Source organism: Mustelus asterias, chromosome 11 (genome assembly GCF_964213995.1).
Source record: "Mustelus asterias chromosome 11, sMusAst1.hap1.1, whole genome shotgun sequence".
Lineage (NCBI taxonomy): Eukaryota > Metazoa > Chordata > Chondrichthyes > Carcharhiniformes > Triakidae > Mustelus > Mustelus asterias.
In genome coordinates, this window is record NC_135811.1 from 105964823 (window position 1) to 106109001 (window position 144179).

The following is a 144179-nucleotide window of genomic DNA, read 5'->3' on the forward strand; positions in this document are numbered from 1 at the left end:
TTTACACTTCCAGGTGTTAACCAATATTAAAACCAGATATTTAGAAAACAGCTTTGATCTTTTGTTATAAAGTGAATTGTAGATTTTTTCAATGTGTGAACGCAACCTAATGTTGTAACCTGTTATGCAAGGAACAGACTAGTTTTAACCAATGAAACTGGACTACAACATATCAAAGGAATTGTGCCAGTATTATAACTCTGTAAACACAGGGGAAAAAAAGCAAAGCATAAACTTGCACTTAATTTTCATACCGTGTTAGCTGTTCCAGTCAAGTTTTGTCTTCCTGCTTGATTAAATTTTGATAGTTTTGTTTGGGTAGCCATCATTTTTCAATTAAATCAGCTCAGTAGTTCATATAATTCTTAGCACCTTCATCCTCAGATTGTATCTCAAGAATCCACACAAAATGGACCATCAACCAAAGCTCATCTTATGAAATTAAGCTTTAAAAGACATGTTTTTTGTTTAAAACAATAATTTCCTTGCGACAAAAGAGCAGCAGTTTATCACCGGTCATCAAGGTTCATCTGTAATTTTCACCAGTATGTGCTGAATGGCAATCAGCACCTTCTTCCAGGCTCCGTGACCACCAAATTCTAGAAGACAAGAGAAAAAATGTTTTAGTCATCCATCACCATTAAATTTAACATACCAAAGTTGAATATTATCAACATGCCAGTCAAGAGTTGAGCTACAGGGACAACAAAATTGCCAATGTTTAAGAATTTTCTTGGGTGACTTGAGCCTGAGGGGAGCTTTATATTAAAACAAAAAAATCCTTACAATCCATAAGAAATACCAATGAAAAGAAATGCCAAAGATCCAAAAGGCATTCAACAACTGGCGGAGCGTGTGCTGGGGTGGAAACGTGATGGTATTTTTGGGTTTATAGACACAGAGGGTGCAATGTGTAAGTCAGACTGATGGACAACCTGCCCTTTTCCCCTTGACAGCTCCAGCTTTTGTTTTGGCGCCAGGCAGCTGTCACTCACAGGGATCCCGACTTTAATACTTTCCTCACAAACCTCCTTATTAAAGATACATATTTCCAAAAGGCAATACATGCTCTAAAATAATAGTGGAAGTAATTAACCAGATTACCTTTTCCCCTCCCAGGAGTTTGTGGGAGCAGAGAGAGAGAGAGGGAGGAGTGCTCGAGCTGTCAGAGGGCAGCTCGACGGCTCGGGACAAACTTCCCCACCCACCCCAGCGACTTCTGAGACCGTGCCCGGCGCCTACTCGCTCGCTGTCAGGGGGGCATTTCCTGAATGAAATCGCCCCCCGAAGCTCGGCTCAAAGATCCCCGAACACCAGCGGACTCCCGTTGCCCGCCTCCACCACCCTCCCAACTGCCGCTGCACGAGCTCCGCCGCTTGAAATTGCGCCCTTGGCCGCGCGAGCTGCAGGGCTGGCCCCTGAGTGACAGGTGCGGTAGCCAATAGACGTCGGGAAGCGGGTGATTGACGGGACCATCAGCCAATGGGAACTCAGTCCGGGCAGCGACGAGGCGGAGGCCCCGCCACCATGATTGGACGATCGGACTCTCCTATCGCGCCGCAAGGTGGGAATGTAAGATAAGGGTGTGCAACGGTTTCTGACATTAAATGCAGTTATTAACCAAATGCATATGATAAATTGGAGAAAACTGTGAAAATGTGCGTTGTTAAATACAACTTTTCACAATTGTCCTTTGAGATTTTGTCCCGCAGAGATTGGGAGTGAAAACACGCTTATAGCTGATTGACGTTTGGATTGACGAATCACAATGGGAGGTTCCTATTAGGGGCGGGCTTTAAGGGCCGATGGTGCTTGATTGATGTCTGCTTTGACCAATGGGATTGGGCAGTTTGGGTTGGGCTGAGCTCCGAGCACAAAACAAAGCATGGAACAACAAAAGAGCATTTAATCCAAATCATAGCATGCGGCCAATGATGTGGAACAAGCTGCAGCCAACCCACTTAATTCACTGAGCAAAAGTTTAAACATTTTCTCCATGGTTCTCCCTCTCCACAGAAAACAAGTCTAGCAATTCCCCTGAAGACACTTCTTGTCCAAACTTGTGTCACCGATGATGTGGAATTCTGAAGCACCAGTGCCCAAATCAACAGAATTATTGCTGAAGCCTTTAAATTCTCACCCACAGGCAATTGATTTGGCTTTGGAATGCCCTGTGGTGGCGACAGGTTCGATTGTGGTTTTCAATTAGAAAATTGGATAGCTATCAGAAGAGAAAAAAGATCGCGTATATCGAGACTCACCTGATGAAGAAGCAGCGCTCTGAAAGCTCGTGATACCAAATAAACCTGTTGGACTTTAACCTGGTGTTGAGAAACATCTTACTCAAGAGAAAAAATACAGGGCGAGGAGGTGGGAGACTGGGACTATCTGAGTCCCAGTCTCCCACGCAATGGGTCAAATGCCTCCTTCTGTCCTGCATCTGATGTATGATAATCGTACTGGTTCCCCACCATCCTTTTGGACCAAAATGCTGGTTAACCTTCCCAATTAATATCTTCATTTTCTTGATAGCACCTCTGTGAGGCACTTTGGGATGTTTTTCTATGCTGGAAGTGCACATTGTTGTGTCAGCTTGGCACAATGATAGCATTTTCTGAGTCATGGGGTGTGGGATCAAGCCTCACTTGATCACCTGAGTATATAATCTAGGTTGACACTTCAGTTTATTATGAAGGGAATGGTTCACTGTAAAAGTGCCATCTTTGGATATTTAGTTAAAGCAAAGTTGTTCAAATGGATACAGAAGATTAATGGTATGTTCGAAGAAGAGAAGGGTCAATTTTCAAGCGTCCTAAACGGCATTGATTCTTCAGCTAGCCCCACCCAAAACAAATAACTGGACATTTATCTCTTTGCTGTTGGTCAGAATTTGCAGTGCACAAATTGTCTGCCATGTTTACTCAAACAACACTCACAACACTTCAGAAGTAATTAATTGGTTGTGAAGCAGTTGCAAACACCTTGAAGATAGGAAAGGTGAATACAATGGCAATTGCTTTCTCTAACAGAGATTTTGCAACGGTCAATTAAATGCAATATAAATGGGTATGATGTTAAATCATAGAACTTTACTACAGTGAAAAGGGCTATTCTCACCCAGTCTTTTCCCATATGTTATATTTTCTATCTTTATAAGCTAATTGGAATAAAGGAGGACTTGCATTTCTAGAGCACTCTTCATGACCCAAAGCACTTTACAGCCAATTACATAATTTTGAAGTGTAGTCACTCTTGTAATTTTAAAAATGTGGCAGCAATTTGAGCAGAGCAAGATCCCATAAACAACAATATAATGATGACGGGAAAATCTGCTTTTATGTGTAGATTGAGGAATAAATACTGGTCAGGAAATCTTTTCCTGGTGCTCTTATTCAAATTATTAAGTATAAAAGTTTGAAATAAATCAGACTGCAAGATTATTAATGAGAAGATTCAAAGTTTTCTAGAGGACAATTGCCCAGGATTGCCTAGAAACATGCCACTAACTTTATTCCTCCAACATTTGGATTTACTCTTTGGACTTTCATTCTAAAGTCTTGTCAAATTATATTGTTACGCTTTGTTAGTTACATTGTTAAGGTTAATAGAAAGAGGTGATGGCTATTAAATGAGCACATATAAATAGGACACTGGGTTGTGTGGGAGGAGAGCTGTGAAACTGAACTTTCTCATGGAAGAAAAGCTCTGAATCTTGATTTCTGCTTCATCAACTGGCTTGTTTCCTATTAACATAAAACCATAGAATCCCTACTGTGCAGAAAGAAGCCATCTGGCCCATCGAGTCTGCACCAACTCTCTGAAAAAGCATCCCACCCTGACCCTCCCCTCTGCCCTGTTCCCGTAACCCAGAGTATTTATCATGGCTAACCTACACTAAGGGGCAATTTAGCATGACCAATCCAACTAACCTGCACATCTTTGGACTGTGGGAGGAAACCGGAGCACCCGGAAGAAATCCACACAGACACAGGGAGAACATGCAAACTCCACACAGACAGTGACCCAAGCCGGGAATCGAACCCGGGTCCCTGGCACTGTGAGGCAGCAGTGCTAACCACTGTGCCACCATGCCACCATATCATAGTGGGACTAAAGTGTTCGAAAGCAATTGTGTAACTATAGCAAATAAAGTAGCAGTGATAAAGTTAGTGGAACCAGGCACCAGGCTCAAATGACGAGCATCCTATAATGTTGAGGTGCTGGAGAGAAAATAACAAAAACCATGTTCATGATCATTCAAATGTTATCGGATCTGAAAGTTGTGCCAGAGGTAGACTGTAGCAAATAAATCATGCAGGTGACCATTACAGCACAAGTGAAACAATAAACCGAATACTACAGATAAGAACTATAAGAACTAGGAGCAGGAGGAGGCCATTCAGCCCCTCGAGCTGCTCTGCCATTCAATACAATCATGGCTGATCTCATCTCAGCCTCAGCTCCATTTTCCTGCCCGTTCACCATAACCTTTCAACCCCATTGCCAATTAAAAATCTGTCCACCTCTTCTTTAAATTTACTCAAAGTCCCGGCATCTACCACACTCTGGGGCAGTGAATTCCACAGACTCACAATGTTTGGAGGGAAGTCATTTCTCCTCATCCCTGTTTTAAATCTGCCATCGTCTTATCCTCAAACTATGACCTTTTGTTCCAAATGGCCCTACAAGAGGAAACATCCTCACCACATCTACTTTGTCAATTCCCCTTATCACTTTGTGCACCTCAATTAGATTTCCTCTCATTCTTCTAAACTCCAGGGTGTATACACCTAAACTGCCCGATCTCTCTTTGTAAGACAAACCCCTCATCTCTGGAATCGATCTAGTGAACCTCCTCTGAACCGCTTCCAATGCAACTACATCCCTTCTCAAGTAAGGGGACCAAAACTGTACACAATATTCTAAGTGTGATCTCACTAATGCTTTGTACATTAGCAGCAACACTTCATTACTTTTATATTCTGTTCCTTCAGCAATAAATACCAAGATTCCATTTGCCTTCCTTATTACCTGCTGTACCTGCACACTAGTTTTCTGCGATTCATGCATAAGGACACCCAGATCCCTCTGCACAGAAGCACTCCGAAGTTTCTCTCCATTTAGATAATAATTTGCCTTTGGATTTTTCCTTCCAAAATGGATAACCTCACACTTATTCACATTAAACTCCATCTGCCAAATTTTGCTCCATTCACTGAACCTATCCATATCCATTTGTAAATTTCTTATTTCATTATTGCAACTTACTGTCCCACCTATTTTAGTAACATCTGCAAATTTGGGCTATGGAACCTACTATCCCTGCTTCCAAGTCATTAATATAGAAGTAAATAGTTGGGGCCCGAGGACTGAATCCTGTGGCACCCCACTAATTACATCTTGCCAGCCCAAAAAAGACCCATTTATCCCGACTCTCTGCCTTCTATTGGTTAGTCAATCCTCCATCCAAGCTAATAAATTACCCCTAATCCCATGTGAACTAACCTTGTGTATTAACCTTTCATTTAGCACCTTATAAAATACCTTCTGGAAGTCCAGATATACTACATCTACCATTATCTACCTTGTTTGTTACAGCTTTAAAGAACTCAAGCAAATTAGTCAAACATGATTTACCCTTCATGAAACCATGCCAACACTAATGGATTGCATTTTGACTTTCTAAATGCCCTGTTATTACTTTCTTTATAATAGATCCTAACAATTTCCCAATGACAGATATCAAACTAATTGGCCTATAATTTCCTACATTTGCCACCCTCCCTTTTTGAATAAGGGTGTTATATTATCCTTTTTCCAATCATGAATTTTGGAATATTGTAACCAATGGATCCATTATCTCCAACACCATTTTTTTTAAGACTCTAGGATGTAGGCCATCAGGGCCTGGGGACTTGCCTGCCTTCAATCCCAATAGTTTGCTCAGTATTTTTTCCCTGGGGAGATGATAGTTCTACGTTCCTCCCTTTCTATAACCTTTGCATTTTCTGTTACTATTGGGATGGTCCTTGTGTTCCCCACCATGAAAACTGAGGCAAAATATTGATTTAGTGTCTCAGCCATTTCTGTATTCCGCACTATTAACTCCCCAGCCTCATCTTCCAAAGACTAAATTCACTTTAGCTACTCTCTTCCTCTTTATGCTTATGCTGTTCATTTTTATATTTTGCACTAGTTTTCTTTCATAATTTACCTTTTCTCTTTTTATTACATTTTTGTGACCCGTTGTTGATCTTTGAAAGCTTCCCAATCTTCCAGATGCTGCATATCTTAACCCTGAGGAAGTGTCCTAAGGTCCTGATGGATGCAAACTGACTTTTGTTTTTCCATTGATGCTGCTTCCCCCACTGAGTATTTCAGCTTTTTCTCTTTTTATCTTCAAGTCAGTTGTTCTTGCTATAGATCTTAATTTTAATAAAGCCTTCTGCTTTACATTTATTAAATGCCAAAATTAGTTCATATAACCACTTTTAATCTTTATCAAAGTGTTATATTGTATTCTCAAAGAACTAAATTTGGCAGCCTGTTTTTTTTAAGTGAGGATTAATTTTATTCCATATAATGGACTCCAAACTGTACGTTCTGCAGAGGCTGTTCTATTGTTACCTTCTCTCTTTCTACCTTCAAAAGAAAGAGGCCAAATTGTCACTCCAATCCTCTGGCACAACTTCCATATCCAACAATTGCTGAATGAACATGAACATGGTTTTTTGTTATTTTCTCTCCACTACCTTAACATTATAGGGTGCTTGCCATTCGAGCCTGGTGTCTTTGAGTTCCACTAACTTCATCACTGCTACTTTTATTTGCTATAGTTACTCAATTGCTTTTGTACCCTTTAGTCCCACTGTCAATGCAAAGGAATGAGCATCTAATCAAAAGAGAGAAACAATAACATAAGGAGTGCTAACAGTCAATCATAACCGGAAGGCAATAGAGTAGAAAAGGATTGACAACATTTAAAAGGCATTTGGATAGATACGTGGATAGGAAAGGTTTAGAGGGATATGGGCCAAAATGCAGGCAAATGGGGCTAGCTTAGATGGTCTTTTGGTCAACATGGACCAGTTTGGGCCAAAGGGCTTGTCTATGTGCCGTAGATCCTATGGTTCTATGATTGGTTGTGGTAATAATAACCAGCAAATGCCTGCTTGCCATCACTTCACTGAAGTCTGTTGAGCTTTGAGACCAGCCCTAGTTATTCCGATTTACATTGGTTCAGCAGTTCAGACCCTTCACGTTGCACATTAGTATCTGTACTTAGATAAAAGCAAAGAGTCATCTAGACTTAAAATGTTGGCTCTATTCTCTCACCACAGATGCTGTCAGACCTGCTGAGATTTTCCAGCATTTTCTGTTTTAGTATCTATACTTATCCTGATAAGACATTCACCTTGCTCTACTTTTCCCGGACTTCTTAGCTGACCCACATGAACTGATTCAGCTGAGATCTTTTGCACACGTTTGCAACTCTCAGGGGGCAAAATTCTTTTTAATCTCAAATATTATTTGGAGCATATCAATTTTGTACACTGTCACCTAGTTCTGTCCTCACAGTCCAAATTAAGTAACATACTTGTACCTACATTGTGTTCTAGGTTGTGACATTTTCTTGTTTCTTTGCCAAGACAAAAAAAAGTTAAATTCATAGATTCACAGAATCTTACATCAGCAGCATAGGTGGAGATCATTCAGGTGGAGATAGGTGGAGATCAGGATAGGTGGAGATCATTCAGGTGGAGATCAGGATAGGTGGAGACCATTCAGCCCATCAATTTTTTTGCTGCAAGCAAAGTCATACTTAACAAATATTTATCCAAATCTCTTTTGAAATTAATACTAAATTTATTTCAACCACTTTTTCAGGTTGTATAAAGTACATTCCAAATTCTAAGAACTTGCTGCATAAGGGCGGCACGGTAGCACAGTGGTTAGCACTGCTGCTTCACAGCTCCAGGGTCCCGGGTTCAATTCCCGGCTCGGGTCACTGTCTGTGTGGAGTTTGCACATTCTCCTCATGTCTGCGTGGGTTTCCTCCGGGTGCTCCGGTTTCCTCCCACAGTCCAAAGATGTGCGGGTTAGGTTGATTGGCTAGGTTAAAAAAATTGCCCCTTAGAGCCCTGGGATGCGAAGGTTAGAGGGATTAGCGGGTAAAATATGTGGGGGTAGGGCCTGGGTGGGATTGTGGTCGGTGCAGACTCGATGGGCCGAATGGCCTCCTTCTGCACTGTAGGGTTTCTATGATTCTATGAAAAATGTTTCTTCATCTGCCCCTTGGATTTTTTCCTGAGGGAAAGGAAGAGGTTTGGGTCAATTTTTAAAAACTAAGCACTACAGACTATTTTCATAAAGGCAGATATTATTAACCATGTGTAAGGTAACTGCATGATTATTTTGTCACTGATAAATCTATCCTCCTATGCATCTTACCATCTTATCTCTTCAAGTAAGGAGGGTGAGATCAGTTAATTCAAAAGAAACAAGAACTCTTTAATTCGATTTGATTTGATTTATTATCATACATGTACTGTGATACAATGAAAAGCATTATTTCTTGCATGCCACGCAGGCAAAACATACCATTCATAGAGTACATGGGGAGATGGGAAGGAGAAAGATGCAGATTTTTTTTTTTCATTGGGACATTGGCGTCACAGGCTGGCCAGCATTTATTACCCATCCCTAGTTCCCTTGAAAAGGTGGTGGTGAGCTGCCTTCTTGAATCATTGCAGTCCATGTTCTGTAGGTTGACCCACAATGCCATCAGAATATAATGTTCCAGTTACAGGAAGGGTGAAGAAAAAGATCAGTTTCCTAGATGGTAGGACCATTCAAAAGTTTGATGGCAGCAGGGAAGAAGCTGTTCTTGAGTCGGTTGGTACATTTTCAGACTTTTGTATCTTTTTCCCAATGGGAGAAGGTGGAAGAGAGAATGTCCAGGGAGGCTGGGGTCCTTGATTTCCTAAATCCACCAGCCAGAATTTTGCCATCCCACCCGCCATGGAAATCATAGCAAGCGGAAAACAGACCATGAAAAGGTCTGATGAGCTTGGGCAGGATTCTCTGGAATTGGAGTGAGCACAGCCGGAAAATCCCGCCCATCCTCTCCCAGCACCATCGGAGGCCAGAAATCTGCTTTTGAAGCTTCTAAGTCCAAATAGGTTAGAGGAGTAAAGGATCTCAAGGTGCAAGGACACAGAGTAGCAGCATAAGTCAGTAAGGCCATAAAAAGCAAACCAAGTTTTATTTCTAGAGGGGGATAATTGAAAAGCTCCATCTCAATTATGTTTAGAAATCAGTCAGACCACATCTGGTGTGTTCTGTACAGTGCTTAAACTGTAAAAAGGAGGCACTGGAGAAGGTACAAATATGATTTAGAAGGATTGATAAGCTTTAAAATCAGAAAAGGCTGAACAGACCAGGCTCTTTTCTCTAGAAAAGAGAAGGCTGATGGAGATCTTTAAGATTATAAAACAATGAAGGAATTCAGGAGAAACATTAGGGGAAACTGCAGACAGTCATTACAATGGGGACCTCACTACCACCAGAAGCAGTTGAGAGAAATAGCATTTATGGGGAAGGAGAAAGGAATAGAAGGATCTGCTGAGAGGATTGTGTGAAAATAGATGGGAGGAATCTCACGTGGAGTATAAACATCAGCAAATGTCCTAGTTACTGCACTGTAGACTCTGTGTGCCTCATTGTAAGTAATGCTGCTCTGAAAACAGCAGCTAGTATTATACATTAGTATTACGCACAGGAAGGGGTTTAATTTAAACAGCCCTGATTTCTCCTCTCGCCACCGGTCCTTAGAACAGAAAGGTGTTTTGATTTTTGATTTTCCCCCTTTATAAGAGGTGGTGTATTTCCCAACTTCTCAGTTTTTTGTGATCCAATCTTCTAACAGCGACAACAGCAAACCTGAGAAGATGAACTTTAATTTATCTGCACACACTCTAATTTGATTTGATTTGATTTATTATTGTCACGTGTATTAACATACAGTGAAAAGTATTGTTTCTTGCGTGCTATACAGACAAAACATACCGTTCATAGAGAAGGAAACGAGAGATTGCAGAATGTAGTGTTACAGTCATAGCTAGAGTGTAGAGAAAAATCAATTTAATGGAAGGTAGGTCCATTCAAAAGTCTAGCAGCAGCAGGGAAGAAGCTGTTCTTGTGTCAGTTGGTACGTGACCTCAGTATCTTTTTCCCGACGGGAGAAGAATGTTTTATCACCGAATATCGCTTGAACGACGATAAATGAGATGTTATTAACGTTAACAACCTTCCCCCTCCCCCAGCACCATCCTCGACAGGCACCGCCCCCCTGAGAGAATGTCCGGGGTGTGTGGGCTCTTTGATTATTGCCAAGGCAGCGGGAAGTGTAGACAGAGTCAATGGGTGAGAGGCTGGTTTGAGTGATGGACTGGGCTTCATTCACGACCCTTTGTAGTTTCTTGCGGTCTTGGACAGAGCAGGAACCGTACCAAGCTGTGATACAACCAGAAAGAATGCTTTCTATGGTGCATCTGTATCTGGTGAGACTTGTAGTGGACCAAATTGCCAAATTTCCTTAGGCTTCTGAGAAAGTAAAGGTGTTGGTGGGCTTTTGTAATTGTAGCATCCGCATGAAGGAACCAGGACAGGTTGTTGGTGATCTGGACACCTAAAAACCTGAAGCTCTCGACCATTTCTAGTTCATCCCCATTGATGTAGACAGGGGCATGTTCTCCTCTACGCTTTCTGAAGTTGATGACTATCTCCTTCATTTTGTTAATATTGAGGGAGAGATTATTGTCATTGCACCAGTTCACCAGATTCTCTATCTCTTTCTGTCCTGTGTCATGTCATTGTTTGAGGTCCGACCCACAACGGTGGTGTCGTCAGCAAACTTGAAAACCGAGTTGGAGGGGAATTTGGCCACACAGTCATAGGTGTATAGGCAGTATAGTAAGGGTCTGAGAACACAGCTTTGTTGAGCACCGGTGTTGAGGATGATCATGGAGGAGGTGTTGTTGCCTACCCTTACTGACTGATTATTTGATTTTGAATTTGAGAGGAGGGTAACAATGTGACCTCCTTTTCAATCATACAACAAGATAGGATAGCGAAGAGGAAGAGGCCAGGACATAGACCACAGGCAAAATAAGAAATATAGTTTCATGTAAGTTCAGAATCACAGTCCAATAAAATATTCTTCCACTAAGTCAGCAGGTCGAAGACTGATGCTGAATATTCACTTTTCCAATAGAAATTACTTCCATAATGGGATAAGCACGTAGAGATGAATTTGAATTTGTCTTGTGGGCGTTGGTTCAAAAGTTCTAGTTATAGCAGTGTGGGTGCGGAGCCAGTCATAAATCCCGTTTAGATTGCGACTGTAGCAGTTTGCCTTGTCAGTGGGTCACGGGGGGTGGGGTGGGGGGTGGGGGGTGGGAGGCAGCCATTTTGTATAAGTGGATTGCTGGAAAAAAAGTTTGCAAAGCACCTGTTTTACAGCACGCACATCAGGAAAAACATATATCTGAAAAAATTACTCTGATTTTGCTCAGTAAGAACTCACAACATAATGTCCATGAAATTATTGTAATAAACATAAATTAATAAATTGTGCCAACGCGGGTACAGTAGTTTAATTAAAGCTATCCACCAAATGGAATAGCTGATGTATTCAATTAATATCCTAAAAAGTCTGCACAAAGTAATAATCAATTCACATACATTGTTTAAGAGAATGATAACATTTATTATTGTGTATTTTATGACTCCCTTGTGCTTTTCAAGGCAAACATCCTTTCACTAATGTACTGATCTTCTGACATTCAATGAAAAGTCTGCCACTCCCTCCTCCCCCTCTCCCAGTTTGAGGATTTTATCCAGCCCTTGCTTTTAGAGATAACTAGAATGTTCAATTTTCAGTCTATCCTCACATGCATGAAAGAAGAAAAATTGAAATGCAAAGGTTTTGAGTAACCACTTGTTTCATTGCATTATCTATGGTGTATAGATGCACATTCAATTTGTACTGATGCACACAATGACAAAATAAAGCATTCTTATTGGAAACAGTGATCCTTTGAGGTTATATTAATAACATCTCAACAGCTATAAATAAGGTCCCTAATTTTCTGCACAGTAGGCATACTTGGTGAAATTACCTCTCTATAATTACGTTTTGACCAGCAGTCTGCAATTCTATTGGAATAACACTTTGGTGCTGTTTTTCATATGATGCTGTCTAGATTCTATTCACAATGGTTCTGGTATAATAATAGATATCCAATTGCTGCAAGATCAACTGCAGTTAGTTAACTGTCAGGTCCACCAAGAGACACTGGAGAAGGAGATACAGCAGTGGTTCCCAAAGGGTGCAGCGCGCCACACTGGTGCGGCGAGAGAGGGATGGCAAGTGTGGCAGGAAGATTCAAGGACAATCAAAGAAACATTTAAACATGGTTTAAACAAGCATTGTTTTGTACTTTCTGGCTGTCCCATGATCATATTATAAAGTAGTTGTGTTCTATGTTATGAATCAAGCACTGCTAGGAGTTTTTTGTTTTGTTTTTGAATGTATTTCTTATCAATAAAAAATTTGGTGTGGCGCGAGCAAATTTTTATTCCGAAAGTGCGGCCCAGTGAAAAAAGTTTGGGAACCACTGAGATACAGTAACGACCTCTCCTCATTCCCTGCCATATATCATATCACAGTAAGAAGTCTCACATCACCAGGTTAAAGTCCAACAGGTTTATTTGGTAGCAAAAGCCATAAGCTTTTTTTGAAAAAGCTTACCCCAGTCCAACGCCGGCATCTCCACGTATATCATATCAGTCACTAATTACAACATATGATGAGGAAACTAATCTTGAAGTTCCCTTATTTACATCAAGTTATTATACCAACAGTTGAAAACTGTGATCTCCTTTAGCCTTAACGCAGGGGGTTGTGAATCTTTAGAATTCTCCATCTCAAAGAGCTGTGAATGTTCGGACATTACGGACATTAAGTATACTCAAGGTGGAGATTGATAGATTATTGGAATCTAAGGGAATCAAAGGATATGAAGATGAAGAGGGCAAGTGGAGTTGAGATTGAAGATCAACTGTGATCTTGTTGAATGGTGGAACAGGCTCAAGGGGCTGAATGGCCTACTCATGTTTCAGTTTGCTACATTTTTACCTTTGTATGTTCCACCTCCCTCTTCGGATCCACAGGCATCAAAATCCAATCTGGGTGTCCCCTGACTATTACCTGTTGATACACCACATCTTCTCTCCTACTTTTGCAATCTGTTGTTAGCCTCACAGTGCCAGGGACCTGAGTTCGATTCCAGCCTTTAGTGACTGTGTAGTGTTTGCAGCCGTGTCCTTCGGGTGCTCCGGTTTCCTCCCACAGTCTAAAGATGTGCAATGGATTGGACATGCTAAATTACTCCTTAGTGTCCAAAGATCAAAGAATCTTTGGACACTAAGGGGTACCAACCACAATCCCACCGAGGCCCTATTCCCATAACCCCACACATTTACCCTGCAAATCCTCCTGACACTAGGGACAATTTAGTATGGCCAATCAACCTAACCCGCACATCTTTGGAGTGTGGGAGGAAACCGGAGCACCCGGAGGAATCCCACGCAGACACAGGGAGAAAGTGCAAACTCCACACAGACAGTGACCCAAGGCCGGAATTGAACCCGGGTCCCTGGTGCTGTGAGGCAGCAGTGCTAACCACCGTGCCTCACAGTGCCAGGGATGTGTAGGTTAGGGGGATGTGGGGTTACAGGGAGTGAGCCTGGGTAAGATGCTCTTTTGGAGAGTTGGTGCAGACTCGTTGGGCCAAATGGCCTCCTTCTGCACTGTAGGGATTCTATAATTCCCTGACATATTAATCCTTGACCTTCATGTAGCTTTCTCAATTTTGAAAGCTAACTTCACTCCAAATGGATATAAAGCAGGTCAAATTAAATCACCAACTCGCAAAGAAAAGAATCAATCTGGACGAACAAGGAGGAATTCATAGCATTGATTTACTTCATTCCATCTCACCTACTCTTCTGATGATTCATAAGACCATAAGTAATAGGAACAGGAGGAGGCCGTTCGGCCCCTCGAGTCTGCTCGATAGGATCATGGCCAATCTGACAGTCCTCACGTCCACTTTCCTGCCCTTTCCCCGTAACCCTTGATTTCCTTTCTGATCAAAAATCTATCTGTTTCAGCCTTAAATATACACAAAGACTCTACCCCCACAGCTCCTTGTGGCAAGCAACCCTCTGAGAGAAGAAATTCCTCCTCATTGGCACCCCTTTATTCTGGGACTATGCCCTCTGGTCCTAGACTCTCCCATGAGAGGAAACATCCTCTCAGCATTTACCCTGTCAAGTCCCTTAAGAATGCTGTATGTTTCAGTGAGATCACCTCACATTCTTCTAAATTCCAATGAGTAAAGTCCCAACGAGTTTAATCTTTCCTCATAAAACAATCCCTCCATATCAGGATCATCCCAGTGAACCTTCTCTGAACTGCTGCCAATGAAATAATATCTTTCCTTAAATAAGAGGACCAAAATTGCTCTCAGTGCTCCAGATGTGGTCTCACCAGTACCTTGTACAGTTGCAGCAGGACCTCCCTACTCTTACGCTACAACTCTTTTGAAATAAGGACCAACATTCCATTACTCTTCCTGATTCCCTGCTGTACCTGTGTGCTTGCTTCCTGTGTTTTGTGCACAAGTCCCTTTGTGTTGAGGCTTTCTGCAGTTTTTCTCCATTTAAATAGTTCTCTGTTCTTTTGTTCCCTCTTCCAAAATGAACAACTTCACATTTTCTCACCTCATACTCCATTTTGCCCACTTACTTAACCTATCAATATCTTTTTGTAAACTGTTTGTATCCCTCTAGCAACTTGCCTTTCCATCTATTTTTGTGCCGTCTGTAATTTGGCTACAGTACACTAATTTCCTTCCTCCAACTCATAAACTTCTTTCGGATTGCATACACTCAACTTCCGTTTCCCACTTGGTGCAGCAACTGACCCACACATTGACCTGTTTCACGTCAACTAATGGGACAATGCAAACCTTCAATTCTTCAGTGGAGCAGTGTCTTCAACTTAGTCATTTGCAACTTTAACCAACAAGTATCACCTTTCAGCTTTGATTTCTCCGCCTTCAGTATTCATTTATCAACATTCAACATTCTTTGTCCGTCATCTCTGAACTCAAAATGGAACTTGGACATTACTAAAAAGTTCCAAGAAGTTCCATTTTATTTTTAATCCAAACATTTATCTTTCCTTCACCCTTCACACTGCTGGATGGGCTACAAGAAAATAATGTTTCCTGATAGGTCATTTTTTTTCCATTTATAGGTTCCAAACTTTCTTTCTTTCAATCACATTTCTCACCCCCCCCACACCCCCCCCCCCCCCACACACACACACACACACCACCCCCCCCCACACACACACACACACACACCCCCCCCCCCCCACACACACACACACACACACACCACACCCCCCCACACACACACACACCCCGCCCCACACACACACACACACACACCACACCCCCGCTCACTTCATTCTCAGGATGTGGATATTGTTGGCAAGGCGAGCATTTGTGGTCCATCCCCAAGCGGCTGATAAAGGTGGTGGTGGGTCTGCCCCTTGAACTGTTGCAATTTTCTTTGAGGCATTTTGATTCAATTAAATGCCTTCCTTGGCCACTGAGTGGTGAAGAGTCCTCCATTTTAGTGTGAGATTGGTGTCATAGGCTGGAGGGGGTGAAGCGTTTCCTTTAGAATATCATAGAATCATACAGTGCAGAAGGAGGCTATTCAGCCCATCGGGCCTGCACCAACCACAATCCCACCCAGACCCTATCCCCATAACCCCATACATTTACCCTAGCTAGTCCCCCTGACACTATAAGGCAATTTAGCATGGCCAATCCACCTAACCCACACATCTTTGGACTGTAGGAGGTAACCGGAGCACCCGGAGGAAACCCACGCAGACACGGGGAGAATGTGCAAACTCCACACTGACAGTGACCCAAGCCGGGAATCGAACCCGGGTTCCTGGCGCTGTGAGGCAGCAGTGCTAACCACCGTGCCACCGCTGCTAAAGGATATTAGTGGGATTTTCTTGACCAATCAACAGCCTCTTGGGAGTTTATATTCAAATCAGCTTTTTATTTGAAGATTTATTTTTAACTGAATTTTAATTTGCAAGCTATCTCGGTGGCATTTGAATTCTTATTCTTTCAATTATTGGTCCAGACCTCTGAATTACTACAGTAAATATTCCTACAATATTTTTCCTCTTGCTCCTTTAACACGGCAAATTAGCTGGTCCTGTGCACTCTTCATCTGCTTCAGGACCTTGATAGGTTAAATATAAGACTCATCTTACAAACCCTCAATTTGATGTCAAACCTCTGGAAGCTAGTATCTCAAATCTTCCTGCAAAACACAATATTTAAAACTCAAGCGATGTGATAGCTAATCATTATCTCTCTCTTCCCCCGTGTTTACTTCAATGTTGTTGGTGTGCTGCAGTGTGACTTGTACCCTTGATAAAATAAATGTACAGTGTTCCACAGGAATAAGATACAGCTCACGGTGAATTTGCAATTTTCAGGAATAAAAACGCAAACTCCACGAAGGTGATAAATGTAAAAGTTATCACACCACCAAAGCAAAGTAGTGCAGATGCTGAAAATCTGAAATAGACACAGAGAATGCTGGAAATACTCAGCAGATCAGGCAACATCTGTGGAGAGAAAAACATTTCCAATCTGTGATCTTTCATCAGAAAAGAAATCGGTCTGGTTAGCAGTGAAGTACGTCTGTATTCAGAGCTGGACATCCGATCTCTGATCCTCCCCAATGAAATCCTGATACACTACAACAGTGCTTTCACTTCAGAAAGGATTTAATTGGCCGGTAAAGTACTTTGGAATGCCCTGAGGTCACAAAAATAGAAGAAAAAGACTTGCATTTCTATAGCACCTTTCATGACCTCAGGACATCTCAAAGGACTTTACAGCCAGTGACCTGTGTTTGAAATGTATTCACTGTTGTAATTGTATTTTTAAATTGCCATGCTAAATTGCCCTTTAGTGTCAGGGGGACCAACTAGGGTAAATGTATGGGGTTATGGGGATAGGGCCTGGGTGGGATTGTGGTTGGTGCAGACCTGATGGACAGAATGGCCTGAAAATATAATTATTTACAATTTTAATTATTAACCTGAAAATTCTCTATTTATCCTGATTCTGTTCCCTGTTCATTCCTTAAGTGCTCCATTGTAATTGTAACGCAGCAACCAGTTTGCAAGCAGGAAGATTTCAAAATCAGCAATGTGATCATGTGTGGTCTCACCAATGCCCTATATAGTTATAGCTGGACTGCCCGACTGTTATAGTCCATTTCCCTTGTAATAAAGGCTAATGTTTCACTTGCCTTCTCAGTTACTTGCTGTACCCACCTGCAAACATTTTGTGATTCAGTTTTGTAAATCATCTCCGAGGACATTTGGATCTCACAGTGCAGCAGAATCCTGCTCCCCTCCACTCCTCTCCCCTCCCTACCTCTCCTCCCCCCTCCCTCCCTCTCCTCCCCCCTCCCCGCCGCCACCCTCCCTCCACCCCCCTCCCCTCCCTCCCCGCCCCCTCCCCTTCCTCCCCTGCCCCCTCCCCTCCCTCCCCTACCCCCACCCCTCCCTCCCCTGCCCCCTCCCCTCCCTCCCCGTCCCCTCCCCTCCCTCCCCTGCCCCCTCCCCTCCCTCCCCCGCCCCCTCCCCTCCCTCCCCCGCCCCTCCCCTCCCCTCCTGATTCACTTTTGTAAATCATCTACGAGGACATTCGGATCTCACAGTGCAGCAGAATCCTGCGGTCTGTCTCCATTTAAATACTCTGCTTTTCCATTTTCGCACCATTGTGGACTACCTCACATTTTCCGACATCTGCAAAATTGTTGTCCATTCATTTGACATATCTATATCCCTTTGTGTCTTCCTCACAACTTATTTTCTGACCTATTTTTATACTGTCAGCAGATTTGGCTACAATAATTGATTTGATTTGATTTATTATTGTCACATGTATTGGTATACAGTGAAAAGTATTGTTTCTTGCGTGCTATACGGACAAAGCATACCATTCATAGAGAAGGAAAGGAGAGAGTGCAGAATGTAGTGTTACAGTCATAGCTAGGGTGTAGAGAAAGATCAACTTAATGCAAGGTAGGTCCATTCAAAAGTCTCTTGGCAACAGGGAGGAAGTTGTTTTTGAGTTGGTTGGTACGTGATCTCAGACTTCTGTATCTTTTTCCCGATGGAAGAAGGTGGATGAGAGTATGTCCAGGGTGCGTGGTGTCCTTGATTGTGCCGGCTGCTTTTCCGAGGCAGTGGAAAGTGTAGACAGAGTCAATGGATGGGAGGTTGGTTTGCGTGGTGGATTGAGCTACGTTCACAACCGTTTGTACTTTCTTCTGGTCTTTGTCAGAGCAGGAGCCATACCAAGCTGCGATAAATCCAGAAAGGATGCTTTCTATGGTGCATCTGTAAAAGTTAGTGAGAGCCATAGTGGACATGCCAAATTTCCTTAGCCTCCTGAGGAAGTTGAAGTGTTGGTGGGCTTGGTCCCTTCATCCAAATCATCACTATAGATTGTAAATAGTTGAGGCTTTGTGCTGAGCGCTGTGGTATTTCACAGGTCTGCTAACCTGAAAATTATCAATTTATCCTGATTCTGTTCCCTGTTCATTCCTTAAGTACTCCATTGTTAAATTGGTTCCATGTTCCAATTCTCTTCCCGCGCCTAGTGATGCACTAACCCAGACTTTCATCTGTTTCCATAGCTAGTAATTCCTGGAACAGTTGCTAGTCTGTCGCTAGGGGCTTATAGCTTGAGGGACGCCACTCCAGTCTCAGCTGGAGTCTCAGCTGCTCTTAGCACCATCCATTGGTTTGTTTGGAAGGATTTACAAGTTGATACATTCAACCTGTGTGACATGTTCTGAATGTGCCTTCTTTGGCCCCTCAAATTCTGGGACTTGAATCCAGAGCTTCAGGTTCAGAGGCAGGGATACTATCCACTGCACCACAAGACCTCACTTATCTTGTAGTAACCTTTCATGTAGCACTCATTGCATGCCTAATGCAAATTGCTACAATTCCCATGGGAGAATTGTGAACAGAATGTACTGAATTTACCCCAAATGAAGAAATTATCAACAAGATCCCATTTCTTGTGGCTTTATGTTAACACAAACCAAAATCTACGCTGGGGGAGGGAGGATTTGTTGGCCTTCCCGCAGTGTGTTTCTCGTGGTGCACTGTTCTTTGGCAGCAGGATCCTGCCACTGTCAATGGGATTTCCCAGATTCATGACAGTCCTGAAAGCACAGATTCCCTGCAGACTCCTTTTTCTAACTCTTCTAATCAACTTTGCTAAATGGTCTGGTTGGCTTTGACGAAACCAAAGTGCAGCCGTAAATTTTCCAAATCGCAATCTCTGCTCTTCAACTGTCCTTTTAAACTCTCTTACACACGCCACTCCTTGTAAATGTGCTTTCTCTGTTCTTCCCCAGGTGCAGCTTCTTTGTCTCAGGCCACACGACGTCTGTATCTTAACTTCTTTCCTGTTATTACTGCTTACAGGAATAGGTACAGTATTTCTTATCATCCAAGAAATTTACAATTGACCCCTTTACAATTGTTGCAAGCTCTTAAACTCCCTTTCAAACTCCTTATAAACCATTACTGATTCCACAGATATTTTAAAGAAATTACAGTTTTCCCTTACTGTACTGCTTTCAAGTCAAAGCCCAGAAGGAAAAAACAGTAAAAATTGGGAAATAAGAATACCGGGTCCAAACTGTTTTTTTTCCTATTGGGAAGTCATTACAAAGTACATTACATCTACTGGTTCCTTTTTTATACACCAAGAACACTAATTAATTTGTAAAACACAATTTCCCTTTCATAAAATCATGTTGACTCTGTTTGATTGGATTATGATTTTCTAGATATCCTGCTACTTCATAAATAATGGATTTTAACATTTCCGAATGACAGATATTAGGCTAACTGTGCTATAGTCTCCTGCTTACTGTCTCCCTTTAGATTATTTCCATTTAAGGTTTGCATTATCAGGAAAACTATCTCAGCAGGTCATGCCTAGTTTAGCTCAGCGGACACATATAAATGTTAGAGGATTACTGGTTCGGTGCTGCTAACACAACCGAAGCAGAAGGGCATGGTGTAAAACAGGCTATAATTGCCATGACTGTAAATGGTGCAGACTTGTGTAAGCCACTTTCACCCTTCCCTTCCTCTGCTCTCAAGCTGCAATAATTTAATTGTTCCACCAGGTGGCAGGCTTTGTTCAGTTTTTCGGGCAGCGGCAGAAGGTGCATCTGTGGCCTTGCTGAAAATGGGTTCAATTATCAAAAACAGAAATGAGAGTTTTAAAACACCAATTCACAATTAATTGTGATGGCCAGATATTGCCAATTATTAAATGGAATGCACTTTAAAACAAATTTGCTTTTGAAGATCCCCCAGAAAGGGCAGGTTAGAAATCCCATCAAAAATGCCAATAAAGCTTCCTGTTGGAAAAGCTTCAATTTACCTGAAACACCTCATTCAGCCCTGGGTAAAACTAATGGGAAACGATGAGCAAGTTTTATCTCATTATTTTTCACACTTGCACATTGTATTTTTTTTCACCTGCCTTTACGTTAAGCTCCCAGGGTACTGCACACAATTTAACTTGTTTATGGGTGCTTTGGCTTGTATCCAATTTGCTTTCCAGTAGCTCAGTAAGAATACCCTTGCCTCTCAGTTTGGAAGTTCAGAGGTTCAAGCCCTGCTCTGGAGGCTTGAGCTGATAATCTGCGTTGACGTACCCACTGCAGATTCTTCCGAATGAGACAGTAAATTGGGGGCCCATCTGCTGTCTCTGGTGGATAGAGACGCACAGTAGGAGTTTTAACAACACCAGGTTAAAGTCCAACAGGTTTATTTGGTAGCAAATGCCAAATACCAAATAAACCTGTTGGACTTTAACCTGGTGTTGTTGAAACTCTTTCTGTGTTCACCCCAGTCCAACGCCGGCATCTCCACATCATGGATAGAGAAGCTCCAGGCAGTATTAGGAGTAAGAGCAGGAAGCTATCCTTGTTTCCTGGCCAATATTTATCGCTTAACCAACGTCACTAATAAAACAGATCATCTGGTCGTTAACTCGTTTATTGAGCCTTGCTATGCACATCATTAACCGCCCTGTTTCCTATATTACAATAAAAAATATTATAAAGCACCTTCCAATGCCCTGAGACCATCAATGGGCCCCTTCATAGACCCCCCTTTGTCATCACTTTTTTCATTTAAGCGAACTGTTTGTTTCTATCCTGTGTTGAGTCATGTTCCGTTCACCCAGGTTTTTTAACTGAAAAAAAGGATAGGTAATACTGGGAGTGAATGATGATCAAAGCAGGCTGGCAGTGAACGGGCAGCTTGCTTTGCATTGGACTTATTTTCCCATTGGTTTCATGACCTGAGTGGGCCTGGAGGTCTGGAGTGCATCTGCTTCAATGCGAGGAGCGTAACGGGTAAGACAGACGAACTTAGGGCCTTAATGCTTACGTGGAATTTGGATGTGGTTGCAGTGACGGAGACTTGGTTAAAAGAAGGACAGGACTGGCAGCTGAATATTCCGGGCTATAAGTGTTTTAGGCGAGACAGAGGAGGGGCTAAAAAAGGTGGGGGAGTAGCGGTATTAGTTAGGGAGCACATTACAGCGGTGCAGAGGGTGGACAATTTAGAGGGATCATGTAATGGGTCACTGTGGGTGGAGCTCAGAAACAGGAAGGGTGCAGTCACTATGCTGGGGGTATACTACAGGCCACCCAACAGCCCACGGGAAGTGGAGGAACGGATATGTCAGGAGATTCTGGATATGTGCAGAAAAAATAGGGTTGTTGTAGTGGGAGACTTCAATTTCCCTGGTATAGACCGGAAAGTGCTTAGGGCTGGGGTCTGGATAGGGAGGAATTTGTAAAATGTGCACTGGAAGGTTCTTTGGAACAGTATGTAGATAGCCCAACTAGAGAGGGGGCTATACTGGATCTAGTACTGGGAAATGAGCCCGGTCAGGTCGTCAAAGTTTCGGTAGGGGAACATGTGGCAAATAATGACCACAACTCTGTTAACTTTAGGATAGTAATGGACAAGGACGAGTGTTGTCCTAAGGGTAGGGTACTAAATTGGGGGAAGGCTAACTATAGCCGGATTAGGCAGGAATTGGTGGCCGTTGATTGGGAGAGGCTGTTCGGGGGTAAGTCCACGTCTGGCATGTGGGAGTCTTTTAAGGAACAGTTGATACGGCTGCAGGATAGGCATGTGCCTGTAAAAAGGAAGGATAGGAAAGGTAGGATTCAAGAGCCGTGGATAACCAGGGAAATTGAGGATCTGATCAAAAAGAAAAGAGAGGCGTACGTTAGGTCCAGGCAACTGAAAACAGATGCAGCTCTGGAGGAATACAGAGAGAGTAGGAAAGAACTCAAACGGGGAGTTAGAAGGGCAAAAAGAGGTCACGAAATGTTCTTGGCAGACAGGATTAAGGAGAACCCTAAGGCATTTTATTCATATGCCAGGAACAAAAGAGTTGTCAGGGAAAAAGTCGGACCTCTCAGGGACAAAGGAGGGGAATTATGCTTAGAACCCAAGGGAATAGGGGAGATCCTAAATGAATACTTTGCATTGGTATTCACAAAGGAGAGGGACTTGTTGACTGGGAGTGTCTCAGAGGGAGGCGTTGACCCGTTAGAGAGAATCTCCATTACAAAGGAGGAAGTGTTAGATTTTTTAGGTAACATTAAAACTGACAAATCCCCAGGGCCTGATGGCATCTATCCTAGACTGCTCAGGGAGACAAGAGATGTAATTGCTGAGCCTCTGACGGAAATCTTTGTCTCTTCGTTGGACACAGGTGAGGTCCCTGAGGATTGGAGGATAGCGAATGTGGTACCATTATTTAAGAAGGGTAGCAGGGATAACCTGGGTAATTATAGGCCAGTGAGCTTGACGTCCGTGGTAGGGAAGTTGTTGGAGAGGATTCGTAGAGACAGGATGTATGCGCATTTTAAACGGAACAATCTCATTAGTGACAGACAGCATGGTTTTGTAAGAGGGAGGTCGTGCCTTACAAATTTGGTGGAGTTTTTTGAAGAAGTGACAAAAACGGTTGACAAAGGAAGGGCCATGGATGTCGTCTATATGGATTTCAGTAAGGCATTTGACAAAGTCCCTCATGGCAGGTTGGTTAAGAAGGTTAAGGCTCATGGGATACAAGGAGAGGTGGCTAGATGGGTAGAAAACTGGCTTGGCCACAGGAGACAGAGGGTAGCAGTCCAAGGGTCTTTTCCCAGCTGGAGGTCTGTGACCAGTTCCGCAGGGCTCTGTACTGGGACCTCTGCTATTTGTGATATATATAAATGATTTGGAAGAAGGTGTAACTGGTGTTATTAGCAAGTTTGCGGATGACACGAAAATGGCTGGACTTGCGGATAGCGATGAACATTGTCGGACAATACAGCAGGATATAGACAGGCTGGAAAATTGGGTGGAGAAATGGCAGATGGAATTTAATCCGGATAAATGCGAAGTGATGCATTTTGGAAGAACTAATGTAGGGGGGAGTTATACAATAAATAGCAGAGCCATCAGGAGTATAGAAACACAGAGGGACCTAGGTGTGCAAGTCCACAAATCGTTGAAGGTGGCAGCACAGGTGGAGAAGGTGGTGAAGAAGGCATATGGTATGCTTGCCTTTCTAGGACAGGTTATAGAGTATAAAAGCTGGAGTCTGATGATGCAGCTGTATAGAACGCTGGTTAGGCCACATTTGGAGTACTGCATCCAGTTCTGGTCGCCGCACTACCAGAAGGATGTGGAGGCATTGGAGAGAGTGCAGAGAAGGTTTACCAGGATGTTGCCTGGTATGGAGGGTCTTAGCTATGAGGAGAGATTGGGTAGACTGGGCTTGTTCTCCCTGGAAAGACGGAGAATGAGGGGAGATCTAATAGAGGTGTACAAGATTATGAAGGGTATAGATAGGGTGAACAGTGGGAAGCTTTTTCCCAGGTCGGAGGTGACGATCACGAGGGGTCACGGGCTCAAGGTGAGAGGGGCGAGGTATAACTCAGATATTAGAGGGATTTTTTTACACAGAGGGTGGTGGGAGCCTGGAATGCGCTGCCAAGTAGGGCGGTGGAGGCAGACACGCTGACATCGTTTAAGACTTACCTGGATAGTCACATGAGCAGCCTGGGAATGGAGGGATACAAACGAATGGTCTAGTTGGACCAAAGAGCGGCACAGGCTTGGAGGGCCAAAGGGCCTGTTTCCTGTGCTGTACTGTTCTTTGTTCTTTGTCCTTTGATCCCATAGAAACTTATAAAATTTTAACAGGGTTAGACAGGTTAGATTCAGAAAGAATGTTCCTCTTGGTGGGGGAGCCCGGAACTAGGGGTCAGAGTTTGAGAATAAGAAGTAAACCTTTTAGAGCTGAGGTGAGGAGAAATTTCTTCACCCAGAGGGTGGTGAATGTGTGGAATTCACTCCCACAGAAAGTAGTTGAGGTCTGATTTAAAAAAGAAATTAGATATAGCTCTTGGGGCTAAAGGGATATGGGGTAAAGGGGGGATCAGGATATTGAATTTGATGATCAGCCATGATCAAAATGAATGGTGGAGCAGGCTCGAAGGGCCAAATGGCCTCCTCCTGCTTCTAGTTTCTGTGTTTCTATGTCACCAACTCTTCCATCAGAACTGGCCGTTGTGACTGCCACATCCACTGTTTTTCTTTCAAGGTATCAGCCATACCTCAGTTGGCAGCACTTTCGCGTCTGAGTCTGCTGGGTGAGCTCAAGATTCATTCCAGAGCCCTGAGCTTGTAATCGAAGCCAAAACTCCCAGTGCAGTACCAATGGAGTGCTGAACTGTCAGAGCTGCAGTCCTTGGAATGAGATGTTACACTGACGTCCTGCCTACCCTCCGAGGCAGGTGTAAAATATCCATTATCATGAAGTTGGAATTGGAAAATATTTATGTCTCAACCGACACGGCTGGATCCAGTTATTATTTTGTTGCTGTTTGTGAGATTCCTGTCTGAAAATTGGCTGATGTGTTTCCCATGTTGGAACAGTGACTACACTTCAGAAAGTACACTGACTGTGAAGAACTTGGGACGTGCTGAGGTTGTAAAAGGCTCAAAATAAATGCAAGCTTTTCCTTTCTATTATTGACACAACTTACTGTTACCATCTCACTGCGGGCTTGGTTGCTAATAGAAACGGTTTGAAATTCTCCAAGGAATGTGGCCATGTCTCATTGAACAACACTGAAGAAACCGACTCTGGCAAGTGACTGCAACTTAAACAAGTGAACCAATCGCAGAGCAAACAAATGGCAAGGATCAGTCTGAGAGGAGAGGAAGCAATCCAAACAGAGGAGCAACATACGGGAAGATAGAACTGCTAACAGCAGGGATACAATTCGAGTGCTGAGCAACATTAAGACTATGGCTGTCTTATTGCAGCACATAATGATGCTGCAAAGTGTGGCCAGGCTGGAAATGATCTGGTACCTCGCCCCGTCAATCAAGAGGATTCTGCTGGAGTTTCGCCCTGGAGATTACAGGATGGTCATTAATATTTTAAACTACAAGTCAGTTACAACTTGGGATGATCACATGAATACAAAAGGGGCTGGAAGCTGCGTTTGAACTTTTGGAGCCAAAAGAAACAACCCTGCTATTTCTCTGAAAAAAGAGACATGCTGTTGAAACTTTTCACCTTGCACTCATCAGAACACATGCAAGAATAACAAATTTCAAAGGAAACAACAATTTATACTGCTTGAGAAAAATGGCCTATTTGCAGCTGTACTCGAGATCCGTGTGATGAAATGACAAAGCTGCTTTACTTGGGAGATTTTGTTTCCCGGAGTTCTGGTCATGAATTGGGAAACTCGCAAGTCCAACCCTGTCTCCAACTCATTGGCCACCACAGTGGTGTCACCCTTATCGACACAACGCCCTGCACTCTGATCAATCCATCTCCAGCTGCTTTCAGTCCTGCACTCGCACTCAATCCCACAACCTCGACGCTCTGTCCCCTCCGCACTCCACATGCTCCAGAGATGTGAATTCAAAATGTGTGTCCTCGATTTCAAACTCCAAAAAATACATTTCGCTTTTCAAGCCCTCATGGTGTTCCATTTCTCTTCATAACCAATTAAGTACTTTTAAAATGTCATTACTATTGTAATTTCTAAAAATGTGGCAGCCAACATGTGCACAGCAAGATCCCATAAGCAGCAATATGACAATGACCAGAGAATCTGTTTTGATGCTGTCAGTTGAGGGATGAGCATTGGCCAGGATTGTGAGAACTCCCCTGTTACCCTTGAAGCAGCTTCTTGGGATGTTTTACCTTCAGAGCAAGAGCAGACAGGATGTCAGTTTCAACATCTCACCTGAAAGGTCACATTCCCAACAATGCAGCACCAACTCATTCCTGTGCTGGGAGCATCAACATAGAAATAGGGCTGGTGTCAGAACCTGAACTCATAACTTTCTGACTCAGAGCAGAGAGTGTCTCCAACTGAGGCACGAGGGTATCTGGCCAGGAATATTGGCCAGAGACCAGGAGAAGCATCTGCTCTTAGAATCATAGAATCCCTACAGCACAGAAAGAGGCCATTTGGCCCATCGAGTCCGCACCAATCACAATCCCACCCAGGCCCTATCCCCATAGCCCCACTTATTTACACTACTAACCCCTTGACACTAAGGGGCAATTTAATATGGCCAATCCACCTAACCCGCACATCTTTGGACTGTGGGAAGAAAGTGGAGCACCCGGAGGAAACCCACACAGACACGGGGGGGAAAGTGCAAACTCCAGTTCGTAAATGACACAAAAATTGGTGGAGTTGCGGATCGTGAAGAGGATTGTCAGAGGATACAGCAAGATATAGACCGGTTGGAGACTTGGGCGGAGAAATGGTAGATGGAGTTTAATCCGGACAAGTGTGAGATGGTGCATTTTGGAAGGTCCAATGCATGTAGGAACTATACTGTAAATGGTAGAACCCTTAGGAGTATTGACAGGCAGAGAGATCTGGGCGACATGTCCACCAATCACTGAAAGTGGCAACGCAAGCTGTTAAGGTAGTCTGCGAACTGGAGTTTGCACATTCTCCCCGTGTCGGCGTGGGTTTCCTCCGGGTGCTCCACTTTCTTCCCACAGTCCAAAGATGTGCGGGTTAGGTGGATTGGCCATGTTAAATTGCCCCTTAGTGTCAGGGGGTTAGTAGTGTAAATAAGTGGGGCTATGGGGATAGGGCCTGGGTGGGATTGTGATCCAAGCCGGGAATCGAACCCGGGCCCGTAGCACCATGAGGCAGCAGTGCTAATCACTGCACCAGAGATTGACATGGAATCTCTGACGTCCAACTGAGTGGCTGGAAGGAGCAGATTAGGACTTAGTTTTGTGTTCGTTTCTCAAGCGCAGCATCCTGGGAATTAAATATTTCCCGTACAGAAGTGTGGGCCTAAATGATAAACATGGGACTCAAGCTCACAGCCCTCCAGAGCCAGAACCAGATTCATCGTTAGTACGAAACTGGGTGGAATGTAACCTTTCAGTTTGCAAGACGGTGCCTTGAAAAAAAAGCATTTAAATCTCTCTCCAGGTTGAAAGCCTCTGCACTGGAAATCCAGATCTTGCTGTGGGAGCTCAGGAAAGTAACTATGCTAATAAATGATTAATTACCAATAATGTTTGAAAGGAAATTCAGGATAATGATGATTTGAAATGTTTGATTCTTCCTTCCTATCTCCTCCATGCTTTGAAACCACGTGCTGATGTGTGTGACCTTGATGAGTAGCTCAGTGTGAGTCTGATGTTTCACTCTGAAATGAAAGCAGGACATCATCTCTCGCTTATTAAAGATAAAATGAAAGTCCAGTCAGACATTACTAATCAGGTGGATAGAGGGGCCACCCGGGGGTGACATTTAGAAATGAGTCTTGTCATATTTAGATTGTGGCATTGCCACTATCAGAGCAGGTTAACGATTTAAAATAACAATCATTTCCTCTCACCTTTCCCTTTATTTACAACCAAAATATTCACTTGTCACCTTTAATTGTCCGCGCGCCATTATTGAACTTATTGGTGCTATTCTTCCCCTTATCTGTCAGACTAACAAGTGGACAAAACACTCCTAAATTCCAGGATAAAAGCGAAATTCTGCTGCTGGAATCTGAAACAAAAACAGAAAATGCTGGAAAATCTCAGTGGGTCTGACAGCATCTGTGGAGAGAGAATAGCAAGAAGTTTAACAACACCAGGTTAAAGTCCAACAGGTTTATTTGGTAGCAAAAGCCACACAAGCTTTTGGAGCCTTAAGCCCGAAGGGGCTTAAGCCCAAAGGGGCTTAAGGCTCCGAAAGCTTGTGTGGCTTTTGCTACCAAATACACCCGTTGGACTTTAACCTGGTGTTGTTAAACTTCTTACTGTGTTTACCCCAGTCCAACGCCGGCATCTCCACATCGCGAGAGAATAGCGCCAATAGAGTCTGGATGAGTCCTCCTGTGAGCTGGTTAAACTGCTGTGCTGGCTCATGCTTCCCTGTTCTGCGATGTCAGTTTAACATCACCAGTCCTCCTGTTCAAACTGAGGCTTTAATTTCACAACGGCTGAGAATTATCAGCAAAGCTTCAATCAGCAAAATAACATAACGGCCTGAACGTTAGCAGCCTTAATATTATTGCACTGCCTAAATTCCCATCACCAAACTAATTGCAGTGAAATCTCAGGAGGAACGCAGCTCAGAAAGTCAAATCTGACTGTGTGTTGCTGCCTTCTGCTGTTGTCCACTGACTGTAACACAGCAGCCGAGAGGAGCTTTGAGCTAATTTCCTGCAGCAATGACTGTAACACTTTGTGGAGATTGCAGTGATAATCCCTCTAATGTACAACGACATATACAGAGGGAAAATAAGCATAAAGCTCCAGGCATTATTCATCAATGCACTATAACAGAATACAAAAAAAACATTGCCCTAACCAGCATAAAACGGCATGATTAAACTCAAATCAATACCAAAGAATAGAATCCTGCCCATTAATTTAATTTATTCCTTTGTTAAATCTGGCATCACTGACAAGGGAGGCGTTTATTACTCATCCCGAATTATCTTTGAGGAGTTTTCATGTCTTGTTAGGCAGTTCAGAGACCCATTAGGAGTCAATCATATTGTTCTGGGACTGCACATGTAGGCCAGACTGGGTAAGGATGGCAGATTTCCTTCCCAACAGGACATTAATGAACCAGATGGGTTTTTACTCCGATCCAGTAGCTTCCTGGTCACTGTCACTGATAGTAGCTTTTTATTGCAGCTTTATTTAAAGTTTCAAGTTTACTTATTAGTGTCACAAGTAGGCATACATTAACACTGCAATGGAGTTACTGTGAAAATCCCCTAGTCGCCACACTCCGGCGCCTGTTCGGGTACACTGAGGGAGAATTTAGCACGGCCAATGCACCCAACCAGCACGTATTTCAGACTGTGGGAGGAAACCGGAGCACCCGGAGGAAACCCATGCCAACACGGGGAGAACATACAAACTCCACACAGACAGTGACCCGAGACTGGAATCGAACCCGGGACCCTGGTGCTGTGAGGCAGCCGTGCTAACCACTGTGCCACCGTGCCGCATCAATTCACACAAATAAGTTAAAAATAATATTTCCAGATCATTCATCCAGGCCTCTGGATTATAATCACAGTAATATAACCATTGTGCTATCATAATGTACCCATTACATCCTAGGACAACCCACTGCCCTGCATTGCGGCATAGTCCAAACCAACACAACCGAGTATAGTTTAATCTAATCTAACATAACACAATATTACATAGCCAAATGCAACACCCTGCATAACATCATATTCCAAACTTAACACAACATGAGCTAGGATCGCTCAGTCAATCCAGTCAAATACACGATAGTCCATTCCATCACAACAATCATATGTATATATTCCAGTCCACGTCAGCACAGAACATCCAGTCCAGTACAGCCCAGTCCAGCCCGGCCCGGCCCGGCCCGGCCCAGCCCAGTACAGACATTCAAACTCAACAAATCAATAATACTTTCTCGATGCTAAAATTCATAGAATTGCTCATCACCAAGTTGGTTCCTGATTTACTAAATTTCAAACACTGGACGCTGAGAGGTTTCAGGTTTTGTCTATTTATTTGAGGTAAATCATTCCTTTGCTGGTTATGCCCAACCAGTTATCCATGTGGGTTAGTGACCTGGCCAATAATTGCTGCCATTCTTAGATTGCAATTTTGTTTCTGCAACTTGAATCTGTCCATTTTGTCTTCAATCCTCGTACAGAGATTAGGCACAGATTGTGTGTGTGTTTGCTGGGGTCAGTGATCACTGTATAGATATTTCTCAAATTACATCACTAAAACAGATGATTGGGTCATTATTGCAGAGCTGTGTGTGGGATCTTGCTATATGCAAACTGATGGCCATGTTTCCCTCCATTATAAGAGACACTGCGCTTCAAAAATACTTCATTGACTGTCCAGCACTTTGGAATATCCCACCCAACACTCCCGCACCTGTCTCCCCTGCTGCCAGAACTACCTGAATATTACCAAGAAGGCAGACAAATATTGTCCTCATAGAGCCATCAAACTACGTCTGGTCACCTGAAGTGTTGTCCACAGCTTGCCAGCAATATGCTAATGAGAACTGAGGTCCAATTTTGGGTGAACCTCATGTCTACAGTGTGATGATACTGTGCCTTTGAGAAAAGAATTTGTGTCATGTTTCTTGTGCAGGATTTGTTTTAGCAGTTTGTTTTATAATGGGTGCAGCTTTGTCTGTACCTGGCAGCCTATGTTGGTACTGCAGCAGCATAATTGATTTTAATTGCTGGAATGTTTGTTGTAATCTGGATTAATGCATGGTTGTTATGTTAGTGTTTTCCCCAGGGGTTTTCAGAGTGGGGTTTGATTTGGTTTTAACAGGAAATGTCATGCGATTGGCTGTGCTAGGCTCACAGAGAGTAACCCAGCTCATTTGAAGTTTGGGAGTGTAGAGAGAAGAAATAGATATTTCTCAAATTAGCTCTCTGTCTGTCTCTTTCTCTCTCAGGATTTGGAGACTGGGACCTGTCAGAAAATAGGTCACTTTCTCTGACGTTCTGCTGTTTGAAGTTATAATTTTCCCTGGAGACTGCTGTATGGGAGTCAGAAGACTGGGGTCTTTGTGGTTCTCTGTCCAGAAGTGTTAAATGTCTGGAAATCTAGCATCCATGTGAGCATATGTGTCTTTGGTGTTAACTAGTTCTGAAGAAAGATATATGTCTATGGGGATATTGCTTAAATTGGAACTGTAGAGATAGCTAGCTGTTAAGAATTATAACTTGTCATGTTTAATTATTTAAATTAGTTGAAATATAACAAAAAAGCGTAACTTTTACCATGTTGTTAAATAAAGTTTGTTTCAATAAAAGCTTCCAAGTGGGTTAATAGCATCACACCTGGAGATAAACACCTTATCCTCGCACTAATGCCAACATCAAATAAAGTTGGGGTCTAGGCTAACTTCATAATATACCTTGGAGTTTCTGATCTGGTCCCAAACAGCTTCTGCCAGGCGAAATCCCAATGTCCAACGTGTGGCTAGACAGAATTTGAAACATTTGTTACAGATTCCAGTGGGATCTCTTGCATTTAGTCCCATTCTGGGCTATTTGTCAATCTGATTAAGATGACCCTCAATTACTATCGAAATAGTATCCTTTTAAGGCAAGGATAGATTAATTTTTGAACAGTAAAGGAATTAAGGGTATGGTGAGCAGGTGGGTAAGTGGAGCTGAGTCCACAAAAAGATCAGCCATGATCTTATTGAATGGCGGAGCAGGCTCGAGGGGCCAGATGGCCTACTCCTTCTCCTAGTTCTTATGTTCTTATGTTCTTAAAGGCATTGGCGAAGCCACCTTTCTCTGCAAACCAACTTGTAGAATCAAGATCTTTTATCGTTGCTGTAGTATCAGCTAACAGAAAGAGGAAGTGGTGATTTTAGCCCCAAACCACAGCACTGTCAGTACCAGAAACTTATTAAAGGAGGTAGCTTCCCTGCAGATGTGCTACTCTTCCACAACATTTTGGATCACACACTTACTGCAATCATTTGGTTTCTAAACTGGGAGTTTACTGGAGCCATGCAGATGTCGAAGTGTTACAGATGTTAATTTTCCATTGGAACTTTCACCTTCACCAGGACCTCTCACTCTCTGGATTTTCCTTTAACCAGGTTGGGGTGGCACGGTGGCACAGTGGTTAGCACTGCTGCCTCACAGCACCAGGGACCCGGGTTCGATTCCCAGCTTGGGCCGCTGTCTGTGTGGAGTTTGCACATTCCCCCCATGTCTGTGTGGGTTTCCTCTGGGTGCTCTGGTTTCCTCCCACAGTCCGAAGACGTGCTGGTCAGGTGCATTGGCTATGCTAAATTCTTCCTCGGTGTACCCGAACAGGTGTCAGAGTGTGGCGACTTGGGGATTTTCACAGTAACTTCATTGCAGTGTTAATGTAAGCTTACTTGTCACACTATTAAATAAACCTAACTTAGAAATAAATTTCACAAAATCTACTTCACCAATCAAACATGTGGAAACAAAACACTGCAGATGCTGGACCTTTCCTCTAATTCTTTCCTCCGCTTCCCCCTTGTCCTGCCTCTGCTCTTAATTCAAACCTGTGGTACAGAATCATAGAATCCTACAGGGCAGAAGGAGGCCATTCGGCCCATCGAGTCTGCGCAGACCATAATTCCACCCAGGCCCTATCCCTATAACCCCATGCATTTACCCTAGCTAGTCCCCCTGACACCAAGGGGCAATTTTGCACGGCCAATCCACCAATCTTTAACTTTTTCTGGTTCTGCCGAAAGGCCACAGAAGCGAAGGCGACACGAGGAAATGCTTTTTCATTCAGCGAGTGGGTAAGATCAGGAACACACGGCCCCAGTGTGGTGAAGCCAGGGTTAACTGAGACTCTCCAAAGGGAATTGGATCATTGAAAAGGAAGAATTTGCAGTGGTCCAGGGAAAAGGCAGTGGCATGACACTGGGTGAATTACTGCTTCAGAGAGTCCAGCACAAACACGATGGGCTGAAGAGCCTCCCTTTATGCTGCCACCATTCTATGATTCTATGATCTGAAATATTAATTCTGTTCCTCCCTCCACGATTGCTGCCTGATCTGCCGAGTCCCTCCAGGATTTGCTATTTTTATTTTAATAAATGAACCAATTCTCTCTCACCAACACATCGAAAGGTAAAGAGGCAGTCCCTGCTCAGAGGGATGGATGTTGTGCTGAGCTGTTGCACTGTGAACTGTGGTGAACCCCAAAAGTACAACTGATTTTTACTGTTTGCATCTAAAAGGTTAGTCACGTATCTTAAACTGAAATCTACCCAAGCGGGTTGATCATCGGGGTAGATTCTAGTCTTGTTTCATATCGTTAAAGAATGGCAGGAGCTACAAAACTGAGAACAGAACTGAAAGCAGAGCTTCAGGGCTTGAGTACACTCCAGCGCAGTGGATGTAAAAGATGCCGTGACATTGCTGTATTTAAAGAGCAGATGTTCTTCCATGTCCTTGTCCCTCAATCACAATATCATCTGGTTGGTGCATATTGCTGTTGGCAGGAGCTTGCTGTGCATAAATTAGCTGCCATGTGTCCAGCAACAATGACTACGGGCACAATTTTATCTGCTGTTTATGCCACACACCTGCTGCAACAAAGTCAGGGAAATTGGCAGCCGGCCAAACCTCCGTTCACTGCAGCGGGATGGGAAAATCCCACCGGCGTGAACGATGGTAAGATTCCGGCCTACATTTCACAACATCATTAGTCAATGAGGAGATGGTGGAGTAGTGGTAATGTTACTGGACTAGAAACCTAGGCTAATGTCCTGAGGATATGGGTTCCAATCCCACCATGGCAGCTGGTGGAATTTGAATACATTTGATTTGATTTGAGTTATTGTCACATGCATTACTATACAGTGAAAAGTATTGTTTCTTGCGCGCTATACAAAGCATACCGTACATAGAGAAGGAAAGGACTGCAGAATGTAGTGTTACAGTCATAGCTAGGGTGTAGAGAAAGATCAACTTCATATAAAGTAAGTCCTTTCAAAAGTCTGATTGCAGCAGGGAAGAAGCTGTTCTAGAGTCGGTTGGTACATGATCTCAAACTTTTGTATCTTTTTCCCGACGGAAGAGAGAATGTCCGGGGTGCGTGGGGCCAAATGGCCTCCTCCTATCTTCTATGTTTCTATGAATGCCTTGATTGAACCTGCCTCCACCACACTTCCAGGCAGTGCATGCCAGGTGAAGGATAGGGGGCACCTGGGTTTGGACCAGGGAAGAGTTGGAAACACCGGATTGTAATCTCCCCTCAGTGGAATATATTTTACAATTATAAATCAAACTTTATTACAATTTCTAGTCACTAGGGCTGGAGACAAGAAGGGTTTCTTTGGGAGCACCAGAGATGCAGAGGTCCCTGGACCCAGCCTCAAGAAACGGAAATCACACACTGCAGAGGCCACTAACAAGACACATTCCCAACAGGAATCTCCAAAAGGAATGGGACAACTACAGGATTCACAGAATGCTTTCGTATTATAGCATCTGAAGATTTAGACATAAATCAGTAAACCAAGCTTCATGGTACGAGGACATAGAAGATCCCGCATCCAATTTAAAGGAGAGCAAGAACGTTAACAGTCTAGACCAATGGTAGCCCTTAGCTGATATCACCAAAATACAGAGCATCAGATCATTCTCACATTACTGAGTGCAAATTGCTCACCGCATCTCCGACATCACAACATCGTGGCAATACTTTGGTAGTATCCCATTGGATGTAAAGTGCTTTGGGACATCAGAGACTGTATAAAAGTGCAAACCTTTTTTTGCTCATCACCCAGAGCTCAATTTTAAATATTTATGTAGAATTGTTGGTCAAACGATGTTTCCCTGGACGGCTAACCTCCCATCAGAGCATCTGAGGAAGCTGTAATCTGAGGCACAAGAAGTGGGTCACCTGCCCCTTCCTGGGCGGATTGATGAGCGGGTTACAGTATTCAAAAATAAATTAACACTTGAACTTTCAGGCCAAGGGTTGGGGGTGCGGGGAAGTCAGTTGTTACCAGGGTCCTTTGGGGTGGGGAGAGAGCAGACCATCTTAATCCAAGAAAACCCACAACTGAGGTGTTTTGCCTGTGGGGGCAGGGAGAGGTGTGGGGAATAATTTAATTCTGTACACCTCAGGTATTGTTTAAAGTGGAGGAGTGCAGGAAGGGAGCGAGATAGTGGCGGGGAATGGTTGGGGAAGTGAGATGGTGTGGGGGTGGGGGGGGGAAACGGCTGAGGGCTGGGGGCAGTGAGATGTTTGGTGGGTGGTATGGAATGACGGCCTGGGAAACTATAGTCTTGAAATGGATAAGGGGAACCAATAAGAAAAAGGTTTGACAGTGTCAATGTAGATCCCATTTGTGCGGAGTCCAAAACTAGGTATCGGATAGTCACTAATAAATCTACTGGGAATTCAGGATAAAATTCCTTATAGGGATAATGTTGAACTCTACCACAGGGAGCAGTCGAGGTGAATGGTATAGATGACTTTCCGAGGAAAGGAGATGTGCAGTGGAGACAGAAAGGAATAGAGGTCATGCTGGTAGAGTGAGACTAAAGTATTTTAAAAAGTGAAGGGGCTTGTGAATTCCTTTGCCGGTCTCTCGAACATAAAGCAGTTGTTTTAATACAACAGCCCAAAAGATTAATTCTGACCATCTTAAAAAAAAATCCAACACTCATACCCAGAAACAATTTTAAATCAATCGGTTTATAAGTTTCACTCAGATTCCGATATATACAAGTCTTTAACGGCAGTAGTTTCAAGAATAGAAATTCAATACAAATCCACAATACATAATCAACCGCCTTTTTTCAACATTTACAAAACAAGGGTTGAAACATTTACACGACTCCCTCTGACATCAGCACTGATTGTTCCAAGGTCCTCCATATACAGAGAGGACATACATGCTTATTAATAGAGTATGTACAAAATATCAGTAGACTGGATGGTTACAGTCAGTCTGCATTAATTTTGCATCAATCACAAAATATATCTAGATTTACCAGGCAAGGCCATTCTTTAAGGGATACAGTTTTCTATTTTATGATCTGTCCAGGACTATTTTCACACAGGGGGATAAACCTCAGCTGGTCACAAACACTAAACCAATTTAAATGTTGCCGAAGGATTTGTCCTTTCACATCTGAGACTCTCGGTTGTATTTTTGTTGCCCAGACTGCAGGGGACAGTGCTCTTCCCTGATCGTGTGGGCTGCTTTGAGAGGAGTCTGCACAACTTCAGACAGTTCCTATTGGGCCCTCGGCTCAAAAGAGCAAACCCAACCCACAGCTAAATCGAGCAGCATCAGGCTGGGGAAGTCACTGCGAGAACGGGCTGTTTGACCGTTTCCTATTCAGAGCTTGCTCGAGAAGTCAATGCAGAAAATGGAAAAGTGTCACATGCGGGTATGGGCAGCGTCACCATTGGATTTGGAGTGTTTTGGGGAGTTTTGCTCTGCATCTAATCAGAAAACACAAATTTAAGCTTATTAGCAAAAGAACGAGAGGAGCAAAACTTTTTTTTTTATTAGTAAGTCGTCTCACAAACCAGGTTAGAGTCCAACAGGTTTATTTGGAATCACGAGCTTTTGGAGCGCTGCTCCTTCATCAGGTGTGTTCTCTTTTTCTTTATTAAGCAGTGTTGTGATCTGAATACATTGTTTGAAAGGCCTTTGGAACAGATTCAATAACAACTTTTCAAAGGGGATTGGATAAATACTTAAATAGGGAATATTTGCAGGGCCATGGGGAAAGGAAACTGGCTGGACTGCTCTTCTAATGAGCAGGACAGGCACGGTGGGCTGAATAGCCTTCCTCTGTGCTGTATGGTCCTGTGATCAACCTTCTTACACTCGATTCTGAGTTCCAAATATCCTATGATTTGGAATCCACTGTGACAAACAAGTGTTCACCCAGGCCTCCCGATCTCTCAGTTCAGTGCTAATGTTACCAGTGGGAGTTTCACTTGTGTAAATGTGAGCCTGGAGAGACCAACTCCACGCTACATGGTCACCACACGGCAAGAGAGACTCTCACTGGGCAAACACCATCACGACAGAACTGAGAAACAAGTTGCACATGGGTACTATTATGGTTGCCAACTCTAGTCAGACATATTTTTGGAGGTTTTATTGAAGGTTCCTAGCCTGCCCTCCACTCCCCCCAACCCATGACTCCACAATTGGCCCAATCTTCTTATAACAAACAAACAAATTAGAAAAGACCTTGTTCTTGTCATTGACCTTCTGGTAGGGCAGCTCCCAGGAGCCGATGTTCCAGCAGACAGGTCATTCGGTGCAGCAGGTAATTTAACATTAACCAATGGCACAGGTGCAAAGCTTCAATGCAGAAAGAAAATTCAAGTTGCAAGGTTTAGTAAACTTTTATTTAAAGTCAGATGACTGTAAGGGTTAAACTTCTCATTTGCAATGTGGCTGTCCCTGTGGGTTGATAGAATTTCCCCTTTCCAAAAACCACAACCAGACAGGGAACACAATCATGGCTGGAGTTTTAGGATTCTTACAACAAGTGACACCTCTTCATTGCTGAATTCTCAAGTAGAAGATAGGGGTGGTTTGGGGGGGGGGGGAAGAGAGAGAGAGAGAGAGAGAGACGGGGACCAGTTGGACATACTCCTGGAGATTTCCATCACTGACCCTGCCCAGTACACAGCTGTTTTTCTCGTTTCTGATATTAACGGAGAAAAACCCAACTTTCTGATTTTCCCCCAGGTGTGATTTTTCTCCTGGTTGCCACATGCAGCAGTGTCCAGATATTAATCTTTAATTCCTGGCGGGTTGGCAGCCCAGGGGAAAAAAGAACAGATGGGTGGTGGCCTCCCCAGCTTTTATCAAATAGGAAATGGGATGACCCAGAATGAGGACAGTCGCCGTATTGCAATGTTATTGCGTCCACGGTTGGATTCTACCATAGGAAGCAACAACTCTTCACCAGAAAGGATGGTGTCCTTGTACCACAATGCAAATTGATTCAGAAATCAGCCATCCCAACAAACAGTGCAGACATGGCCGGAGATTCTCACGCTGGAAGAACATGAGCCACAATAATCTGAATCCAGAATCTCTCGTGTCCCTTCCAGGGGCTGAGGACTGAAGCTGGAAGAGGATTTGAATAAAATATATATTAAAAAAGGGTTTTTTTCTCTGGAAAAGTGAGCTGATTGAGGTCTTTAAGATTACAAAGAGATTTGATAAGGTTGACATAGGGACAATATTTCACTTGTAGGGTGTCCCAAATTAGGGGCATAAATATAAGATTAATAAATCCAAGAGGTTATCCAGGAGAAACTTCTTTCCATAAGAGAGGTAAGAATGTGGCACTCACTCCTGATTGGTTGAGGCCAACAGCATCAATCCATTTTAGGGGGTGGCCAGAGAGGGAGATGAGGAGAAGCTGATTGGGTGAGATGAGGTAGTGAGAGAGAAGGCCCATGTGGGGTATAAAGACCAGCATGGAGGAGTTGGACAGAATGGCCTGTTTCTGTGCTGTATACTCGATGTAAATTATCCATCATTTAGAAAACTTGACAAACAAAATTACTCGCGGAATACATTTCAAGTGAGTGACTGCAAACCAGTAACACAGAAAAACACTGAGCTCAGGGATTATAGACAGAGCTACAATATTAACCAACATGTGCAGTTTTGTGCTTTAGCTGAATCCTGTAAGTATGATGCTGTGTTATTTATGGGCAAAGAAAATGGGACCAAGAGCAAAACTTGGACTTGCTGAATTTTTCAAGAGGTTGCTAGAATTGTGGACCTAAAGTCAATATAGCAAATAGGAGCAGGAGTAGGCCATTCGGCCCTTCGAGCCTGTTCCACCATTCATTAGGATCATGGCTGATTGTCAAATTCAAAATCCTGATCCCCCCCCTTCCTCCATATCCCTTGATCCCCATTCGCCCCCTGTTGCTATATGTGTTTCTTGTAAACATACAAGTTTTGGCCTCAATTGCTTTCTGTGGTAGAGAATTCCACACATTCGCCACTCTCTGGATGAAGAAATTTCTCCTTATTTCAGTCCTTAAAGATTTATCCTGTATCCTCAAACTGTGACCTCTGGTTCTGGACACCCCCACCATTGGGAACATCCTTCCTGCATCTACTCTAAATAGTCCTGTTAGAATTTGAGATCCCCCCTCATTCTTCTAAACTCCTGTCAATGCAATACTAACTGACTCAATCTGTCCTCATGCCAGTCCCATCATTCCAGGAATCAATCTGGTAAAACCTTCCCTGCACTCCCTCGATGGCAAGGGCATCCTTCCTCAAATAAAAGGAGACCAAAACTGCACACAACATTCCAGATGTGGCCTCACCAAGGCCCTGTATAAGTGCAGCAAGATGTCTCTACTCCTGTACTCAAATCCTCTCACTATGAACGCCAACATACCATTTGCCTTCTTTATTGCCTGCTGTATCTGTATGCTATCTTCAGTGACTGGAATACAAGGGCACCCAAGTAGAGAGACTCTTGGTGTCACATTGCAAGGGGAAAGGGCACTGGGGCGGGGATGGAGGGGGGTGAAGGAAATGAATCCAATATTGCTTTTTGCTAATCCATTGTGTGCTCTCCTTCACCAACACTCGGGATTGCTTTGGGATCTGTGGGAATTGAAGATTAATGTCCTGGATACTGCTGGAATAACTCAGGCAACAACGTATCAGGATTAGCAAAAATGGTGGCTTTTAAGAAAAAATATTTGAACATTTTTGTGTTTTTGTTATGAAGGTACTGGAAATGAGGGAATTCTAACCCTTGGTAATTAAACTAAAATGCTTCCAGGTCAAAGAACATGGGTGACCCAAGAACACAGCAGGGATAAATCATCACAGCCAATCGGAAAGCAAACTGACTCTTTGTTATCCTATTAGATGTTATTTTATTGGTCAGACACGCGGCCATTTCCTGTATTTTCATATCTAATACACAAAAATGTTCAAATACATTTTCTTAGAAAAATGAAATCACGTGAGGAGTGTGATTAATTGATAAACTTTGAATATGACTTAAATCATGAACTATTAAGTGAAACTAGATCAATTAGTATAAAAATTAAAGCCAATTTGATAATTTATCATTTAATTACAATCAGTTTTTAATTAATTAATCAGGTCTGACGGGATAAAGTTTAAATTAAATAACAAGGTATCGTAACACTAAAGGGTTCTTGATTTTTTTTCAGTAAATTAAAATCAAATCTATAGATGAAAATAAAATCATTAAACATACTCATAATCCCTATAAAATAAAGTGACTTCAGTACAAGGGAAGCAGCTGCTTGGCGACTGGCCGATGAGTCTTTAGTTATTCGAGTTTATTTCTGTTTAATCAGTGGGTAGTATAACACAGAGAGGTAGTATCAGGGCATTTCAGTTCCATGGAGTGTAAATGCTCCCAAACTCAGCGAAAGTGGAGGCAGTCGAGACACTGGATGGGCTATAAAGTGATGTAGGGGAGGTATCAGAAAGGCTATCTGTACTTAAGGTGGACAGGATGTGTCCAATGAATACAAAAGAAAGTAAAGTAGAAATCACAGAGATACTAACAACAGTTTTCCCAATCTTCCTCAGAGACAGGGTTGGTGTCAAAGGGCTGGAGAACTGTAAATATCACACCTGTGTTCATTAAAAAGGGTGCAAGTTTAAAGCAACTACAGGCCAGTTGGTTTAACATTGATGGTGGGAAGGGTTATAGAAACCATAATCTTGGACAAAATTATCACTTGGATAAATATGGCTTAATTAAGGAAAAGCGCTCATGAATTTGTTAGAGGCAAATCATGTTTAAATAACGAGATTGAGTTGTTTGATGAAGCGTACACAGACTTCCGAAAGACATTGGTAAAGTGGACACAGCAGTTTATCAATAAAAGGGACAGTCGCAATAAGGACACAAAATTGACTGAGTGGCAGGAAAGAGAGAATAGCGGTGAACAGTTGGAGGGAGTGTATAGTTCCCCAGGGCTCGGTGAAAGGATGACTACCCAGCGTGTTCTTTGTTACCTAGACTTGCACTGGAAACAATTTCAATATTCGTGGATGACACATTACTTGGAAATGCTGTGAACTGAGAGGAGGAGAGCGATTGATGTCAAAAGGTCAGACTGCCGCAGTCCGGGTGGACGGAGTGGCAAATGAAATTTAATGGAGAGAAATGTGAAATGGTTCATTTTGGAGGGAAGAATGAAGAGAGGCAACACAAAGAGGACAAATCCAAAGGGGGTTGAGAATAGAGGGACCTGGAGGTAAATGTGCACAAATTGTTGAAGATGGCAGGACAGGATGAACACAGTAAGAAGTCTCACAGCACCAGGTTAAAGTCCAACAGGTTTATTTGGTAGCAAATACCATAAGCTTTCGGAGCGCTGCTCCTTCAGCTGTTGGACTTTAACCTGGTGTTGTGAGACTTCTTACTGTGTTCACCCCAGTCCAACGCCGGCATCTCCACATCAGGACAGGATGAGACAGAGGTCAATAAAGGTATATGGAATCCTGGGCTTCAAAAATAGATGCTTAGAGTACAGAACTAAAGAGATTAGAGCGAACCTTTAGAAAACACTGGGTGAGCCTCAACTGGAGTATTGTATCCAATCCTAGGCACCACACTGAAGGACAGGAAAGCTTTGGTAAGAATGCAGAAAGGATGGACAAGAATGGTTCTAACTTTAGTTACACAGATAGACTGGAGAAGCTAAGACTCTTCCCCTCAAAGAGGAGGAGATTGTGAGGAGATCTGATTGAGGTGTTCGAGGTCATAAGGAATCGGGCAGAGTAAATCGTGAGAAACTGTTCCCATTGGCAGAAATGTTGAGAACCAGAGGAAACACATTGAAGAACCAAAAGGCGACACAAAGAAATCTTTATTTTTATGCAGCGAGTGGTTAGGATTCAGAAAACACCACCCAAGCTCACACTGGAGACAGGTTCAGTCGTGGATTTCAAAAGGGAATTGGACAATTATCTTAAAAGAAACAATTTGCAGAACTATGGCGGAAAGGTGGGGGAGCGGGACTAGCCGGGTTGCTCTTGCAGGGAGCCAGCACTGACACGATGGGCTGAATAGTCTCCTCTGTACTGTAACCATTCTATGATTCTAAGAGAAACCTGCAAATGATTTCCATGAGTTACGCATTAAACAACCTGTGAATATAACCAGTAGTCTAATCCATAAATTAACAAAAAAAAACAACATTTGTGCAATATAACCCTTCCAGGCATTCATACAGCGTCAGGTATCTCAGCACAAAAACCTGGAATGTCTCTGGATTCGGGAGAACTATTGCCTCCCCAGCAAAAAGCTGCAAGTTAGGAACACCTGTCTTTCTCTGTAGAAAGTGCAAATCCATCATCCATCGTTTGATTGTCCTGTCCCATCTTCACCATCCAGGGAGATTCCGGGAGGAATTCTGCCGTGTTCCGGGTGCACCCTCCTCCCCTCTCTCCACCACACCAACTTCTGGAGTGAGCGACGCGTCTAAATAAGCATCGGGGATAAGGAGCAATTCAGGAAAATCGACGAGCCCCCTGGGTCATAAGCGGCTCCTGGCGTTGGGATCCGGTCAGAATGCGGCGTTCCCACTGCTCTCAGTAACTCTCCAACCTGCAACAAAGCAGAGAGGCAGCATGAAGGGTCAGGACAACATTCTCTCATCTAACTCAACCACAACACAAATGAGTGCCACAAACTGCCAAGCAATCGCGCGCACCTGATGTCCACCGAGGCTCGGTTTTGTAAATCTATAGAATAAAGCTCCCTCAGCAGAAATGAAGCTCATCTTCAATTAGAATGCAGTAAATTAGCAGAGTAAGCAGTTTCAAACTAAGATTAATGAACACACTGGCTTCCCCAATACCACTGACATTCAAACCATGCTGAAAATTATATTAAATACAAAGTATCTGAAAATCAGCACCACATGAATTTTGCCGGGGACAATCGACAGTGGCCCGATAGAAAGATCTTTTTCAGAGTTTACAAACGGAAACTGGCCATTTGACCCACACTGGTGTTTATATTCCGCATCATCCTGGGGGAGGCAGTGGTGTTGTGCTACAGTCACCGGACTAGTAATGCAGACCCAGGGTAATTCTCAAATCCCACCATGGCAGGTGATGAAATTTGAATTCAATAAAATATCTGGAATTAAAAGTCTAACGGCGACCTTGTAACCATTGTTGATTGTTGGAAAAACCCATCTGGTTTACCAATGTCCTTTAGGGAAGGAAATCTGCCGTCCTTACCCGGTCTGGGCAACACGGTGGCACAGTGGTTAGCACTGCTGCTTCACAGGTCCAGGGACCTGGGTTCCGATTCCCGGCTTGGGTCACTGTCTGTGTGGAGTTTGCACATTCTCCCCGTGTCTGCGTGGGTTTCCTCCGGGTGCTCCGGTTTCCTCCCACAGTCCAAAGATGTGCGGGTTAGGTTGATTGGCCATGCTAAAATTGCCCTTTAGAGTCCTAGGTAGGTTAGAGGGATTAGCGGGTAAATATGTAGGGATATGGGAGTAGGGCCTAGGTGGGATTGTGGTCGGTGCAGACTTGATGGGCCAAATGGCCTCTTTCTGCACTGTAAGGTTTCTATGATTTTACATGTGATTGCAAAGCCACAGCAACGTGGGAGAGGGTGGAGGGGAGTGAAGGGAGGCGGGGGGGGGGGGGGGGAGGAAGAGTAGAAGGCAGGGAGAAGGTGGAGGTGAGAAAACCACAGCAAAGTAAACCACACACCTTGACAGATTCAGAGTGAAGGCTCGGCTTTACTTACTTTAGACGGTTCGAGCGATGTTTCTGGGACAGCTACGTCTGGGTGTCCATGTCCTGTTCGTGGGCGATACACAGACGAGCTTCCCTCAGGGAAAGGTAGGCCTCTTCCTCAGGATCGTAATAGTAAAACTTTCGCAGATACGATATGAGGGGTCTGGGCAAGATCAGTAACGCAAAGTCAGTCAGCAGCAAACATAGGGAAAGGCAGTTCACAGAACCACTGTCTGGATTGAAGCCATTCGGCCCATTCTGCCTGTGCTAGCTCTCGGAAAGTGCTATCCAATTCATCCCAACCCCCTGCTCTGCCTCAGGTCTGTGTGAAATGTTCAGCCAAATATTTATCCAATTCCCTTTTGGAGGTTATTGCTCTTTCCACCTGAAGCAGTACAAGATCTTGTCGCAATGGGATATTTACAGCAGCTTGTGTTCAGCCACTATAGTGCGTCTCGATGCTACACCACCCAATACTCCCTCCACCCACCATCTCTCCCCACCCCCACCACGCAGAGTGCATCCTCAGGTAAACCCCAACCTGCAGACCACCCATCCTCCACTCACTCTGTACTCCGTCCCCACCCCCCACCACACAGTCCCCAGCAACCAAAGCAGAACCCATCCTGAGTAACAGTCTCCACCACCCCCGCCCCCCCCCCCCCCAAAATCTGCAGACTACTCACTTTGGGAGTGGAAGTTCCGGGATGTGGTCTATCCGGACAAGCTGTCGGATTCGGAAACGGCAAAGGTGTTGTAGGGATTTCACATTGCTGAAGCGGGAGACGGGGTAGAGGAGCTGCACAGGGGTCGGAGGCAAACCTGCAAAACGAGAATGGTCACAGAGCTCAGGCCAAAGCTGGGCCGCCAGGCGCCGCACTAATGCACTGGGGAACCCCCAGGGGATCTCACAGGTCAACAACAACAACAACTTGCATTTATAAACTCCTCTACCACAGGAAAGGCAAGCTCAGATCCAAGCACTATAGCTGGGCTCAGTTAAATAAGCGAATTGGAATTGAAAGCTCGCATTAGTAATGTTGGAAAAATCCACCTGGTTCACTAGTGTCCTGTGGGGAAGGAAATCTGCCGTCCTTACCCGGTCTGGCCGATACGTTCTCCAGAGCCACAGCAATGTGGCTGATTCTCTGAAATGGTTTAGCAAGGCCTCTCAATCACACCAACAACTTCTGAAGGGGTAATTAGGGACAAGCAATGAATGCTGACCTAGCCAGAATTAAAATAAAAATAAAAACTGCCCATAATGCTTCACAGGAACAACATTTCACACCAAACCACAGGGAGAGAGATCAGTACAGATGACCAGATAGCAGGAACTGGACAGGAGTCAGAGGCAAACCTGTAAACAAGAATCAAGTAGCTCAGGCCAAACGAGCCACACCAAAACACTGCTTGGTAAGAGCAGGTTTAAGGAGCGCTCTGAAGGAGCAGTAAGAGGGAAACAGACAGACAGGCTTGAAGGAACTTCAGGTCCAGGCAGCTGAAGAGCTGTGATTTATGCCAAAGTCTGCAGTTTAATCGTGATTCTTTCCAAAGTTTATGGAAACAGGATCTGAAAGTGTAAGAGGAACACAGTGGTCTAAATTCTCACAAAGGAGGAAGTGTGCTGTGAGGGACAGGAGTGAGACGCACTGGGGCGGGGGATCAGTTGATGCAAATCTGCACCTTCCAGGGATGAGGCCTGAACTCCAAGAGTGAGCGTCAGTGAGCCAATCGACTGAAGCAGAGAAAGATCCCACTCCCAGACCTCAAAACAGAATTAAACACGGGTGTGCGCTGCGGCTCAGTGAGGGCCATGCCAACCTGACTGCCAAGGCCATGGTTTCACATCCCACTCCAGAGCACAGGCCCCAAGCTCACACTCGCAGGGTCGGCGCCGAGGGAGTGCCGCACTGTCAGAGGGTCAGTGCTGAGGGAATGCTGCAGTGTCAGAGGGTCAGTGCTGAGGGAGCGCCGCACGGTCAGAGGGTCGGCGCCGAGGGAGCGCCGCACTGTCAGAGGGTCAGTGCTGAGGGAGCGCCGCACTGTCAGAGGGTCAGTACTGAGGGAATGCCGCACTGTCAGAGGGTCAGTGCTGAGGGAGTGCTGCACTGTCAGAGGGTCAGTGCTGAGGGAGTGCCGCACTGTCAGAGGGTCAGTACTGAGGGAGTGCCGCACTGTCAGAGGGTCAGTGCTGAGGGAGTGCTGCACTGTCAGAGGGTCAGTGCTGAGGGAGTGCCGCACTATCAGAGGGTCAGTACTGAGGGAGTGCCGCACTGTCAGAGGGTCAGTGCTGAGGGAGTGCTGCACTGTCAGAGGGTCAGTGCTGAGGGAGTGCCGCACTGTCAGAGGGTCAGTGCTGAGGGAGTGCCGCACTGTCAGAGGGTCAGTGCTGAGGGAGTGCCGCACTGTCAGAGGGTCAGTGCTGAGGGAGTGCCGCACTGTCAGAGGGTCAGTGCTGAGGGAGTGCCGCACTGTCAGAGGGTCAGTGCTGAGGGAGTGCCACACTGTCAGAGGGTCAGTGCTGAGGGAGTGCCGCACTGTCAGAGGGTCAGTGCTGAGGGAGTGCCGCACTGTCAGAGGGTCAGTGCTGAGGGAGTGCTGCACTGTCAGAGGGTCAGTGCTGAGGGAGTGCCGCACTGTCAGAGGGTCAGTGCTGAGGGAGTGCCGCACTGTCAGAGGGTCAGTACTGAGGGAGTGCCGCACTGTCAGAGGGTCAGTGCTGAGGGAGTGCTGCACTGTCAGAGGGTCAGTGCTGAGGGAGTGCTGCAGTGTCAGAGGGTCAGTGCTGAGGGAGTGCCGCACTGTCAGAGGGTCAGTGCTGAGGGAGTGCCGCACTGTCAGAGGGTCAGTGCTGAGGGAGTGCTGCAGTGTCAGAGGGTCAGTGCTGAGGGAGTGCCGCACTGTCAGAGGGTCAGTACTGAGGGAGTGCCGCACTGTCAGAGGGTCAGTGCTGAGGGAGTGTTGCACTGTCAGAGGGTCAGTGCTGAGGGAGTGTTGCACTGTTGGAAGCTCTGGATTTCAGATGGGACATTAAAGCATAGTCTTGTCTATTCTCTCATGTAGATGTAAAGATCCCACGGTCACCATGACAATGGGTATTTCTCCTTAGTGAGTCAGCAATGATTCACCCCTCACCAACATTACTGTTCATTTGTAAATGTCCTTTTTATTGGCTGTTGTGGAAAACTGGCTTCCACATTTCCGACATTACAACAAATGTCTGCACTTCAATAAGTATCTGGAAAGCGATTTGGAATATTCTGAAATCAAAACACAATCAAAATCCTGTCACAAGATCCCTCATGTCTAAACGAGCGATGGATGGAATAAAAGTTTGAATATTTCATTGTCCAAGATGCCGCTAATAGCAAAGTGGCTCCCGCTCAGCACTGACCCCCTGACAGTGCGGCACTCCCTCAGCACTGACCCCCTGACAGTGCGGCACTCCCTCAGCACTGACCCTCTGACAGTGCGGCACTCCCTCAGTACTGACCCTCTGACAGTGCGGCACTCCCTCAGCACTGACCCTCTGACAGTGCGGCACTCCCTCAGCACTGACCCCCTGACAGTGCCGCACTCCCTCACCACTGACCCCCTGACAGTGCGGCACTCCCTCAGCACTGACCCTCTGACAGTGCGGCACTCCCTCAGCACTGACCCTCTGTCAGTGCAGCACTCCCTCAGCACTGACCCTCTGACAGTGCGGCACTCCCTCAGCACTGACCCCCTGACAGTGCCGCACTCCCTCACCACTGACCCCCTGACAGTGCGGCACTCCCTCAGCACTGACCCTCTGACAGTGCCGCACTTCTTCAGCACTGACCCCCTGACAGTGCCGCACTCCTTCAGCACTGACCCTCTGACAGTGCCGCACTCCCTCAGCACTGACCCCCTGACAGTGCGGCACTCCCTCAGCACTGACCCCCTGACAGTGCGGCACTCCCTCAGCACTGACCCCCTGACAGTGCGGCACTCCCTCAGCATTGACCCCCTGACAGTGCGGCACTCCCTCAGCACTGACCCCCTGACAGTGCGGCACTCCCTCAGCACTGACCCCCTGACAGTGCGGCACTCCCTCAGCACTGACCCCCTGACAGTGCGGCACTCCCTCATCACTGACCCTCTGACAGTGCGGCGCTCCCTCAACACTGACCCCCTGACAGTGCGGCACTCCCTCAGCACTGACCCTCTGACAGTGCGGCACTCCCTCATGGGGATCATTTTCACTTCTTATGAGTGAATTTGATGCTCACTAATCACCTGCTCCAGTTCCCTTTCGTGCCCAAAGACCAGAGAGGATTATCGGCCAGCGGGGGTAACAGGAGGGCCGGCGGGCAGTCAGTCCACAACATGGCGAGTGACCATCTCCAGCTTGAAGCTGCTTTGAACAGTTGCTGCTAACGCTCCCTCGAGGAGCAGGGCAATTAAAGCTGGGGGGGGGGGTGGGCCTCTCACGCACATCGACCCCATCATAACTCCTGCAGGCAGCGAAAACGACAGAATCGCTGCTCAGCAAAATACATTTCCAGAAACACATTTGCAGCAGATGCAATCTGACAGAAATAGGTCTGTAGTTTGAACGCAGGAAAGGTCAATCAGTCCTTAAAGAGCTAATGGTTTCCAGTGAAGAGCAGAAACGCCGTCCTTTCAGTAAGTGGCTGGGAGGATGAGTATTTGCAGCAATGTGAGGCTCACGTCTGTGACTGAACCCCCCCTACCGCCCCCGCAGTGTCGAGGGCGAGATTAGTCGCGGTGAATCAACCAGTCAAGGCCGGCCAGGTGTACCAGCTGGGCCACGCAATTATGAATCCATTTTTAGTTCTGTCCCTTTCAATCTGGGATTCAGACAATTACAGCCCCGAGATTGAGATTTATCCTCATCCAGTTAAATACTTCAAGCAATGGTCTCATTACCTACACTCCCTTTTCATTTATTAAAGGCAGTAACTATGGAAACAGGACATGGGATAAGGAGCAGAGCTCAGGTGAAGGATTTAGAAACATCTGGGAATGTTGGGGCCACTCGGGCTGAATCCAGGGTGGAGTTTTGGTTTTCCATAGTGTCGAATTTGTGTAAAAACCGGAGAAAATCACGCTGGGTTTTTTGCAGCGGGAGTTTAAAATAGAATCTCCCGCACTCTGACTGCACTGGTGTCAATCACATTGAAAATCAGTTGGGTGGGGCCTATCCCCGCTGGAGAGGCCGGCAGTGTAGCGCTGAGTGGGCCACGGCACACATGCCAATCTGTCAGCGCCAAGATTGGCGCATGGACAGTGGCTCCTGTCTGTCAGCCAGCCCCGTGACCCCAGATCGCTGGCCCTCCCATCCCTCCAAGGCTCGATCGTTGGCCCCCCCAAACATACCCAGACCTGACCGCACCCCCCCTCCCAGGCTGACTCGATCTCCCCATTCCTCCCCCTCCCCACCCCCCCTCCCACCCCAACAATCCCGGCGGCCAGCCACGATCGCTGGCCTCCCCCATGAATCCCAACTGCGATGTGGCATTGGGAATCCCCCCACCCCCACAGATTGCCCATCCAGAGGCCCCGCCCCCTTGGCACTGCCCTATGCTGATGGGAATGCCAAGGTGCCACCTGGGCACTGCCACTTTGCCCCTTGGGCACTGCCAGGGGGCCCAGGTTAGGGCATTGTAGGGAAATGACCTTTTGAGTGTCGTTATGCAGCACTGATGGTGCTGGAAATCCGATGCTGGGAGATGCACTCAGGGCCAGGTGCCCAGAATGAACAGGCTGGCGTGCGAATCTCCCAGCCCGCTAAACAAATCAGCGCAGCGGGACGAGAGAATCGCCCCCTCACCGATCTTTGGCTGTGACAAGCAGAGCAGTACTGCTCCAAATTGGTACCTTTGCCCCAACAGCCCACAGCACAGAAACCTCAGCCACCTTCTTGGATCTTCAGGGCTTTAGATCCATCAGGAGTTGCAGTTCCCGAGCTCGTGGAGCAAGTTTGAGGTTCTGAATGGTCTCTTAGCAGCAACATAAGCATCAGAATGACAGACCATTCAGTCTCCGAATCACTCCATTATCCTGTGGAGCTGAAACTGAGAGATTGGGGGACTGGATCCTTGCTCCAGTAGAACTATGGAACACAACAACAACTTGCCTATTACTAGTGCCCTTTTTATGTATTCAAATCCATGGACAGAACCTGACCCTGATACATATCAGTGTTCCAACACCACCAAACACTTGGTCAAGGAGACATGTTTTGTGGAACTTTTGAAAAAGACGAGATAGCTGCGGCGGTTCAGCGAAGCAGTTACTGACTCAGAGTCACAGAGGTTTACAGCATGGGAACAGGCCCTTCGGCCCAACCTGTCCATGCCGCCCAGAGCAGCCACCAACGGTAGGGCAATTAAAAATGCCAGAAGTAAAAGAATGCAGCGATCTCGGAGGTCAGGAAGTGGCTGCTGAGATAGTGAGTGACGAGGCCAAAGAATGATTTGAAAACAAGGATGAGAATTTTAAACATAAAACTGAGTGACTGGAACAGGAGTTGAGAAAGACTTTACCTGATCCACTGAAACTCTCAAAAAGGGGAAGATTTTCAGAATAATTCAGTGCAATCAATCTCAAACAATAACGAGACAGAGTACAGGAATGAGATAGAGAATCTGATAAACTGGTGCGGCAACAAAACAAAAGAGATTGTCATCGACTTCCAAAAGTGTAAAGGAGAACATGCCCCTCTCTACATCAACAGGGACAAAGTAGAAAGGGTCGAGAGCTTCAAGTTTTTAGGTGTCCAGATCACCAACAACCTGTCCTGGTCCCCCCCATGCCGACACTATAGTTAAGAAAGCCCCACCAACGCCTCTACTTTCTCAGAAGACTAAGGAAATTTGGCATGTCCACTACAACTCTCACCAACTTTTACAGATGCACCATAGAAAGCATTCTTTCTGGTTGTATCACAGCTTGGTATGGCTCCTGCTCTGCCCAAGACCGCAAGAAACTACAAAAGGTCGTGAATGTAGCCCAGTCCATCACGCAAACCAGCCTCCCATCCATTGACTCTGTCTACACTTCCTGCTGCCTCGGCAAAGCAACCAGCATAACAAAGGACCCCACATACCCCGGACATTCTCTCTTCCACCTTCTTCTGTCGGGAAAAAGATACAAAAGTCTGAAGTCACGTACCAATTGACTCGAGAACAGCTTCTTCCCTGCTGCCGTCAGACTTTTGAATGGACTTACCTCGCATTAAGTTGATCTTTCTCTACCCTAGCTATGACTGTAACACTACATTCTGCACTCTTTTCCTTCTCTATGAACAGTATGCTTTGTCCATAGAGCATGCAAGAAATAACACTTTTCACTGTTTACTAATACATGTGACAATAATAAATCAAATCAAATAAACCAAACAAATCAATCAGCAGAATAGGACATGCCCTGTTCAAATACAAGACCAGAGAGGTGATGTGAGGCCCAGTGAGCAGTTTACCAGGGAGATTCGAGAAAGAAAATTCAAATCCATCTCAGGCTGGCTGCTTAACTTCAGTGAAGACTTTAAAATTTGAGTTTCGAGGTGCAGTTTTTTCTGACAGACTCAACTTGAGATAGTGGCAACTTCCTGCAACCCTGCGATTAACCACGATATAGTCTGTCAAAGATCTGGTTTTTAAAAATATAAACGAAAGGCCTTTTCCATCCTCCTCCTGCCCCAAAGGTTTAGAATCTTATTCAAAACCGTTTGAAAGCCACGTTGACGGCTGTGTGCCAGAGGCTGGACAGTGGTGCAGCAGCGAGCTCTCTGTACCTGGGGAACCTCCAAACAAACTGCAATAGAAACAAGGTGCTGGAGACACAGCAAGTCCTGTGGAACAAGATCAGATAAAACTTCTCCTGAAATAGAAATCATATTCAACTCTGAACATGTACTCTGTTTCTCTCTCCACAGACCTTGAGCTTTTCCAGCATTAGTTTTTATTTCCGATTTCCAGCATCCGCAGTATTTTGCTTCTGGAAGGTTGGGTGCTAACCCTCAAACTTTCCAGACAGTGTTTCCCAGATCCAGAGGCATTGTGACCCTCCGACTGTCCTGGGTTAATATCTATCTCTCAACCATTAGCACATTGCTGCTTGTGGGATCTTGCTGTACACAAATTGGTTGCTGCATTTCCTACATTACAACAGCGACTACGCTTCAAAATGTGTTTCCATTGGCTGTAAAGGGCTTTGGGATGCCCCGAGATTGTGAAAGATGCTACAGAAGTTTAATTCTTTCTTTCTTTTCCTGATCCTCGGCTAAGCTCAGTTGCGAAGGGAGCAGCACTTGCAGAGATGTAGAAATGGCCTCTGTCTGAGCTACACGACTGGCCTGGCCGGGAGAATCAGATAATAATACAACATAAACACAGGAGTTAATTGGACAATACCAGGTCCAGATCAGCTGCATTTTCTCACTTCATCCTCCGCAAAACATTTCAATCTTCACTAACGAGGCAGTGACCAGAGAAGGCAGCTACACTCAGCCTGGGATTCACACATAGGAGTGACTCCCGGGATAAAGGAGGTCACATTATTAGGACGGGTTATTGACCGGGCTTGCATCCCCTCGAGGCCAGAGACTCAATGATCTAATGTGTTTAAAGAGTTTGATAGAGAGAGATGACAAACTTCTGGAGTAGAGTGGGAATCCTGGAATGGCGGGGGGGGGGGACTATTCAGGAAACACTTCACTCAAAGGGCAGTGGAAATCTGGAACTCCACCTTCCTGAGTCTGGGGGTGACATTTGGAGAGTTAAAGACCAAGACCGGTAGGTTTCTTTTCTTAGGCAAGAAAATTAACATTTATGGAACCAAGGTAAAGCCATGATCTAATTGAATAATGGAGCAGGCTCAAGGGGCTGAATGGTCTCCTCATTGTCCTATGATAATGAAGTGCATTTATATAGCACCTTTCACAGAATAAAATGTTCCGAGATATTTAATCAATGAGATAATCTCTGGGAGCAGATAGGACAAGAACACCAAGACTTCCTTCATAAAGAGCGACATCTGGAATCCAGCACTGAGCCAGAAACATCCCCATAACAAGGCAGCAGCAAGGCAGTTTAAAGCTTATTGTTCACTATTTATACTCTGGCTATGAAGCTTGATAATTCCACTGGTTTCACAAACTGTTTCCCTTGTTCAAGTTTCTGCTCAAACTCATTTGCCCCTCACCTCAACCTCCCGCTTACCAGCCTTCCAGAATACATTTACAATATATTTTTATTTTGCACAAAGAATGTCTCACGATACATTCATGAGTAGTAACAGCTTCTCACAAAACCTCAGCATTTTAAACAGTGTCCAGTCCATCAGCTGAGAGTCAGCCCATTTTAAATCACCCAAAAATGATTCTGAAACACTAAAGGCCATTCATTGTTTATTTGCTGTAAATTGTGACCAATGTCCTTGAGAGAAAGACAAAGGAAAATGCCCAGGGAATGCAGCATCTTCCCAGCCTGTTCCTCGCAAGTACTCCATTCCTTCCTCATGACTGTAGCAGACCACAGGGTCAGCTATCTGCTCGATTAAACCACACAGATGAGGTACGAGCAACTTCCTGAAGGTGTGGCTTCCCTGCTGCACCCGGCTCGAAGGTAATCTATTCAGCTCCAGTTTGATACAATTCAGCTCCCGAGAAATGCCAGCAGATTCGGGGGGACACAGAGAAAGCAAGTCTCCCAGCCAATCAAAATCACACAACACTGGGGTCGACAGAGGTACAGCACTTAAAAGTTAAAGCAGGTTAGTTTGATGGAGCGTTTGCTCTGGTTTAAATAACAGGTCAAACAGGAACCCATTTCCACTCCTTCATTCACTTCCTCAGTCCAAAACGCAGTCTCTCCCCTTCCTTCCAGATTCATGCTCGTAATATCACAGATTAAAGGTTAAACTACAGAGTAAGCGATACGTGACACAGCCATTTTCCACACAGCAAGATCCACAAACAGAAGATGAAGAATCAACAGAATTTGGGAAAGACAGAGGGAGATGAGGAACGGTCGGATCCCAGGAATTCCGGCTTTAGTCTCAGACAGACCCGCGGGCCTCGCCTGGGAGTGTGGGACCAGACAAAGCAGGAGTTTAAATCAAATTCAAAGGGGAAAAGCAGGGAGACTCCGACTTACCAGGAACCCGTGAGCGTAGAAAGTACAGAAACTTCCCGTTTTTGGAATGCATGATGGCCCTTTCGATGAACTCGACGACAGACTGGCAGCGGTCTTCAAACTTCGGCTGACACCAGAGGCTGAAAGTACCTGTTAGAAAAAGAGAAAACGCAGTGGGTCAGGGGGAGAGTAACCAATGGATCAGCTGCTCTGGGCTGAACCAGCTCCACCCGCAGTTCAACAAGACAGTGAGGGAATGCAAAAGATAAATATTATCCTTCAGAGGATAGGGACCACGTACTGAAACTGTTCCCTTCGTCTTCATAAATCTCCCAACCGTAAACCGCATCCACACGACCACGTCATCGTCCAGACTCCGCCAATATCAGTGGCGACAAGGTCAGAGGATGGGAACGTTGTGGAGACCAACTCACCTCCTGACTCCCCAAATCCTGTCCATTATCGACAGGCCACAAGTCAGGAGTGTGAGGGAATACCCCCCCACTGGCCTGGATGGGTGCAGCTCCAACAACACTCAAGAAGCTCAACACCATCCTGGACAAATCTGTCCCATTGATTGGCACCCCATCCACCACTGTAAACATTCACTTTCCCCACAGTGGCACAGCACACACAATCGACATGAAACATTATCCTCCCGCAGTGAAGAAAATTCACAACCGAGTCAGAGATAGCCAAACCTTATTGTGAGTTTGTGATACTGAACTCCAGGCTCTGCAGTCAAGGAAACATCTGCAGCATCTGGCCTATCAAACTCCTAATTTTAATGTGTTCATTGAGATTCCCTCTCTCCTTAACTCTTTCAAAGGTCTTGACTACTCAATCTCTCTTCCCATAGGACAATGCCCTCACCCCATGGATCAGTTGAGGGAACCCCTAGAGAATAATATCCTCTCTTGGATAAGGAGACTTCAGTTTCACGGAGGTTGAAGAGGCTGCAGTTTCTCTCCTTAGAGCAGAGAAGCTTCAGAATTGACCACAAGACATAGGAGCAGAATTAGGCCACTCGGCCCATCGAGTCTGCTCCACCATTCAATCGTGGCTGATATTTTTCTCATCCCCATTCTGCTGCCTTTTCCCCATAACCCCTGACCCCCTTATTAATCAAGAACCTATCTATCTCTGTCTTCAAGACACTCAATGATCTGGCCTCCACAGCCTTCTGCGGCAAAGAGTTCCACAGATTGGGAATGATTTTGATGGAGTTTTATTATTTATTCATTCATGGGATATGGGGATCGCTGGCTCAGTGACGGTGAGCCACCTTCGTGAACCATTTAGTCCTTGTGAAGTAAAGAAGGATAAACGCTTTCCTGCAGCCCGGGGGGTGGGGGGGAAGACAAGGCCCAGCAGGGACACAGAAGGAGCCAGGCCAAGCTGGGGGGAGGCAGACTACATAGAACATAGAACATAGAAAGCCACAGCACAAACAGGCCCTTCGGCCCACAAGTTGCGCTGATCATATCCCTACCTCTAGGCCTATCTATAGCCCTCAATCATTATCTACTCAAGTCTCTGGCACAGAACCTTGTGACTCAAAGACAATGTGGTTGAGGTCAGGGTGAGTTTTGCAGAAGTGACTCTGGTGACACACTCAGAGCAACACCAACTGAACCAACTCAGCTCAGTTGCCACCTTTTGAAGCGCTGACCTCATTTTTTCAATTCTCGTCAGTGTTTTTCCTGAACTGCTCAATTAGAAACCCACAAAGCAGCCCGCTGGACCTCCCCTCGACCGCGACACACTGGAGGAAGGTTCAGAATCACAGAGGGAAGTGAACACTTCTTATACAGGCCAACCTGTAATAAAATATAGCCAGGCCACACCAGGCGAAGACGGAGAGAGCAGGAGAGTGAGAATCATCAAACCAAACCTCAGTGGCGATGCTCATATTTACAACTTACACAGAGTATTAGCTCTCAAAGATTCCATAGCATAAAGTTTATAATTGAGTGAGGTTTATACATTAGGTGGAGTCTATACAACTGACCTTCGCTGACTCCCTGGAGCACAGTATATTGGCACAAAACCTTTCTGGTGATGGATTTGTGGTTGAGGCTGAAGATGAAGATTCCTCCTCCTCTCCTTGTGGAGTTAAGACCACCTTGTACTTGGGGGAAGATATCTCCAGCCAGATTGTTCTTGTACAACAAACACTGAATAACTGCTTCAACTCAGCAGCCAAGCTCAACCTGCACAGGGGGCAGCTCCTGGGAAACACCAACAACTTGCACACATTTCTTTCTCTTTATCCATTCCAAGGATGAGGGTCGCTCACTGGGCCAGCATTTATTGCCCATCCCTAATTGTCGCTGGCGGAGGAGGAATCCCCTTCCTGAATCGCTGCAGTCCTTGTGGTGTAGGCACATCCACAGTGCTGTTAGGGAGGGGGTTTCAGGATTTTGACCCAGTGACAGTGGAGGAATGGAGATATGTTTCCAAGTCGGGATTGTGCGCGAATCAAAATAGAACTTGCAGGTGGTGCTGTCCCCATGCATCTGCTGCCCTTGTCTCTCTCGATGGTAGCAGTCTTGGGCGAGAATTTGGAAGGTGCTGTGAACGGAGCCTTGGTGAGTTGCTGGAGTGCATCGTGTAGATGGCAGACACTGCTGCCACTGGGTGCTGTGGCGGAGGGAGCAATATTGAAGGTGGTGGCTGAAGTGCCAATCAAGCGGTCTGCTTTATCCTGATGGTGTTGAGCTTCTGGAGTGTTGTTGGAGCTGCACCCATCCAGACAAGTGGAGTGTGTTCCATCACACTCCTGACCTGTGCCTCGCAGATGGTGGACAGGCTTTGGGGAGTCAGGAGGGGTTTACTCTCCACAGAATTCCCAGCCTCTGACCTGCTCTGGTAGCCTCAGTGTTTAAATGGCTATTCTAGTTGAGTTTCTGGTCCATTGTAACCCCCAGGATGTTATTCGTGGGGAATTCAGCAAAGTCATTGAACAGGAACAGTGCAATTCTCCCTTGTTGGAGATGGACATTGTTCAGCACAGAGGGCAATGCAAATGTCGCATAGCATTCAATAACAATCTGTACAGAGGAAAATGTCTGCAAACACAGGAGCCTAATCAAATATTAACACTGAGCTGTTCGCAGTCATCCACTTAGTCACAGAGTTAGGTTTTCAGGAAAGGTTTAAAGGAGGGGAGGGAGGTGGAAAGGTTCAGGAAGAGAATCCTCAGAGCTTAGAGCCTGGGAAATTAGCAGGACACATCCAACTGTGGTGAAAGAGGGGATGGAAAATAGAATCCAAAGTCTGGGAGGTGTGTACAATCGGAAAAGGTTATTCAGCTGGAGAAGGTAACAGAGACAGGGAGGGTAGTTGGGGCTAAAGAGGGTATCACAGAGACAGGGAAGGTTGGAAGAGGTTACAGAGATAGGGATAGTAGTTAGGGGCTGTAGGAGGTTACAAAGATAAGGAGGGTTGTAGGAATTGGAAGGATTTACAGGGATAAAGAGGGTTGTAGGGGCTGAGGGGGGGTTACAGAGATAGAGGGGATTGTAGGAGCTGGAGGAGGTTACTTGGGGGAAGATATCTCCAGCCAGATTGTTCTTGTACAACAAACTGTTGTAGGGGGTAAAGGGGGCGGGGGAGGGGGGTTATCGGGATAGGGGTGAGGCAAGGCCATTGAAGCATTTGAAAATGATGTTGCAACCTGTAAAATTCAGGTGTTGTTTAACTGGAAGCCAATGTAAGCCAGCAAGCGCAGGGAGTGACGGACAAACAGAATCTAATGCAAGTTAGCACAGAGCAGAAAAGCTTGGTAAACGTGTCTGCCAATCTCACAGCCAGGCTGCCACCAGGAGGAAGGAAATTTTTAAAAAGTGAGAGAAAAAGCAAACAGGGAAGTTGGATACTGGCACGAGATCCCCCAGTTTGTCAGTGACTGGAAATGAAAGTACAGCTTGGACGGGAGTGAAATCAAACTGTCTGCTTCAATCAACAGCCTCGACTCCTGCAAGAGCTGTGACCACTGTTCCCATTCTGTCACTCAGATCTGTTCCAAGGCCACGAGAACATTCGCTTCCAGCCTCCTGGCTTCCATCAGCAGCAGATATCTGTACCAACTATATACAACTTCCCTTCTTAATAGCAGCACCACCCACTCAGACCGCAGTCGTACTGATCTGCTCATCTAAATTTATTGGCCTCTTGGCTAAGAAATTGCGTTGCCGGCGGCAAGCCCGGAGTTCGGAATGGATTGGAGTCTGCTAAACCAGACCCTGGAAACCTGGGCCAATGGGAAAAATGGCGATGGGGGCATGACGTTTTGTGGAATGGGTGGCAATCAAGTGGGCCATTTTGCCCTGGATGGTGTTGAGCTTCTCCAGTCCTGTTGGAGCTGCACCCATTCAGGCAAGTATTCCATTACCCTCCTGACTTGTGCCTTGTAGAAGGTGGAGAGGCTCTGGGGAGTCAGGAGGTGAGTTACTCACTGCAGGATACCTAGCCTTTAACCTGTTCTGGTAGCCACAGTAAATATATGGCCAATCCAGTTCAGATTCTGGTCAATGGTAACCCCCCCCAAGATGTTGGTAGTGGGGGAAATTCAGCCATCGAATGTCAAGGGACTTGAACTTGCAACATTTTAATGTTTGATATTTATCTGAAATTATACTATTTACAGGTGACCAACTCGACACTGTTTAAAATGCCTGTTGTTTGTGATAAACCCATTTGCCGCTGTGTGAATAACAGTATCAGGTTACCACCTTCAATACAATGGAATTTGTTTTAACAAAACTTTTTAAATTACATTTGAAAACTATTCCATTGATCAATGTTTGAGTTTGGATGTAGTTTGAGCAGAAACTTGAGGAACAAAACTCAAAGCGAAGGCCGTTTCCCCTGATTGGAGAATCTGGAACCTCAGGTTCAATTCTATAAGTTTCCAGATACTTGTAGAAAAGGATAGAAGTAGCCCCAGAGTGAAAGTACTAAACTGGGGGAAGGCTAATTACGACAGTATTAGGCAGGAGCTCGGGCGGCTGTTTGAGGATAAATCCACATCCGATATATGGGAGTCTTTTAAAAATCAGTTGTTAATAACTCAGGACAACTGTGTCCCTGTAAAAATGAAGAATAAAGACGGCAAGACCCTGGATGACGAGAGAGGTTGTGAGCTTAGTGAAAAAGGAGCAGGCATACATAAATATCAGGAAATTGAAAACGGATAAGGCTCTTGAGGAATACAAAGGTAGCAGGAAAGAGCTTAAACAAGGACTTGGGAGGGCAAAAAGGGGCCATGAAATGTCCTAGGCAGGCAGGATTAAGGAGAATCTCAAAGCTTTTTATGCATCATTAAGGAGGCAGAGGGTAGCCAAGGAAAGGGTGGGTCCCTCAAGGATACTGGAGGGAATTTGTGTGTGGAGCCAGATGAGGTGGGTGAGGTCCTTAATGAGTACTTTGCATCAGTATTCACAAAAGAGAAGAATGCGGTGGATGGGGAGTATAGGAAGGAGGATGTTGACATTCTAGGACATGTTGAGATAGAAAGGGAGGTGGTATTGGAGGTTTTGAAAAACATTAAGGTGGACAAGTCCCCAGGACCAGATAGGGTCTATCCCAGAATACCGAGAGAGGCGAGGGAAGAAATTGCTGAGGCCTTGGCCAAAATCCTTGTATCCTCTTTAGCCACGGGTGAGGTACCAGAGAATTGGAGAGTAGCTAACATTGTACCTTTGTTTAAGAAGGGCAGGAGAGACAATCCCGGAAATTACAAGCCTGTGAGCCTTACATCAGTGGTGGGGAAATTATTGGAGAAGATTCTTCGGGACAGGATGTACTCACATCTGGAAGAGAATAGGCTTATTAGCGATAGGCAGCATGGTTTTGTGAAGGGGAGGTCGTGACTCACAAACTTGACTGAGTTCTTTGAGGAAGTGACAAGAAAAATTGACCAGGGCAGTGGATGTCGTATACATGGACTTAGTAAAGACTTTTACAAGATTCCTTGTGGCAGGCTAATACAGAAGGTGAAATCATATGGGATCCAAGGTGAGCTGGTAAGATGGATACAAAACAGACTTGGGCATAGAAAGCAGAGCGCAGCAGTGGAAGGGTACTTTTCTAACTGGAGGTCTGTGACAAGCGGTGTTCCATAAGGATCAGTGCTGGGACCACTGTTGTTTGTAATATATATACAAAACAAACAAGTGGTTACACACAAATGATTTGGAGGAAAATGTGGGTGGTCTGATTAGTAAATTAGCCGTGATACAAAAATTGGGGGAGTGGCGGATAGTGAGGAGGATTGTTAGAGGATACAGCAGGATATAAATCGACTGGAGACCTGGACCGGAGATGGCAGATGGAATTTAACCCGGACAAATGTGAGGTAATAAGATTTGGAAGGTCTATTGCAGAAGGAAAGTATACAGTAAATGGTAGAACTCTTAGAAATATTAGCATACGGGAGGGATTTAGGCATGTAGATCCACAGTTCCCTCAAGGTGGCAACTCAGGTGGACAAGGTGGTGAAGAAGGCATATAGCATGCTGGCCTTCGTCGATCGGGGTGTTGAGTATAGGAATTGGAAAATCTTGTTGCAGCTGTATAAGACTTTGGTTAGGCCGCATTTGGAGTATTGTGTACAATTGTGGTTGCCACACTACTGGAAGGATGTTGATGCATTGGAAAGGGTGCAGAAGAAATTTACCAGGATGTTGCCTGGTTTGGAGGATATGGACTATGGAGAAAGGTTGAACAAACTTGCATCGTTTTCGTTGAAGCGTCAGAGGATGAGGGAGGATCTGATAGAGGTTTACAAGATTATGACAGGCTTGGATAGAGTGGATAGTCAGAATCTTTTTCCCAGGGTCAAAGGGTCAATTACTCGGGGGCGTAGGTTGAAAGTGAGATGGGGAAGTTTAAAACAGAAGTAAGGGGCAAGTCTTTCACATAGAGGGTGGTGAATGCCTGGAACGCGCTGCCAGAGGAGGTGGTGGAAGCAGATTCTATAACAACTGTCAAGAGGCATCTGGATAGAAACATGAATAGGCAGGGAATGGAGGGATATGGACCACTTAGAGGCAAGAAAATATTAGATTAGAGAGGCATCTGTGTCGGCACAGACTTGGTGGGCCGAAGGGTCTGTTCCTGTGCTGGACTGTTCTTTGCCTCAGGATAAAGGGTCAGCCATTTAGGACCAAAATGAAGAACATTTCTTCACTCAGTCGGAGGAATTCTCTGTCCCAGAGACTTGGAGTATATTCAATAGAGATATTTAGATTTGAAGGAATCAAGCGATACGGGAGTGGCTGGGGAAATGGAGTCGATGTGGAATATTAGCCATCATTTTATTGGACACTGGAGTAGGTTTGAGGGACTGGAGGGTTTACTCCTGTCCTTATTTCTTGTAGTTTTATATCAGTAAGACCTGTAGCTTTCAGTAGTTATAAAAAGGTAAGCAATGGCTTTTTATGTTGAGAAAGTCATTTCAGCGTATTTGTCATATTAGAGCAATGAGCTAGATTCCAACAGAGCCAGAGAGTTGAGGAAATAAACCCTACACTATCCAGGAGCAATGCCACGGGGAGTCTGCTAAGCCAGCTCCAATGTTATGCAGAGGCAATCATTAAGTGGTTCATGTTTTACAGTTGTCTCTCTCTCCATTTATTGTCTGCCTCTCCTTTTGGACCAGTTATTTATGAAGATGGAACAGTTTTTACAACACACAGGCAGCCTTTTATTCTGTGCGTAATGCAGCTCTTCTCAATATCTGTTTTAAATTTACTATTCACTAATTTAAATTTATGTCCTGTGCTACTGTTCCAATCCTTAATTGTCAAAATAAACAAGGTTACATCCAACTGCACAAACACAAGCCTGATGACTGCTCGTTAAAAGTAATCCCCTCGTGGGCTCTCTCATCAACGCAATGTAACATCAGCCCAGCTTCTGGGAATAGGACGTAAAGTGTGCTCATGACAGCTTACATCTTATTAAAAGAGTTTCTGAAAAATTAAATGTAAACCACAAGTTTTGTAGCTTGCATTTTACAAACTAACATTTGCAGATCATCACAGAGCCTGGACTGGGTGGTGACACTCTGAGCCAGGGTTTTAAGTCACAACAAAGGTTATCTTAAAGGAAGCTGGATTTCTTGTTACATCGAAGCAAATGGTGAGAATGGAAAATCAGCCTGGAAATAAAACACTGCACCCCCTCCCGATATACAGGGTATAGATGTGCCGTAGCATGCACCGTAGATTGCGTAACACAAAACTGCTGCACTCTCTGTAATCTTCAGCACTGGGCCAAAGATGAACAATATTTGGCAGGATTTGCTTCCAGTCTGGAAGCTAATCTCAGATTATGAAATCTCTCAAACGATGCTCGTAGTTTCTGACAATCTGATTCCCTCAATTAGTTTAGTGCTCTGCAATCACTACTTGCACAGACAGCCAGGATTCTTGCCTCTGTGCAAGTGTGAGCCTGCCAGTCTGCAGGAGAATGTCTATTCTTTAATAATGAACTAGTGTACGAGTGTGAGACTTAATCAAACTACAGCAGCAGAGGGGACAAGCAAGTTTAGATGTTAGAAGCACCTTCGAACCATCAGCTGATGGTACTTAGTTGCCTTCTTGGTTACTTTGCGCCGATCCTTCATTCAGGTTCAGAATTCTGGTATCTAACTGACATCTTTTAAGATAATTAAAGTTTATAAAGTAGAGAGAGAAAAATAATTTCCTCTCATGGGCAAATCCAGAACAAGGGAGACATAATGTTAAAATTGGAACAAGACCATTCAGGGGAGTGTCAGAAAGCATTTCTCCAAACAACAGGAAGTCCCTCCCTCAAAAAGCATCACGGTCAAAGGTCAATTGAAAATTACAAAACCGACTGTGCAGATTTTTGTTAGGGAGGGATATTAAAGGATTACAGAACAGTGGCGGGTGGATGGAGCTTAGTTACAGGTCAGCTGTAACCTAACTGAATGGTGGAACAGGCTCAAGAGTTTGAGTCTTCTGCATAGATTGTAGGGATCAATTCCCATGAAGTTCCCCCAATCAATCTTTTATTTATGGTTTCTGGGAATTGTCAGCTGAAGTTGCCGCTGAGAATCGGGGAAGTTTCCTGAGGAAGTTAGCGCTTTAAAATAATGCAATGTAACATGTGCTGGGTACCATAATGTTGTGTTTGTGTAACTGGACTAATCTCCCAGACAACCAGAGCTCAAATCTCACTATCCTAATTTGTGAATTTAAATTCAGTTTGAAATCAGTAGAAGTGATTAAACTTCTGATATAACCCAAATGGTTCACTAAAGACTGTGAAGAGAAGGAAACCTGCCAGCTTTACCCGGTCTGAGTCGATACAGAATCATAGGAATTAGGAGCAGAACTAGGCAAATTCAGCCCTTCGAGCCTCCTCCGCCATTCAATCAGATCATTGGCTGATCTCTCCCTGGTCTCAAATCCACCTCTCCATCTATTCCCCAAATCCCCTTATCCTTCTTTTAAATCAGAAATATATCCATCTCCTTCCTGAAACCATTCAATGATTCAGACTCCACCGCGCTCTGGGGCAGCGAGTTCCACAAATTCACCCCCCTCTGCGAGAGGTAGTCCCTGATCATCTCAGTTTTAAATCTACTGCCTCTCAACCGGTGACTCCAGTCCCACTCTGATGTGCTTCACCATTAAACAGTCACTCAATTGTATCAAAACATTACAATCCCACTTGGACTGCAGCAGTTCAAAGTGGCGATAACTCATCATCACCTGCTCTGGGTGACTAGCGATCGGGTGCAACCACTACTGACCTCTGCAACGAGAAAACAAAGAAACACGGCTATACAAATCACTTCCTGTGGCTACAAACAAACCCGGTAACAGCGTCACACTGATTAAAAGACAAGGAAAACAAAGCGTCAGTGCTAACTGATCATCTACATATTGTAACCTCGCCCAGTACCCAGCACAGATACCGCACCAACATTCCGAATGAAAAACTGGTCACATCACATCAGTGAAACCCTCGGATCTCTGTCCACAAGATATAGGAGCAGAATTAGGCCATCGAGTCTGCTCTGCCATTCAATCATGGCTGATATGATTCTCATCCCCATTCTCCTGCCCTCTCCCCGTAACCCTTGATCCCTTTATTGATCAAGAACTTAAGTCAATGAGTTTATCTTCCACTTCATGTTTAAAAAAGATCCTATATTTACAAAGCACCTTCCACAATCTCAACACATCCCAACCAAATAAATATGTTTTTTTGGAAGTGTAGTTACTGTTGTAATGTAGCAAACATGACAGTTATTTTGCTACCATCTCTCATCATGCCTTGGTGTCGAGGGTGATAATTCTCCAGTGAAGCACCCCATAATGCTTTGCTATTTTAAAAGCATGACAGAAGCGCACAAGTTGTTGGCCTCACCTCGATAATGCTCCATCCTGGTGTGGTGCGTGATGCCTTGTGACCGGAAGCTAAGGCTGAGGATGTAACGCGGATCCGAACTGTCCCTCACCAAGAACGAACCATCCGGCTTCCCCTTCAATTTCATTTCAGCGTCATCCCAGTTCATTGGACCCCAGTACCAGCCGCACTGCGGGAAAGAGCAGAGTGGGCATCAGGCTGGGAAAGAACTTGCAACCTCCAGTTTGTCCTCCAAGATACACAAACTAGCAAAGAGATAGACTCGTGTTGACACAAAGCTTCTCAGCTCTTCACAAACAATGATCTACTTTTCAAATGGAATCACTTTTCTCATTCAGGAAACGCAGCAGCCAATTTGGGCGCATCAAGCTCCCACAAACTGCAACGTGATAATAAGCTCATGATGTTTTGTTTAGTGGTGTTAGTTGAAGGATAAATATTGCTCTGGATATTGGTGCAGTGGGGGCAAAGCGGGGCTTCCTGCTCTTTCAAATAGTGCCATATCCTCTCGTCAGGCCAGGACTTCAACATCCTGATCCGACAGTGCAGCATTCCCTCGGCACTGCACTGATCCTGCCGCTCCGGATTACCCTCAAGTCTCTGGACTGAGGCTGGAAGCCACAAGCGTCCGACTGGGAGATAACAGTTACCCACTGAGTCACCATCAATCCTCCAAGGCAGAGACACAATTTTTTCTTCCCCTCTGCTCCTCTTTTCAATATTGTCAGTGAAAGTTTTACGGATAGTTCAGAGTAAAATAGCGGCGACACAACGCCGGTACCTTTTCCAGCTCCCGTAAACTGGCTGCAAAGCTGTTGGAGTCCCTCCGGCTCAGCGGGCAATGCTGGGGCTGCACCGTCATCGGCCGGATTTGGGGCAAGTTTCTCTGCAACGTGTCTGCTGGAGAGAAGAAAGATCCAATCAGTGCCCAGAACAAACAACTCATTTTCAAACCTTCAATAAAGGAGAGAGAACAACCGAGAGGGATCACAAAGGCTGATCCCATTGGAACACCCCCACTTCCCCCCCATTATTCTGCCACAGAGAGACCTCAGGAAAGAAGTGATTCTGGAATGTTCTAGACTCAAGAACAGTTTCTTCCCTGCTGCTACCATCAGACTTTTAAATGGACCTACTTTGCACTAAGTTGATCTTTCTCTACACCCCGAGCTGTGACTGTAACACTACATTCTGCACCCTCTCCTTTCCTATGAATGGTATGCTTTGTCTGTATAGTGCGCAAGAAACAATGCTTTTCACTGTATACTAATATATGTGACTATAATAAATCAAATTATATCCTAACTGACACCAAGTCCCATTCACTCATCACCCTGTGTGTTCACTAACACGTGAGTGTTCAAGATCAGTAATGCCTCAATTTTAAAATTCTCATCTCCACCTGGATTGGTGCTCCCATCTCTGTAACCTCCTTCAGCCTCACAATCCTCGGAGATCTCTGCGCTCCTCCAATTTCGGCCTCTCGTGCATCCCAATTTTAAATCAGCGAAGCAGCTTCAGCTGCCTGGGCCCCCAAATCCAGAATTCCCTCCCTCGTCATCACAACCTCCCTATCCCCATCTCCTCCTTTAAGAAAATCCTTAAAACTTACCCGTTTGACCAAACTTTTGGTCACCTGCCTTAACAGATCTCAGGTGTTACATTTATGTCTGATAACACTTCTCTAAAACACCTTGGGATGTTTCATTACATTAGAGATACTATAAAAAGGAAGGAATTGACACAATGATGTTCCGACGTCCAGGTTTTAACTAAAGCTGAAAAGCATTCCTTCCAGAAGAGAGATGGCGGATTGTCAGATCATCAAAAACTCAAAATCAGAACAGGAACCAACCCCAAAATGGCCAATTCCCGGGAATCCGCTTTCTCACATCATTTAGAATCAGAGTCTTAGAGGAAAGGAGACCATTCAGCCCATCATGTTTGTAACAGCTCTTTGAAAGAGTTATCCAATCAGTTCCACTCCCAGTAAACCCTTCCTCTTCAATTATTCATCCAATTCCCTTTTGGAAATTACCTTTGAATGTGTTTTTGCCGTCCTATTAGGCAGCGTATTCCAAATCAGAATTCTCATCTTCCCTCATTCTTTTATCAAACAGTTTAAATCCCACGTTCTCTGCGTATCGACTCTTATGAAAACAGTTTCTCCCTTTTCCTTAGCAAAGCCCTCCATGATTCAGAACACCTCGAGTTAATTTCCCCGTCACCGCTTGAAGGACACTGGAGTAAAGTGGTTATTCTGCCCGTTTCTTCCTAAATTTGGTCATTCTTGGTCTTTGGGTCTCCAGCAACACTTCCATGGCTCCCTGCACGGTTACTTACTCTGCTGTCACATAGACGGACCAAGTGTCAACCAGGCAGAGCCAAAACTAAAGACAAAAAGAACCAAGTAGACTTGGCAGCTGTGTGGTTGCATTGGTGGAGTCTCCGACTGGTGGATGTTGGACCCAATGATGAGTGTCAAAAATAAGGAACAGATTAAAACGACTTTTATTCCCCAACTTCCAGTACTTTAATAAACCATTTGCTCGGATGAAGGAGCAATTTCTTCACATAAATGGTTTGTCAATCTTTGGAATTCTCTAGTCCAGAACTACGGATGCTCAGTCGGTGTTGGAGACCAAGGTCGATAGATTTTTAGATCCTGGTGGAATCGAGGGAAATGGGGGCTATGTGGGAGAATGTAGCGGAGGTAAAAGCTATGATCGCACTGAATGGCAGAACAGGTTCGATGGGCTGAATGGCCTCCTCCCTCACAAGGAGCAGAGGCGGGGTCTTACCGTTTAAGCTGAGGCTGTGCTGGATGGAAGTGTGAGGCGGAGGAGGAGGCGGAGGAGGAGGAGGCAGAGGTAACAACTGTAAGCTAGCAGCAGCCGGGCTCACTGGGCAAGATGGAGGTTGCGGCCCTGCGATGTCATCTGGAAAACAACACAAGCTTCCTCAGAAATAAAACCGAGAGGCACGGGTGGCAACAGGGCATCAAACCCGGGTCACCAGCCAATTCCCACCCCAACAATTGCGGTGAGATAATGAAGGGGAGCACACGCCCTCCCCGACCCCCACAAGACAGCAAGTGAAGATCCCAAACACCGATTCAGTTTATTTGTTAGTGTCACAAGTAGGCTTACATTAACACTGCAATGAGGTTACTGTGAAAATCCCGTAGTTGCCACACTCCGGCGCCTGTTCGGGGACACTGAGGGAGAATTTAGCACGGCCAGTGCACCCAACCAGCATGGCTTTCAGACTGTGGGAGGAAACTGGAGCACCCGGAGGAAACCCACGCAGACACGGGGAGAATGTGAAGACTCCGCACAGACAGTGACCCAAGCCGGGAACTGAACCCGGGTTCCCGGCGCTGAGAGGCAGCAGTGCTAACCACTGTGCCACCGTGCCGCCCCAACTCAGGGATGACACTGAATGGTGTTGACTGCTGACTACATAATCCAGATAATAGACTCCACTTTCAGAGATAAAACAGAGCATCTTGCTACATTAAAGGTGCTATATAAATGTTAATTGTTAGTGCTATTGTTATTTGCATGTTATTTTACCGGACTCTGGGATCTTAATAATTAAGCAACAATAACTGAAGTGAGGTTTTCCTCCCCTTGATTTAGATACAAAATTATTCCCACAGGATTCCTGATATCAGGAATGACCAATAGCAATTAATTCCTGATGGTGTAATAAGGCAAATCCCATTGGATTTGTTTAAGAAACATCTGCTTGCTGTGATGGGATAGGTTGGAGTTTCCTGTTTAGGTGGGCTGAATGGCCATCCTCTTCCACATCTACCTGACTGTCTGTGTAAGCAGATTAATATTTCCTATGAAAAGGCTGCAGCTGAACAATGGTTGGTTTCAAGACCACATTTACTGGGCCAGAAGATCCAATTCTTTCCCTGGAAAAAAGTAATGCCCAAAAACATTGGTCCAGAGGTTAAGTCCCAACACTTCCTGGTGCATCCTATTGTCTGGTGCATCTTATGGACCATCAAATATGGTAATTTATATTCCATTGGCCAGGCTGGGACAAGCAGCAGACTCACTGCCCACCAGTGAGAATGCCATTCTCGGCATCCAGGATCTACACTGGACACTGCCATTAGCAGGGGAACTTCCTCCTCAGTTACTCCGCTGCTGAACTTGCTGGGGCCGTTGTATAAGTTGGTAAAATGGTGACATCAAACAAGGCCATTGGAGGGATCAGGTTTCCACAAACAAACGGACTGGGGTTTTTTAATAACCGATTAAATCTCAGACCCATAGGTCACGACGCTAACCGGTGGAACAATTGGCCATTACTTTGTCATTGGCATGTTTACACGCAGTACACACAACAACAGGGACCTAATTCTTTTACTGTTCTCAGTTAAACAACCCTCTCCATTATAGAGCCAAGAGTGGGCGGGTGAAAGCCATGGGGAGTGCGGGGAAAACAAGCAGAGTGTCCATTATCTTCATAGGAAAGTCATTGACAAACGAAGGTGATGGAACACACCAGGCAATGGGCTGGAGTCACACCTTGGTGCAGTTTGCATACTCTACCTAGGAGGCTGAGGCTCCTGCGAGGAGGAGGTGGAGGCGTCGGGGGGTGAGGTGACGGGGGTCCACGGCGAGAGATGTCCAGGTCAACCAGTGACACAGTTTCTCCTGATAACAGACGGGAAGAGACTGTCAGTGAAAACAGAAAAGGTTTTGTCCGTTCCCCAGCACCCCGCCCCCTCCCCCCCCAACCCGCCCCCTCCCCCCCCAACCCGCCCCCTCCCCCCCCTCCCCCCCAACCCGCCCCCTCCCCCCCTCCCCCCCAACCCGCCCCCTCCCCCCCTCCCCCCCAACCCGCCCCCTCCCCCCCTCCCCCCCAACCCGCCCCCTCCCCCCCTCCCCCCCAACCCGCCCCCTCCCCCCCTCCCCCCCAACCCGCCCCCTCCCCCCCTCCCCCCCAACCCGCCCCCTCCCCCCCAACCCGCCCCCTCCCCCCCAACCCCCCAACCCGCCCCCTCCCCCCCAACCCGCCCCCTCCCCCCCTAACCCGCCCCCTCCCCCCCTCCCCCCCAACCCCCCAACCCGCCCCCTCCCCCCCTCCCCCCCAACCCGCCCCCTCCCCCCCTCCCCCCCAACCCGCCCCCTCCCCCCCAACCCGCCCCCCCCCCCCCTCCCCCAACCCGCCCCCTCCCCCCCAACCCGCCCCCCCCCCCCTCCCCCAACCCGCCCCCTCCCCCCCAACCCGCCCCCCCCCCCCCTCCCCCAACCCGCCCCCTCCCCCCCCCCCGCATTCAGGGCTGCACAGAATGCAGCAATGTTTTATTTTCTCTTGCTTGGGCAAGTCCTCAAAGTTACAGATTTAAGATTAATTGGCATAAATACTAGGGTGGTAGATAAATAAGACTGAACACAGCGAGTTCTAATCCGAATGCATTGCCAAGGTGGGCAGATGCAAATTCAATAGTAATTTTCAAAATGGAAGAAGCGTAAAGGATTAGGAGTAATTGGAAAGCGCTGGCTCAGGTACGAGGGTCCAAATGGCCACCTTCTGTGCTGTATGGCTTTATTATTCCACAACAGCCTCTCTCCCAGCCTCCCAGAAAAAATTCACGGGATGCCAGATCCGTGTTCAGACACCATTTCCTTTCTCAGCGAGTGGCAAAACAGCTAATCTCAGAATAGCGACGAGAATGGAGAGAAGGGGGAGGAGGAAGAGACAGAGAGGGAGAAGGTGGAAGAGCAAATAGAGAAGGATGAAGAGGAGGAGGAGGAGAAGATGGTGGAGCAGAGAGAGGAGGTGGACAAGGATGAGGCAAGAGGGAAGTGCGAGGGAGGAGACAGCGAAGGCAAATTAAAAACTCTGTACCTGTGAAAGGTGAAGCTAAAGACACTGGAGTGAAGGCACTTTGTGTCCGCGTCAGCCTGGGCTTGCTACAAAAGAAGAACAGTTAAAAAATCATCAGACAAGTGGGCGAAAAATCCTACAGAAACAGCGAGATTGGTTAATACAGGAACATTCGGTAACATTGTCAAACTCCCCCTGACTCAGAGAGCAGCATCTTATTGCTGAACAGGAGCCCACACTTTTAAATATTCACACTCTTGTCTCATTTTCTAGCTTGTGGGTGGATTCAATATTACACAGAATAAATCAAGGGTTTATAACAGGACCAAATTCACAGAGGCCTGAAAACCGGTCTCTGAATCTCCAGCTGACTTAGCAGTTGACCGAATGCTCACCCTCCTCCTCAATCCCGCCTCAGAGACAGGGTCTAATCTGGAGGCCTGGCTGCTTTCAGCAACACTCTCACTGGCAGAATCAAGGTTTGTCCTGGTACACAGCCAGAGCTGCCACCTCCAATCTGTGACAGAGCTGTCAGCACTCCTGCTACGACGACCAGATTCCAAAGGATTTTCCGTCGGATACGGGGAAAATGAGCATCTGATGCAGCAAAGTTAAAACAGCCAACAATGTAATTGTGAAATGAAGCAGAGACCACACCCCACCCCAACCTCACTGACAAGTGGCTCTCAGCCCTCGCTCTCTGAACAATCCCGTCACACAGTCATTACAGGCAGCGAGGATTTCAGCCTTTATTCAGAGACTGCAACCGTCATTTAAGAGCAATGAAGATGGAGCATAAACACGACTGGTGATTGCGCTAATAACACACACACCTATCCCACGCGTGCGCACACACCTACCCCACGCGTGCGCACACACCTACCCCACGCGTGCGCACACACCTACCCCACGCGTGCGCACACACCTACCCCACGCGTGCGCACACACCTACCCCACGCGTGCGCACACACCTACCCCACGCGTGCGCACACACCTACCCCACGCGTGCGCACACACCTACCCCACGCGTGCGCACACACCTATCCCACGCGTGCGCACACACCTATCCCACGCGTGCGCACACACCTATCCCACGCGTGCGCACACACCTATCCCACGCGTGCGCACACACCTATCCCACGCATGCGCACACACCTATCCCACGCGTGCGCTCACACACCTATCCAGCTTAGCAGACGTAAATACCAACAAGGGTAAAATTTCCCTGGAGGGATTAGTAGGGGTCACCACTTCTGAAATAAAGTGGCAGGCATTTGAAATGACTGGGAACATACAGCAGAATCTCTGCCCATTAAACAGCTGCTCATCCCGACCCCTTCCCCAAAATCCAGCCGCTCCTCCCGACCCCCCTGCCAAAACAAACCAGCCACTGCTGGTGATTGTAGGAGTTGGCCATTCAGCCCTTTGAGCCTGCTCCATCATTCATAACTTGTCATTCAACTCAGTAACATGTTCCTGCCTCTTGCCCTCCCCCCCCCAATTATTTGATCCCTTCACCCCCAAGCGCGACATCTAACTCCTTCTTGAAAAAACAATGTTTTGGCCTCAACTACTTTCTGTGGTGGCAAAATCCACAGATTCACCACTCTCTGGGTGAAGAAATTTCTTCTCATCTCTGTCCTAATAGGTTTACCCTGCATCCTCACATTGTGACCCCGAGTTCTGGACACCCCCAACATCGGGAACATCCTTCCTGTATCTACCATGCTCAGTCCTGTTACCGAATTTTATGGGTTATGAAATCCCCTCTCACTCTTCTAAACTCCAGTGACTATAATCCTCAACCTCCTCTCATTTGACAGACCTGCCAAGCCAGGAATCAGCCTGGTAAACATTCGCTACACTCCTTCTAACAGCAAGGACATTGTTCCTCAGATAAGGACACCAAAACTGCACACTATATTCCAGGTGTGGCCTCGCCAAGGCCCTGTAGAATAGCAGCAAGACATCCCTGTTCCTTAACTTGAACCCTCTCGATTATCCAATTCTTTATCTCATTGCGGTCTGTGGGATCTTGCTGTGCACAAATTAAACACTGCATATTCTCACCAATAACAGCATTGAAAAGTCAATCGCTCACTTTGATTTCTTTCAGGTTTCCCAAAGGTGGGAAATCCATTCTATAAATGGATGTTCTTCATTCCTACTTTTCCAACATCTTTCAGGAAGTTAAAGTTAGACCCCAGTTAAAACTGAAATTGAAAATCCATCCTCGTCACCTGACCTGTCCACCAGGTTTTTTCTTCCTCCCAATGACATCACCCACAGCTGAGAGATCGATTTTTTAAAAAAATCTCTTAAAGGTACATTAACCTCACACCATCAGAAATCTCGGGTTTTGACATTTTCAGTCAAGTGTTAATGCTTCATGACATCACCCCTGAACATCTGGCTCGCTTGTTTTATAACCCCCCCTGCCCCCCTGACCAAATCATTTACTCATCGTAACCTTCCCAAATACACCCTAGGTCTAGATAAAATAAATCATCTTTTCTGCCAGGTATTTGTCAAGAGTTCAAATCAACATAAAATGAAGATTTCATAATGCATCTAACAAAATAATAGATAATAGATTTATTTTGGCACCGATATTGTTACTGTCAGATGAGAGTTCCAATCTCAGGTAGACACGGTTTCAAAATAAAGCAGAAAGGTTCTTGGTGTCGGTGAATTATTTCACCCACCTGCATCCTACCCGACTGGCATCTTGCCCAGTGGGTTTTGGCTATTTGCCTCGGCTGAATATTAAAAACTAGAAGCTATTGATGTTCCGTGCGCTACCAGACCCGCCACACATGCAACACGTTAACTGCTGGAATTTAGACAATCTGTGGAGTCAGGAATGTACCTGAAGCCTTTGAAGTTCACAATCGGATTGATGCCAAAGCAAAACAAGAGTTTAATGTTCTTTGCATCGAATTAGCAGCTTAAAGACAAGCTGATTCAACCAACCAGTCCATGATATTGTTTATCCTCCTCAACAGCCTCCTCCCATCCCTCCCTCACACCGTATTAGCATATCCTTCCATTCATTTCTCCCTCATACTTGGCTTGTTTCCTTTCAAAGATGTCTCAGCAATGTCTTAACTACTTCCCGAGTTCCAATTCTCACTGCTCTTTGGGCAGGCTCCTCACAAATTGCTGACCGGATTTATTGATGACCCTCGCAAATAGAAGTGTCTTTTTTTAAAACCTAATCAAGATGGGTCTTGTGTCGGTGTCTGCTGTGGTTCAATGGAGGCCTCTGGACTCAATAACCTCATGACCTGGGAGGTAGGTCCAACCCCAGGGTCTTAAGCAGACAATCCAAGCGTGACAACACGCCAAGAACACAAGCAATAGGAGCAGGAGTCGACCACATGGCCATCGAGCCTGTTCCGCCATTCAATACCATCAGGGCTGATCTTGGGCATCAACCCCAATCTCTTCCCAGTTTCCTTTAAGCCTGGGGGATTTTCACAGTAACTTCATTGCAGTGTTAATGTAAGCCTACTTGTGACAATAATAAATAAATCATAGAAACCCTACAGTGCAGAGAGAGGCCATCTGGCCCATCGAGTCTGCACCGACCACAATCCCACCCAGGCCCTACCCTCATGCCCCTACACATTTACCCGCTAATCCCTCTGTCCTACACATGTCAGGACACTAAGGGGCAATTTTAGCATGGCCAATCAACCCAACCCGTACTTCTTTGGACCGTGGGAGGAAACCGGGGCACCCAGAGGAAACCCATGCAGACACGAGGAGGACGTGCAAACTCCACACAGACAGTGACCCAAGCTAGGAATCGAACCCAGGTCCCTGGAGCTGTGAAGCAGCAGTGCGAACCACCGTGCCGCCCCTAAAAATCAAAATGGAGAATGTGGGCAACAATCCCACTGCCTCTCACATGCAAAGCCAGTGCTCCACCACTTGAGCCAATTCCCCCAAGCTAAAACTTTTTAATTCCCTCAGAAATCAAAAATATGTCTGTCCTAGCCTTTAATATATTCAACAATGGAGCATCCACAGTCCTCTGGGGTAGAAAATTCCAAAGATTCACAACACTGAGTGAAGTAATTTCTCCCTATCTCAGTCCAAAATGTTCAGGCCCTTTATCCTGAGACTGTGTCCTCTTGTTTCCACTGGTTGGAAAATCTAGAACAATCTCAGCGTCAAATCCCTTCAGAATCTTGTTTCAATTCAATTGCCTCTCATTCTTCTAACTGCAGATAGTATTAGGCTAATTTACTCAGCCTATGATAGGATAACCCCTTCATCCCAGGGACCAAGCTAGTGAATCTTCACTATACCACCTTCAATGCAAATATTTCTTTATTAAACATGGAGACCCAAAATTGCACAAAGTACTCTAAATACGGTCTCACCAAAACCCTGTATAACTGTGGGAAGATTTTTTATTGCAAGGAGATTGGACAAGAATAAAGGCCAATGTGCCATTTGCCTTCTTAATTACTTGCTGCACCCGCTAACTTCCTTTTGCAAGTTTCAGACCTATTAAAAGATATTCAGCTTTTCTATTCTTAGAACCAAAGTGAATAACTTCACACTTCCCCACATTAAATTCCATCTGCCATTTTGTTGCCTACGCACTTAACCTGTCCATATCTCTTTGCAGCCTCTGTGTCCTCCCCACAGCTCACCTTTCCACCTAACTTGGTATCATCTGTAAAGTTAGATGGCAGGATAGAGTGTAATGCATCCAAGTCATTAATATAGATTGCAAATAGTGGAGGGGTCAGTATCAATCCTTGCAGCATACTGCTATTCACTGCCTGCCAACTTGAAAAAATCCCATTGATGCCACTTTATTTTCTATCCATTAACAATTCTATACTCATGCAAATAGAAACACAGAAAAAAAGTGCAGGAGTAGGCCATTCAGCCCTTCGAGTCTGCACTACCATTCAATATCATGGCTGATCATGTACTTTCAGTATCTCACTCCCACCTTCTCTCCATACCCCTTGATCTCTTTAGCCACAAGGGCCACGTCCAGCTCCCTCTTGAACATATCTAACGAACTGGCCCCAAAAGCTTTCCACAGGTTCACAATTCTGAATGAAGAAGTTCTTCCTTATCTCAGTTCTGAATGGCTTACCCCTTATTCTTAGACTGCGACCCCTAGTTCTGGACTTCCCCAACATCAGGAACACTCTTCCCGCATCTAGCCTGTCCAGTCCCATCAGGATTTCATACATTTCCATGAGATCCCCTCTCATGCTTCTAAATTCCAGTGAGAACAAGCTCCATCGATCCGTATTTCTTCGTATGTTAAATATATTACCCCCAATTCCAAGAACCCTTATTTCGTCTATTAACCTTTAGTGTGGAACCTTATCAAATTTCTTTTGGAAACCCAGACATACGACATCTACTGGTTCCCCTTTATTTACCCTGCTAGTTACGTCATCAAAAAACTCCAATAAATTCGGCATGGTTTCCCCTTAGAAAGCAAAGTCAACGTGGTTTTACTAAGTACATTGTTAAGACTTCCTTAATAATAGATTCCACATTTCCCCCAAGTACTGATATTAGGCTAACCGGCCTGTAGTTTACGGTTTGCTCTCTCCCTCCTTTCTCGAAAGCGGTGGAACATTTGTCAACTTGCAATCTGATAGGACTGCCCCCAAATCGAAGGAATTTTGGAGAATTATAACAAGTGCATCCACTATCTGTGCAGCTCTCTTGTTTGGAGCCCTGGGTTGGAGGCCATCAGATCTTGGGAATTTTATTCCCTTAAGTTTCTCCCACATTTGTACTCTACTCATATAAGTTTCCTTAATTTTCTCACTTATTATCCCCTAAGTCACTGTCTGTTTCAGATATGCAAATTGTGCTTCTATTGTGATAACAAAGTATTTTGTTTGATATTTGTCCAGTGCTGCACTGCTGGAGATATGGACTTGTGGATAAGTTAGACTATCTCCGCCCGCATGTGACTGTAAACAATCCTGTGACACTATTCCAAAAAGGAGCAAGGGGATCATCCTGGTGTCCTGGTCAATTTTTATTCCCCAACTAACTTCACGAAGAGAGATTATCTGATTATCCCGTTGCTGACTGTGGGAGTGTTATGGTGTGAAAAGGGCTTGTGTCTCCGACATTACAACGGTGACTATACTTCCATTACTTCACTGGCTCTAAAGCTAGAATGTCTCGAGATTGTAAAAGGCACTACATGATTTGAACACAAATCATTTCATCCACGTTCGTCAAGTATCTGAATTTCTCATTCTATTTCAGGTCATTAGTCAAGAAAAAAAAACAAAATCTGGAAATCTGCATAAAAGATGGAATGTTCTGGAAGCAACAGCAGGTCTGTTGGTTCAAGTACAGATTGTACATCACACGGTGAACTGTCACCAGCTGCAAACAATTCAGCAATTCTTCAGATCTGAGGATCTATGAAGAATTAGTGTGATGGAGCAACCCTGGATATTAAATTGGCAGAGAACATTCAATGGGGATTTTTTTGTTATCTGCTCATTAGCACATTGCTGTTTGTGGGATCTTGCTGTGTGCAATTTGGCTTCTGCATTCCCTACATTATAACAGTAGCTACTCTTCAATGGCCACTAAATGCTCTGGAATGTCCCGAGATGAGGGAAGCTGTTAATGAAGCTCAAGTCTTTCACCTGCATTACACAGCGAGCTGTTATTATCCAGCCAGAGTGATAAACAACAGGTTCAATTACAACATGGATAAGGAAACTGAATACTTCAAAGGAAGAGGAAAGATTTAGGGGTGGGAGGGTGGAACCAGAAGTATTTCTACCCAGGAGTCAGCAGAGTCCTGGCCAGCTGAATGATCTACGCTGTAACATTCTATGAAATTCACAGAAGCAGAGTACATTGCACAATGGGAATGCTGCAGTCTTCGGTTTACATCTCTCTTCCACCTCAACCCTGCCGACAACACCAACCTTCCCTTGCCCCTTCCAATTTCTCTGATGGTCATCTTCCTCAACAGAAAGACAGGCTGGAGTCCAGCTCTTCAGGACTCTGCTAATCTCAGCCTGTCGGGGCTCACTGGGCAAGTAGAGACTGCACAGTGTCACTCTGCGCAGGTAAATCAGTCTACCGTCTCCTCATATCTTCATTGAGCTGAAATGTTAGACCACTTATCCCATCTCCTCAAACCCAGAACCGCCAAATATCATCAGCGTTCACGTTCCTCTGTAAGTTGATGGGATCAAACCTCAGCAACATGAAGCTCAACCTCCTGATTTTACTCCTTGCCTCTCTTGCACCATTGGCTGTGATGCTTCCTCTAGTTTTGGAGCAATGAGCACTCCTTGGAACAGGGTCCAGACCCAATGGACCGAACACTCGCTGGAACAGGGTCCGGGCCCAATGGACCGAACACTCCCTGGGACAGGGTCCGGGCCCAATGGACCGAACACTCCCTGGGACAGGGTCCGGGCCCAATGGACCGAACACTCCCTGGGACAGGGTCCGGGTCCAATGGACCGAACACTCGCTGGGACAGGGTCCGGGTCCAATGGACCGAACACTCCCTGGGACAGGGTCCGGGCACAATGAACACTCCCTGGGACAGGGCCGGGCACAATAAACACTCCCTGGGACAGGGCCGGGCACAATAAACACTCCCTGGGACAGCACTGCACAAATGCCTCTGATGTGTTTCACAATTGCAAAGCAAGACAAGTTTGAGTAAAACAGACTATATGCTACACCAAATGGTTAGTTTGTGATCTCAGTTGAGAAGAGATCTCAGTTGCAATCATCAGTGACTGGGTAACACAGCCCTCCCGATCAAGGATCCTATGTTCAAAAGACTTACTACTCAAAGCTATAAAATTACATTTATAAATAGCTCACCTGGAATAGCTCTGTCCCATCTAGTGTATAAAGTGATGTACAATCGCTGACAGTGAGTCACGTGGCGCCTGAATGATTCATTGTACAGAGAGCAGGAAACATTAGCTCAGCACACTCGGGTCTATAAATAATTAAAAAGCAGCCAGAACAGCAAGTGTTAGTGAATGTGGAGATCTCGGAGGATCGAGATATTCAGGGGGTGTCTGTTCCATGACTGGGGGAGCGGTGAAGGAGTTATTCTGAAACCACAGTGCCCTGTAACCACACGTTCCGGATGCCCTTTCCTTCACCAGCATTCTACTGTTTCTCTCTCAATCAGGCCATTCAGCCCAACTTTAACAATGCCGGCATTTATGCATCCCTTTTCTTCATCATGTCACCCGACCAGCATAACACCTTGCTCCTTTCTCCAGCATCGATACAATTCACCTCCATCACTCCAATCGAGAATTCGGCATCTAAGGAGCAATCCACGCACACGGACTGTCCAACAGTGTCAACTCTGCTCGTCTTTGTACTGGCTGGATTAGGTCTCTGGTGAAACTGACTGCTCTTGCGCACTTCAAAAGATTTAAACCATGCAGAACCATGGAGAACGTCCTTTTGGAGGTCAGACACTCAGAACTGCACACAACATTCTACCCTCAACTCGACCAAACATTAAACAAGGTTAAAATAACCGTTTCTAACTCCAGTTAAAAGATCTCAGGACTTGAACCATTGAGTTTGATAAGGAGGCTCACATTGATCAGATATTACCAACGGAGGATTGTTAATTACTCAAATCCGACTCCTTTACCCAGCTGTCGATGGACATCAATCCAATCGTTACCCCTGTTCAGTGCCAAGGGTAATGAAGTGTATAATCAACAGGTTTGTGAATCTTCTCGAACTTGGTGCAGCCTTGAGCAGTCAGCAAGAAGGAGCTTGCATTCCTAAAGCAACTCTTCACCGGGTGACCAACTGCCTCACGCACAATGGGGTAACTTTAACCCAACTCTCCAAACAAGAGACGCAAGAGATTGGGCAGAACGAGGAAAAATCAAACCAAGTGGAAACTGGCGCGGCAGCTGAACCAATCGGCTTCACAATGACATCCAGTGTGTGACCTTGCAGCTCAAGTGCGATTGGTACATCGGCAAACACAGCAAGATCCCAAAACAGCCGGAGAGATAGATGTCGAGTCAATCTGTTTTTCATATCATCACTTGAGAGAGAGAAAGATTGACTGGAAAACCAGAAGTCCTTGCTGCTCCTACAATAGTGCCGTAGCATCCTGAACGGCCACGTGATCCATCGGCTTAACTCCTCCATTCAGAGCAGGACACTGGTCATAGAAAATTGGACATTTTAGTGAGTACAACCCACCATCCAATCTGGAAGCACCAACACTATCCAACTTTTAGTTGTGCTGCTGTGGGTAACATTTTCTTCTCTAAATCCTGGTTCAAGCTCCACTGTACACGTCCTAGGCTGATACCTCAGTGCAGTACCGAGGGACTGAGGAACTGCCACACAATCAGGGAAAAGCTGAAACCAAAGCATCACCCCCCCTCCCCCCCCACCCTCCAATGAAAACATTCCTGTGGCACTAAGAATGTCCTCTTGTCTGGACCGGCATCACCAGAAACAACTGTAATGGTCTGGCACATATAGGGTTAATGCGGGACTGAGTATAGTACCACCCACACAGTGATGAGAGAGAATACGTGACCCACACCTACAGAGCCGTGCGCGCAAGCATGCATGGAGACTGCTCCTAGCTTGGATCCTTTACTAGACATCTACATTGTTAACAAATGCCTACAATTAATCTACTTCAGACTAGGAAAACTTCATTAAGACCTACCAAATAGTATCCAACACCCTACAACAACTTCATTAGCCATTTATCCCTTAGCTGTTTGTGGGATCTTGCTGTGTATAAATAAGCTTCTGTCTTTCCCCCACATTACAACCTTCCTGCTGCAAGGTCATCAACATTAATGTTTCTCACTGCACAGACACCTGGCCCACTGAGTTATTCCAGTATCAAACATGAGACTCACTAGGCCCGGCGCTACACAAAGAAAATTCTCCCAACTTGGTTTTAAAATAAATAAAAACTTTATCTCCAATCGGTTTACCTGCCGCTCCACAGTAAAAGGTGAGAGAATAATAATTCACAGATCCAAGGTCAAACAGCTTTCCTCAAAAACAAGGCAACAGATAACAAGAATAGAAAAGGTCACGGCCACTGGGTCGAGACTATTCCTCGGAACACAATCCAGGAGCAGAATCCGTGCGTGGGGCTGAAGTGTTTAAGATGAAGATCAGCATCACCTTCCCAGGGCAGAGAGAGAGAGAGGCGCAATAAAAAGCAGCCTTGCCACATCTAGTGAATAAATTGGAATAAAATTACCTGATCGTTCATCGCTGCATACAATTACACATCTGAATTAACTATCCAACCACAAGCATCTCATTCATTTTAAATTGCATTTTTAAAAATCCTAGCACTCAGAGGTCAGAGAACTCCAATCAAAGCAAAATCCAGGCTGTAGGCAAGTTTATTAAAGAAAAATCCCAGTGTGCATCCAGTCAACAACAGAAACTCTTCAGATCAGCAGAGGGTCTGGGAACAAGTGCTGGCAATGCTGTTATTACTGCTGTGCTGAAGGGACTGGGTCGGCATAGGTAACAACGCCGAATATTGCTGCTGGTCGCTGGAATCCCCATGGATCTGACCCCCTTCGCCAACTGATGCCACCTCGCTGATAAATATAGACTAAACCAAGTAATAAAATGCGGTAAACAGCCGGAAAGAGTCGGCACAGTACACAGCCACCTCCACTCCCCCACTCAAACATCTGGTGGCACAGAGCCACCTCCCCACCCTCACTCCAAAACATCTGGTGGCACATTGTAGATGTAACCAATGCCAGAGAGATAGACTGCGGCACAGCGGTTAGCACTGCTTCTTCACTGCGCCAGGGACCCGAGTTTGATTCCTGGCTTGGGTCACTGTCTGTGTGGAGTTTGCACATTCTCCCCGTGTCTGCGTGGGTTTCTCCCGGGTGCTCCGGTTTCCTCCCACAGTCTGAAAGACGTGCTGGTTAGGTGCATTGACCCGAACAGGCGCCAGAGTGTGGTGACAAGGGGAATTTCACAGTAACTTCATTGCAGTGTTGTCAGCCTACTTGTGACTCATAAATAAACTTTAACTTTGCAGTGGTTCAAGGAAGCTCATCGCCACCTTCTCGAGATCAGAGATTTGAAAACAAGGATGAGAATTTTTTAAACGGAGGTGTTAGCGAGCACAGGGGTAATGGGTGAACAGGACTAGGTGCAGGGCACAGATAGCAGAGTCTTGGATGAGTTTCAAGTCAATGTAGGTTAGCCAGGAGAACATCTCCACTATTTTTTTGAATTTCCAGCTGTGTTTGCGCTATAGACTATTTGATTATCAATCTTTACCTCTCCCACCAAGCCATTCGCCAACTAATCTAACCAAACTTCCTTTTAACAAGAAATGGATCTCTTTGTCTCAACTGTACAGATATTTTATGAACATTTGTGACTTGAGAATTATTACTTCCTTTTAATTCTAATGCAACAATCAATGATTTTGGGAATGAAGGTTTGTATTTGCACTCTCTCCTGGTCAGTGACCACCTACTTATATTAATCCAAGCATTGTTTTTAAAGGCAGTATAGTCGGTGTGTTCTGGGACCAATATTTACTATAACTCATCATAAAAGATAACAAGACTTGTTATTAACACAGCACCTTTCATGACCTCAGGATTTCCCAAAATGAGCATGAGGTAACTTTGAAGTGCAGTCATTTTTGTAATACAGGAAACACGGCCGCCAAGGTGTGCACAGCAAGATCCCATAAATAGCAATGTAGCAATATGGTTTCCTGATAATTAACAGCATCAAAGAAATTGAATTGAGGGATAACTATCGATCCAGACATTGGGAAGACCTCTCCTGCCCTTATTCAAAATAGTGTCACGATATTTCCAACATCTTGCAATTTAATGTCTCAAACAAACATTGGCATCTGTTGACAGTGTAGCACTCCAGAGTATGGCACCAGGTGTCTCCACATAGATGGTGTGCTCAGGTCTCTGCAGTGGGGCTTAAGCCAACATCTAATGCAGAGGCGAGTGCTCCCTCCTCATTGTACGAGAGGCAAGTCCACAAGCATTCCATTCGCTTATGAACTTCCAACCTGCTACATAAATCCAGAACTGCCTCCAAGCCAATGACGTTATGAAAGATCCTTTGTTTTTGCTTGGATCATTAGGGTCAGTTCCCGTGGTACCAAACTAATAACAGATGTAATTATGATTCAGTCCAATAAACGGGAAAAAAAAACTCAACAATATTTGATTCCAACCGGTTCTGAAGCTCACAATTGCAGAGGCTTCGAGAGTAAAAATTTGCGGAAATAATTTGAGCGAGAATCCTATTTTATTGAGCAGTGGAGAAACATAATCCTTTAAACATCTTCAAACCTTTCAAATCAGTCCATGACGCCAACCACGGAACTATTCTAGATTCAGGTGAAAGAAAGTATTCATTTTGGAATCCGAAATCAAAATCACATCTTTTCTTCTCATTACTGTTAATTTTTCCCTCCCCCATATTTAATTCAGATATAAAAATACTTTAATGTGCAAGAACAAGGTAGTTATGAATTTGTTGGATATTCAGAGATTACCGTCTCAATCTCAACCCCTGGTGCAGGAGAGAAACCTTTCAGAGCTCACAGCTGAATTAAGTTAAATAAATAAGAAAGCAGAGCAGCATTTGAGGACGGGTATAATCGTGTTTAAAGCAGTTACATTTCTAACAGCTCCAAGGCCCAGTTCTACTGAGACACAGATCCCTGCAATGTAATCTTATTACAGAGCTACTTGCTGATTTGGTCTGACAGCAAAGTGCGACACTGGCAGCAAACTGGTAAATGGAAATAGAATCATTAACTTTTTCATTGCTGAGCTTCACTTTCACTCCAATGTTTCCAGCTCTCAATGACTTGAGCAAAAGCTGCTACCATATTCTGATGCACGTTACTGACATCAGGTAAAGACTGAAAGGTCTGATCATTAACACGCTTAACGTGAGACACTTGCAGTTTTATAGTTTCTTTTCACAATCTCAGCAATTTACAGCTGTAAAATACTCTATTCTTATGTATGTGGGATATGATTTAACCTCTTAATAAAAGTCTTTTTTCCCACTTTACAAGTAGCTTGTGGTTTGAACTGCAATGTGGAAGAACAAAAGGGTTGAAAGTTGTTCATTCCCAGATGCTTTAGGGTTTAATGCATCATGGTACAATTTCGCTGACAGTGCTGTTTAGATTCCGCGGAAGTGTAGAATGTGCGAATTGTGCCGATTGAGTTCTTTTTGTGGTCACATTGTGAAGAGAACCGAGGCAGTGGGACAATGAAACACTGGATTATTGCTAACCTCCCATGGGGAAAATCACAGAAGGAAAAGGTCTTATTCACAGCAACACCTGTGCTGCTATAATGAATTTGCAATGACAGCGTTTGCGAAAGATCTCAGGCATTCCTCAACAAGTTGGAGAGTGCAGCAGGATTAACAGGATTGATGAACATTACATCTCTACCCAGTGAAACGAACATGGTAACAGACAAAGAACAAACAGACAATTAAAGACACTGCATTTGCCTGGACTTGATCGAAGACAATGAAGAGAGTACATTGCAACCAGATTCAAACTGACAGTTGTGACGGTACTGTGCCTTTAAGAAATTTAAGTTTAGTTATGTTTCTCTGCAGGATGTTTCTGGCAGGCCCTGAAATTTGTCGGCACCATGTTGTCTGTAGCCTTTATTGCTGCTGAGGCAGAATAATTGAAGCAGTGTTTATTTTTAATCTGGTCTAATGCAGTGTCCTGTGGTTTTAACATGTCCCCATGGGATTGCTGAGTGGAGCTTTATTGAGGTTGACTGACAATTTATATCATGTGGCTAAGGGCAGCTACGCTTCACAGAAAAGCCCAGCTTTTAGATTAGTTTCTCAGTTGCTGCTAGAAGCTGGTGGAGGCAGGCAGTGTCCCTCTCCAGAGACTGAAAATTCCAAGACGAGGAAGCTTCAGAGATTTGATCCAATATTCAAAGGACTAATTCACAGCAGGTGTTAAAAAGCTGAAGATCCAGCATCACGTGAGCATACTTTTTGTGCTAAGTCTGGAGAAGGGTGTGTATGTCTGTGGGATGATGTTTGACTTGGAACAACAGAGATAGCTAGCTGTTAAGGATTTTACTGTATCATGTGTAAATCAGAGGGTGGTGAGTGTCTGGGACAAGCTGCCCGAGGTAGTAGTAGAAGCGGGTACAATTTTGTCTTTTAAAAAGCATTTAGATAGTTACATGGGTACAATGGGTATAGAGGGATATGGGCCAAATGCAGGCAATTGGGAATAGCTTAGGGGTTTAAAAAAAAAGGGCAGCATGGACAAGTTGGGCTGAAGGCCCTGTTTCCACGCTGTAAACCTCTACGACTCTAATTGGTAAAAGTTATGCCAATTATTATATTATAATTGTGTTCTTAAATAAATTTTGTTTGATGAAAGCTTCCTAATGGGTCACTTGAATCATACCTGGAGTGAAACACTATGCTCATCAATGCCAAAATCAGATGTAAAACTTAGGATCTAGGCTAACTTCACAAAACACCTGGGCCTGGGTCTTAACACAACAAAATACTTTTTGAACTGTTTTCACTATAGTAGGAAACAGCCAATTCATACACAGCAAGGCCCTACAAATAGCAATGCCTTAATGACCAGATAAATCGAGGGATGAATATTAACCGGGACACTGAGGAGATCACCCTTGCTCTTCTTTCCAGAAGTACCATGGGATCTTTTAGGTCCAGATGGTTTAGCTATTCGTCTGAAAGACAGCACCTCCAGCTATGTAGCACTCTCCAGGACTGCGGCAGGAATGTCAGCTGAGATTTTGTACACGAGTCTCTGGAGTAGGACTTGACCCTTTAATCTTCTGAATCAGAGACAAAAGTGTTACTCATTCTATGCTGCTCCTGGGCTAGGTAGTGATGCTCACTACCAAAGACACATATTCACAAATACCCAGCAGACATGCATGGGAATATATTGTGAAAAGGACACACACAACTATACAACAGTTCTGGAAATTTCACGCCAAGCTGTGATGATGGAGGAATGGTGGGAGATTTTGTGCCCTCAAAGTCACTCTCTTCTGCTCCAGCATCCCCCCACCCCCGAAGTGAATACCAAATTCCTTCACAGAAACCTTCAGCCCCTTGAGCCAAATGCGGAACCACGTTGGAACAAATTCTCCAGAGAGCAAGACAAACATCAAACTTTCCTTCCAGAGTTACAGGGGGCATAATGAAAACCACGTACTTAGAATTCCCAACACAACAAGGAACAGCACCATCAGCATTTGAGAAAACACAGATTAATATTGACTGCTACACCTGGGATAAAGGAGGGATTGTCAGAGAGTAAATAGGAGAGACTGGCAGCAAGGTCAGTAACAAGAGGACACAGCTTTAAGAAGATTGCCAGAAATCTTCCAGAGGAAGTTTGTTTTAAAGCGGCGAGTTATAAATGTTCTGGAATTCACTGTAAAAGGGAGGGGTGGGGGAGGGGGGCACGAGGAAGAGGGACTCAAGGATGAAGGTTAACTTTTCTCTACAAAATGGTCCCATTCTTAGTGCCCATCACTCTGCAATAACTGGATGAAGAATGAATGTGGATATTTTAATAAACGTTTGGCTTCCTCAGTGTCTCCAATAAGAATGAGTCTCTGAAGCCACACAGGCCAAAATTCCGAGTCGTGTCAAGTTGATGAATCTCAGTTGGAGTGCCAGTGAACATGTGCAATAAGCCTCAGTGCTCTATGCCGAGACACTTAGCCCGATAAATTAACTCTGGTTGTTTCTACTCCACATCAGCCTCCTCCTACCCAATCAACTGCTATCATTTCACCCTCATGTTCATCTAGCTTCACCCAAGTGCAACTATACTGTTCACCTCATCCACACTCAGTGGTAGGGCATTCCACATTCTGGGTGAAGACATTTCTCCCAAATTCCCTACTGGATTTAGCTGTGACTGTCTCATATCTATTTTTGGACTAGGTTCCATTGAGCAGTTTTGGACTTCCCCAAAAGTGGAAATATCTTTTACACGTATCCCATCGAAATCCTTTTGAATTTTACAGATTGGAAAGCCCAAATAGGCATTGGGAGAGATCAGGACTGGGGTGGTGTGGAATTCCCCATGGATGAATAGCCTGACACCTGGTGGAAGAACTGGAGTGTACACATCCCTAAAATTACAGCAACAGTCGATACACAGCAAACTGGGAAAGGGACAAATAAGAGATTAACATTGGAAAATAAAATTACTATGCGACAGGGGTTCGGATAGCTCTTTGCTCAACTCCAAGATATTGTGTCAATAAAGTTCCCCAGAGACAGGCACTGCAAGGCATACACTTGTCCCAATTAAATTTTACTTATCCCAATAGCAACTCAAATGTCAAATGCATAAAGATGTTCTGCAGATATTTACAATTAGCTCAACGGCTGCCTTGCAAAATCTCCAAACAAGCCCTTGCCGCAGCAGGTAGCTGACATTAATGCCATGTGTCATTCGCAGTCCATCACTTTTCTCATGGGTACGCGGCCCACATATTTTCGACCACAGAGTCACACCAGTATCTCTGGCCAGGAGAGAGATAATTGGGTCATTTCCTCTGCCAATTGCTCCAGGAGACTGCATTGCAGCAAGTGGCTGGCACTGATCTGATATCATTTGTATGCAACAATCTTCCACTTGCTACATCTTGCAGGAACAAATCGCCCTGCTATTATCGGGACACACTGCTGTCGTTTTGGCCATGGAATTTAGTTTGCTGTAGTTCGCAGAAACCCCTTTTTAAATAGACTCTGTAGACTGTTGTTGTAGTGCACGGTTTAGATTCCACTCAGAGTAAACGTATATCGTTTGCTGCGAGTCTTGCTCAAGTCCCTCCCTGGCTCCAATCATTGCCAAAATTGTTTTAAGAGGAACATTGCATATATTTGAAGTGAGGAGGTCCTGGGAAACCGTCGGTTAGGTCACAGATAGAATATCGTGTTCAATTTCCAAGCACCATGCCTCAAGGAGGATGCCAAGTCTTGCAGCGCATGCAAAAGACATTTATCAGCGTGGTGCCAGGGTCAAGGGGCTTCACATATGTCGAGAGACTGGAGAGATTGAGGCTGTTCCCTAGAGTGGAGAAGGTTGAAGGGGAGATGGACAAAAGTTCTTCAAAATTGAGGGGGTCTTCTTAGATCAGATCAGAAGAAACAATTTCCACTCACATGAGGGTCAACAGCTGGAGGTCACAAGGAGTTGAGGGAGATAAGGAGAACTGTTTTCACACGGCAAAGTCTTATGATCAGGAATGCAACGCTTGAAAATTAATGGAAGTAGTTTCAATAGTAACTTGGATATAGATCTGAAAAGCAACATTGTGAAAGGCCATGGGGAAGGAGCAGGGGTTGGGACCAATTGGATAGCTCTACCAAAGCGCTAGCACAGGCATGATGGGCCAAATGACTTCTTTCTGCACTGTAAGATTCCATAATATTCCCAGGTTCCTGGTGCCGGATTTCTCTTCACATTGTCAAATGCCAGCTTTCCAGAATAAAGCTGGGAAGTTGCTGAAGTGCACAGCAGGTCAGTCTATGTGCCGAGGCTACACAGCGTCAATGTTTCAGGGACATTTCCCATCTTTACAGGTACCAACTGGGCTGCTGTGTATTTCCAGCTTTGCTGCTTTTCTTTTCCCCTTATCATTTTCAAAACTCAGTGAATGTAAAGGAGGTAAACAGACAACTCACTGCGACATAATATTCCAGTTCACCAGAGTCACTCCCTCCACATGCAGATCCAAGTATCAATCTAATTAAAGTCTTTATTCTTATTTAATTTTAAATGCTCGGTCAACTACATACATTATCAGTGCAATAAACTCACAGGATATTACATCTCTGGGAACCGGGATTGCATTTTTTAAAATGAGAAACTTGGATCAATGAGGGAGTCTGCAGGGCAATATCAAGTTTATTGTATTCATTCAAGGGGTGTGGGTGTGCATTTATTACCCATCCCCAATTGCCTCGAGAAGGTGGCAGTGAGCTGCCTTCCTGAACAGCTGTAGTCCATGTGGTGTAGGTACACCCAGTGCTGAGCCCCAGGATTTTGATTCTTTGACATTGAAGGAACAGCTGATGTATTTCCAATTCAGGGTAGTGTGTGTCTTGGACAGAAATGTGCAGGTGATGGTGTTCCCATAGGTCTGTTGCTCCTATTTATCTAGGCAGTAGAATTTGGAAGGTTCTATCCAAGATGCCTGAACAATTGCTGCAGTGCATCTTGTAGGTGGTACGCACCTCTGCCACTGTGCAGCGGTGGAGGGATTGAATGTTTGTGGATGGGGTTCCAGGGCTGCTTTGTCCTGGATGGTGTTGAGCTGCTCGAGTGTTGTTGGAACTGCACTCATCCAGGCAAATGGAGAGTATTCCCTCACACTCCTGACTTGTGCCTTGTAGACGGTGGACAGGCTTTGGGGAGTTTGGTAGTGAGTTACTTGCTGCAGGATTCCCAGCCTCTGACCTGTAACGCCAGCATTTATATGACTAGTCCAGTTCAATTTCAGGTCACTGGTAATCACCAGGATGTTGATCGTAGGGAATTCAGTGATGGTAATGCCATTGTCAAGATGGGATGGATAGATTTTCACTTGAAGATAGTCATTTCCTGTCACTTATGTGGAATGAATGTTACTTAAAACAGTAACTACATTTCAAAAGCGGCTCCATTCGCTGTAAAGCATGTTGGGAAGTCTCAATGTTGTGAAAAACACGACTTGGTTACTGATAAATCCAATAATTCAAGAGAAACTATTTCATCGAGAAAGGAGTTGGGGCAAACAGCATAAATGTCTTTAAGGAGAAGCTGGATAAACAATGAGATAGGAACAAGTTATTTTAAGTCATTTTAGATGAAGCGGGTGAGGCAGCTCACATGAATCATTGAGACCAGCAGGGACTATTTGGGCAGAATGGCCTGAGCTCTGTGTGATTTGATGCAAAGTACTGGGAATTCTTTTATCCGGAATCTTTCACTCGGCCTCAAGCCTTCACTTTGGTTTAATTGCCGCAATGGTGAAACGTAACCCGCTTACCCCAGTTACATGACGATGAACATGAAAAAACTTGCAAAGGAGTTACTAACAGGCTTGTAACAGGAATTCTACACTTAGTGAGATGTGAACAGGTAGAAGTTATTGTCAACGCCAACACACAGAATTCCTTCAGGTGAGAGCAGCATGTGGCAGAGATCACCTTCTGAAAAGGGCGATACCGGGGCAGTGATCTCACCGCGGGATGTCAGAGGAAAATCCCAGATGTTTCTCCCCACAAATTGGCTGAGAATTTTGGAATTTAGCATGGCCAATGCACTAGGGCTTTTCATCTGGTTACATCTCACCCAGGAGGCCGCACGTCTCAGTGGGGTTTGGGGGGGGGGGGGGGGAGGGGGGGGGGGTGATGTATTACTGTGATGCACAAGGTAATAAACTGTGTGGAATTGGAAGGATCAGAGAGCTTTTTTCAGGTCTGTCACTCTTTATATGAAATCCGTAATGACTACAAATAAAGCACTCAGAGGCAGATTGGCTGCTGTGTGATTATATTCAGAGAGGTTTGTATCATTTCACTCAACTTTATCCTGAATTTGAAAAGCAATAAGCTCCAACAAATCAACAGCTGAAGTGATTGCCTCCTTCCCCATTAATTTCCTCCGACAGGCTCAGAAGGATCAGGGACCCAAGTTTATTATTTTGCAAAGGAACAAATCACTTCCCTTTTAGAAATCCTCACGGCAAAATTCTATCTTTAGAAAGTGCTTCGAGTCAGAGAATGATACAGCACATGAGGAGGCTATTCAGCCCATTGTTCCTGTGCCAGCTTTTTGAAAGAGCTAGCCAGTTGGGCCCACTCTCCATGCACATTCTTTCCCTTCAGTATTTATCCCAATTCCCCTTTTCCCACTGAATTTGCTGCCACTGCTCTTTCGTGCAATGAAATCCCAGATCCCAATAACTCGCTGTGTAAAGAATCTCTCTCGCACCTGCCTGGTTCTTTTGCCAAATAATTTGTGGAAACTGCCCATCTGCTCTCCCTCCTCTCTGTCAATTTACAGTTCCACAGAGCAGCAACCTGCAGAGGCACATCTGTAATAACAGCAATTATTTGGTTTCGATCATGCTGGGAACTCAGTTGGCGATGGCAACCAACTTTTGGCTTGAAAAGCTAAAATCAGAAAAGGTTGGAAATGTGTCAGTCAGTCTCCAAAAGAGAAAAGATGATGAACAATTTGAGAGGTTGTGACGTAGGGCATTGTGACTCAACTAGTCATCCAGAAACCCAGGGCAATGCCCTGGAGAGCCAGGTTCAAATCCCACCGTGGCAGACAATGGAACTGAATAAAACAAATCCACAAATAAAAGTCTAATCATGACCATGTAACTATTGTCATAAACACCCATCTGGTTCACCAATTTCCTTTAGGGAAGGAAATGGAAACATAGAAACTAGAGGCAGGAGTAGGCCATTCGGCCTTCGAGCCTGCTCCACCATTCATTATCATAGATGATCATTCAACTCAATATCCAGATTCCCCCCCCCATAATATCCTTTGATCACTTTGGCCCCCAAGAGCTATATCTAACTCCTTCTTTAAAACAACTGTTTGCTGTGGTAGTGAATTCCACAGGCCTACCACTCTCTGGGTGAAGAAATTTCACCATATTTCAGTCCTAAAAGGTTTACCCGTATCCTTACACTATCTGCCATCCTTAGCTGGTCTGGCCTTCCTGTGACTCCAGACCCATAGCAGTGTTAAATGCCCCCTAGAAGCAAGACACTTAGTTCAAGGGACAACTGGGGATGGGCAACAAATGCTGGCCTTGCTAGTAATGCCCACATCCCATTCCCGGGAGATTTCCTCTGGACTCCCTCCAGTTGTTGCCCAAGAAGCACCCAGAACACCGGGTTCCAGACACAGCCTTACTAAACTGATTTAAATTCACAATCACCTCCTTCAACCTATAATTCCCACTCCTGGTGAGAACATCTTTGCTCAGTCAGGTTAACAGAGGTTTGCTAACCTAACAAATGAAATGCCTGCTTCCCTTTTGCTATTCCACTGGCTGAAGTTCAGCCCAATTAAAATCTAATCCATTCTGTCACCTCTCTCTCTCTCTCTCCTAATCTCATGACTTTATATTGAGCCCAACTCCCTGTTCACCCATTGAGCCACCTTGCCTAGGGTCCTTTCAATCATTGCACTCATTAAATTGGCCGCTGTGGCCAAACTGGCAATGTATAGACACACCGGTTCCACAGACACCTTACACGTTTCTTTAATGTTAACTTTCACACCATGTCAGCACAGTATGAACCATTCCTCCCCTCTCTGACTCTTGTTCATAGAATCCCTACAGTGCAGAAAGAGGCCATTCAAGTCTGCACCAACAATTCCACCCAGGCCCTATCCCATAACCCCACATATTCACCTTACTAATCCCTGGGGAATTTAACCATGGCCAATCCACCTAACCCGCACATCTGGACTGTGGGAGGAAACCGGAGCACCCGGAGGAAACCCACACAGGCAGGGGGACAATGTGCAAACGCCACACAGAGAGTCACCTGAGGCCGGAATTGAACCCGGGTCCCTGGCGCTGTGAGGCAGCAGTGCTAACCACTGTGCCACCGTGCCACCCCGGTATATTTTATATATGTTCACAATTGCTGGCTCTCAGCTCACCCCACAGCTGTGCTTCAATTGCGCGACTGTTAAGTGAGGGTTGGCAGTCAAACCTGGAGCTGTTCTATCTGAAATTGCTCAGCACGGTACCTACAATACACCTGCCCACTCACCTATTGAGCAAAAGCAAATGTGGATTCAGGAAAGCTTACCAATGGACCCTCAAACTTGAAGCATCATGGGGGTAATACACCCCACTTGCTACACGATTTCACCTCTCCAATAATCATTACCCTGACACGAAGCATTCTGAACTACTCCACATCTCAACTTCAGATCATTATCAACATCTTCTAAATCAGACTCACACGACGTTGTTTAATGCATTGTTTCTGTGCCCAGGACAAACATGTTTGCTATCCAGCGCCTTGAGCTGGCTCCATCATTCAATGAGATCATCGCTGATCTGCAACCCAACTCCACAAACACAAAGACTTCCAGAACTCAGAATCCCATCTGTCGATGAAGTGAACATAGATCCGAATTCTGTTGAGCCTTCGCATACCAGCTCAGCTGTCACTTTGCAAACTGCCTCTGACAGTTAATTTGGATCAGAATTGTGTCAAACAGAATGGTTGGGGAGGAATAGAGCAAAGTAGACGCGGTGTGCAGGTTTCAGAAGGGATAGTAAAGTTAAAGTTTATTTATTAGTCACAAGTCGGCTTACATTCACACTGCGATGAAGTCACTCTGAAAATCCCCTAGTGTGGACAGTTTTCAGGATGATTCTGTGAAGGATTAGGGACGACCCTTACTGATCCTGAAACTACTGTTTCTCACGCAGGAGGAGCCACACGGAATAATGTGCCACCTCTCTCAACTTTATATCCATATCGATATCACTACAGTCAAACATCCCATTCTTATTCCTCCCAAATTCCACATCCTATAAATTCTTCCCATTACTCCATGAATCTATGTTTCTTTTGGGGGGGGGGTGATCAAAATGAATGGCGGAGCAGGGTCAAAGGGCCAAATCCTGCTTCTAGAAATCCTCACCAAAAAGCATTTAATCACCACCTGCTTCTCCATTATAATCCTCCCGAACCCCAGAATATCAATCACAGGTTAGACACTGGACAGACGGACACTTTAAAAAATAAGCAACCCTTTGTAACAGATTAAGAATCCTGCATGTACTTCCTGCTATTGCCACACACACTTCCTGTAACACTTCTCCCGTTACACTGTGACACCTCTATTATTGTAAAACAATCTCCGAGTGAGAGCAATCATACCTGTGATACATTCTCAATATAGATTAATCCAGGTGTCATATACGCTCCAATGCAAACCTCTGCATCATGGTTAATAACGAGGCCAGAATATCTACAGCTTCTTCCAGTAATTTTCCCTCAAAGCCAGTTTGATCTTTAACTGACCCAGTTTTCCACTCAGACTGCAGAACAATTGGGCCTTGTTGCCTTAAAGGGGTAACACCTACAATTTAGCATCATATGTGAATATAACATCCCTGACCCCAAAATAGTCACTCTAATTTACCGCACGGATGACCATTCACGAAATGAATTTAAACATTTCATAGAATTCAACTGCAGATATTTCTCAACTCTTTCACTGTGTTTAAACAGATGTCCCATGACTAACAACACCTTGTATTTATATAGCATCTTTAACATTAAGGAAACATCCCAAGGTGCTTCATAGGAGTATTATAAGGCAAATTTTGACACCAAGACATACAAGGAGAAATTAGGTCAGATGACCATAAACTTGGTCAAAGAGGTAACATAGGAACATAGACATTAGGAACAGGAGTTAGTAATTCAGCCTACCCAGCCCGCTCCACCATTTAACATGCTGCTGGCTGATCTTATCCTGGTCTAGACTCCACTTTCCTGCCCTGCACTCCCCACCACCCCCCCCTGCCCCCACCACCACTACCACCCCCAGCCCTTTGTCCCGCTTTTAGATTTTTAAGGAGTGTCTTAAAAAGATGAAAGTGAGGTTGAGAGGTGATGGGGAGGAAATGTCAGAGCTCGGGGCTGAAAGCACAGCCACCAATGGTGGAAGAATTACACCAGAGTAATACAAATCACGTCTGATGCAGTATCACATTTCTTTACATGACTGTTGTATTAATATTGCACACTATACAGCATCCTTCAAGAAAAGAAACGTGACAATAGTTTTCTTACAGATCAGGAGAGCTGTGGTTTTGATACCCACACACTCACAGGAAATGATGAGAGTGTTGGCTGCTACAATTGGTCTAAGTATCCTTAGAGGAATGAATAGTCAGTGACCCCTGCTGTGAAGTGGCAAGTGTGTAGACTGCAAGTGAGGAAGCTCTCAGCCTCCACTGCAATTCATCTACTTGCTCAACCATTAAATTGCAGCACAGCACTCACCATGCAGGTAAAGTGTGGCCAGTTCAGTGAGGGGTTGTTGTCATCCATGGCCACAGTAGCCTCATAGTTATGACACGAGGAGAGTAACTCAGCAACTGTGTTCAAATCCCCGTCACAGCAACTTAATTCTCTGGTAAGGCTGGAGGCCTATCCCGAGATGCCCTTGAGAAGGTGGAAGCCTACCAAACTGCTGCAATGGCTGAGTGGCTTGCCAAAGGCCAACACATTGGCTTAAACCCTTCAGTCCTTAGTGGCAAGTGGATGGGACCTCGACTGGGGAGACACAAGAAAGGGAAACAAAGATAGAAATGAAAGATAGAAAAGTAGAAAGCAAACGTGAAAGGCAGAGGAAACAAGCGCGAGCAGCAAATCGGGCCAAAAGGCAGAGTATCTGAGCACATGGAGCATTCACAATAAGGTAGACAAATTAACAGCGCAAATGGGTGCGATATAACTGCAATTACAGAGGCAGGGTGACCAAGGCTAGGAGCGGAATATCCAAGGGTGTTCAATATTTAGGAAGGACAGGCAAAAAGGGAAAGGAGGTGGGGTGGTATTGTTGGTTAAAAATGAAATCCGTGCAATAGTGAGAGGGGATATTGACTCTGAAAATGTAAATCAGTCTGGGTGGAGCTAAGAAGCAACAAGGGGTGGAAGCATCAGTGGGCCTCCAAACAGTAACTGTAAGGTAGGGGACGGCAATAAACAGGAAACTCAAGATGCATGTAACAAGAGTGCTACACTAATCATGGGTGATTAATCTACACATAGACTGGACAAACAAAATTAGTACTAATAATATTGTGGTGGATAAACTCCTGGAGATGTTTTTTTAAGACAGTATGTTGAGGAATTAGGGAACATGCTATCCTAGATTTGATATAATGCAATCACAAAGGGGTTAATTGATAATCTTGTGCTGGGTCCTTTAGGGAACAGTGACCATAACATGATAGAATTCTTCATTGGGATGGAAAGTGAGGAAGTCTGATCAAACAAACAAAGAACAATACAGCACAGGAACAGGCCCTTCGGCCCTCCAAGCCTGCGCCGCTCATGTGCCCAACTAGACCATTCTGAAACTAGGGTCCCAAATCAAAACTAAGGAAACTACGATGAGGCAGAAGTTGGCTAAGATAGATTGGGGAACTTGATTAAAAGACATAATGGTGGATAGGCAATGCCTAATATTTAAGGAACAAATGTGTGCATTGCAACAGTTACACACTCCTTTCTGGTGCTAAAACACAAGAAAAGCAGCCCAACCGTAGCGAACAAAATAAATTAAGGATTAGGTTAGAAATTAGTATTAGTATATGGGGTGTGGGGAAAGAGAGAAAGCATGCTGGAGTATGGTATTGAGATAGAGGATCAGCCCTGAGAATACTGACTGGTGGAGCAGGCTCAAAGGGTAGAATGCCTACTGCTGCTCCTATTTTCTATGTTTCTAAGACAAGGTAAAGGTTTTCTTCCTTAAAGTGAACCAGTTAGATTTCCACAACGTTATAATTGTCTGATTTTTAAAATTAAATGTAAAAAGCCCCACTCTGGCAAGTTACAGAATTGAATTCAATAACCGGCTTCTTTGTGAACTGGCACTGCAGGAAATGAATACAAAAGCTGCACTCAAAATTCCATCAGCAAAACCAATGTCCTTCAGGAACCAGGCCGTGCCTTATTCTGGTATGTATCACACCAGATCTACACCGTGTCTTTAGAGCAAGAACTACTTCTCGGTACGACTTATTGCTTTCAGGAGAACGCTATTGGGGGGGGGGTTTATAATTATATTTTTTCTGCATTACTAAGTTGGGCAAAAGGATTCCTTTCAATATACAAGAACCTTTGTCGATTACTGCCCTCAACTAGGTTAACGTTGCTGTTCTATTAGATAACTGGGATGCTACAGTTCCATTCAGCCCGACAGCTTGACAAGATTGTGGGGCATTCCTACACGTGAATTAGAAGACAGAACACACCAGCCACTGCAACACTGGTGTGCCATTGTCTGTATCACATCAAAGAACCATACAGGAGTAGGTCACCTGACCTATTGTACCTGTGCTAAGGTACACCCCTTTTATTAATCAAACTCCCCTGATATTTCTTTCCTCCTTCAAGAATTATTTCTCATTTTTCTTTCGAATGTAACTACTGAATAATTTTCTTCCGCCACCCTTTTAAACAGTGAATTCCAGAGCACAACAACTCGCCACGTAAAAACATTCTACTTCTTTTACAAACTCTCTTAAATTTGTGTCCATTGGTTACCAAACCTCCAGATTCTGGGAATAGTTCCTCCCGATTATCAAAACTCTTCACAATTTGGAACAGATCGAGGATATTGTTACAGTTACATTACAGGAACAATCCAGTACTGAGACAATACAAACTGATGTGTCACATTTATATTCATGATCTCAAATTGATCTGAGCAATGATGGCCATTGAAACAGTTGATAACATTGTAACTTCAACCTGGAGTTGTAACCGGAACTCAAAGAGCTCTCTCCAAAAACAACCTCAAAGTTTGGGAAGACTAAATCCATCATTGTGTGTTGGACACTGTCAGAGTGTGTGTGTGCTGGCTATTTCCCCCTGGACACAGTGTCAGTGTGTGTGTGCTGGCTATTTCTCCCTGGACACAGTGTCAGAGTGTGTGTGCTGGCTATTTCCCCCTGGACACAGTGTCAGTGTGTGTGTGCTGGCTATGTCTCCCTGGACACAGTGTCAGAGTATGTGTGCTGGCTATTTCCCCCTGGACACAGTGTCAGTGTGTGTGTGCTGGCTATTTCCCCCTGGACACAGTGTCAGAGTGTGTGTGCTGGCTATTTCCCCCTGGACACAGTGTCAGAGTGTGTGTGCTGGCTATTTCCCCTTGGACACAGTGTCAGTGTGTGTGTGCTGGCTATTTCCCCCTGGACACAGTGTCAGAGTGTGCGTGCTGGCTATTTCCCCCTGGACACAGTGTCAGAGTGTGTGTGCTGGCTATTTCCCCCTGGACACAGTGTCAGTGTGTGTGTGCTGGCTATTTCCCCCTGGACACAGTGTGTGCGCTGGCTATGTCTCCCTGGACACAGTGTCAGTGTGTGTGTGCTGGCTATTTCCCCCTGGACACAGTGTCAGTGTGTGTGTGCTGGTATTTCCCCCTGGACATAGTGTCAGTGTGTGTGTGCTGGTATTTCCCCCTGGACACAGTGTGTGTGTGCTGGTATTTCTCCCTGGACACAGTGTCAGTGTGTGTGCGCTGGCTATTTCCCCCTGGACACAGTGTCAGTGTGTGTGTGCTGGCTATTTCTCCCTGGACACAGTGTCAGTGTGTGTGTGCTGGTATTTCCCCCTGGACACAGTGTGTGTGTGCTGGCTATTTCTCCCTGGACACAGTGTCAGAGTGTGTGTGTGCTGGCTATTTCCCCCTGGACACAGTGTCAGTGTGTGTGTGCTGGTATTTCCCCCTGGACACAGTGTCAGTGTGTGTGTGCTGGCTATTTCCCCCTGGACACAGTGTCAGTGTGTGTGTGCTGGTATTTCCCCCTGGACACAGTGTCAGTGTGTGTGTGCTGGTATTTCTCCCTGGACACAGTGTCAGTGTGTGTGTGCTGGCTATTTCCCCCTGGACACAGTGTCAGTGTGTGTGTGCTGGTATTTCTCCCTGGACACAGTGTCAGTGTGTGTGCTGGCTATTTCCCCCTGGACACAGTGTCAGTGTGTGTGTGCTGGTATTTCTCCCTGGACACAGTGTCAGTGTGTGTGTGCTGGCTATTTCCCCCTGGACACAGTGTCAGTGTGTGTGTGCTGGCTATTTCCCCCTGGACACAGTGTCAGTGTGTGTGTGCTGGTACTTCCCCCTGGACACAGTGTCAGTGTGTGTGCTGGCTATTTCCCCCTGGACACAGTGTCAGTGTGTGTGTGCTGGTACTTCCCCCTGGACACAGTGTCAGAGTGTGTGTGTGCTGGCTATTTCCCCCTGGACACAGTGTCAGAGTGTGTGTGCTGGCTATTTCCCCTTGGACACAGTGTCAGTGTGTGTGTGCTGGCTATTTCCCCCTGGACACAGTGTCAGTGTGTGTGTGCTGGTACTTCCCCCTGGACACAGTGTCAGAGTGTGTGTGTGCTGGCTATTTCCCCCTGGACACAGTGTCAGAGTGTGTGTGCTGGCTATTTCCCCCTGGACACAGTGTCAGTGTGTGTGTGCTGGCTATTTCCCCCTGGACACAGTGTCAGAGTGTGTGTGCTGGCTATTTCCCCCTGGACACAGTGTCAGTGTGTGTGCTGGCTATTTCCCCCTGGACACAGTGTCAGAGTGTGTGTGCTGGCTATTTCCCCCTGGACACAGTGTCAGTGTGTGTGTGCTGGCTATTTCCCCCTGGACACAGTGTCAGTGTGTGTGTGCTGGCTATGTCTCCCTGGACACAGTGTCAGAGTGTGTGTGCTGGCTATTTTCCCCTGGACACAGTGTCAGAGTGTGTGTGCTGGCTATTTTCCCCTGGACACAGTGTCAGAGTGTGTGTGTGCTGGCTATTTCCCCCTGGACACAGTGTCAGTGTGTGTGTGCTGGCTATTTCCCCCTGGACACAGTGTCAGTGTGTGTGTGTTGGCTATGTCTCCCTGGACACAGTGTCAGTGTGTGTGTGCTGGCTATTTCCCCCTGGACACAGTGTCAGAGTGTGTGTGCTGGCTATTTCCCCTTGGACACAGTGTCAGTGTGTGTGTGCTGGCTATTTCCCCTTGGACACAGTGTCAGTGTGTGTGTGCTGGCTATTTCCCCTTGGACACAGTGTCAGTGTGTGTGTGCTGGCTATTTCCCCTTGGACACAGTGTCAGTGTGTGTGTGCTGGCTATTTCCCCTTGGACACAGTGTCAGTGTGTGTGTGCTGGCTATTTCCCCTTGGACACAGTGTCAGAGTGTGTGTGCTGGCTATTTCCCCCTGGACACAGTGTCAGAGTGTGTGTGCTGGCTATTTCCCCTTGGACACAGTGTCAGTGTGTGTGTGCTGGCTATTTCCCCCTGGACACAGTGTCAGAGTGTGTGTGCTGGCTATTTCCCCCTGGACACAGTGTCAGTGTGTGTGTGCTGGCTATGTCTCCCTGGACACAGTGTCAGTGTGTGTGTGCTGGCTATGTCTCCCTGGACAGTGTCAGAGTTTCACAGCCACTGGTTGAGATTCCCCTCCCCAGACACAGGCAGGAATGAAGTCTGATACCTCCTGATGTTAAAGTCCTGGAGCTGGGAGATCTCCGCCAGGCAGCCGGCTGATGTCTCCAGGTCCATCGAGTGCCTCTTGGCTCCGGGCTCCGCGCTGCAGCTTTTGGTGCGGAAGATTTTGCCGAGGCGGATTTTGAGCGAGTTTTTGCGGGATTTTCCGGGCAGGCGGCTCAGCAGCTTCTCATCGGCGAGCGAGGGGCTGGGCGAGCTGGAGCAGCGGCTCAGGCGGACCCGGGCGGCGGGGCAGGGGGAGCCGGGGCCGGGGCTGCAGCCGGAGCCCGGGCTCTCGGGCTGGGCCTCGCTGTCTCTCCGCCTCCCCGGGGAGCCGCGGTCCGGCTCCGGGGGCAGCTGGAAGGCCCCGGCCTCAGCCTCGGCCTCGGGCTGGCAGCTGCCCGGCTCCAGGCCGCCCAGGCCGGCCTCCAGCACCAGCACCGCGTCGCTGCTGTCGGCCGGCTCCTCGCTGGGGGAAGCGGCCGGGCCCGGGCACTCCCAGCCGGGGGAAGCCGCCCACTCGGCCCCGCCGCCGGCCACCGAGAAGCCGCCGAAATGTCGCGCCAGCTCCCAGCAGACCCGCTCCTGCTGGCGGGGGCAGCAGGCCGGGGAGCGGGGCGGACTCGGAGCCTGTGTCCGGGGGAAGGGCAGCCGGAGGCGGCCTGGATCCCCGCTCCCTGCCCGCAGCGGCTTGCGGAACACCATGAGGTGCGGGCGGGCCGCGGGCAGCCGGAGGTGCTGCAACTTGCAGCCGGCATTCTGATACAGAGAGTCGGCCCGGCCCGCTCCCAGTCCCCGGGGCCGCTCCGGGGCTGAGCCCCCGCTCCCATCCCCCAGAGCCGGCCCCAAAACCTGCAGCAAAACCAGCTCGGCAGCCGCCTCACCGCTCATCATCCCGCCCGGGACAGAGGCGCGGAGACCCGGGGAGAGGCGCTGGGACAGGGGGAGGGAGACACGGGGAGGGGGCTGCAGCGCAGCTCTAGCACATTAACTCTTTATCCGCCTGCCCAGGGATGCTCTCCCCTCACTCACTCCTCCCCCTCTCTCTCTCTACCTGTCTGTCTATTCCAGACTAACCCTCTTCTTTGCTACTCACACTCTCTCCTTCCCTCTCTCCTTGTGTCTGTTCCAGGCTAATCCTCTGCTCTCTCTCTCCTCTCCCCCACTCTCTCCTTCCCTCTCTTTCTCTCCTCCTTACACACTCTCTTCTCCCCTCTTTCTCCTCCTCACTCACTCTCTCCTTCCCTCTCTCCTCACTCACTCGCTCCTTCCCTCTCTCCTCACTCACTCTCACTCTCTCCTTCCCTCTCCTCACTCACTCTCACTCTCTCCTTCCCTCTCCTCACTCACTCTCTCCTTCCCTCTTTCTCTCCTCACTCACTCTCTCCTCACTCACTCTCTCCTTCCCTCTCTTTCTCTCCTCGCTCACTCTCTCCTTCCCTCTTTCTCTCCTCACTCACTCTCTCCTTCCCTCTCTTTCTCTCCTCACTCTCTCCTTCCCTCTCTTTCTCTCCTCACTCACTCTCTCCTTCCCTCTCTTTCTCTCCTCACTCACTCTCTCCTTCCCTCTCTTTCTCTCCTCACTCACTCTCTCCTTCCCTCTCTTTCTCTCCTCACTCACTCTCTCCTTCCCTCTCTTTCTCTCCTCACTCTCTCTCTTTCTCTCCTCACTCTCTCTCTTTCTCTCCTCACTCACTCTCTCCTTCCCTCTCTTTCTCTCCTCACTCACTCTCTCCTTCCCTCTCTTTCTCTCCTCACTCACTCTCTCCTTCCCTCTCTTTCTCTCCTCACTCACTCTCTCCTTCCCTCTCTTTCTCTCCTCACTCACTCTCTCCTTCCCTCTCTTTCTCTCCTCACTCACTCTCTCCTTCCCTCTCTTTCTCTCCTCACTCACTCTCTCCTTCCCTCTCTTTCTCTCCTCACTCACTCTCTCCTTCCCTCCTCACTCTCTCTCTTCTCTCTCTCTTTCTCTCCTCACTCACTCACTCTCTTCTCTCTTTCTCTCCTCACTCACTCACTCTCCCCCTTCCCTGTCTGTCTGTTCCAGGCTAACCCTCTTCTCTCTGCGCTGCGCTGGCCCCGCAATCCAGCATCTTTGCAGTGATACGGAGCAGCGAGGAAAGCTTCATGAGCCACAGCTCAGTGTTTAAAGCCACACCCGCTGACACTTCCGCAAATTCAATGCAATCCCCTCCCCATCCGACTGCTGGGCACTTGCAAAAAGGTCAGAGCGCCGGGCTCAGGCCAAAATCTCCCGGACTCTCCCACAAGCACGAAGCTTCTGCAAAGGTTTTCTTTACAATGTCTGAAGGATATTGCACCAAAATACCATAAAAGCCCGGACCTGGGGTATCAGGTGCTATCAGCTAACATGAAGCGGATTTCCGGCTGAGATGAAAGGTCATCTTTGAAGCTGCTTTAGCTGAATTTGGTTTACACTGAAGGATTTTAACCCTTTTTTTCCGATGTAGTTTTGTTATTCGGCACGGACTTAAAACAGACAGTTAAGCAAAATGTCCCAGAGATGCAGTAGATGTGTCATGAGAATCCTGGGCGCTGTGTGGTTGTAAACCTATTTAAATATCCTCCCTATGTTGCAGTGAATTTTATCGGTACATCCTAAAGGATAGAAACTATGCTGTTTTAATTTTTATACATTCATTAATAAACATTCGACACGTGTGATTCCAGTTGGGAAGCCATCACCTCTGGAATCTGGATTGTAATCCGGTTTAGTGATAGAAGCGAGGGGAATCTCACCGCCTATCAAGGGATCACTTAAAATGGCTTTAGCCATGTCAAATCCAGTGCTGGCCCAGTGGGCAGGAGGCCGAGGCCATAAAGCTGCCACTCAATTATTTGAGATGCTGAGGATGGTTTTTGTAGAGAATGGTGCAATAGAGGGTGCTATACCGACACTGAAACTAAGACATGCTGACAGTTGCCTTTAATGCCTTTAGTAAATATTCCAAGACCCTCCACACTAGTGTTAGCATACAAACAAGGAGCAGGAGTAGGCCATTCAGCCCCTCAAGCCTGCCTTGCCATTTAGTAAGATCATGGCTGATTTGATTTCATTTATTATTGTCACCTGTATTAACATACAGTGAAGTATTACAGACAAAACATACTGTAGATAGAGAAGGAGAGGAGAGAGTGCAGAATGCAGTGTTACAGTCACAGCTAGGGTGTAGAGAAAAATCAACTTAATGCGAGGTAAGTCCATTCAAAAGTCTGACAGCAGCAGGGAAGAAGCTGTTCTTGAGTCAATTAGTATGTGACCTCAGACTTTTGTATCTTTTTCCCGATGGAAGAAGGTGGAAGAGAGTATGTTCGGGGTGCGTGGGGTCCTTGATTATGCTGGCTGCTTTTCTGAGGCAGCGGGAAGTGTAAACAGAGTCAATGGATGGGAGGCTGGTTTGCGTGATGGACTGGGCTACATTCACCAGCCTTTGTAGTTTCTTGCGGTCTTGGGCAGAGCAGGAGCCATACCAAGCTGTGATACAACCAGAAAGAATACTTTCTATGGTGCATCTATAAAAGTTGGAGAGAGTCGTAGCTGACATAGCAAATTTCCTTAGTCTTCTGAGAAAGTAGAGGCGTTGATGGGCTTTCCTAACTATAGTGTCGACATGGGGAGACAAGGACAGGTTGTTGGTAATCTGGACACCTAAAAACCTGAAGCTCTCGACCATTTCTACTTCGTCCCCGATGATATGACAGGGGCATGTTCTCCACTTGGCTTCCTGAAGTCGATAACTACCTCCTTCGTTTTGTGACATTGAGCGAGAGATTATTGTCATAGCACCCGTTCAGCAGATCTGATAGTCCCTCAAATCTGCATCTTGCCCACTCCCGATAACCTATCACAATCTTTTGCCCAAGCTTCTATCCACCTCTGCTTAAAAATATTCAAAGATTCTGCTTCCACCATCTTTTCAGGAAGAGAGTTCCAAAGACTCACGACCCTCAGAGAAAGAATTTCACCGCAATCTTTATCTTAAATGGGCAGCCTTTTCATTTTAGACACTGACCCCTAGTTCTAGATTCTCCCAAAGAGGAAATATCCTTTCCACATCCACCCTGTCAAGACCCCTCAGGATCTTAAAGCCTTCAATCAAGTTGCCTCTTACTCTTCTGAACAGCAGCGGATACAAGCCGAGTCTGTCCAACTTTTCCTCATAAGACAACGCACCCATTCCAGGTATCAGTCACATAAAGCCACCAAAAGTGGTCTCACGAGTACTCTACAAATGAAGCATAACCGTCCTACTTTTGTATTCAATTCTCCTCGCAATAAATGATAATATTCTATTATCTTTCCTAATTAATTGCTGTACCTACATACTAGCCTTTTGTGATTCATGCACAAAGACAACCAGATCCCACTGTACCTCAGAACTCTGTAATTGTGGTCAGTGCTGTCTCAATGGGCCGAATGGCTTCCTTCTGCACTGTGGGGATTCTATGATCTCTCATCATTTAGATAATATGCTTTTTTATTCTTCTAGCCAAGATGGAATATTTCACATTTAGCCACATTTTCCAGGTCTTTGTCCACTCACTGAACCAATATTCATCATTTTGTAGCCTCCTTGTGTCCTCTTCACAATCTACTTTCCGACCTAACTTTGTGTCGTCATCAAATTTGATCATCTCCCTTCATCCAAGTCATTTATATAAACCATAAAGAGTTGAGATCCCAGCACTGTTCCCTGTGGCACACCACTCGCTGCAGCTTGCCAACCTGAAAAAGATTCATTTATGCCAACTTTTTGCTTCCTATTAGCTAGCCAATCTTCTATCCATGCCAGTATGTTGCCCCCTCTAACATGAGCTTTATTTATGCAAACAACATTTGTCACTGAGCCACATAAGGATAAACTGGGACAGGCGGCAGAAACTTTGGTCAAAGAGGTTGGTTTCGTGGGGGCGCCTTAAAAACAAATAGAGCTGGGGAGGTGCAGAGAGGGAATTCTAGAGCTTAGGGCAGCTGAAGGTACAGCCACCAATAACAGATTAAAGAAAATGGGGAATGCCCCTGTACCCAGAATTGGAGGAGCAGAGTTCAAGTTGTCGGGCCAGAGAAGATTATGGAGATATGGAGGGGTAATGTAGCTCAGCAAGGTAGCAGCAAGCCCTGGGATGGCTGCACATTGATACTGAGTGCTCAAAGTGGATAAAAAGGTTCCCATATCCCAGCAACATAATCCTGTCTCCTCAATGACACCAAGAACTTCGGGGACATTAAGACAGAAAAGTCAAATGTAATATAGGTGATTTATAATTGGAAGCTCCATTGAGATGAGGATAAAATGACTGGACAGAAATGTGTGAGCAACCTGTCCCCAATGCAGTCAGGGTTTCTGTCCCACTGGGCTCTACAGTCCCAGGAATGTCTAACCCTCACTGGCTCAATTCACACATGAAGAGTGGACACTTGGGATGAAGGTGGCATTTGCCAACAGAACCGTACCCAGTGTGAGTTGGAAGAGAGGAGCGGAGAGAGTAGAGGAAGGGGAGAGGAACATAAGAGGCCATTCAGTCCGTCGAGACACTTCCATCTGTTATGGACAGGAGAGGATTAATCTAAATAGCCCTAATTTCTCCTCTCACCACTTGACCATAAATGGAAAGGGATTTTGATTTGCTTCCTCCTTTATAAACAATGCCGTATTTCCCAACCCCTCAGTTTTGGTGTGATCCAAATTTTAGTAATAATCCCACAGCAAACTCACAATAGGATGAATTAAAGGGTTAATTTCCACTCAAATGCGGGAAGAGAGTAACAGCATTGCCTCAGACAGTAAAGAGGGATAGAGAAAGAAAGACTTACAGGGCAAAGACCCCAGAGAAAATAATTATTGTTTCATTTGTGTTTAGAGTCCAAAATCAAAGTACAATGAAGTATGCCTTCACCGAGGTCAGCAAGTTGAAAACCAATGCTGTAGAGTGGTTAGTGGAGGTGACTTACATGAGGAGATAGGCACGCAGAGGTGAATCAGTCTTGTAGTGGGATGGTACAGAAGTTCCAGTATAAGATGGGACCCGGTTCTCAATCTGGGCTGCAGCTTGTAGATGGTAGACTGAGTTTTGTAGTTCCACAAGGCAATATAATTGGTTCCATCAACTCAAGGTTCATGTGACATGACTCCTACCTCTCCACATTGCCTTTGACAAATGGTCTGTATTCCCTACCTGGGTTCCCAAGATGGTTAAATGCCCCAACCATTAAGACTTGAAAGGAAACGGGGCGGCACGGTAGCACAGTGGTTAGCACTGCTGCTTCACAGCTCCAGGGACCTGGGTTCGATTCCCGGCTTGGGTCACTGTCTGTGTGGAGTTTGCACGTTCTCTTTGTGTCTGCGTGGGTTTCCTCCGGGTGCTCCGGTTTCCTCCCACAGCCCAAAGATGTGAGGGTTAGGTTGATTGGCCATGCTAAAAATTGCCCTTAGTGTCCTGAGATGCGTAGGTTAGAGGGATTAGTGGGTGGATATGGGGGTAGGGCCTGGGTGGGATTGTGGTCAGTGCAGACTCGATGGGCTGAATGGCTTCCTTCTGTACTGTAGGGTTTCTACGATTTCTATGAAAGTTGCAGGGTCCTTTGTCCCAGCAGACAAATAACTGCCAGTTGATCAACCAGGGTTGGAAAATGCAGGTGGCCATTTTATAATTCTCTTTGAATTTAGTCTGCGCAACCCACAGGGGGTCATTACTCTCTCTTCAGAGATAATGAGGTGCAAGTTTCTGCATTATAGCCAGAAAGCTCCTTTTGTTCAAGGGTCACAAACAGCCACATCTTCAGCTTTGAAAGATCTTTGCCCAGTTTTTTAAAATTTTAGAAATTAGCCAGGAGCATTTCTGTATATATTTTATAAAATGTATAGAATGTGAGGTCTTGGTCCTCTGACACAGCATTCAATAAGATCATATCTGATCTGTGACCTAATCTTATAGGAGGAGAAATGAGAGAAAAGGGGGAAAGGGGAGAGAAGGAGAGAGAATAGGTGAGAGGAGACCAGAGAGGAGCGTAGAAGAGCATAGGGGTTGGGTTGGAAGAGAGGATAAAGGAGAGAATAAGTGAGGGGAGAGGTAGATGGGTGAGGAAATGTGAAGGAGAGGAAAGAATATATCGGACTTTAACAAAATCAAGTTCGGTAGTAGGAGGAGATTTAAGAGATTAACAGAGATTGTAGATAGCACCAAGCTCATGTTTAGGGTAATGTATAATTAATAAACAGTCATCAATGTTTCCCAAAATAGAAAGTGCCATTTTCACTAAATTCAGACCTATGGGGTTTCACATTTCTAATATACTTTGTTTATTACAAAGTAATAAACTGAAATGAGAAATTTTATCCTTTCAGTAACTTACAGTGAAAATGCGAACTATAAATTACAATGTGAAAAGCTGGAAAAAGCTCAGAAACAAACCCTGGTGAAAGAGATAACACAATAAAAGCCACTGTGCACAGGAAATTATGTCACAATCAATACTCAGTTCAAGAGGCTAAAACTCAACAGCTCCATCCAGGCAGTTTATATCACAGGAAAACAGAAACAAACTAGAAAAATAAACGTCAAAAGCAGCATTATTTGGTTTCACTGAAAACAATGCTCCTTATTTTCTTCCCTTCCCTGAGGGTGAGAGGTCACGTTGGGATGTATTTCCCTCGGAGGCATTGCTCCCTCTAGTCCCCAATCACTGGGAACAGGAAGAGGCCATTCAAACCCTCAACCATGTTCAACTATTCAATAAGATCATAGCTGACCTTGCCACCCAGCTCTGCCTTCTCATACTCTCCCTTCTTCATACTCTCCCCTCTCATACTCTCCCTTATCATACTCTCCATGTATCTTTCGATTCCACTGGTGTCCAAAAGAATAGTTGATCTCTAACTGAAAGCGATTGATTCACCACAGCTCCTTTGGTAGCTTCCTTTTGAGTGAAGAAATTCCTCCTCATCTGAGTCCTAAGTGGTTGACCCCTTATCCTAACACCCTGACCCCAGGTTCGAGATTCCGAGCAAAGGGGAAGCATCAACACAACATCTATTTTGGTATGTCAGCTATGACTCTCAACAACTTTTACAGATACACCATAGAAAACATTCTTTCTGGTTGTATCACAGCTTGGTATGGCTCTTGCTCTGCCCAAGACCGCAAGAAACTACAAGGGCTGGTGAATGTAGCCCAATCCATCACGCAAACCAGCCTCCCATCCATTGACTCTGTCTACACTTCCTGCTGTCTCAGAAAAGCAGCCAGCATAATTAAGAACCCCATGCACCCCGGATATTCTCTCTTCCATCAAGAAAAAGATACAAAAGTCTGAGGTCACGTACCAACCGACTCAAGAACAGCTTCTTTCCTGCTGCTGTCAGACTTTTGAATGAACTTACCTCGCATTAAGTTGATGTTTCTCTACACCCTAGCTATGACTATAACACTACCAATATTTTGTTTAAGAAGGGTAGCAGGGATAACCCAGGAAATTATAGGCCGGTGAGCTTGACGTCCGTGGTAGGGAAGTTGTTGGAGAGGATTCTTAGAGACAGGATGTATGTGCATTTAGAATGGAACAATCTCATTAGTGACAGACAGCATGGTTTTGTAAGAGGGAGGTCGTGCCTTACAAATTTGGTGGAGTTTTTTGAGGAAGTGACAAAAACGGTTGATGAAGGAAGGGCCGTGGATGTCGTCTATATGGATTTCAGTAAGGCATTTGACAAAGTCCCACATGGCAGGTTGGTTAAGAAGGTTAAGGCTCATGGGATACAAGGAGAAGTGGCTCGATGGGTGGAGAACTGGCTTGGCCATAGGAGACAGAGGGTAGTGGTCGAAGGGTCTTTTTCCGGCTGGAGGTCTGTGACCAGTGGTGTTCCGCAGGGCTCTGTACTGGGACCTCTGCTATTTGTGATATATATAAATGATTTGGAAGAAGGTGTAACTGGTGTAATCAGCAAGTTTGCGGATGACACAAAGATGGCTGGAATTGCGGATAGCGAAGAGCATTGTCGGGCAATACAGCAGGATATAGATAGGCTGGAAAATTGGGCGGAGAGGTGGCAGATGGAATTTAATCCGGATAAATGCGAAGTGATGCATTTTGAAAGAAATAATGTAGGGAGGAGTTATGCAATAAATGGCAGAGTCATCAGGAGTATAGAAACACAGAGGGACCTAGGTGTGCAAGTCCACAAATCCTTGAAGGTGGCAATCCTTGAAGGTGGCAACACAGGTGGAGAAGGTGGTGAAGAAGGCATATGGTATGCTTGCCTTTATAGGACGGGGTATAGAGTATAAAAGCTGGAGTCTGATGATGCAGCTGTATAGAACGCTGGTTAGGCCGCATTTGGAGTACTGCGTCCAGTTCTGGTCGCCGCACTACCAGAAGGACGTGGAGGCATTGGAGAGAGTGCAGAGAAGGTTTACCAGGATGTTGCCTGGTATGGAGGGTCTTAGCTATGAGGAGAGATTGGGTAGACTGGGGTTGTTCTCCTTGGAAAGACGGAGAATGAGGGGAGATCTAATAGAGGTATACAAGATTATGAAGGGTATAGATAGGGTGAACAGTGGGAAGCTTTTTCCCAGGTCGAGGTGACGATCACGAGGGGTCACGGACTCAAGCTGAGAGGGGCGAAGTATAACTCAGACATCAGAGGGACGTTTTTTACACAGAGGGTGGTGGGGGCCTGGAATGCGCTGCCAAGTAGGGTGGTGGAGGCAGGCACGCTGACATCGTTTAAGACTTACCTGGATAGTCACATGAGCAGCCTGGGAATGGAGGGATACAAACGATTGGTCTAGTTGGACCAAGGAGCGGCACAGGCTTGGAGGGCCGAAGGCCTGTTTCCTGTGCTGTACTGTTCTTTGTTCTTTGTTCTTTGAAGGGGGGGAGGTTTAACACAGATATCAGAAGAACATATTTCACACAGAGGGTCGTGGGGGCTTGGAATGTGTTGCCGGGCAAGGTGGTGGAGGCGGACACACTGGGAACGTTTAAGACTTATCTAGACAGCTATATGACCGGAGTGGGAATGGAGGGATACAAAAGAGTGGTCTAGTTTGGACCAGGGAGCGGCGCGGGCTAATTGTTCCTTGTTTCTCGTTTCAAGGCTTCATTCTATGATCATCTTGCTGGTGCCAGTACAGAGCGAGACTGCGGATAGTTGGGAACCTGTCTCGGGGGCAGGGAATTCATATGGTGTTCATGGAAGTGGAAATGACTAGGGTTGGGAAGCATTTTCTGATCAGGGCCATTGTGATCTCCTGGACTCGTTTCGATCGCCTCAGGGGGTCGGAGAGGAATTTCCCAGATTTTTTTTTTCCCCATATTGGCCCTGGGGTTTTTCACTCTGGGTTTTCGCCTCTCCCTGGGGATCACATGGTCTGGAATAGGGGGGTGGGGGTGAGTTAATAGGTTGTAATGAACAAACCATCGTAGCTGTGAGGGACAGCTCAGTGGATAGGATATTGGTCTGTAGATAGGCTGGAAAATTGGGCGGGGATCCTGGATTCAGGATTCAATCCTGGACCGGGGAGCGGCGCGGGCTTGGAGGGCCGAAGGGCCTGTTCCTGTGCTGTATTGTTCTTTGTTCTTTGTTCTACTACATTTTGCACTCTCTCCTTCTCTATGAACGGTATGCTTTGTCTGTATAGCGCACAAGAAACAATACTTTTCACTGTATGTTAATACAGGTTTTGATTTGATTTGATTTTGATTTGATTTATTATTGTCACATGTATTAACATACAGTGAAAAGTATTGTTTCTTGCGCACTATACAGACAGAGCATACCATTCACAGAAAAGGAAACAAGAGAGTGCAGAATGTAGTGTTAGTCATAGCTAGGGTGTAGAGAAAGATCAACTTAGTGCAAAGTAAGTCCATTCAAAAGTCTGACAGCAGCAGGGAAGAAGCTGTTCTTGAGTCGGTTGGTACGTGACCTCAGACTTTTGTATCTTTTTCCCGACGGAAGAAGGTGGAAGAGAGAATGTCCGGGGTGCGTGGGGTCTTTAATTATGCTGGCTGCTTTGCCGAGGCAGTGGGAAGTGTAGACAGAGTCAATGGATGGGAGGTTGGTTTGCGTGATTGACTGGGCTACATTCACGACCTTTTGTAGTTCCTTGCGGTCTTGGGCAGAGCAGGAGCCATACCAAGCTGTGATATATTCAGAAAAAATGCTTTCTATGGTGCATCTGTAAAAGTTGGTGAGAGTCGTAGCTGACATGCCAAATTTCCTTAGTCTTCTGAGAAAGTAGAGGCGTTGGTGGGGCTTTCTTAACGATAGTGTCGGCATGGGGGGGACCAGGACAGGTTGTTGGTGATCTGGACACCTAAAAACATGAAGCTCTCGACCCTTTCTACTTTGTCCCCATTGATGTAGACAGGGGCATGTTCTCCTTTACGCTTCCTGAAGTCGATGACAATCTCCTTCATTTTGTTGGCATTGAGGGAGAGATTATTGTTGCCGCACCAGTTCACCAGATTCTCTATCTCATTCCTGTACTCTGTCTCGTCATTGTTTGAGATCCGACCCACTACGATGTCGTCAGCAAACTTGATAATCGAGTTGGTGGGGAATTTGGCCACACAGTCATAGGTGTATAAGGAGTATAGTAGGGGGCTGGGAACACAGCCTTGTGTAACACCGATGTTGAGGATGATCGTGGGGGAGGTGTTGTTGCCTATCCTTACTGATTGTAGTCTGTGAGTTAGGAAGTTCAGGATCCAGTCGCAGAGGGAGGTGCCGAGGCCCAGGCCACGGAGTTTGGAGATGAGTTTCATGGGAATAATGGTGTTGAAGGCTGTAATCAATAAATGGGAATCTGACATAGGTGTCGTTGTTATCTAGGGTTGAGTGCAGGGCCAGGGAGATGGTGTCTGCTGTGGACCTGTTGCAGTGGTCGGCAAACTGTAGTGGATCCAGGTAGTCCGGGAGGCTGGAATTGATTCATGCCATGACTAACCTTTCGAAGCACTTCAGAGTGATGGATGTCAGAGCCACCGGCCGATAGTCATTAAGGCACGCTGCTTGGTTTTTCTTAGGTACCGGAATGATGGTCGTCATCTTGAAGCAGGTAGGGACCTCAGATTGTTGTAAAGAGAGGTTGAAGATGTCTGTGAATACCTCCGCCAGCTGATTCGCGCAGGATCTGCGTGCTCGTCCGGGTACCCCATCCGGGCCAGTTGCTTTCCGTGGGTTGACCTTCGAGAAAGCTGCTCTGAAATCTGCAATGTTGACCCCCAGATACAGGTTCATCCAGGGCTTCCAGGGTGGAGGGCATGTTCTCACTGACCTCTTGCTCAAAACGGGCATAGAATGCATTGAGCTCATCAGGAAGAGGTGTGTTGGAGCCGGCGATTTGACATGCCTTTATCTTGTAGCCTGCTATGTCTTGTAGACCTTGCCATAGTCGGCAGGGGTCGGTATGGCTAGCCTGGGACTCTAACTTGGTCCAGTACTATCTTTTGGCATCTCTGGTGGATCTCCTTAGATCGTATCTGGCTTTCTTGTATAGGTCAGGGTCACCTGACTTGAACGCCTCAGACCTGGACTTCAGCAAGCAGTGGATATCCCTGTTCATCCATGGTTTCCAGTTGGAGAACACGCAGATTTGCTTCTTTGGCACACAATAATGGTGACAATAAGGTGACAATAATAAATCAAATCAAATCAAATGTGAAGCCCTTTAAGAGTTTTGTATGTTTTAATTAGACCACCTCTTGTCCTTCTAAACCCCTGAGCATATTAGCCTGGCCTAATCAATCTAGCCTCCTATAACAATACCCTCATCCCAGGAATCCATAGAATGAAGCTTCATTGCATTCCCTCCAAAAATATCCTCCCTGAGGTAAGGAGACCATAACCGAGCTCAATACCTCGGATGAGTTCTCACCAAAGTCCTGTAGAATTGTCAACGTGTGATTGAGTGTGATTCAGAATCAGAGGCAATTACAGCTGGATCCAATATTCCTCTCACCTGACCACTGTACACTTTTAAAACAAGGATTAACGGAGAGTAACTCCCTCCAAAAACTCGGTGTTTCTCCAATTCAGGCTTCTTGCACATCTCCCAATTCCTTCATCCAATCATTGGTGGCTGTGCCTTTAGCCACTTAGACCCCAAGTTCTAGAATTCTTTCTATAAATCTCTGGGCTGCTCTATCTTTGCAATGCACCTTACAACTTACCCCTTTCATCAAGCCTTTAGTCATCTGCCTTAATATCTCCTCCTTTGTCTTGGCATTACATTTTATCAGGTTATGCTGCTGTAAAGAGCATTCAAAAGTCTTAAACATTACACCCTCCTCCTGGTACCCTCCTTACACACAGTTTGATGGCTAACATTACTCTCTTTAGGAAGAAACGGGCAGAATGGCGGCACGGTAGCACAGTGGTTAGCACTGCTGCTTCACAGCTCCAGGGTCCCGGGTTCGATTCCCAGCTTGGGTCACTGTCTGTGTGGAGTTTGCACATTCACCTCATGTCTGCATGGGTTTCCTCCGGGTGCTCCGGTTTCCTCCCACAGTCCAAAGATGTGCGGGTTAGGTTGATTGGCCAGGTTAAAAAAAAGAATTGCCCCTTAGAGTCCTGAGATGTGTAGGTTAGAGGGATTAGTGGGTAAATATGTGGGGGTAGGGCCTGGGTGGGATTGTGGTCGGTGCAGACTCGATGGGCCGAATGGCCTCCTTCTGCACTGTAGGGTTTCTATGATTTCTTCTATGATTTATTTAGGTGGGGTCAGGTGAAGGCCATCAGGTCCAGCAGTCCAATCTGTACTGAGAGATGTGATTCAATGTAGGACAAGATCCACATTCATGTTGACACCTTGAATTTTACAGCCAACTGTACAATGCAACTTTGAAACATATTCTACCCTGCTGAAAAGTAACAGTTTCAAACATTTGTCCTCTCCCAGAACTCTGCCTGAAGAATCCTTCAACTAGTTCTTAATCGTCCTCTAGCATTACTTTAAAAAAACAGATATTACTACCACAATTATGCACTAATTGGGCAGCACGGTGGCACAATCTTTAGCACTGCTGTCTCACAGCGCCAGGGACCCAGGTTCGACTCCAGGCTTGGAGTCTGCACATTCTCCCCATGTCTGCGTGGGTTTCCTCTGGGTGCTCCAGTTTCCTCCTACAGTCCAAAATATGTGCTGGTTAGGTGAATTGGCCATGCTAAATTCTCCCTCAGTGTACCCGAACAGGCGCCAGAGTGTGGCGACTAAGGGATTTTCACAGTAACTTCACTGCAGTGTTAATATAAGCCTAATGACACTAATAAATAAATACTTTATTTTCCAATAACTTTATCACTACTTTTGAAGCACTCGCTGAGTTTGGTACATTTCCCCATTCTCCTAAAAATGACTTTCTTTCATGTGTAAGAGTATTTTTGCTGCAATCTGATTTGGCCTTACACAGAGTCCATTATAGTCACATTGACCTTTATCTAATTCTTGAGATGTGAACAGCCTCCTTATGCAATGATGTTTATAAGGATTGCACAGAGTTATGTCACAGCACAGTTGGTATATACCAGCAATTTTGTTTTTTCATGAGCCTCCTTCCACTAGTTTTATATCTAATCCTGTAAATCTATTCTCAAATTCTTCATTTGTTTATCTAGTTTCCCCTTAAATAAATCTATGCTATCTGTCTCAACTGCTCCTTGCAATATTGAGTTCAGCATTCTCACCACTCTCTGTGTGAAGAAGTTTCTCCTGAATTCCCTATTGGATTTATGTATGATCATCAGTTTTGGGCTTCACCAGTGAAACACCTTGCCTACGTCTACCTGATTAAATCTTTTGAAGGTCTCTCAATCAGGGCACCTTTCAACCTTTTCTCTTATAGGCCTGTTCAGCCTTTCCTCTTTTTAAAATTCATTCATGGGTGTCGCTGGCTGGCCCAGCATTTGTTGTCCATCCCTAATTGCCCTTGAACTGAGCAGCTTGTGAGGCCATTTCCTTCCCTAAAGAAGATTAGTGAACCAGATGGGTTTTTACGACAATCAACAATGGTCATCACCGGACTTTTAATTCCAGATTTTTTATTGAATTTAAATTTCACCATTGGCCGTGGTGGGATTTGAACCCATGTCCCCTGAGGGGTTTCTGGATTACTAATCCAGTGACAATACCACTGCCTCCCCATGCTTTCCTGATAAATATGTCATCTCAGTCCCAGTTTCAAACATTTGAACCTCTTTTATCTCTTTTTGAACCTTCTCCTGTGCCTCAGTATTTGGAGACCAGAATGCTGGACAGTATACCAGTTGTGATCTAAAAAAACTTCTTATACAAGTTTAACATCACTTCTCTGCTTTTCTATCCTATATTCCACCTTCCTTCTGTGTTGGTAATGTTCTTGCTGCTCAATTGATCTGATTCAAGTCTCTGCCAGCTGAACAAATCTGCTCCACTTGTAGACGGGTTTTCAACAACTTGGCTCTGACTGATTAAGTAAAACCCAGGAATGTTATGGTCACTGTTGCCCGGGCATTGCTGCATATGGAGGTCCAATACTGCATCAGGGTCACTACAGGACACTGGATCACTGGTCAGGAGCTAGCATTTGGGATATTACTCTTCCCGAGGCTACTCCAAATACAGGGATCCTATTATTGTCCCAGTTGAAATCAGCTGGCTGATCACAGAACAGTAACTGAGTGCAGTTGCTTCCTGATTGTAGGTAAAAGTAAAGTTGCCATAGTCCCCAATGACCATAGGCTGTTCTCCCCTTTGACTGGTGGTGATTTAACCTGAGCATTACCACACCACAGTTGAGGAGCAAGATTGAGAAGGTGGGGCCTTCATGAATTACCTCAGCTGGTATGGGAATTGAACCCACGCTGGCAATGCGCTGCATCACTAATCAGCCATCCAGCCAATGAGCTAAACCAATTCCTGGTTGTATTGGCTCAGCTACCCCTCTTTGAGTTTGCCTTTGAGGGAATTTAGCAGTTTAGGATCAAAAACAACCATAACTTATATTTAACATAAAAAAGCACTGCAAGGCATTTCACAAGAACATTATTAAACAAAATATGATACCAAGCCCACATCAGGACATGTTAGGGAGGATGACCAAAAACTTGATTACAGAGAAAGGAAGTAAAGAGCATCTTATAGGAGGAGGGAGAGGTGGCAAGGCTGAGAGATTTGGGGATGGAATTCCCTGCAGCCCAGGCAGCTGAAGGCACAGTTGTCAGAGTAGAGTGGGGACATGCAAGAGGCCAGAATTGGAGGAATGTAAAGATCTCAGAAGGTTATGGGCTGGAGGATTTTACAGAAATAGGGCCATGGAGGGATTTGAAAACAAGGATGATAATTTTAAAATCAAACTGTTATCAGATCAGCAACTGTACTCCAGTTATTACAGAATAACGCTGGACTTTGTCAGGCAAATGTTATCATCATATTATTGATTTCACTGTTGTGTCATGTCAGCCGAATACAAACAAATCCAATCAGCCCAGGGATACTGGAGCTTTCCTATCTTCAGTCCAAGAGTTCAAATAGAAACATAGAAATAAATTATAAAAATAAAAGGGAAAGACATGATGTTAATTTGGCCTGTCACGGGCTTCTCTGGAGGCTAGGTATCGCCAAAACTTCAGCCAATACAAAGACTCACGAAAGCCAGTGTCTCGGTTTAATGACGTATCTTTATCAACCAACGATCGAAGGGAGAGATAACATTGGTCAGTCCAATCCTCTCTACAGAGAAGACTCTGAGCTTTCCAATATAACTCTGAGGTTCCAATGCACAGATTGATCAATTATACATTTTTCATTTCAAATTCTCCCACCTTTCATTAGTTATGATCAAATCATTTTCCATATAAATTATTAATGACACTTGTCACTTACTTTAGCCAATTGCATCCTACCCTCTGACAGCATGAGATTTCATTGGTCCATAGAATCCGGATGCTTCCTCCCTCTATTGCCGATGTTGCTTCCTCTGTTGCTTAGTAACCCCTGACTCTTAGCTACAAAGCTCAAAGTTAAGGTTCCTACCAACTTCTGCTACATCATTAGCCAAATGAGACAGATGTGCATTCTCATGTCTGAGAAGGGATCTGTCTTATCCGGATAGTGTAAAAAAAATCTATTCATAAGTAGCCCTGAGAACCTTACTGCGAGCAACTTTCGCTGATAAGAACTTACACATTCTGAGGTTTCATTGTTTCAGAATAATGTGGTTCTGTCTGCTAAGGTTTTATCCCAGCACCCCTCACAGCAGTCTGCTCTTGGCTAAAGTGCACAATTCAATTACTTTTATAAAATACAGTTAATACGTTTGACTTACCAAAATACATGTTTGAATCAGAAATACTTGTTCAAAACTCATTCTTCTGTGCCTTTATGCAGGCTGTTCCCCTGTTAAACGGTTAATCTGATCTGAGGTCATTTCACTTATTGCTAGTGTTTTATTAGTGACTTAAATCCCTGATTTTTAAAAAAAATTCTCTTAGCTACTAGGATTTCTCCCCAACAGGCTTCAAATTAAAAATAGCTGCAGTCCCTACTTATAACATGCTTTCATCAAAATTCAGTACTGAGATGTGATTTATTGTGAGGTTTGGAACCTGTCACATAATCAAGGGCTTCAGATAATACCCTGCACTGGGGCAGCGAAACTCATGAAGGTTATAGTTGTCAGCAGTTTTGCTGGAGGCCGGGACAGTTTGTCTACAAAACAACAGTGACTATACTTCAAAAATAATGAATTGCCTGTGAAGCACGGGATGTCCTGAGGATGTGAAGGACACTATATCAATGCAAATGTGTTTGCTCTTTCTCTCTCCTCCCTGTCTGTCTTTTGCCTCCTCAAACCATGCCCACCTTTCACTTCTTCTAATGTTTAAAAGCTGATTTTATTTCTTTCCATCAGCTCGGAGGTTACAATTTTTCTTTGTTATGAGGGGCAGGAGGTAAAAGTGGAAGCCAGCCAGAGGTCAGCCAGAGGTCAGCTAGATGTAATGGACTCAGTTCTTGGGGAGGAGGTCCAGGGGTATCTAAATGCTTGAAGAGATATGGGATTTGGTCCAACGGTGATTTGGTGGGCTTGAAATCTGTGAAAAAAGGGGAAGTTTAGTAAGTTTAGCAATCTCTTCTCTTTTTTGTAAAAATTCTCACCGTACAGATCGCGCGAGGCAACGTACCTCTGACGGGAGGGGCTGGCTATTTCCTGTCCCAAAACTTAGCCCATCCCAAAAGAATGGCATGTTTGAACAGAAGTGGCGTTAATACCGATTTTCTGACCCTTTCTCATTAGTAGCTTTGCCAGATCGCTGTCCACATCTTTATAGAGGATGGATTCACTGATGAGGAGTTTACAAATGCTTAACCCTGTGGGGAGTCTCATTCACTGGGAGTCGATAACAGAGAAATCACAGGCACCGCTCACCATTATTTCACATTAAATAGAATTAAGGACAGAAAATCTTATGAACATCCTTATTTCAATGCAGAACTTTTAATTACACTTAGTAAAATATTGTGTAAACAAGAGAGATCCCAGAATTACTTCTTATAGTAGCCTCTGGCCAGACCCTGACCAATTAGAATCTCTGTCATTTTGACCTCTGTTTCCTGTTATTTATATAATGGAGTCACAAATTTACATCTTCCTCACATCTTAGTCACAAATCTCTTGTGACAGATGTTATAAAATACATTCTGAGAATCAGAAATCTAATATCCATAACATATTAGGCATCCAATTCTATTACAACCTCAAAAGAATTCCATTAAATTTGTTCGACAGCGACCTGCCTTCATAAGTTGATGTCAGTTTGGAATTATTACCTTGACTGTTGTTATATTTTCATATTTCCTTTATATAAATCTCCAATTTATGTTCTGTTATAGATGTCAATCACATGAGTTGCTAATTCCCTGGACTGTATTACTGACCTCTTCAAAAACTGGAATATTTTCCGATTGTTTAGAACTACCTGGTGTATTTAATCAAAGGAATGACACCTCCCAGGCTCTGCCCTTATTTCATTATGTCACCAGCAACTCATCACAACTAATTCTACAGCACCTTCCAAACCTGCAAACTCTACCACCAAGAAGGACAAAGACAGCAGACACATGGGAACACCACCACCCGCAAGTTCCCCTCCAAGCCACTCACTATCCCGAGTTGGAACTACCTCCTTGTTCCTTCACTGTCGCTGGATCAAAATCCTGGAACTCCTTCCCTAACAGCCCTGTGGCTGTACCTACACCACGTGGACTGCAGTGGCTCAAGAAGGCAGCTCATCACCACCTTCTCAAGGGTAATTAGGAATGTGCAAGAAATACTTAGATGGATGAGTGCATTTTAAGAAAATATTCCTGGATGCAATCCATCTCATTCCATTGCTTAATGAATATTCAATAATTACTTTTTAATGACCAATTCATTACTAATCTCAAATTTCTTTCACAAACTCAGATATAATTTCTTCATCTCCAATTCTATAAATGATAGGCACATTTATCTTTCTCCCTCATTTGCTGCGGCCGTTCACGCCCCACTGCAAACAAGGACGGAGAATCTGGCACTCAGCCAAATCCCCGTTCACTGCAGTGGCACCAGAGAATCCCATTGGGGTGAACAGCCGGAGAATCCCACCCCCCAGAACCTTGACCTCTTGCAAACAAACTCACTTCTTTAAAATTTAGCTACGTCTGCAGCATGTAAACATGGTGGTGGGGGTGGCGGGATTGAGAGGGGGGGGTGGGGTGGGGAGGAGTGGGGGTGGGGGTAATATATCCCCAGTGCATGCCCCAAACAAATGTTTTTGGCATAAGTAATTTCTCCACCATATCAGCCATGGCTCATTGACCAACATTCTGGCTTCTGAGTTGGAAGGTCATGGGTCCAAAGTCTTAATCCAGAAATTGTGAATACATGTGTAGCACAGTGGGTTAGCACTGCTGCTTCACAGCTCCAGGGACCTGGGTTCGATTCCTGGCTTGGGTCACTGTCTGTGTGGAGTTTGCACATTCTCCTTGTGTCTGCGTGGGTTTCCTCCGGTTTCCTCCCACAGTCCAAAGACGTGCGGGTCAGGTTGATTGGCCATGCTAAAATTGCTCTTAGTGTCCTGAGATGTGTAGGTTAGAGGGATTAGTGGGTGGATATGGGGGTAGGGCCTGGGTGGGATTGTGGTCGGTGCAGACTCGATGGGCCGAAGGGCCTCTTTCTGTACTGTAGGGTTTCTACGATTCTATAATCCAGGCTGTCACATCAGGGGAGTACTGCACTATTGGAGATATGCCTTTTGGATGGGAGGGCGAGCTGTGAGGAGGATGCAGAGATGCTTCAGCGTAGTTTGGACAGGCTGAGTGTGTGGGCATATGCATGATAGATGTAGTATAATGTGGATAAATGTGAGGTTTCCACTTTGGTAGCAATAATAGGAAGACAGATTATTACTTAAATGGGTGTAAATTGAGAGAGATGGATACTCAGTGAGACCTTGGTGTCCTCGTGCATCAGTCGCTGAAAATAAGCGCGCAGGTACAGCAGGCAGTAAAGAAGGCAAATTGTATGATGGCCTTCAAAGCAAGGGGATTTGAGTACAGGGATAGGGATGTTTTGCTGCAATTGTATAGGGTGTTGGTGAGGCCACACCTGGAGTATTGTGTGCAGTTTTGGTGTCCTTATCTGAGGAATGATGTCCTTGCTTTCGAGAGAGTACAGCAAAGGTTTACCCGGTTGAGTCTTGGGTTGGCAGGTCTGTCATATGAGGAGAGACTAAATCAGTCAGGATTAAATTCACTGGACTTTAGAAGAGTGAGAGGGAATCTCATAGAAACTTAAAAAACTGGACAAGGTAGATTCAGAAAGAATGTTCCCAATGGTGGGGGATTCCAGAACTAGGGGTCATAGTTTGAGGATAAGGGGTAAACCTTTTAGAACTGAGGTGAGGAGAAACTTCTTCACCCAGAGAGTGGTGAATGTGTGGAATTCACTACCACAGAATGTAGTTGAGACCAAAGCGTTGTCTGATTTCAAGAAGAAATTAGATATAGCTCTTGGGGCTAAAGAGATCAAGGGATAAGGGGGGGGAGGGGGGATCAGGATATTTACATATTTAGATACCAGCCATTATCAAAATGAATGGCGGAGCAGGTTCAAAGGGCTGAATGGCCTCCTCCTGCTTCTAGTTTCTATGTTTTCATTGAGATGTCAAACATTGAGATGTCAAACCCTCTCTAGTGGATGTTTAAGATTAATATTTATCTCTCGATTAACATCACAAAAAGGAGCTTGACATCTCGGAGCTCTTTACATCTAATGAAGTGATTCTGAAGTGTAGTCGCCGCTGGAGTGAAAATGTGTCAAACTGATTCACTCAAAACTAACTTCCAGAAACAGGGAAGCTGCAGTCACTATAATCTGTCTGAGGTGTTGCTGAGGGATAAATATTGACCAGGACACTAGGGTAAACTCCCTTTCTCTTCTCTCAATTGTGCCGTATGAATTTTTACAGCCACAAGAAGAACAACTTGTATTTATAGCATCTTTAATGTAATAAAATGTCACAAGGGCCTTCACAGGAGTGTTATCTGATCAAATCTTCATATGCATTGTAATATTATTACTTGTGTAGTATCTTAGATTGAAACAGCTCAAAATGCATCATATAATGAATTATTTTGTAAAACACAGTGACTGTTTTATGTTATCAGCCATACCACCTCTCGAACAGCAACCAGACGTCAATTCGTTGGGATTTTTCTTTGGTGGAGGGAGGAATGTTGGCCAGGTGATTGGACAACCTCTTGTTCCTCATTGAATACTTTGAACAGGGAACTTTGACATTCATCTGGCCCAGCGGACAGAGGCGATGCTTCACTACACTCTGGCCGTACTCTACTGGCGAATCAGCCAAACACACACTGCGAACAGGCTTGAGCATTCAGTAATGTCCTGACCCAACAGTAAGATTGCTGAGCTTACAGAGTTACTTTGTAAAACGCTACAAGACAGCTACAAAACAGTGAGAAAATACACTGACATACTTATTAGTCATCACTAGCTGTGCTAAAAATGAAAGTCAGGACATCTGACGGTTTGCTGAATGACAGAGGGTTAAACTATCTGTCTCTCAGACAGATAGTTGCAAATTCACGTGGCAGATCCACACTGTCACTGAAGATCAGCTGCCAGTGCTGTTTGTGCATTTTGTGATGACACTGTTGGATAAAATACCCAAAATGTCCTTTCTAAACTCCAAATATTCCATCTTACACATTGCTTCCACTTTCCACATCGTCACTGTCTCGGTATGACCTCTGCCTCCATCCTTCTCCCTGAGCTTCACACTGTGGAACATCTCATTTTTCTCAGTCATGCTTCCTCCTCCAATCTGCAATCCGCCTAAACCCTAACAACATTCGCCCTGATTTCTCAAAGCTCTGCTTTCAACTCCTTTCATAGAACAGCTGGAGGAGGGCACATGGCCCCTCGAGGCAGTTCCACACTCCACAAGATCACGGCTGAATTTCAGCTTCACTTTCAAACTAGGTTGTGTCCTGCACAATGGCCTTTGCCGCTTTGTCTAGTTTTCTCACACTTAAAGATATTAGAACAAAGAACAAAGAACAATACAGCACAGGAACAGGCCCTTCGGCCCTCCAAGCCCATGCCGCTCCCTGGTCCAAACTAGACCATTCTTTTGTATCCCTCCATTCCCACTCCGTTCATATGGCTGTCTAGATAAGTCTTAAACGTTCCCAGTGTGTCCGCCTCCACCACCTTGCCTGGCAGCGCATTCCAGGCCCCCACCACTGTCTGTGTAAAATATGTCCTCCTGATATCTGTGTTAAACCTCCCCCCCTTCACCTTGAACCTATGACCCCTCGTGAACGTCACCACCGACCTGGGGAAAAGCTTCCCACCGTTCACCCTATCTATGCCTTTCATAATTTTATACACCTCTATTAAGTCTCCCCTCATCCTCCGTCTTTCCAGGGAGAACAACCCCAGTTTACCCAATCTCTCCTCATAACTAAGCCCCTCCATACCAGGCAGCATCCTGGTAAACCTCCTCTGTACTCTCTCCAAAGCCTCCACGTCCTTCTGGTAGTGTGGCGACCAGAACTGGACGCAGTATTCCAAATGCGGCCGAACCAACGTTCTATACATCTGCAACATCAGACCCCAACTTCTATACTCTATGCCCCGTCCTATAAAGGCAAGCATGCCATATGCCTTCTTCACCACCTTCTCCACTTGTGACGTCACCTTCAAGGATCTGTGGACTTGCACACCCAGGTCCCTCTGCGTATCTACACCCTTTATGGTTCTGCCATTTATCGTATAGCTCCTCCCTACATTATTTCTACCAAAATGCATCACTTCGCATTTATCAGGATTGAACTCCATCTGCCATTTCTTTGCCCAAATTAAAATTCATAAAGGCCCTACAGTGCAGAAGGAAGCCATTCGGCCTATCGAGTCTGCACCGACTCTCTGACAGAGTATATTACCTCGGCCCCATCCCCGTAACCCCCCTCATTTACCATGGCTAATCCATCTAATTTACACATCTTGGGACACTAAGGGCGGAATTTTCCTGTCCAACTCGGCATAGGAATCATAGTGGGTGGGAGGTTCATAGAATCCTTACAGTGCAGAAGGAGGCCATTCAGCCCATCGAATCTGCACCAACCACAACCCCACCCAGGCCCTATTCTTGTAACCCCACATATTTACTCTGCTAATCCCCCTGACACTAGGGTCAATTTACCATGGCCAATCCAACTAGCCCGCACATCTTTGGACAGTGGGAGGAAACTGGAGCACCCGGAGGAAACTCACACAGACACGGGGAGAACGTGCAAACTCCACACAGACAAGTGACCCGAGGCCGGAATTGAACCTCGGTCCCTGGCGCTGTGAGGCAGCAGTGCTAACCACTGTGCCACCGTGCCGCCCTCACTAGCCTTGGAGCGAGCGCAGCCAGAAAAACCCGTCCTAAGGGTCAATTTAGCATGGCCAATCCACCTAACCTGCTTATCTTTGGACTTAGGGAGGAAACCAGAGCACCCGGAGGAAACACACGCAGACACGGGGAGAATCTAACCCGGGTCCCTGGCGCTGTGAGGCAGCAGTGCTAACCACTGTGCCACCATGCCGCCCCTCAATTCCTCAATTAATTCCTCAGTGTGAGGGATGTGGTGGTACAGTCACTGGACGAGTAACCCAGAGGCCCAGGGTAATGATCTGGGGACACAGGTTCAAATCCCACCAAGACAGCTGGAGGAATTTAAATACAATGAACTAACCAGGAATCTATGGTCTCAGTAACGGTGACCATGAAATGATCATCAATTGTTGTAAAAACACATCTGCTTCACCAATGCCCTTTCAGGAGGGAGTTTGATGTCCTCACCCTGGTCTGGCCCACATGTGACTCTGGACCCACAGCAATGTGGCTGACTCTTAACTGCCCTCGGCAATGGCTGAAGAAGCCACTCAGTTCAACGCAATTAGGGATGGGTAATAAATGCTGGCCTTTACCAGCAATGCTCACATCCCATGAAAAAGCCTCCTGCCTCGGCCGATCTTCAGGTAGGGTTGATGGGGCTGGCGGCTGGGGTGCAGCAACCACTGCACCGTCTTGTTCAGGGTATGCAGCTCCGCATGTAATCCATGGGTGTCAGCACTTATACTCTGAGTGGATTGAGCCAAGCGACTGAAACGGCCTGGCACTCTTTCCATGCTCCTACATCCACTCCAAGTGTTGCTGTGTGTGTCTATCTGAGTGGCCCATCTCTCATGGTCAGAACTCATGTGGTTGAGTCCCCAGGACAATGTGGAGATCATCAATGTGATGGACCTCCCCCAACACTCATGGAGCATCAACTCTCATTGCCTCCAGAACCCTCGCCACATCTTCATCCATCTTCATCTGATTCATAGAATCATAGAATGCTACAGTGCAGAAGGAAGCCATTCGGCCCATTGAGTCTGCAGCGACCACAATCCCACCCAGGCCCTATCCCCATAATCTCATGCACTTACCCTAGCTAGTCCCCCTGACACTAAGGGGCAATTTAGCATAGCCAATCAACCCACTCGTACATCTTTGGACTGTGGGAGGAAACGGGAGCACCTGGAGGAAACCCACGCAGACACGGGGAAAATGTGCAGACTCCACACAGAGAGTGACCCTAGGGAATGGAACCTGGGTCCCTGGACCTGTGAGGCAGCAGTGCTAACCACTGCACCACCATGCCACCCAATACTGTGCTCCAAAATGTGACTCCTGCCCAATGGAACATCATTATGGCTTCCTCCCCTCCTCCAAGGGAAATCTCCAGGCGCACTACATCCCTCTGAGATGCTGGTATCTGAACTGGCAGAGTGTCAGTTAGTCAAATACTACACTTCCTCCTCAGACATCTCGTCCTGCTCCTGATAGCGGTGTGTGCGAGCAGAGCTGGGATCTGTGTGAGGCACATTGTGAAAACACGCTCTGATGCCTGCCATTGTCTTAACCACAATCGTACTGTTCTTATGGTGTGAACCCATCCTTATAATTCTCCTTATGCCAACTTCCTAACTATTTAAAATGTATGTAACTTACTTGGATAAAGATTTTCTGATGACACAAAGATAGATAGAAAAGCAGATTATAAAGAGGACATAAGGAGTTTACAAAGGGATGCAGATGGGTTTTGTGAGTAGACAAAGATCTGGCAAATGGAGTAGAATGTGGCAAAATGTGAAATTGTCCATTTTGGCAGGAAGAATAAAGAAGTGTATTATTTAAATGAGAGCGAGATTGCAGAACTCTGAGATAGAGAGGGATTTAGAGGTCTTAGTGTCTGAATTGCAAAAGGTTAGTGTGAAGGTATCACTAGTACAGAATGTAATAATTTATTGCAAGGGGAATTGAATACAAAGTAGGAAGGTTATGCTTCAGTTATACAGGATATTGGTGAATACTGTGCATAATATTAGTCTCCTTATTTAAGGAAGGGTTAGGGTTATTGCATTGGAAGCAGTTCAGAGAAGGTTTACTGAACTAATACCTACAATGGGCAGCAGTGTTATGAGGAAAGGCTTGGACAGGCCAGGCTTGTATCCGCTGGAGTTTAGAGGAGTAGGAGGCGACTTGATTGAAACACATAAAATCCTGAGGGGTATTGACAGGGTGGATGTGGAGAGGATGTTTCCCATTGTGGAAGAATCTAGAACTAGGCACTGTTTAAAAATAAAGCGTCACCCATTTAAAAAGGAGATTGGAGGTTTCTTCTCTCCGAGGGTTATGAGTCTCTGGAATTCTCTTCCTCAAAGGGTGGTGAAAGCAGAGTCTTTGAATAGTTTTAAGGCGGAGTTAGATAGATTCTTGATTAACAAGAGGGTGAAAGGTTATTGCGGGTAGTCAGGAATGTGGAGTTTGAGGTTGCAATTGGATCAGCCACGATCTTATTGAATGGCAGAACAGGCTCAAGGGGCCGAGTGGCCTCCTGCTGTTCCTAATCCGTATGTTTGTAAGCAAGACCTGTGCCGTTACCACCATGTTCCAGGTGCATTCACCAGCACTTTAATCACCTTCTATAGGTGACTCGCCATTACTGACAACCAATAGGACTGCACCCTGGCTACTTCCACAGCTGAGTGAACAACTCAGCAAGTTGTGTGTAGCCTCACTGAGCCACCCTGAGTCTGGGTCCCCCTCACATTGCAAAGGCAACAGGATGTGATGTTAGCTTGATCTGTTGTGCGTGCTGGGAGAATTCTTGTCAATGTGTCTCTGCATCAGAGTGCACGTGCATATCTGTACCGCGTGCATCGAGGTGAGCAGCTTAGACACACAAACAGAGGAAGGTGACAGGTGTCACACCTTAGCTGCAGCATACAGATAGGATCCTTCACACAGACACTGGTGTACTTGTGCCATTCCGGGGGGGGGGGGGGTTTGGTTGCACCAGTCTCTAGGTAAAGAATTTGTCTTCTCTTCTGTACCTCCTCCACTAGAATCTGCAGGTCCTGGTGACTGAACCTTGGAGCTGTAGCACCAGCTCCTTCACCAGTGTCGCCCCGGGTAACATTCCGGCAATATGAAAGGGGCTCTGAGGTCTGCATCTTCCAATGCGCTCAATCACATCTCTGGGCTTACATGCATTAACCATTTGCTCCATATTTTCAATCAGTGCGGCTGAGAGGTCAGAGAGGAAATGGTTCCACTCAAATACACAATTCTATGGATGTTGTGGCTGACGAACTGCTGTACTCCTGACCAATAACCACCCGATTGCCTCCTGTGTTACACCGTTGTGCCATGTCAGTGTGCTGCTGTGAGGGAGTAGATTCTTTGTCAACCGTGTGGGCACTTCCTAATAGATAGTTGGCAAAAGGGCAGGTGGATGGGCTAAGGACTCTGGCACCATTCATCATATATTCACTGAGGCATGGTATTGAACTGTTATGAGGGGTCTGTCTTACTAAGAGAGATTGGGCAGTTTGGGGTTTAGAATAATGAGAGGGGATCTAATTCAGGTGTACCAGATGATAAGGGGGATTGACAAAGTAGACCTGGAGAGAATGTTTCCCCTTGTGGGGCAATCTACAACAAGAGGTCATAGTTTTAGGATAAGGGGATAGCAAATTTAAAACAGAGATGAGGAGAAATTAATTTTCTCAAAAGGTCATGAGTCTGTGGAATTCACTATCCCAGAGGGTGGTGGATGCCGGGACTGTGAGTAAATTTGAGGAAGAGGTGAACAGGTTTTTAATTAGCAATGTGTTTGAAGGTGAATGAGCAGGAAAGTGGAGATAGGGCCAAGATGAGATTAGCCATGATCGTATTGAATGGCGGAGCAGCTTGAGGGGCTGAATGGCCTCCTCCTGCTCCTAGTTCTTGTGGTTTTTATGGCTCTTATTGCTGCTGAATAGCTTTAGGAGTTAGTGGCGTCAGGATGCTGCCCTCTCCATGATTGTGTCTTGAGAGCCACTTGATGCTTTAAGTGCTTCCATTGTGGTCACCCCCAGGACTTGCATGGGGAATCACTGATTGGCCTCCCTCTCGGACTCATTGAATACAAACTCCCTGGGGATTGGTAATTAACTCACCAGGTGGAGCTTGTATACCGAGCCTTGGATAAAGCAGGCCCCTGAGTGGGTCCATTATTGCATTGTCCCGATTATGCTCACCACAGGCTTATAGGATCCCTAGAGTGCAGAAGGAGGCCATTTGGCCTATCGAGTCTGTCCTGACCACAATGTCACCCAGGCCCCATCCCCATAACCCCACATATTTACCCTGCCAGTCCCCCTGACACTAAGGGGCAATTTGCCATGGCCAATCCTGCATGTCTTTGGACTGTGGGAGGAAATGGGAGCACCCGGAGGAAACCCATGCAGACATGGGGAGAAGATGCAAACTCCACACAGACAGTGACCCAAGGCCGGAATTGAACCCGGGTCCCTGGCACTGTGAGGCAGCAGTGCTAACCACTGTGCCATCGTGCCACCCATTGTGATTTTATTTTGCTTTATTTTGTTCAGTAAACCACTGTTCCTTTACAGCTGACTCCTGGAGTTATTATACCTGTATACTCCTTCAGTACAGTGTGAATAGTCACTAGCAATGACTATTCTTACCGATGGAAAATCCATCCTGGGCCATCTGTTCCAGAGTCAGAACCAGCTGGGACAACATTTGGAGAGTTTTCACTCACCCGACTGCTCGGTGATATCTCCTCTGCTGCCGGCACCAACACACCCCTCACCGATGAACTTAACGCTTTCTATACCCGTTTTGAGCAAGAGGTCAGCGAGAGCATGCCCTCCATCCCAGAAGCCTCGGATGAACCTGTATCCGAGGTAACCATTGCCGACGCCAGAGCAGCTTTCTCAAAGGTCAGCCCACGGAAAGCGACTGGCTCGGATGGGGTACCCGGACGAGCACTCGGATCCTGCGCGGATCAGCTGGCGGAGGCATTCGCAGATATCTTCAACCTCTCTTTACAACAATCAGAGGTTCAAGAAGATGACCATCAACCCGCTACCAAAGAAAAGCCAGGCAGCGTGCCTTAATGACTATCGTCCAGTGACTCTGACATCCATCGTTATGAAGTGCTTCAAAAACTTAGCCATGGCACAAATTAATCCCAGCCTCCCAGATTACCAGAATCCACTACAGTTCACTTATCACCGCAACAGGTCCACAGCGGATACCATCTCTCTGGCCCTGCACTTAACCCTGACACCTGGATAACAAAGACACCTATTCCAGACTGCTATTTATTGACTATAGCTCAGCCTTCAACACCGTTATTCCTACAAAATTCATCTCCAAACTTCGTGGCCTGGGGCTCGGCTCCTCCCTCTGCAACTGGATCCTAGACTTCTTAACCCACAGACCGCAATCAGTAAGGATAGGCAACAACACCTCCTCGATTATCCTCAACACCGGTGCCCCACAAGGCCGTATTCTCAGCCCCCTACTATATTCCTTACACACCGCTGACTGTGTGGCCAAATTCCCCTCCAATTTGATTTTCAATTTTGCTGATGACACCATCATATTGGGTCGGATCACAAACAATGACGAGACAGAGTACAGGAAAGAGATAGAGAATCTGATGAACTGGTGTGACAACAATAATCTCTCCTTCAATGTCAACAAGATGAAGGAGATAGTCATCGACTTCAGGAAACATAGTGGAGGGCATGCCCCTCTCTACATCAACAGGGGCAAAGTGGAAATGGTTGAGAGTTTCAAGTTTTTAGGTGTCCAGATCATCAACAACCTGTCCTGGTTCCTCCATGCCGACACTATTGTTCAGAAAGCCCACCAATGCCTCTACTTTCTCAGGAGGCTAAGGAAATTTGGCATGTCAGCTATGACACTCAACAACTTTTATAGATGCACCATGGAAAGTATTCTTTCTGGTTGTATCACAGCTTGGTATGGCTCCTGCTCTGCCCAAGACCGCAAAAAACTACAAAGGGTGTGAATGAAGCCCAGTCCATCACGCAAACCAGCCTCCCACCCATTGACTCTGTCTATGCTTCCCGCTGCCTCGGGAAAGCAGCCAGCATAATTAAGGACCCCACGCACCTCGGACATTTTCTGTTCCACCTTCTTCTGTCGGGAAAAAAATATAAAAGTTTGAGGTCACATAACAACCGACTCAAAACCAACTTCTTCCCTGCTGCCGTCAGACTTTTGAATGGACTTACCTTGCATTAAGTTGATCTTTCTCTACACCCGAGCTATGACTGTAACACTACGTTCTGCACTCTCTCCTTTCCTTCTCTATGAACGGTATGCTTTGTCTGTATAGCGTGCAAGAAATAACACTTTTCACTGTATACTAATACATGTGACAATAATAAATCAAATCACTGAACCATTGGCCTCCTTGCTCACAGAAGGGCCTTCCTAATGCCTGACTACTTTGACAGACCAAGTTGCCAAACCACACTGAGCACACCTCCCCACTAGCTCTGCCATTCCTCCCCTCCCCACCCTGCTGGACCGAAAATCAAACATTTCCGGTACACTTTTACAGGGTGCCAGGAATTCTTGTGACTCTGCACATTTGACATGGCAGCAAATATTCAGGCCATCAGGTGAACAGAAATGATCCTGAGATAAGATATTAGGTCAAAGAAGGTCAGTGGAGTTGTTCCCAGGGTCGTGGCCAATATTTATCCCTCAATCAACATCACCAGAAAACGTATTATCTGGTTATTATATTGCTTTTTGTGGGATCTTTCTGTGCTCCACCTGGCTGATTGTACTTGATTAAAGTGCTTTGGGGAGCTGAAATGTGCTCCATAAATGCAAATCTTTCTTTCTACTTTCCAGTCTCGGATATTATGTTTATCAAGCTTTGAGATTATTGGATTTTCTCCGCTATCTGTTTGAAATATATTTTACTCTGCTTATATTTCAGAGTCTTGAGTTCTAATTTCAGAGTCTTGAGTTCTAATCTCAGTGCTACAATTGACTGCCAGCGTCTGGGCTGCCTGAATCCAGCAGGGAGCGAGTCTGACAGCAGCACCTTAATCTCGCTGCTGACTCTGCACCATTCCGTGCTGAAATGAGGCACGTGTCCACACTTCTCCCCTGAGACTGACTTCATTCCTAACTTTAGCAAAGAGCCGATTGCTCCGTCAGCTTTTTCTCAACACAAACAATCACCATTTGCTGGTTGAAGAGGTTCCACTCTGTTCCGCTTTGTGTAAAAGCTGTTCTCATCAATTCTTTTCATTCATTTGTATTTGTTCAGTTTCCTCCGAGTTTTCTTCCACTGGTTATGCTCCACAGCATTCCTTACGCTCCCAATTTGATCTGAGGAATATATTGATATTTAATATCAAATGTAGCCACATAGGAAGAGGATGAGTCCATTCGGCCCCTCCGAGCTGTTCCGCATTCAATTAGATCATGGGCTGGTCTCTATTTTAACTCCATTTACTCACCTTGTTCCTGTAATCCTTAATTCCTTTGCCTAACAAAAATCTACCGAATTCGGGTCTTAAAATTTCAATGACCTCAGCGCTGTTGTGGAGAGTTCCAGGTTTCTACTAGTCTTTGTTTGAAGAGGTGCTTCCTGACATCAGCCCTGAACTAAAGGTGTGCTCGGGGCTCCCCCATCAGAGGAAATGGTTTCTCTTCATGCTGGTCAACTGCTTCAATCATCATAAACCCCAAAAACCTATTCCTCAATTTCTGTGTCCAAGGGAATGCAGGCTTTGTCTATACTCATCCTCATAATGTAAACCTTTTGCCCAGAATTATCCCCAGACTTCTTGCTATTAATTAAAGCAAATGGGATATATTTCTAAGTTCAAAGTGCTTTTATAAATATATGTTGTTACAGATTGCATTATTTTCATGTTGGATATTTCTAAGTTTATTTTGACACCTACATTTAATTACAAGGATTTTTGAACAACTTTTATTCGCAGTTAAAAAGAATGCAAATGTATATAGACCATCTTATCGAAGTATAAATTATGATTAAGTAAATTAAATTTGACTTCAATACTCTGTGGTTAAACTGTAGGCTCTGAGTAAACTCTGGCAGTGTTGCTCCTATACCGCTCTCTGCCCACATTTCTACTGCTACTCACTTTCAAACAATTCTTTAGGACCCTATGAGTGGGCAGTGCTGCTGCCCCTTCCTGACCATCTTTTAGCCGTAAGAAGTTTAACAACACCAGGTTAAAGTCCAACAGGTTTATTTGGTAGCAAAAGCCACACAAGCTTTCGAAAGCTTGTGTGGCTTTTGCTACCAAATAAACCTGTTGGACTTTAACCTGGTGTTGTTAAACTTCTTACTGTGTTTACCCCAGTCCAACGCCGGCATCTCCACATCATCTTTTAGCCCCCATGGAGGATTGCCAACTCTGCAGACATTGGAGATTAATCTCAGAGACACTGCTGTGAGCAACACCCAGTAGAAAAGAAATCCACAGGGGCATTAATAAATTATTATTCATTTTCAATTTCTTTGAACACTTCATTGGTTGTAGAAATGTTGGAGGCAAAAATGTCTGTTTTACTGTGCAGGATACTTGAAGGCAGAGATTATGTAATGAACCCTCCAGGAACACATGCAGCCAGTCTTGGTAACCTGAGACAGTCAGGAAGGGGCAAAGGCACGGCAAAGATGTCAGACCCAAAGAGATATTTGAAGGTGAGTAGCAGCAGAAATATGAGCATGTTAGAACCAGAGGAAGTTTGAGAAGAGGAGACAGTGATGCAATGGTATTATCACAGCACTAATATTGTAGAGACCCAGAGTGGGCTCTCAGGTCCTGGGTTTGAATCCCACCAAGGTAGGTGAAATTTGAATTGAATAAAAATCTGGAATTAAAAGTCTACTGATGACCATGAATCTACTGCCGTAAAAACCCATCTGGTTCATTGATGTCCTTTAGGGAAGGAAATCTGCTGTCCTTACCTGGTCTGACCTATACGTGACTTCAGAGCCACAGCAATGTGGTTGACTCTTAACTGCTCCCTCAAGGGGCAATAAATGCTGGCCTAGCCAGGGACGCCCACAACCCATGAAAAAAAAAAGCAACAATGCCAGGACTTACTCAAGGGTGGCATGGGGGTACAGTGGTTAGCACTGCTGCCTCACAGTGCCTGGGAGTCAGGTTCAACTGCCTGCTTGAGTCACTGTCTGTGTGGAGTTTGTGCATTTAAAGTAAAAGTTTAAAGTTTATTTATTAGTTACAAATAAGGCTTACATTAACACTGCAATGAAGTTACTGTGAAATCCCCCCAGTCGCCACAGTCTGGTGTCTGTTTGGGTCGATGCACCTAACCAGCACGTCTTTCAGAATGTGGGAGGAAACCGGAGCACCCGGAGGAAACCCATGCAGACATGGGGAGAATATGCAGACTCCACGCAGCTAGTGACCCAAGCCGGGAATCGAACATGGGTCCCTGGTGCTATGAAGCAGCAGTGCTAACCACTGTGCTACTGTGCTGCATTCTCCCTCTGTCTCACCCTCTGGGTGAGCCGGTTTCCTACCACAGTCCAAGAGATGTGCTGTTTAGGTGCATTGGCCATGCTAAATTCCCCCTCAGTGTACTCAAACAGGCGCCAGAGTGTGGCATTTGGGGATTTTCACAGTAACTTCATTGCGGTGTTAATATAAGCCTACTTGTGACACAAATAAACTAAAAAAAACTTTAGAACAAAGAACAGTACAGCACAGGAAACAGGCCCTTCGGCCCTCCAAGCCTGTGCCACTCCTTGGTCCAACTAGACCATTCGTTTGTATCCCTCCATTCCCAGACTGCTCATGTGACTATCAGGTAAGTCTTAAATGATGCCAGCGTGTCTGCCTCCACCACCCTACTTGGCAGCGCATTCCAGGCCCCCACCACCCTCTGTGTAAAAAACGTCCCTCTGATATCTGAGTTATACCTTGCCCCTCTCACCTTGAGCCCGTGACCCCTCGTGATCATCACCTCCGACCTGGGAAAAAGCTTCCCTCTGTTCACCCTATCTATACCCTTCATAATTTTGTACACCTCTATTAGGTCTCCCCTCATTCCCTCTGTGTTTCTATACTCCTGATGGCTCTGCCATTTATTGTATAACTCCCCCCTACATTAGTTCTTCAAAATGCATCACTTCGCATTTATCTGGATTAAATTCCATCTGCCATTTCTCCGCCCAATTTTCCAGCCTATCTATATCCTGCTGTATTGTCCGACAATGTTCATCGCTATCCGCAAGTCCAGCCATCTTCGTGTCATCCGCAAACTTGCTGATAACACCAGTTACACCTTCTTCCAAATCATTTATATATATCACAAATAGCAGAGGTCCCAGTACAGAGCCCTGCGGAACACCACTGGTCACAGACCTCCAGCCGGAAAAAGACCCTTTGACTGCTACCCTCTGTCTCCTGTGGCCAAGCCAGTTCTCTACCCATCTAGCCACCTCTCCTTGTATCACATGAGCCTTAACCTTCTTAACCAACCTGCCATGAGGGACTTTGTCAAATGCCTTACTGAAATCCATATAGACGACATCCACGGCCCTTCCTTCATCAACCGTTTTTGTCACTTCCTCAAAAAACTCCACCAAATTTGTAAGGCACGACCTCCCTCTTACAAAACCATGCTGTCTGTTGTTCCGTTCTAAATGCACATACATCCTGTCTCTAAGAATCTTCTCCAACATGGACATCAAGCGCACTGGCCTATAATTACCCGGGTTATCCATGCTACCCTTCTTAAATAATGGTACCACATTCGCTATCCTCCAATTCTCAGGGACCTCACCTGTGTCCAATGAAGAGACAAAGATTTCTGTCAGAGGCTCAGCAATTACATCTCTTGTCTCCCTGAGCAGTCTGCGATAGATGCCATCAGGCCCTGGGGATTTGTCAGTTTTAATGTTACCTAAAAAACCTAACACTTCTTCTCTTGTAATGGCGATTCTCTCTAACGGGTCAACACCTCCCTCTGAGACACTCCCAGTCAACAAGTCCCTCTCCTTTGTGAATACCGATGCAAAGTATTCATTTAGGATCTCCCCTATTCCCTTGGGTTCTAAGCATAATTCCCCTCCTTTGTCCCTGAGAGGTCCGACTTTTTCCCTGACAACTCTTTTGTTCCTAACATATTAATAAAATGCCTTAGGATTCTCCTTAATCCTGTCTGCCAAGAACATTTCGTGACCTCTTTTTGCCCTTCTAACTCCCCGTTTGAGTTCTTTCCTACTCTCTCTGCATTCCTCCAGAGCTCCATCTGTTTTCAGTTGCCTGGACCTAACGTACGCCTCTCTTTTCTTTTTGATCAGATCCTCAATTTCCCTGGTTATCCACGGCTCTCGAATCCTACCTTTCCTATCCTTCCTTTTTACAGGCACATGCCTGTCCTGCAGTCTTATCAACTGTTCCTTAAAAGACTCCCACATGCCAGACGTGGACTTACCCCCGAACAGCCTCTCCCAATCAAAGGCCACCAATTCCTGCCTAATCCGGCTATAGTTAGCCGTCCCCCAATTTAGCACCCTACCCTTAGAACAACACTCGTCCTTGTCCATTACTATCCTAAAGTTAACAGAGTTGTGGTCATTATTTGCCACATGTTCCCCTACCGAAACTTTGACGACTTGACCGGGCTCATTTCCCAGAACTCGATCCAGTATAGCCCCCTCTCTAGTCGGGCTATCTACATACTGTTCCAAAGAACCTTCCAGTACGCATTTTACAAATTGCTCCCCGTCCAGACCCCCAGCCCTAAGCACTTTCCAGTCTATACCAGGGAAATTGAAGTCTCCCACTACAACAACCCTATTTTTTCTGCACATATCCAGAATCTCCTGACATATCCATTCCTCCACTTCCCGTGGGCTGTTGGGTGGCCTGTAGTACACCCCCAGCATAGTGATTGCACCTTTCCTGTTTCTGAGCTCCACCCACAGTGACCCATTACATGATCCCTCTAAATTGTCCACCCTCTGCACCGCTGTAATATGCTCCCTAACTAATACCGCTACTCCCCCACCTTTTTTAGCCCCTCCTCTGTCTCGCCTAAAACACTTATACCCTGGAATATTCAGCTGCCAGTCCTGTCCTTCTTTTAACCATGTCTCCATCACTGCAACCACATCCAAATTCCGCGTAAGCATTAAGGCCCTAAGTTTAAAGACAACAGCTTAACCGCAGTGTCACCAGGATGGAGCACTGGATTCTGTCAGGTCGAAGCGAGGTGGAGTGGAGTGACTGTGAGACTATCACAGGGATTATATCCAACACTTGCTGCAAATTCACTTTTTCAACCTGGAGTATATACTTTGAAAAGGTCTCAGGACATCCCCATGCCCAGACTGCACCTCAGACTGTTCAGAGATGTGTATTTGCACCTAACAAATACCTTAGAATAGAAGTTGTCCTTTTAATTTTGTTCACAGTGTTTGAAAGTATTTAATCCTAATCGGGTTAATCCTTTTATTTTTCCAGCTTGTTTCGTTCTAGTCTTTCCAGATTTGTTGCTTCAAAAGCACATTTCAAAAAGTGTCCAGTTATTAATTTCCCATCGCATGACTGTAACACTACATTCTGCACTCTCTCATTTCCTTCTCTATGAACGCTATGCTTTGTTTGATTTGATTTGATTTAATTTATTATAGATTTGATTTAATTTATTATTGTCACATGTATTAACATACAGTGAAAAGGATTATTTCTTGCGCGCTATACAGACAAAGCATACCGTTCATAGAGAAGGAAATGAGAGAATGCGGAATGTAGTGTACTGTCATAGCTAAGGTGTAGAGAAAGATCAACTTAATGTGAGGTAGGTCCATCCAAAAGTCTGATGACAGCAGGGAAGAAGCTGTTCTTGAGTCGGTTGGTACATGTCCTCAGACTTTTGTATCTTTTTCCCGAAGGAAGAAGGTGGAAGAGAGAATGTCCGGGGTGCGTGGGGTCCTTAATTATGCTGGCTGCTTTGCTGAGGCAGCGGGAAGTGTAGACAGAGTCAATGGATGGGAGGCTGGTTTGCGTGATGGATTGGGCTACATTTACGACCTTTTGTAGTTCGTTGCGGTCTTGGGCAGAGCAGGAGCCATACCAAGCTGTGATACAACCTGAAATGGTGCACCTGTAAAAGTTGGTGAGAGTCATAGCCAATTTCCTCAGTCTTCTAGTCTTCTGTCTGTATAGTGCGCAAGAAACAACACTTTTCACTGTGTGCTAATACATGTGACAGTTATAAATCAAATCAAATTTTTAAAAATCATTAAACTCACCCGGAAATGTTCAGAAACAATAAGCAGCAGCTCAGGAAGGAAATGGAGAGTTTGGAGGTGATTTTGCGTGTGTTTTGCTGACAGAAGCAGTATCTGTTGCCTCATTGGAAATGAGGGATTACCAACTGAGATTTTCTGACCATGGTACTTAAAAATTTCCCCTCTGTCTGACTGAAGTTGCAACATCTGCTCCAAGGGCTGTGAAATATTCCTTCAGTCCCAGAAATATTGTTCGTTATAGTTTCATCCTGAATTTGAATCTTGGTTTAATTTTAGATTTTAAAAAAGTTCCTGATTTTTAATTAAGTGTCCAGGAAAATAATTTTAACTCTGTGTGGATTTGTTTTGGAGCAAAACTACAAAATAACAAAAAAAATTAGTCAGTCCTTTAATTAAAAAATTTGGCTTTAACACTCCTCAACCAGCCTCCCATCCATTGACTCTGTCTACGCTTCCCGCTACCTCGGAAAAGCAGCAAGCATAATTAAGGACCCCACGCACCCCGGACATTCTCTCTTCCACCTTCTTCCTTCGGAAAAAAGATACAAAAGACTGAGGTCACGCACCAACTGACTCAAGAACAGCTTCTTCCCTGCTGCTGTCAGACTTACCTCGCACTAAGTTGATCTTTCTCTACACCCTAGCTATGACTGTAACACTACATTCTGCACTCTCTCCTTTCCTCCTCTATGAACGGTATGCTTTGTCTGTATGGTGCACAAGAAACAATACTTTTCACTGTATACTGATACATGTGACAATAATAAATCAAATCAAAATTACAAGTTTGGATAATAAAGCTTGTTTTTAAATCATCCGAACACTAATTAAGTAACCAGCTCACATCCTGAAAACCCAGAGAGCTACAATACACGGCAGCTCTTCCCTACATGAGAAATGTTACTCTTGTCTCGATGGCACCTCTGCTGGCCAAATGTTAAATACAACTCACCGAGAATCAATCTATTCTTATCTTAACACAAGTTAAAATAAGACCTCTTAAAATGCTTATTTTCCTTCCATTTAATTCAGAGAAAGATTTTTGTTAGCTCGCAGCTTATAGAGACCCTTTAACAGAGTATAATGTTGCCCTTCACAAACAGTTACATTTGAAACAAAGCCACACAAATTTACTGTGGTTCGAAGATAGGAGGGTGACCAGGAAAGCATTGGAATTGTCAAGTCTAGCGGTAACAAACAAGCAGAGGTACTGAGGCAGGGCAGAGAGGGGCACTGTGTTAGAGATGGAAGCCTCCTTCCCAGTTCATTCAGAACATCTGGTTTGATTCTGGGACTAGGTTGAGTTGACTGATCTTAGACCACTGCAGGTTTAAACACAGCTGGGTAAAAAAAAGGGCAAAAAATTTCCAGGGTTCTGCATTCTGATCCTAGTGTTATCGGGTGGAATTTTACGAAAAAAAATTCCAAGTGTCAAATGAGTGAGAAAACGGGAGAGTTTCAGTCTTGGTTTTTGGGCGAGTTTGAAAATGCGATCTTATGGCACTTAGTGCCAAAAAAGCACCAGGATGCGATTCTCACCAGCAGGGGGTGGGGTGGAGCCTCGGCTCGCCGGTGAAGCGGCTGCTGAGCTCTCGGGGTTTTGCGCAGGCGCCCCAATTTCCCAGTCTTGGGAGATTTCCTGCCAGCCCACCCTCCCCACCACCCAATCCCCCCCCCCCACAGACATCGCCATCCCCTCCCCCTCCCCCCACAGACATCGGGACTCTCCCCCATGGACATTACAACCCCCAAACCTCGCTGATTGCCCCCCTGCAGAATTCCCTCCCTCCCACCCATGGAGGCTCCCCCCTTGTCCCCCCCTCCCCCTCCCCCCAGGTCATGGCTCCGCCTCACTCTGCACTAACTCTGGCTCTGCCCCTTGGCACTGTCCCTGGCAAAGCTATAGTGCCTGGTGGGCACTGCCAGGGTGCCAAGTGGGCAGTGCCAGGTTTGCACTGCTCCATGGGCACTGCCAGGCCCTGTCCCCGACCACCCGGTGGCTTCAATGGCCTCTGATCCCCCCTGCGAGGCCATCACATCTGGTGCCCATTGGTGGGGACCATACCTGATTCTCACCAGGGAGACGTCAGCCGGAGAGGTGGTTAAGGTGAGTGAGGCTGGGTGATTGCGTCTGGGGCTCGTTAATGACATGCAAGGCATTTCATTAATATTTAAATCGGCTTTGCGCTCTTTCTGGGCGCGAAACCAGTTTTGCCGGCAAAACAGTGTCAGTAAGATCAGGGGAGGTAGAAAAACCGGGTGCAAAGCTGATTTTTCACCTCCCACCTGATCTTGGCGGCACGGTAGCACAGTGGTTAGCACTGCTGCTTCACAGCTCCAGGATCCCGGGTTCGATTCCCGGCTCGGGTCACTGTCTGTGTGGAGTTTACACATTCTCCTCGTGTCTGAGTGGATTTGCTCCGGGTGCTCCGGTTTCCTCCCACAGTCCAAAGATGTGCGGGTTGGGTTGATTGGCCAGGTTAAAAAAAATTGCCCCTTAGAGTCCTGGGATGTGTAGGTTAGAGGGATTAGCGGGTAAAATATGGGGGGGTAGGGCCTGGGTGGGATTGTGGTCGGTGCAGACTCGATGGGCCGAATGGCCTCCTTCTGCACTGTAGGGTTTCTATGATTTCTTACCACCTTGCCTCGCTGAATGTCGGGTGGGACGTGGTGGAAAGATCACAGCCATAGAGTTTAACAGCACAAACTGAGGTCCTTCGACCCATCCTGTCTGCACCAGCCAGCAAGCATCTCTCTATTCCAATCCCATTTTCCAGCACTTGGTCCATTGCCTTGCATGCTGTGGTGCTCATCTAAATGCTTCTTAAATGTTCTGAGAGTTCCTGCCTCTGTCACCCTTTCAGGCAGCGAGTTCCGGATTCCCACCACCCTCTGGGTGAAAAGTTTTTTCCTCAAATCCCCTCTAAATCTCCTGCCCCTGACCTTAAATCTGTGCCCCCTGTTATTGATCCCTCTGCTAAGGAGAAAAGTTCCTTCCTATCTACCCTCTACCCTATCTCTGTCCCCCAATCAGCACTCAAGCCCAGGACAGCTGCTGCCAAGGTACGATGGGGAAGGTCGCTGCGTAAAACCTTTCAGCCCAATGTAGACCAAGGGGCTGGTAACCGGGTCCAATCCCGCAGACTGTGTGTTTAATTCTAACTGTTTGTAACTTCATTAAATTCATTATCAATAGTCTGAAAAGAGTGGCACTCTCTATAATGGAAATAATGAAATGTAAAACTGAAGCACCTCAGAGTGCGTTGTGGTTTCTGGAGAGAATGGGAATATTATTGCAATTTACTGTCAGAACAATTTGAACTGTTTTGTAATGTGTCTTTCAAATTTTATATGAATAAAGTGCATTTTTGCAAAAAGAATTATCCTGTGCCTCAGCTAATTGAGGCAAGTATCCCAAATGTCTTTTAAGTCACCTTATCTACCTATCCCGCTGCCTTCTGAGATCTATGGACTTGCATCCCAAGGTCCTTCTGGTCCTCAGTACTTACTAGTGTCCTGCCGTTAACGAGACAGCTCTATTGGTTATCCATAGACATTGGATGAGGATGGAATCGACATGGCTGCAATAATCCACCAGTCACTTGACTCAGACAGCCATAGAGTCATAGAGATTTACAGCATGGAAACTCGCCCTTCAGCTCAACTTGTCCATGCCGCCCAGTTTTTACCACTAAGCTAGTCCCAATTGCCCGCATTTGGCCCTATCCCTCTATACCCATCTTACCCATGTAACTGTCTAAATGCTTTTTAAAAGACAAAATTGTACCCGCCTCTACTACTGCCTCTGGCAGCTCATTCCAGACACTCACCACCCTCTGTGTGAAAAAATTGCCCCTCTGGACACTTTTGTATCTTTCCCCTCTCACCTTAAACCTATTCCCTTTAGTTTTAGACTCCCCTACCTTTGGGAAAAGATGTCAACTATCTCACTGATCTATGCCCCTTATTATTTTATTGACCTCTATACGATCACCCCTCAGCCTCCTACACTCCAGAGAAAAGAGTCCCAGTCTATCCAGCCTCTCCTTATAAATCAAACCATTAAGTCCTGGTAGCATCTTAGTAATTTTTTTCTGCGCTCTTTCACACACAATTAACATCCACTTGAGCAAGGAGGAACAAGAGGAAGTCAATATCATGTGGCACAGTGGCGCAGTAGTTGGCACTGCTGCCTCACAGCACCAGGGAACCAGGTTCAATTCTGGCCTCGAATGACTGTCTGTGTGGAGTTTTCATGTTCTCCCTGTGTCCGTGCGGGTTTCCTCCGGGTGTTCTGGTTTCCTCCCACACTCCAAAGATGTGTGAGTTAAGTGGATTGGTCATGCTAAATTGCCCCTTAGTGTCAGGGGACTAGGAGGGTAAATTTGTGGGTTACGGGGATTGGGCTGGGTGGGATTGTTGTTGGTGCAGGCTCGATGGGCTGAATGGCCTCCTTCTGCATTGTAGGGATTTTATGAAGAAAAAATAGGGTGGCACAGTGGTTAGCACTGCTGCCTCACAGCACCAGGGACCCAGGTAAATTCCGGCCTTTGGTGACTGTGTGGAGTTTGCACGTTCTCCCCCGTGTCTGTGTGGGTTTCCTCCGGGTGCTCCGGTTTCCTCTCACACTCCAAAGATGTGCAGGTTAGGTTGATTGGCCATGCTAAATTGCCCCTTAGGTTAGTGGGATTACCAGGTAATAGTTGGTGCAGAATCGAAGAGCGAATGGCCTCCTTTTGCAGGATTCTGTGCTTCTTTGGGACAGTGAGAAAATGGATGAAGAGGGAGTTTGGTTACAATCAGGAAATTGATTGTAGATTACACTCAAATTCATTTGCATAACTACAAATAATCTTCCCTGGGCTAGCACAGTCATGATGTGGAGATGCCGGTGTTGGACTGGGGTAAACACAGTAAGAAGTTTAACAACACCAGGTTAAAGTCCAAAAGGTTTATTTGGTAGCAAACGCCACACAAGCTTTCGAAACCTTAAGCCCCTTCTTCAGGTGAGTGGGAATTCTGTTCACAAACAGGGCATATAAAGGCACACACTCAATTTACATGAATAATGGTTGGAATGCGAATATTTACAGCTAATCAAGTCTTTAAGATACAAACAATGTGAGTGGAGAGAGCATCAAGACAGGCTAAAGAGATGTGTATTGTCTCCAGACAGGACAGCCAGTGAGACTCTGCAGGTCCAGGCAAGCTGTGGGGATTACAAATAGTGTGACATGAACCCAATATCCCGGTTGAGGCCGTCCTCGTGTGTGCGGAACTTGGCTATCAGTTTCTGCTCAGTGACTCTGCGCCGTCGTGTGTCGTGAAGGCTGCCTTGGAGAACGCTTACCCGAATGTCAGAGGCCGAATGCCCGTGACCGCTGAAGTGCTCCCCAACAGGAAGAGAACAGTCTTGCCTGGTGATTGTCGAGCGGAGTTGTTTGAACACCGCTCGACAATCACCAGGCAAGACTGTTCTCTTCCTGTTGGGAGCACTTCAGTGGTCACGGGCATTCGGCCTCTGACATTCGGGTAAGCGTTCTCCAAGGCGGCCTTCACGACACATGACGGCGCAGAGTCGCTGAGCAGAAACTGATAGCCAAGTTCCGCACACAGGAGAACAGCCTCAACCGGGGTATTGGGTTCATGTCACACTATCTGTAATCCCCACAGCTTGCCTGGACCTGCAGAGTCTCACTGGCTGTCTTGTCTGGAGACAATACACATCTCTTTAGCCTGTCTTGATGCTCTCTCCACTCACATTGTTTGTATTTTAAAGACTTGATTAGCTGTAAGTATTCGCATTCCAACCATTATTCATGTAAATTGAGTTTGTGTCTTTATATGCCCTGTTTGTGAACAGAATTCCCACTCACCTGAAGAAGGGGCTTAAGGCTCCGAAAGCTTGTGTGGCTTTTGCTACCAAATAAACCTGTTGGACTTTAACCTGGTGTTGTTAAACTTCTTACTAGCACAGTCAGTCAGCGGAATCACACATTGTCATTTACACCTTTTTCTTTCAATTACAAGATAGTCCTTGGTGTGTTTAGGAGTAGTATATTGATGCAACATTATTAATACAGCTGAAAATAGTTTATCACACAAATAAAAGTTTTATCAAGATTGGCCAATCCTCCACCTGTGAGTGCTGAAGTCACTAAAAGTGACTTATTCCAAACTAGAATCATTTATGCGTGTTATTGGTGAACATTTGTCTGCTTCTTGTTCAGTTAAATATCTGAATATGTAAAAAGGTTTACAATGTGCAGACTAGTTCCTGCATGCCTAAGAAATGGAATTCAATCTGAACAACATCCTCAAAACATTCACAGTCACTATCAGCAGAAACTAACGATACTCAATTTTAAACAAGTGTTAAAGATTATGGGAAGTTAACTGAATGCCCCTTTTAGTGCTTGGTTGACTTTTAAGCTCACCTGACTTACCTGATGAAGGGGCAGCGCTCCGAAAACTAGTGGCTTGTGCTACCAAATAAACCTGTTGGACTTTAACCTGGTGTTGTTAGATTTCTTACTGATTTTTAAGCAGCAGTGATGTCCGAGTGGTTAATGCGTGGGACACAAAATCCAATGGGGTTTCTCCGCACAGGTTCAAACCCTGCTCGCAGTGAGGGTGTTTGAGAGTGTTTCAGTGGCTCAAAGGTGAACATTGATTCCCACTATTTTTGTGGGTGGCACGGTGGCACAGTGGTTAGCACTGCTGCCTCACAGCGCCAGGGACCTGGGTTCAATTCCTGGCTTGGGTGACTGTCTGTGTGGAGTTTGCGCATTCTCTCTGTGTCTGCGTGGGTTTCCTCCGGGTGCTCCGGTTTCCTCCCACAGTCCAAAGATGTGCGGGTTAGGTGGATTGGCCATGCTAAAAATTCCCCTTAGTGTCAGGGGGACTAGATAGGGTAAATGCATGGGGATAGGGCCTGGGTGGTATTGTGGTCGGTGCAGACTCAATAGGACGAATGGTCTCCTTCTGCACTGTAGAATTCTATATCTATATCTTGACTTATTTGTGATCCAACAATGTTTAAAACTCCATGATCT

General features: G+C 45.5%; 1 protein-coding gene across 3 annotated transcripts; it reads right to left on the bottom strand.

Annotated features, from left to right (window-relative positions):
• Positions 1-36034: 36034 nt before the first annotated feature.
• On the bottom strand, positions 36035-101065 carry socs7 (suppressor of cytokine signaling 7). Of its 3 annotated transcripts, none has more exons than XM_078224174.1 (10): positions 99854-101065; positions 70530-70594; positions 69227-69331; positions 67457-67594; positions 65437-65552; positions 64656-64824; positions 54267-54395; positions 44805-44940; positions 44129-44281; positions 36035-42967 (listed from the first exon to the last, which is right to left on the bottom strand). In XM_078224174.1, exons 1-9 carry the CDS (start codon positions 100738-100740, stop codon positions 44161-44163), a joined length of 1866 nt encoding a protein of 621 aa, XP_078080300.1. In that variant the 5' UTR covers positions 100741-101065; the 3' UTR covers positions 36035-42967; positions 44129-44160. The 3 variants fall into 3 exon arrangements, with proteins under 3 accessions (XP_078080300.1, XP_078080299.1, XP_078080302.1); XM_078224173.1 differs by having other exon boundaries at positions 65437-65555; XM_078224176.1 differs by lacking the exons at positions 36035-42967; positions 44129-44281; positions 44805-44940 and adding an exon at positions 51672-51961 and having other exon boundaries at positions 65437-65555.
• Positions 101066-144179: the final 43114 nt, after the last annotated feature.

Bases quoted from the DNA above. Each gene is read 5' to 3' on its own strand.
- socs7 (XM_078224173.1), bottom strand. From the start codon at position 100,740: ATGATGAGCGGTGAGGCGGCTGCCGAGCTGGTTTTGCTGCAGGTTTTG. The intron at 67,595-69,226 runs GTAGAGTATGCA...GTTGTTTTCCAG, and splicing joins CAGGAGCCTCAGCCTCCTAG to ATGACATCGCAGGGCCGCAA. The intron at 44,941-54,266 runs GTAAGTCGGAGT...CTCGTTTTGCAG, and splicing joins TCTACGCTCACGGGTTCCTG to GTTTGCCTCCGACCCCTGTG.